This window comes from Mustela putorius, unplaced genomic scaffold (assembly GCF_011764305.1).
Source record: "Mustela putorius furo isolate JIRA1106 unplaced genomic scaffold, ASM1176430v1.1 tig00003972_pilon_pilon_pilon, whole genome shotgun sequence".
NCBI classification, from domain to species: Eukaryota; Metazoa; Chordata; class Mammalia; order Carnivora; family Mustelidae; genus Mustela; species Mustela putorius.
In genome coordinates, this window is record NW_025422115.1 from 22,587,908 (window position 1) to 22,730,180 (window position 142,273).

Below are 142,273 nucleotides of genomic sequence, written 5' to 3' on the forward strand. Positions count from 1 at the left end.
AGGTTCTGTTTGTGGGCTTTGTTTTTTAATTCAATTCTTTTCAAAAACAGATGAGCACACGTCTGCTTCAATCTAGTGTGCTAGGTTTTTTTCTTTTCGTGTAAACTTTGGTTTCTTTTGAGCTTTAGATATTAAAAAAAAAAAAAAAAAGACAAATGTATGAGATCAGTTGGAGGTTTGGGCAAATTGGTTTAATCCATTGCCGGGGGAATTGGGGAGGATGAGTCACAGTCCTCGGGTTGTCGGATTTTTACAAAGTAGCATATGGTTTCAGTGCCGGTGCAAAGCCTCTGGGTCCCTGCTCTCCCCGCCCCCGTTCACGCCCTCCCCCACTCTGCATGCACTCCCTGCGTCCTTGAAATGCAAAGTCCAGGACTGGCCCATTTGGGGCCACATCTCCGCAGGGCAGGGATCCTCCCTTTACCCATCTCAGTAGGAATGGCAGAGCCTCCGATTGCTTCCTAAAATGATCTCCACTCCTTAAAACATCAGTGAGTCCCCTGGCCTTAGGCTGACAAGCACAGTTCTTCCCAGGGCCCACAGGCCCTCCTCCGACCCCCTTTTCCCTCAGGTCTCCTAGACTTCCTTGGGCCCCTCCCGCTCCTGTGGTTCGCTGCCCCAGGGCTTTGCATCTGCAGCCCTGCCTCTTTGCCCGGTAATGCCTCCCTGTCAATCACATCTCCGCCCCACAGCGCATCCTCTGGGAGTCAACCCGCCCCTCCGCTGTGCGTCATCGGACGGTGGTGGGTTGACCTGTGCTTCTGTGATTATGCAATTAGAACCACTGGGCCAGAAGCGCCCTGATGGCTGAGGCCCTAATTTTGTTCACGACTGTATCGCCAGTGTTCTACCCAACGCTGAGCGCAGCGGGCGAGGACCTGAAGGCAGGCAGGCAAGAGGAAGGAAAAGGTGGGAGGGAAGACCCCCGATCTTTAAAAGTTTATTTTTTTAAACTTCAATATCCCAGTCATCATCTTCAAGTGGTACGTGAATATCAGCGCTCCCTGCCGGCCCCCTCCTCCTCTCCTGGGGGCTGAGGTGAGCACCACATTGGCGGGTTGGGGAGACACGTCCATTAAGCCACCTGCGATGGCGGTCCGCTACCAGCCAGCGCGTGGGAGGAGGAATGACTCAGTGCCTCCCCGGCATGAGTGACCAAATGGCCCACTCCAGCCTTCCCGAGGAGCCATCCGCCGCCCATAATGGAGAAATTATGTGAGGCATAATTTATAGTAAAAATCAAATGAACATTAATTCTGGTGAGTCACCCATGCAGAAAGGGCACCTGGTGGCTGTGGACGTGGGCTGTGGTTGAGCACAGCTAAATGTTTAATCAAAAAGAGAGGAGACCGCACTGCACACCGCGGTTTCTAAAGTTTGGGGTGGCAGGTGGGCGCTGCTGTCCGAGCCCTTCTGGGTGCCACAGCCCCACGCCCACTGCGTTTGGGACTCCCAAGTTTGGAAAGCAGGTGGCCGACAATCAGCTAAGCTTCCTTGTTTTATAAAAGGGGACTTCAAGACCAGGGGGAGATGCCAACTTATTGCACGTCCTGCCCCAAATGGCCCCTTCCCCCGCTGTGCCTGTTCTGTCTTCCGAGGCTTCCTCTGCATAGGCCTGGGGTGCCCGGCCTCCTGGGCTCCTGTCGCCAGCACTCCTCTCTTCTCCCTCTGCCGGCCTCCCCACAGCCCCATCAAGGAGCTCTCGTGTACTGAGGAGTGACTCCAACAGCCTCCCTGCCCCTACATCTCCAGGCTTTTCGAAGGAATTTTCCCAAATACAGACTGATTGCCCCCTGTCTGGAATCCTTCAGTGGCTCACCGCGGCCCTCTCAGTAAAATCCAAGCTCGGGGTGGAGGTTGAGGGAGTCTTGAGGGTCAAAGCCTTCCCATGCATTCCCCCCACCCCATCCTGGGCACACACTTCCCTGCTGCCTAGCTACCTTGCTACCTCCCTGTACATGCCACCTCCTCTAGGTGGCCCTCCCGGCTTCTCCTGGCCGAGCCCGTTACTCACGTGGTCACAGGCCCTATAAGGACAGGCCCATGTCCATCCTGTCCGGCTCTGTGTCCCTGGGCCCCCAAAACAAGGCCGGACATACAGCGTTAGTGTGCAGATATCTTCTCAGATTGTCCGCAGCGAGGGACGGGTAGCGGCTGGCCCCCAAGAATGGGTGATGGCAGTGGGGGCCCCTCTGCTTCCCCCTTCCCCGCCCTTTCCGACCTCTTCCCAGAAGAAAGCTGCCCCGCAGGAAACCCGAGTGGGGGGTGTCCCACCCCTGCCACTCTAGCCTCGGTCAGGTGGCAGACCCCCCAACCCCCAGCCCTGGCCTGGACTGCAGGCCTCACAGCCCATCGTGAAGGAATAGGCCACAGATGGCCCCATTCACAGGCAGGTGCCGACGCCCAGGACACGGGCACATTTTCTTTCTGAGAAGATGGCATCAGTCCCAGTTCACCTCAGATGACGAGAACATTCTGCCTTTTGAGAAAGTGAAGAATGTCCTCAGGGGGGTATGGAGAGATGCTTTTGGGCAAAGGGGGGCCTCCTCTGGCCCTCCTTCTGCCGGGAGCATATTCTGGGTTTTCTTCAACTTCTGCAAACTACCATTGGCAGCTGGGAAGGCCACGCCCCACAGGGACTCAGGGCCATGGGGACAGCGCCTGCCAGGCCCGAAGGGGTCACAGAGGCTCAGGAACTGGTGGTCCCAGCCAAGGAGGCCTGGGCCTTTTCCAAGAGGTCCTGGGTGCCCACAGAGGGATCACGAGCCCTTTCAGGGCCAGAAACCCTGGCCGCCCTCCTGTGCCCTACCTCAGACCCAGCACCACCCCTCGGACCTGCCCACTGGCGATGTGGCCCCAGCCTGAGCCCTACCACGCCACATACCCAGCCCAACTGCCTCCCTCCTGCCGGTCACCCCCACTTAAGGGACCATCCTCTCTTATCTTTTATCTGCTACTTGACATTGGCTGTGTACCTGCCGGGCACCAGCATCCCGGGACGTGGGGGGTGCCAGCGGGCAGAGTAGAGCAGACCCCCCACTGCGCAGCCTGCATTCGGGCAGAAGAGGAAGCCCATATGCGGGTTCACTATGCAATGCTGGGGGTCGCGGCCAGAAAACAGATCAGGATGGAGGGTGAGGGGGCAGCGGGAGCCCACATGGGTTGGGGGCAGGGGGCAGTCTCACTGGTCCTCGCTCTCTCTGTGGCACTGAGCGGCATCCAGGAAGGCCTGGTGCCTTGGTTTCTGGTCGTCATGACGCTGGGCCACACATGCCTAGATTTTAACTCAACTTTTTATTTTAAAATAGTTTTAGATTTACAGAAGAGTTACCAAGATAGTACAGTTTCTGTGTGCCCAGCACCCAGTTTCTGGTGTCGCGCCGCTGCAGTCATTCACCGCAGTGCTGGGCCCGGACCGGTGCGTTACCAGCGGAATGCCGTGCCGTGTGCTGCTCGGGTTATCACTGGTTTCACCAAGTGACTGTTTTCTGTTCCAGGATCTCAACCAGGACACATTACATGGAGTTGTCAGGTATCCTCTTGGCTGAGCGTCCCCGATTTCTCTTGTTTTTGATGACCTTGACCATTTTGAGGAGTGCTGGTAGGTCCTCGGTGGAAGTCCTCGATGTTTGGTTCCTTCTTGGATGAGGGTGAGGAGTTCAGGGTGGGGCTCACCCATGTGATGATGTTTGGTTCGTTCTTGGATCAGGGTGATACGCTCGGGGTGATGGGCTTGGGGTGGGGGCTCACCGACATGATGAAGGTCTCCTCATCACATCCTGTCTGGGTCTGGGCTCTCCGCGGACTGTCGCTGGCGATGGGAACCTTGGCCCCCCACTTGTGTGCAGCGTTCCCCTCTGCACAGGCTGCACACTGCGCTCTGGAAACAAGTCCCAGAGCGGTACCCAGACGGAAGGGCTGGGTAGTTACGGCCCCACTTCTTAAGCGGGTCTTAGACGAATTTGTGAGGAGTGAGTTGGACAGTCAGGGAGTCAGGCCAAGGTCCCTAACAAGGAAATACGGAGTCAGGACGGCTAAGATCAAGCAGCGCTGACGTCCTGTTCTGCAACTTGGACGGGACCGCACAGACATTCTGTTTTGCAGCCTTTACAGAAATGACTTCTGTAAAACGCCCTAAAGTAAGACAATGAACCACAAAAGCAGCCGTCAATATCACAGGCAAGGGGCAGTTAAGACCCAAGCCCATTGACGTCAGCAAAAAAGGAAAAAGACCATCAGCATGTAGACATGAACCTAATAGGTAGACAGATACGTGACCAGAGCCCCGTTCGGCACAACTGGGCACACCCTGACTGTTTAAGATAGTCCCGCAGAAAGGCTCGTAAAAACTCCTCAACTTAGAAACTCTGGGAACTGCCCACACCAGCGTCTTCCGTCTCCAGGAGCTTTACGCTCTCACTCCGTCAACTTTGCTCTGCTGCCCACCACCCTCCATCTGGTCTACCTCCGCATTCTTCGAACCCATGTGGCCAAGAATGGCAGGCACTAAGGGGACACAAAATCCTGTAACATGTTCTTTGGAATTCTCCATGCAAGACATCTGACGCTTGTACACATCTCTTCATTTGTTCAGTTACTTACGAAAGTGTAGACTTGGCGGTCAGAATCCAGTGCTAGCTTGTTAGTCAGACGGTTCCACTCTGGGTCCCCAGGAGCACTCTTGGGCGCACCTGTGCCGCCTGCCATGGCCCCCATTTAGGCTTTGGAGCTCTTCCTTACCTTCTGCCACAACGCCGTGCTCCTCGCTCCTCGCCTCGGCCTAGGAATAAGCTCTTTTCACAAGAAGCCTGGATGCTTCTGTTGGATAGCGGCTTCGGGGACCACAGTCTGAGGGTGGGGCATGCGTGCTGCTGCTGCGGTCACACTGGCTCCAAAGCCTCCCAGGGCCCCGCGTGGAGCTCAGAGATCTGTCTGTGCTCAGGTGCCCACGATGCACACTGACCTATAGCTCTTCCTGCCATGTCGATCAGCCTTCAGGCTAAACAGCCTCGATTACCGGGACCCATGCAAGGGCAGAGGCTCTCTTTACATCGCAGCTACCATGGGGCAGCAGGATCAAGTCCCAGTCAGGTAATGTGTGAAATCTTTTTGTCTTTCATTTCTTCTCATGAAGTCAAGGTAAAACCTGTGTAAGCTAATGTAGTCTTCCAGTGGCGCCTGGATTCCCCCGCAAAAGGATGCCAGGTAGTATCTGGAGACATCTTTGGTTGTTACCACAGGCAGAGGGTGGTTGCCGACCTCCAGGGGTAGAGGCCAGGGCACGCTGCCAGATACCCCACAGCACGCAGGACAGCAGTCCAGCCCCAAACAGCAGCAGTGCCGAAGGTGGAGAAGCCCAGGGCCCAGATCCAGGCGGGAAGGAGCCTGGGGGCCCCTGTTTAAATCTGAAGCCTGTCTTCTGGTTCCCCTCCACTCCTCCTCCTGCTCCGCCCAAGTGCGAGTGCAAGTGCGCAGAACCCAGCACTTTCTAACACGCTACCTTGCTCTCCCACTGGAGGAAACACCTCGTGGAAGGGATTCCTGCCCCTTTAGTGTGCCCATGGCTGAACGGGTGGTGAGGAGGAGGCCAGGGCAGGCAGAAGCCACAAGCAGGAAGGTTGGCCTTGGCCAGGATAGTCACGTTGTTTTCCTGAGACGGGGGAAAGGCTCCGGGAGAGAGCAGTGGGTGGCGGTTGGCATTACAACTGCCGGGGTGGGGCGCCCTCGGAAGCAGAGAGGGCTGGGGTGCCTGGCCACAGAACCGGACCAGGAGGCCCATTATCTCCCCCACCCCAGCCCCAACATGGTCTCCAAAGCCATGGACACGTGCTGTCGGCAGCCAATGCCCCGGTCTTCATTGGCCTCGTCTTACTCGCCAGGCCCTGTCCTGCCCGGTGCCCTGCCTGCAGGAGCCACCCAGGCCTGGCTGGCAGAACTAGGACGACCTGCCCAGCACAAAGCCACTGCAGACCTGGCACCTTCCCGGCAGAGCCGGGCACCAGAGGCCCCTCAGTCCCCCTCAGTCCCCCTCCCCCTGCATGTCAAGCCAGACCAGACCCTGCCGAGGTCCACAGATGAGCTCGGGGGGTGTCCTCAAGCCCAGAGAATTCCGCACCCCCTCTGCATGAGGCTGCTATGATGGGACGGGTTCAGCAGCTTCACAGGAGAATGTGTTTGGGAAACGCATTTCTCTGACAGGAAGGAGGAAGCTTCCGCTTTGCAGCTGCTCACGGTAGACTCGAGGCTGCCGCCCGTCGCCGGGCGGGCTGTGCATTGTCACGAGGCCGCTCCGCACCTGCGAGAGCCCCTCAGCTGCCTTTCTCATGTCCTAACTGTCCGAATCCTTCCGGATGGTCCGTCCATGCATCCATCCAGCCGGCAACTCTGCGCCCTCACTGCCTGCGCTGTGCTGAGTGTGTGAGAAGGGCAGGCCCTGCCCTCCGGGGTTCCGGCCGCAGGGGAAGCCAGGCGTCCCGGCCAGTCCGTTCCAGGAGATGGTGAGCGCCATGGAGGAGAAGCGCGACCTGTGATCAGAGCAGAGGGCTGGTGGCGGGGCTGGGGCGGAGGCCCAGACCAGACCACGCTTCCTGAGAAGCCCCGCGGGCAGCTACCGGGAGCTCAGGGGAAACAGAGCAGAGACGAGGGAGCCAGGGTCCCCGCTGGCCTCCAGGAGAGGGCGCAAGGCGAGCAGGGGGGCGCTGTGGAGAACCAACAAAAGGAAAGACATTTACCCTACTCAACTCATACATTTATTAGGTGCCGACTGCACACCATGGGAGAAGTCCAAGCTAGAGAACATTAATAACCCTCAGGGCAGCTCTGGCCCTTATCCCGTGAGCTCAGGGACTAGAAGGGGTGGCAGCCAACGTCCCCAGCACAGGGACAGAGATGATGAGGGCCGCAGTGAGAGTGAGGAAGAGCCCAAGGAGAGGGAGAGCAGGCCCGGGGGCAGGCCTTCAGGCAGTTCTGGGCCAAACAGCATCCGGGGCTCTTGGGGACAATGCAGGTGGGGAAGGCCAAGCTCAGGGGGCGGGTTGTGCACCAGGTAGTCCCTGGAGGCCTGGGGTTAGAAGAACAGTATGGTCAGTGGCCTCTGGCTACCACGTGGGGGGCTCGCCGGTGGAGTGGGGGTCTCCGCAGGGTAGCGGAGGACAAGGTCTTTCCCCTTGTCAGGTTCCTTGTGTCCCGCCTCCGACGGCACAGCCTGAGGGTGAAGCGCTCCCCAGAGCCCTTCAGGAAAGCCTCCACCCAACCCTCTGAATCAGGCACAACAGGATTGGGGGGGGCCCTCCGGAAGAGCCCTTCATCATCACCCCGACACCAGGCTGTGCCTCATGCAACCCCTCCCTGATTTCATAACGTGGCCCAGGGTCTCCTGTCACCCCTCCCAGCCTGGTCCCTCATGGTGACCTAGGGTGGCCCCTGATGGATGGAGATGTCACAGGACACCAAAGGCCCCCCGATGGACGGAGATGTCACAGGACACCAAAGGCCCCTCTTTGCACCCCCAGGGTCCACGCACATCTCCCGGGGCAGCCCGGGCAAACACGCATACAGAGACCTGCCTTCCGGCCCGCTCCCCTTCCCAGTTCAAAGGCTGTGCTGTCTCCTTTGAAGAAATGGCCTTTGAACATGGGTTCACCGGGGTCTTGGCGGCAGGCTCCGAGCACCACGGGCAAGAACTTCATCCCGGCTCCAGGCCAGCCTCACGCGCCGCCGGCCCCGGCAGTGCATCTTCCAATGGCTTCTCTCCGACGCCTCTGCCACTGCCTCGATTTGAGCGGCGGCCGCACGCCCAGGATGCCATTCCGGACAGGGCCCCAGGAGAGGAGTCTGTGACCCCCTGCCTGATCCGAAACCTGGCCTCATTCTGAACAAAAGCTGCATATTATAAAGGAGCCGTCCACTCACTGCTAAAAGAAGTCGGAGGCTGGTCCTTCGTGGTGGGGGAAGACCACCAGCCGCCCCGAGACCCCCGCCCACCCCCGGGGCCTCCTCCAGGGCCCACTGCCTCCGCGGCCGCACAGCTGGCTCTGGAGCTCCCAGCCCGACGGCACCGGCAGAGGAGCAGCGTCCACAGGAGCCTGGACGTTCTGCCTGGAACATTCGCCATGGCGTAGAGAAGAGAGAGAAAATGATGAAAGCAACCCGAGCCAGGGCCAGGCTCCAGCCTTCTCCTCGGGGTGCAGAAGGCAGCAGAGCCCACGGCCCGGTGCCCCAGCCGAGCAGGGAGTGGGGCGACAAAGACGGGCCATGTCCGCCGAGGTCACCACATTCCACATTTATTATGCAGCAGTACAAAGTGTTTGCTCGTGGATGTTCCGTTATTAATTCTCTGTAACGGCAGATGGTCTGGAGTTTCCCGCTTTCACCTGACGCGGCTTGGCGGGCCGCGGGCACAGTAAATCCTCACTGCAGGTGGCTTTGGGGGTGCGGCTGCCACCGTGAAGTAATCAAGCCGTTGGACAGAAGCCGGCTGAAGCCAGAGCAAGCTCTGCCGAGGTGTCTGTGGGGGCCGCCATGCTGGGCCTGGGCTCAGAGCTCAAAAGGACCACTCCCCACGGACATCTGCAAAGAGCGTGGCATCAAAGCCCTTTAAGAACAACGGGTTCTGGCAGAAGGTGAAGACCCGTCTCCTCCTCCTCAGACCTAGTTTCCGTGAATCCGTGTGTTTAGCAAACCTCCCCTCCAGGGAGCAAAGGGTAAAGTCCCACGGACAAGAGGCTGAAGCACGGAGAGTCAAATCAAGGAGGTGGCGTGAGCCCAGCTTGGCGGGGCCAGCGCTTCAAAGGGACACTGCCACTCGAGGTGCCCAGGACACCTGAGAGCAGACATGCCTGGACAGAAAGGAAGAGGAAAAGGGGAGGGTAGACGGGCACACACGGCAGACACCCGTGCGCACACGCCACAACCACCCAAGGTCACATGCGGTTGGCTCTGGCACTTGATCTCTTTCTCCCGACGGCCAGAACAGCCATCAAGTGCAACTAGTACTTATGGGCAACCTGTGGACTGTTGTCTGGTGTTGATTTCAGAGAGAAGGAGTGATGGTTTTGGAAATGTGGCCCCTTTTCTGATGAGAGAGAATGGGCTGTCAATGAAATCAGCCGGGAGTCACAATCGCCAAGGCCTTCTTGGATGATCTTGGACAGATGACCCGCCCACAGTTGACTCCAGAGCCTCGGGCAGAGCCCGCGGAGGCAAGGTCACAGAAACCTTCTCTGAAATCTTTCTGGTTGGCCAGAGGAAGGAGACAGAACTATGGCGGGCCTGCTGATCTTGCAGAGCAGAGGCAGAGGCTGGGGAACCCAAGAAGAGATGGGGCAGTTGAATTCCTGGCATCCTTGACCATTGAACGATTGCACCGAGGGAAACCCATCACCCTGCACCCAGCTGTCATTCTAGACAAGGAAACCCATGCAGGTGCCATCACTTACCCAAGACCACATGGCCAGGTCCAGAGCAGCTCCAAGAGGCGCCCCAGGCCACGGGGACCAGAGGAACTGGGGACCAGGGGACCCCACGGGCTCTCCTGAGGAAGGAGGCAGAGAGCACCGGCGACAGCGTTACTGCAGCTGCGCCATCTAGTGGTGAGGGACTGGGGCACTTTGTGCCTCGGTCCGAGCCCCCTGGAACACCGGTCACCCAAAGAGAGGCACAGGGCTCCAAGAGAACCTGGGGCTGTCCAGAAGACCTCTTTGTGGTGTACCCACAGTGAGCAGTGGCCACCCACACACCCCACCAGGTTGACTGTTTTCATCAGGGCCGTGAAGAGCGGCTTCAGGCACTGACCTCTCAAGGATCGCTGTCCTCACCTATCAGAAAGTTCAAAGGGGAAGACTCAGGACACCGCATCGATAAGTCCTACTGCTCCCTCCAGAAGTGCAGGTGTGAGGGAAGGCACTGCGGGGTGTCAGGGGTCTGCCCTCGGCCCGGCCATGCTTGGCTGGTCTTCCTAACAGTCACATCCCACCAAGGTCAGCTCTCCACGGCCACCCCATCCTGACGACATAACTCCTCCAGGCTGGAAGGAACAAGCTCTGACCACAGGCGAATGAACATTCCCGAAGTTCCAGAGACCCTCCTCTACACTGTCAAGAAAGAGGTCTCAGAGGGAAAGCATCCTTCCCGAAGACGGGAACACCTCAAGAAGCAGACCCGCTCAGTCCACGGGGCTCGCACCCATCAAATCAGGGTGACCTTTGACCTTTGGCACATCCAGAGGCAAGAGCATCTCACACATACTCATCATCACCACTAATGGGTCCCACCAGGCCTCCTCTGGACCCTTCCTCTCCCAGCCACTCCTCCTACCTCTGGCAATCCCCCTTCCTCATGGTAGCAGCGAGGGCACTAGGGGATGTGGGTTCAGACCATGGCTTAGACCCCTCAGGGATTCCATGGCCCGAGTCCAGCCCCGCGCCCCTCCCTCTCACTCCTGCAGCCAGGATGGCCTCCCTTTGTCCCTAGAGCCCATGGCCTGCTCTTCCCACGCCAGGCCCTCCCCCCAGCTTGCGACATGCCCACGCTCCTGACTCAGGCCAAGCATCACCTCAGGCTCCTCCCTCCCCAGAGCCTGGCCCACACCCCGATCTCTAAGCCGCATTCAAAGACAGCGGTTTGGAAGGCGGGCTCTGGAGTCCCAATCCTGACTCCACCACCGTCCCACCGTCCAGCTGCACGGCCTTGCACAGGTGATGCATCTCCAGGATCCAGACGCGCCCTGGCCTCCCCAAGACCCATACAGTTTCCCTGTAAAGTCGCTGTGAATATTAAATGAAAGAATGCATTTCCCTCATGCTTCGGATATGGGGGGCACCATGAGACATCCAATAAAGGAGCAAACCAACCAGGAGGAAGAGCTTCTCCAAGTTTCAGGCTGATCGTGTGTAAACAGCCAACCCTACCGAGTGTCTCTCCCACATTGGACACGGTTTTTCCAAGGAGGAGGGGTCTCCCAAGCCCTCACACAGGCGGCCCTGAGGGCCCAGCTGCGCCACTGGGGCCGTGGGTTCTCCCCAGGGGCCTGGACAAGCAAGGGGCTCTGCACAGCCACAGGCATCAATTCGAGGGGTGCCTGCCCCAGGCAAGGGCCCCAGGAGCCCCCTGAGCAGACCCTTCCAGCCCTCCTGCCTTCCTCCCCCAGGCTGAGAAGCCACCTCCAGGATCCAGACCCGCCCTGGCCTCCCCAAGCCCCATGCTGCGGCTCAGAGGCCCAGAGCAGTCTGGAGGTTGGCATCGCCACAGAAACTGCCCTAAAACCACACTGTACTTCTATTCAGGTTGCCGGAGGGCCACAGGGAGGGGAACGGGCAGCCAAGCGGCCCCCAGGGACCTGGCAAAGGCCCTCGCAAAAGCTCGTTGGCCCCGTCCTTCGTTCCCCGTTCCCAGGCCAGGCCACTCGGTGCTCTTCCATGAGCCCAGGTCTCCCAAGACCAATGTCACAGCAAAGTCAAGGAGGCCCCAGCCAGCAATTCGGTGGCTAATTCTGACAGCCCTCGCCCCTCCTGAGATAATAATAGGTCCACTTCACTGCACAGAGAGCAAGTGCAAATGCCTGCAGAGGCCAGGCCCTGCTCCGAGATGAGTGACGGGGCCAGATGGCGGCGGGTGCGGTGGCGGTCTGCAGCTCGCCGGCAGGGGGCAGCCCCCCCTCGGCGACGGCTGCCTGCGAACAGGGCCCGGGCAGCTAGAGGCTCCGGAGTGTGGGCCAGGAGAAGTCCACTCTCCAAAAGTTCTGGTAATATCTCCTAAAATCTCAACACTGGCAGCTATCATAACTTAGACTTAAAGAAGCGAATCTGTGCGGTTGAAACGCAACCTGTTTCTGGGTGGGGTCGCCCTGGAGGGCAGCCGCCAGCCCCACTGCATGATGGTGGCTTCCCCCAGACGGGTTTCTGCCGGCAAGAACAGCGGCCACCGTTTCGGGACTTGCTGCTCAGTGGCCGGTGCTGCTGGTCTCATTTAATCCTCCTGGACCCCAGGTCCCCTTCCTCGTAAGTCGGGAAACCAACTCGGCGGATAAATAAGTCGCCCCGAGGGTGTGGGGCAGACAGAGGGGTGCTGAGGTTGGCGCTCCACTCTGCTAGACGCCAAACCCGGGGACCTTAACCCAAAGGTTTATCCCGCGGCCTGTTCCCATGAGCAAGGGGGCTCAAGCCTGCCGGCCTCTCCGCTCTAGACTCGTCCATGGCGTTGCCCCGCGCTTCCATCGGCCCCGGCCCCCCCGCCGGCGCCCACCGCTTACTCGGATGACCCTCCCGCGACCTCTTCACTGAACTTCACGCGCTGGGCCTCTTTCCAGGCACTAATCCTCCCCAGCTCTCCTGACCATATCTAGCCATGGCAGTGCAGTGTCCTCCAAATCCCCCTGCCCCTCTATCCTGCTGCCAACTGAGCTTCCATTTGGCCTGTGACATTTAAAAATATCTGTCCAGCCTTGGCATATAGAACCCAATACCCCCAGCTGTTGAAATACCACTGCCTCATTCGGCCCGCACATGCTTCCAGTAAAAGCGTAAGTTGACCCAGAACACTGGGCCACCCGAACCCTCTATCCCAATCACGCCAATCTTAATTTGGCTCCTTCGTCAAGTGTGCCGTCTACTTGAGCCCATTCCTGCCCCTACAAGGAGAAGACAGGCACGGCCCTGGGGGGCTCTGAGCGGCAGAGCAGGGTGTGGGCCACCTGTGTGCCCGTGACGGGGAGCACATGCCTGGAGCGTGGTGTGATGTCCGCCACAGCTGTCCCTCCCTCTCCCTGTCTTCCGACCCCACTGGGCCCCACAACCCTGCTATTAATACAGCGCCAAGAGGCCCAGCAGCTGGCCACGGCAAAATCCTTCCCCACGGACAGTGACAACTGACCTCATGCTGATCTGGGCTCTGTACCCTCCAAATGTGCATTCTTCTAGAAGGAGCATAGCTGAAATCCGCCTGGCCGCTGAAAATGTCTCTACGTTGTTTTGGGAATGAGGAAAACCTCCCGCGATCCATCTGGCAGCTTTTAAGAAGGGACCCAGAAGATGGGCAGTGGCTTGGGGAGACTTCTAAGGCTCCCAGGGGTTAGGGACTACTCCCCCGGCGAGGGTGCCCCACACCTGCACGGTGACTAAGTGTCTCACGGGGACAAGGAGGGAAGGGCAGAGTCAGTTACCTGACTCGCTCTCCTTGTGGGGAAGAGGGTGACTTCAATGGACCCCCCCCAAAGACCCCAGAAAGAGCGGCTTAAAGTGGTATGATTTCTGGGACATACCTTTAAAAAAGACACCCAAAGAAGGAGCAAGCGCTAATGGGCTATATGGCTGTGTTGGGGCCCCAGGGTCTCATCTCCACCTCAGTGTGCCAGGAAACTTCCAGAACGACAAGTTTAAACTTACATATGTAAAAAAAGATCCAACAAAAATTCAACAAAATTGGAATTCAATATTCAAAATACTCATAATATACACGTGAAAAAAAAATCAACCAATTCCTAAGAACCTAGCATATGCTAGGAGCTCTTCTGGGCACTTCTCGATTTGTACAACAGACAGACAGGTGGGCATCTGGACAGCAACAGCCCAGCTTGGAAACCACTCCTTTGGCCACAGCACGACGGGTCCCTTCCCCAAACGCCCGATTTGTTTCAACTGTCCCACTCCACTGGCCCATGGAGACAGCCTCAACACATACTTTTTAAATTTAGTATTTAAAAATACACAACGAGCCAACCCAAATAAGACACAGACGGTCACTTCAAGTGCTAGAATGCCTTTCTCCCCTGCCCTCACCCACCTTCTCCGCCAGAGTAACAGAGTAACAAAACTCTAATTTATCAGGTGCTTTCTGTGAACATGTTCCTTCTATTCTGCATATATTGGCTTCGTTTTGTCGGCTTCTGACCTGTATGAGGAACATATCCTACCACACTTCTGAAGGTGTATTTTTAGGCACGGGCTCTTTTCTGGCATTTTCTGGCATCCGATCAAGAATCAAGCACATAATGGGAGAAAGACCCACCTCCCCCCACCCCAATCCCTAGAAAAAACCGGCAGGAGAAGAGAGTCCTCTGCTCACGGGGGAGTGGGCAGGCCACGCAAGATGTGCCAGCAGGAAGTAGAAGGTGGCCGAGCTCACGCTCCTGTTGTCTGGGACAGAGCTCTGCCGGGGGCCAAGGGCACGGGTTAAAGCCTCACCGATAAGCCTGTTTCTTGGCTGCGTCTGCAAACAAAAACATGTGAAGTGACGGCAAATGTCATAGTAAAGGCAGATCGAGACAACTACATCTGTCGATTTATTATTAGAAGGCAAATGTCATGGAAAGAAAATATCCCCCAAGTAATTTAGTCCTGTGCAAACTCACCAGGCTTCAGGTGGTTGGAACCAGAATCCTTCCCAGCACTCCTCAGCTACGAGTTGCCTCACTAGACCCCGGGTCAAAATCGAATGTGTCCCCCTTGATGGTAAGTTATCTGTTGGTTTGGGAGACGAGAATACACTACACAGCCCAGGAAGACCACCTGTCAGGACATCTTTTCTAGGGTCCAGATGAGTACTTTCCTAGGGGGGTGAACAGACATAGCCCCTCACGTCTGTTGGGGGGAGGACAGCGCTGCACCCAACCAAGATGGCACCCAAGGAGCCAAGGGCCAACACTGTCCATTTTAAGAGCTATGCATTTATTTTCTTGTGTATTTAAAAAATTCTTAGCCAGAGGCCAAGTAACAATAGTATAATCTTCTTTCAAACTAAATTCATTTACATAAATACAGCAAGTTGATTTAAAGAAAACCACTAAGTACCACCATAGTGTGGGAATATGGCAAAAATCATCTAGTTAGTACAGAAATAACTTAAGTTTGAGCAAAAATCTCAATTCTGCTGGAAAGGGTGCACTGGCCCCACAGCATGGTGTGCATGAGAAGGGGAGGAGCCCTGCATCCTCGCCACTGATGCTGAGGGAAGTCCCCAACAGCCGGTGGTCATGCACCTCAACTCTCTAGTCAGGAACCCCTAGGAAGGTCTCAGAGAAACTTGCTCTTCTCGTTCTCCCAAGTTTCCTCAGTTTCTTTTCTTCAAGCTTCCACAGTGGCTCCAGAAGCACAGGTGGGCACATCCCCCCTCTCAGCAGACAGCTCACCCAATTTAACCAGGGCTCCTAGGGGCGGACCCTTCTCTCTTCAGACAGAAGTCTATTCTAAAACTAGTCAGAGATGGGAAGCTGCTCTTTTAAAGATGCTAAAAATAACAGTAATGTTAATCATCTTATTTCACTAATTTTCTTTATAATTATTTCTATATTATTAGTAAGTTCATGTTACTATCAAGGAAGAGCTACGACACCCATACAACCCAGTCTGCCAGAAAGCCCTACTTTACCCCACCATCCCAGAAGCCCCTCCAGTTAACGCGGCCTTTCACACTCAAAACCATCCCAGCTGGGTGACAAATCATCCAGTGACCCTGGTTATACACCATGACTAACCCGTCCATGTCTGCAAGGAGTAGGGTGGGCAGGAGCGCCCGCAACACGGTCCCCAGTCTCACAGGCTAGAGAGCATTCTTCCGATTGTGGCCACTCCCAACTTAAAACGTCTAGATGGGGGATTAGGAGAGGGGGTCTAACGTGAGGGTTCGGAGGGATCAGAAGATCTGACCACTGCTCCGAGTTCTCCAGGAGGCATCAGCAAGAGCCGGTCGCCAATGCTGTGTCTCAAAAGGCTCAGTGCTCTTCATAAGAACTTGAAGAAATAGTGCAGAGCCCGTCCGTCTGCCTCTGGTCTAATTTCTCTTGGCGAGGCCTCCCCCCACCCCGCTTTGTGGCAAGTCTCAGAAATGTATTTCACTAAAGTTGAACGTTTCTTGCTGACTGGTCAGAGCCAAGGTCATGCCCCTCAGGGAAACAGCACTGGGGCCTGACTCCCAACTCGCAGGGGTCTGGACACACCACTGGTGCCCTGCACTCTTGGCCAGAGCAACCAGGCAGTGTGAGAAGGTGGGACACACATTGCCTGGGGGACAGACCGGTAGCCCTGTACTGAAGGGCAATTGAGTCAAAGCGCTGTGTCTCCCTGTGACCTCACTCAAGACTGACCCCAGACAAACCCTTGTAAATGCATACCAGACGTGTGCCAGGACAGGGGACCAAGCAGAAACAGCCAGAAGGTACATCGGTAGGGAAAAGACTACGGACAGTCTTCTGCTGGGGCCACAGATGATGGGGTGACAATTGAAAAGAACAAAGGAGATCTTAGGTGAACTAACACATAAGAGTCTCCAAGATAACGCTGCCAGGTAACAAGGTTGCAAAGTGACACAACACTACCGTGTTTAAAAAAAAAAAAAAAAAGATTTTTTGGGGGCCACATGCGTGGCTCTGTCGGTTAAACATCAGTCAGACCCTTGATCTCAGCTCAGGTCTTGATCTCAGGGCATGGATTCAAGCCCCGCGTTGAGCTCCACCCTGGACATGGAGCCCAGAAGGAAGGAAGGAAGGAAGGAGACGTTTTTCTATGAAAACGGGTCATTCTGTGCAAAGTTGGTAGCCCCAGACTTTGAGAGGTGGGCTATGGAGACTGTGGCTGTTGGAGGGCCATTAAAGCAGATTTTTTCTTTTTATTTTTTTTTACTGGCTTTTCATGTAGTGAATCCAATTCACGGATGCCACACATAATTAAACGCTGCATTTTTTTGTTTGTTTGTTTTTTAAGTAAAAGATCGAAGCCTCTGAGTCATCACAGGTTTCAGAGAGCAGGCATCTTAAACAAGGGGCTTGAGAAAATGGGTTTGCCTTTCTTCTACCTAATCTCCATGTCCTGGGGACCAGTTTTAAACAATAACCAGCACTTTGGGCCTTGGCTGGATTTTTGAATAACCGGTAGAAAAAGAGTGTCACCAGATGCTCTTAGCTTTAACCTTGCCCAGGTCCCTCCTGGCTGCCATGGGACCCTGCCAGGGCTGAGGGCATGGTATAGTTCTATATCCAGCTTCCAAACCACCTCCAGCCAGCTCTTGATTTGCTCCTTCTTTACTAAGGAGCCGGCAGAATGTCAGTTCTAAAGTGATGAACCTCCCCATCTTGGAGCCCCAGGCTCCTCCGCTGAACCCCGGAGCGGCGAGGACTCCTTCTCCAGTCCCCTCAGTCCACAACGACTTTGGCTGGAAACTCAGCTTGGGGGGCCTTTCCTGAAAAGCTGCCACCAGAACCCCTCCACTGGGCCACAGGTCCCCTCCCACCACCCTTCTGCCTTGTGGATTCCTTCTCACGGGTCACGCAAGGAGCGTCTAACTCAGCGAGTCAGCAACAGAAGTCACCCCCCTCCTCAACTTGGCAGAAGTCAAGGTCTGCCCGCCGCCCGTGTGCCCTCCCCACCCCCACCCCTTCTGCAGTTCAGTGAAAGCAAAGGACTTCCCTCCTCCACACGGCCCATTCCCCGAGTCCATGCTGCCACCAAGCCCCGCTCCTCGACAGCCCAGATGCCTCTCGAGGCCATTCTCACTGCCACCAGTCTCGTGTATTTCCAGAACTACCTGCCCGAGACCCAACTGCTCCCATCATCTCTGACTTCCCTTCAAATTCTACCCCCTTGCCCATGGCCAGAGGGATTTGTTCAACAGCTCGATGGTGGCACCTACCAGCCCCCAGGACCACGACTCCCCACTGTCCTGAGGGCGTTCAAGACACAAGGTTGCATTTTGTCCCCACAGAGGCCCTATAGAGCAGCCCTGGGTCAGCCCACTGACTGCTTTCACTCTGTACCCCAGACTCTGCTGACCATCTGCCAGTTCCACTAATGCATTCAGTCCCTTCCAGCAGAGGGCCCGCGGACACACTCTTCCTGCACTGGGAACTGCGCCACCCCCGCTGCCCGCCAAACGCCTATCCTTTAGTTCACAGCTCAAGTGTGCACATATCACTTTCCAAGGCAAGTATTCCCTGACATGCCTAAATCGAGGGCAGCTTCCTCTGCTGGATGCTCAGAAAAAAGGTTCTTTTCCAGTGCCCTTAGCTTGGATGGTAATGAGACTCTCCTTAATGTGATGACTCATTATTTCCAGAGCCCCCACAGAATGCACTGAGTGGAGAGACGGGGTCTGATCACCAACTCACTCACCAACATATTCCTGGTGCCTAGCACAGTGTGTGGCCCACAGCAGGAGCTCTGTGTACTTCTGTACATCAAACCATGGCTTCTAAGATCTTCATCAAGAAGCCACTAAGAGAGAACTGGCAATTTATATAGCCAAAACCCATCACCATCACTGCTGTCACCATTATCTCCACCTACATCATTACCATCATCACCACCATTACCACCGTCCTCACTATCACCACCACCACCACTGTAACCGCCACCACTGTCATCACTAACACATCACCAACAACATCATCACCAACATCATTAACACTACCATCATCACCACCATCACCACCACCGTCATCACTATCACTAGCACCATCACTGTCATCACTACCATCACCACCACCACCACCACCGTCAGCACCATCACCACCACCGTCATCACTATCACTACCACCACCACCATCATCAACACCATCACCACCACCACCACGGTCATCACCATCACCACCACCATCACCACCACCATCATCACCATCACCACCACCACCAACATCATCACCAACATCATCACCACCACCGTCATCACTACCATCACCACCACCATTGTCATCACCACCATCAGCACCACCGTCATCACCACCACCATCATCACAATCACCATCACTGACAGCTACCATCAGTCAAACTACCAGTTCAGAGTTTGCCTGTTCTAGATCCTTGCTAGGCACTTTCTATTTCTTACGTCATTTGATCTTTTCCATAACCCTGAAAGGCAGAGTTTTTTGGACCCTAGAAAGAACTTTTTTTTGCACTGGAGGAGACAGAAATCCAGACAGGTAACGCCACTGCAGCTATGAAACAGAGGGATGCAAGACGCACACCCAGGCCCGTCTGGTCCCAACTCGGGCTTCTCACCTCTCCCCCTTCTCAGGCTGACTATTGAGTCCGTCCCAAGAGACGCCATCTTGTTTCCCCTTACAAGCCACCTAAATACTGCCAGGGAGAGGACATTATGAGAAAATCCCTTTAAAAAGGAAACACAATGAGGATGCCTCCGTCCCATTCCCCTGTGTAGTAAAGGAGTTAAAGGCTCTTCTCTGCTGCGTGCTGCCAGAGAGCACGGCGAGGCATACGGGAGGGTAAAAAGACGAGAAGTGGAGAGAAGACATAAAACATCGGTCTAATGAACTGACACAGCTAACCGGAAGAACACAGAAGACTAAGCAGAACACTAAGGAATAAACCAAACTTCTTTTCAAATAAAGAGAGGCCCAGAATTACCCCATATCACAAACTGTACCACTCAAGAGGACGTGAGGTAGAAGTTCCTGATTTAGAGACTCCAGACAATGTCACACTTTCAAAAGAAGTGTGAGAAGCCAAGCTCGGGTTGCCAACTTGTTTTTCTTTTCTTCTTTTTTTTTAATAGAAGTAAAATCATTTTATTTTATTTTTTAAATTTTATTTATTTATTTGACACAGAAAGACAGCAAGAGAGGGAACACAAGCCAGGGGAGGGACAGAGGGAGAGGGAGAAGCAGGCTCCCCACTGAGCAGGGAGCCCAATATGGGCTTCGATCCCAGGACCCCGGGATCATGACCTGAGCTGAAAGCAGACACTTAACGACTGAGCCACCTAGGCGCCCCTAAAATCATTTTTTTTAATGGAATAAAAACAAAATTCTTATCTCTCTACAACCTTAAAACAAAAATCTCTACTTACTATCTGTTGTGATTCAGAAAGAGGTGCCGCTGACAGGCTAACAGGAGGGAAGTTTCTGTAGGTTCTGTGATCGGGAAGAGTCCCCGGGGCGCCCAGCTGGCTTGGTCGGTGGAGAGCGCAACTCTTAATCTCGGGGCTGTTAAGTTTGAGCCCCATGCTGGGAGTAGAGACCACTTAGAAATAAAGTCTTAAAAACAAAAAAGAATCATCCCTTTGTCCCTTCTCTGAATGACCTGAGCCCGGTGACAAGCCCACCACGTTGTCTTTAATTTTTCTCCATTCACCGTGCATTGGCATTTGGCGACAGCTGACTTAATTTGCCTCTCTCTCTTACGCAGGAATCCCTTCTACAAAATTCTCTGCAACCTTCACTGCTTAAGCAGCCTGCTGGTTGCCTCATAAACCAAGCAATTCTAGAAGTCGCAAACTATGAGAAAAATGCACAAAATCAATACCATTCCCATAAACACATAATAAACAGCCTGCAAATATAATGAAAAAAGAGAGCCCATTCACAATAGCAACAAAAGTAACAATACTTGGGAAACACATGATCTATTTTCACATTTCAAACTCTACATATGATATATAAGAATTATATAACGAAAACACAAATCCTTAATGGGAGAGATGGAAACTCAAGGAAATGAAGAGTGACATCATACTGGGGCTTAGGGCTAAACACAAGGAAGATGACAGTATTTCCCAACTTAATTTATAGATTGAATGCAATTCCAATCAAAGTATCACCAAGGTCATTACAGAACTTTATAAAAATGATTCTTAAATTCTATAGGAAAATAAATGGGCAAAACTATCAGAGGGTTCTAAGATAATATCCTGTAAGAAGGCATGTGCCCCAACAGATCTTAAAACACAGTATGAAACAGTGATCATAAAGGCTGTCAACTAATCACAGTAAAACACTAGAGAAAGATACTACAGTTTAACAAACGGAGCAGGAAAAAGTAGCTATCGGTAATTAAAAAAAAACACAAGCCACATTATCCCACAATAGTCTGGCTAGATGTTTTGCAAAACCCTCTTATCTCAAATGTGAAAAGGAAGTTTTAGGTTTGGCTAATTAAGCAAGGAAATTTCAGAGTGACAGAGACGAAGACTTCCAAGGGTCTACACGAAACCCCTCGTGCCTCCTCAGCATACTCCCACGGCCAGCTCCAGCCCACCACTTCCTTGCTGGGTGCTTATTGATCGGGTCCTCTCGCTCCTGGACTCTGAGCACGAGTGTGGGTGAGGGAGATATGGGAAATGGACGGGCAAGAATCTTCCATCTGGGCTCCCTAGCCAGGATCTTGTGCCCAGGGTCCCCCGGCAGGCCCCATGTGACCCTGGTTATCCACTGGTTGGCTTCCTAATGGCAAGGATTGTTCTAGTCTGTATTTGCCTCAAACCAAAACAGCCCTCTGTGCTTTGGAAAAATACGAGTCTTCTCTTGCTCCCTGAGTGAAGAGAGGGAAGTAATGGCTGTTTTGTGAGCATATTTCTAGACCAGCTAAGGGAAAAATCCACAATTTACAATGATGTTTAGCCAAAACAATGAGTGGAAGAGGGAAAAGCCACGGCCAGCCGACGACGAGTTTTCATTTCTGGAATTTCATCTCATCTCATTTCTGATTTTGTTCATTTCTGTTGTGCTACTCTCCTACTTTTATAAAGCACGCGCAGTTCATGTCCGTCCTTGAGCCCCGTTGGAATCTGGATGGTCCTGGCACAGAGACGACCCTGTCGACCCCCTGGCCCATGTCTCTAGATCCTTAGGCACAAGGAAGGAAGGAGGGAGGAGAAAAAGAGAGGCGAACCCAGAGCCGCCTCCACCAGAAACAGATGTGGTCAGTTGAATTGCAGCTCACGTACAGACCCATGTCACTGTCCCCCACATCCGACTGGTCAGCAGTGTCCTGCTGCCAAGGGAGCCACACACCCTCACACCTGTGCAGCATGGGATGCAGCTTCCCCAGACTGCCTTTTGGAAAAACAAAGCCCAGATCAAATAACAAATACCTAGAATCCTCTTTAACTCAAAGCAGTGCTACAGTGAATGAGGCTGATTCCCCGTTACCAGGACCGACTGATTACAGAGCCCAGAGCCATTTGCCTGAAGATAATTGCCCCAATTCCCCACTTCACTTTGCACATATAGAAACAGTCCCAATCTACCAGAGCCTCGGTGACTAGACATGTAAAATTGGTCTAATCATATTTTGAAGAGCTCGAGCTGAAAGGGTTTCTATGAGCGTGTGCCTGAACCATGACACTGCTAAGAGTTTCTCCCCTTTGGGCACGTGGCTCGCTCGCTCACTCCCCCCTCCAGATCTGCAGGGGTGAGTCAGATTCGCAGCAGACGGGAGAAAAACAACTCTGAGGCTCTCTGTCGGTGCTGGTAGCCAGCAGTAAGGGCGGGATGATGTGGAGAGCTGGAAAGTAGCTAAATCCCGGAGGGGAGTTTTCTGCGACAAGCAGCCCACCAGCTACAGGAGGAAGCTGGTGTGCATGGGGGTGGGGACATCGGACACTGGCATCACCTGGACTGTGGACACTCTGGGACGCCGCTGTCTCAGCTGGCCGTGGGAAAGAGCCAGGCATGCTGAAGCGTAAGCTGGGGGCAGGCAGATGGACAGAACCCAGTCCCGATTTCTACAGGATAAAGCCAAGCCCACGGCCAGAGTCCAGAGTGTAAAGCAGGGGCCACACGAAAGCCAACAGCTAGAGCCGAAGTGGAGAAAAGGCGGCACCGCGCCCGACAAGGGCCCCGGGTACCTAGGCTTAAACTCTGCCTAACTGAGGGGCTTCTAGACATTCCCTGTTGGCTGAGGAGCCCAGAGAGTGCCCCGTGGTAGAGGCGGGCAGGCAGGTGGAGAGGTAAGTGGCTGCTGATGGATGGGCCAACCCTGGGAAGGCACAAACCCCAGGGAGAGAAAGGCCATTCCTGAGAGGACAACTCCTAACAGCTCTGGACACGGGAAGCTGGTTCACTTCTGATCCTGTCTCTGCTTAAAAACCAAGGACACGAATAGAGCATTATAATCCCAGCGATGGCCTGGGCAGAATACAGCCGTGTCAAAAAGATTATTTCACCCCATCATTTGCCTTAGCTCTGGATGGCATTCCCCCCAAACCACAAAACCGGGAGCTTGGGGTTGTCACTACTGCCACTGGTCAGAGCCAACTGCTTTCAGTGCTGTCTGAGCAAAAGAGTGAAATAGCGCCCTGGAGAAATGAGCCACGTGCTTCCATACTGCGCCCAGACCTCCTGGGGGGTGCGGGCAATGCCAAATTCTCAGTGGGGGTGAGATTTTCTGGCTGATTGCCACAGTCAGGGGTGGAGAATACTTCAAACTCCCTGAATTCATTTCTACCCCAAAGAAAGTTTGAAAAGCTCTCCATCTTGAAAAAACAGTCCTTTCCAATAACTGTCCAAAAAATTACATTCAAGAATGATTATACCCATTCACCTGGCAGAGGAGAACCAATCTTTTATCTCGCCTCTCCCCTTGGAAACTCTGCTGGTGTCTGTGGGACCCATGACAACTGTTAAGCCTTTTGAGAACTCAGCATGATTCATCTCGGTCTCCCCCCCGAGCACCCAGCACAGGCCATGTACACGATGGGCTCACCCGAATAGATGAGATGGGAAGCAATCCTCTCCTGAACTTTTAAAAAGCAAGAAAATCTCAAAAGTTTGACCTGGGGAGCGGGGGGGGGGGCACCTTTTTCAAACCCAGCAGACGGGTTTCCCCTCTACTTGTGCGCAGTCACCCGCTGCCCTTGGCAGCTCCGGGGCCTCGCGCACGGCTTATCATTCGGCACTGCCGGCAGTCTGTATCATTCGGCACTGTTGGCAGTCTGCTTTTTCGAATCTGGGGGCCCCTTACTCTGACACACACGTTGGAGGGTGAGCTGTGGTACGTTCTCAGTGACTCAGTGACCACCCCGCAGCCCCCCAGGGTCCAGGACAGCGTCTCGCTCACAGAAAGTCACTCGACTCCCTATTGCCAAACAGCCAAGTTCATTCCTAATTTCTGGGAGGAGAGGCAGAGGACCAACAGAATGAACAGACAGATTTGATGATTTTCTTTGCTCCAACAAGAAAGCCGTGGAGGTGGGGCGCCTGGGCGGCTTCAGTGGGTTAAAGCCTCTGCCTTCGGCTCAGGTCATGATCCCAGGGTCCTGGGATCAAGCCCCGCATCGGGCTCTCTGCTCATCAGGGAGCCTGCTACCCATCCCCTCTCTCTCTGCCTGCCTCTCTGCCTACTTGTAATCTCTGTCAAATAAAATAAATAAAATCTTTAAAAAAAAAAAAAAAAGAAAAGAAAAGAAAAAGAAAAAGAAAGCCGTGGAGGAAAGCGCCTCGGAGCCTGATTAGGAAAGCCACGCACCCCAGCCCCGCCAGTTCCCTAGGCATACACCTGTTTGCTCATGTCCTGAAACTGCCACCCGAACATTCCTTCCTGTCACTGAGCCGCCTGTACTTTCAAATGCTTCTAAAATAGAAGCAGAGTCGGAAGGGCACGTCCATCAGTAGAGCCCCCAGCCCCTCTTCCAAGGTCTCCAAATGCCTCTCACGGCATCGGGATCCGAGTTGAAAAGAATTTTGGCGCGCATCGAGTTCCAGCTCTGCCCAGCTCATGAGTCCCACGGAAAACATCTCCAGTATGTGCTCATCTGTCCTTTGATTTAACACCGCTTCTGACAAAGAGCCAACTGCCTCCTGACAGCCATTCCATTTCAGAGCCCTAATTGCTAGAATGTTCTTCCTTGGGTTGAGCTGAAATTTGCCTGTTGTAACTACTACCCATAGGTTAGAATCTTGCCCTCTGGAGCCACGTAAAATACATCTCACTGCCTGTTCCACAGGACAATCCTTGAAGGGCCTGAAGACAAAATTCTCCACAATTCATCCCAATCAGAACCTTATTGTATGATGCTCTGATGAACGGGAACCGTCCAACAGGTTCTGGAGCCTCCCTCCGGCGGAGCCCGAAGGTGACATAAGACCACACTTTATTGACCGGCAGACAGACAGAGCCCCTTGTTCCTCTGCCGCTAACAACCTGAGGTCGTTCATCACCCGCTTGCTCCTTTTTGAAATTCACTCTGCAGCAAGCACTTTTTAAAGTCGTGCACGTAATGCATTTTAAACAGCATTTTCTGCACAGATCCATTTGCTCGACCTCGGCCCTAAGTGCGAGACAGAGCAGTATTTCAGCGTGGTCCTGCTGCTCCTCCCGGAGCCTGCGTGGAATGTGCACCAGAATGTATTTGTAACTATACAGGACTAGGGCTCTAAGATGCAGTGTTTTGTTAAACGTTCATTTGCTGATTAAAATGCATCTTGCAAAGAAAGTGCATTACTAATGCAGAATCTAGTCCAAAAATACATATTATGTAATGCACATTTGTTAATAATGCAGGCAATCTCAGTGTATCTATATTAGCGGATCAGCTCGGGGCTGCCATCTCCATTATAAGCATAAAGCACTCCTTTTGCAAAACCAAGCGCTTTCTTACGAACACTCAAGAATCATAATCCACTTCGGTGCTGAGAGCCGGTGTTCGTCTCCATCGAAAAGGCATTCACCAGCACCCACATAGTCCTGATTTTTTTTTCCCAGTGTGCCTTGAAAATCACCTGAACCACCGATGTCTTTATGTTCCACGCAGCGTTGGTGGGGCTGTGCTAATTGAAAGAAATAAAGCAGGGGGGTCGATGTGGGCAAAACCTTTAGAGATGTTCCTCCTGGATGGGGGCTGAGAGATAAGGATTTGAGATGCACAGCTGCAAACAGCCCGTTCAGTGTCCCATACTAATATCCCTGTGATGACTGGAAGCAGGCACTTGTGATATAGTAAAACCCTCTCAGTGTCTCTGCAACAAGTCGGGCAATACTAGAAAACAGACACTTGTCCTTTTATGGGGTTTGCCAAATCAATTCTACTTTATTAGACCCATCAGTATTTTAATACTGCAAAGGAACTCAAAGAACACAAGACAAAAGATGGACACAGCCCAGAAGCCAAGAACATTCAAGAACGTCCACAGCCAAGATGCAGAAACAAAAAAAAAACCCTCAACACGGCAAAGGCGGTTGCTAGAAGCTTGCTAAGGTCTACACTCGGGATGTGACCGCTATACGTGGGCACAGTGTTGAAGGCATGAGGACCAGCTCCACTATGCTGAGTGCAGCTGCAGGCACGTGACTCATTAGCCACCAAGAAGGGAGTACCAGGAGGGAAAGCCTGGTGGATGACCTCAAAAGGGAAAGTAGAATTATAAGAGATCATGCTTCTCCAATATTCCCCCATATTGACTCAAAGACCCAAACCAAAACCAAATACAAAAAAAAACCATGCATCCCAACTTTGTTGACACGTCCGAGGACTCTAGGAAGATGGTGTGGCTCTGAATCACACTACCCTTGAACTTGCCGCCGCTTTGACGAAAGAGGCACCCGGTACTTTAACCAGGAAGGCATCACGCACAACCAGAAACAGCAGTCTGGTTACAGATGGAACACAAGAGCTCCCCAAGGGGCACACTTTTCCGAGCAAAGATCACCCAGGGATCCCCCTTTAGGGGGACATGGAGTTCACTTGATTTTCCAGGGCTGAGAAAGAGATGTATGAATTTCCTCCAACCTTCTGGCCTCCAAGTCGAGGGGTGTCTAGCTACAACACCTAACTTCAATGCTCTGATTGACCCAATAGTTTTCTCATGGCGAATTCAAGGTGGATTAAATACTGGTGGGCAAGGGGGGATTCTGAGTGATTTAATGCTCTAATTAACAGCAGATTAGCCTTCAACAGGCTTTTCTTAATGTTGCGGGTAGTTGGTTTTTTTCCTTTTTAACTTTACCTTCAGCACCTGGAACAGAGCTTGGCACACGCTAGGCACTCAATAAACATCCCTTCAATGAATTAGCTTTGTTGAAAACCTATCCGTGTATGAAATGAAAGAGCTCCAAGGGGTACCCCGTAAGAACGCCTGGACAGCGAGCCGGCCTGCAGCGCCCCACAGAGGCAGAGAACCGGGCTGTACGCACTGAACATCCGCGCAGCAAAGACTCCCGTGAACCGGTGGTTCCAGCTAATCCGAGGCGTCTTTCCAGCACATGTCCTGGGCGCGAGTTTATGGCATGGCAGTGCACTGACGGGCTGTGGACTTGCAAAAACCATCACCCTGTGTGTGGGGATCCTCCTGGAAAAGACGCTTATTTGTCCATGAGGTAATTAGCCAATTGAGATGACGGAGCAGGGGGCTGGTAGAGGGGTACTTTTTGGAAACGCTCTAATTACAGTCACTATAACAGATCAGCCAAAGGTGGTTTCATGATTAATGAATGCCTGAGGTTACCATCCTCAAACTATTAAGCCCTTGGAAATCGCCCGGGGCTGATCACTAATACCCATGCACAGACCCCTCGTTTTGTTCTGCCGAGTATCTGCAATTTTGCGGTCTGGTTTTTAGCTGCATTTTACCAATTACCCAGGAGTTGGGGAGGGGTATGCACCCCATGGAGAACCATGCCCAGCTGCCCAAGTACCCTAACCTGTGGCTAGCTCGCTCACTTGTTTTGGTCCTTGGCACCCGCCAGACCCCCCGCTCCTCGCTTCGCCCAAATCCTTTCAAACAAGGTTCCCTCCTGCCACCTGCCGGCCCACTAGGGTCTGCGCCACGGGCTCGGCGCCACCGCGCAGCTCGCGGGGAGGCGCCCCCGCCTCCGTACTGCACATGCCCGGCAGAAGTCCGGGCGCGCAACTTTGCAGAACCTCTCCGCCGCGTCCTCCACCTCAGTCTCCTCTTTCCTCTCCCAGGCGAGAGGACCAGCGGAGGCACCTCTCCCGGGTCTTAGACTGCAGAGTCTGAGACTTAGAGAGAGGAGCCGAGGCGGAGGAAGACTTTTTCTCCTTTTTTCCCCTTCCCTTCTTCTTACTCGGACAGGCAAGCAGGGGCGCGGAGCTTTAGAAAGTTGAGTGGTCAGGCAGGTAGGTGCTTCCCCTTTTCCCCTCACACCGAGGTGGGGCTGGGACCTCCGGACCCAGCTTCTCACCTCGTGGGGTGCACCTTTTTCGGCTCTAGCAGCCAATGCGCATCGGAGCCGCTCTCTGCAGAGCCAGAGGGCGGGTGGTCTTCTCGGTGTGCGCCTAAGAGAATGGATCGTAGGTCCCGGGCTCAGCAGTGGCGCCGAGCTCGCCACAACTACAACGATCTGTGCCCACCCATCGGCCGCCGGGCAGCCACCGCGCTCCTCTGGCTCTCCTGCTCCATCGCGCTCCTCCGCGCCCTTGCCACCTCCAACGCCCGCGCCCAGCAGCGCGCGGCCGCCCAGCAGCGCCGGAGCTTCCTTAACGCCCACCACCGCTCCGCCGCCCAGGTATTCCCCGAGCCCCCCGAATCTGACCACGAGCACGAAGAGGGAGACCTCGAGCTGTCCCTCCCCGAGTGCCTAGAGTACGAGGAAGAGTTTGACTACGAATCTGAGACCGAGACCGAGACCGAGTCTGAAATCGAATCCGAGACCGACTTCGAGACCGAGCCTGAGACCGCCCCCGCCACTGAGCCCGAGACCGAGCCAGAAGACGAGCGCGGCCCCGTGGTGCCAAAGCACACCACCTTCGGCCAATCTCTCACCGAGCGTCTGAACGCTCTGAGATTGCGGAGCCCCGACGCCTCCCCGAGTCGCGCGCAGCCCAGCACTCAGGAGCCCCAGAACCCCAGACAGGGGGAGGAGCCCGAGCCCGAGCCCGAGGACAAGGATCCGAGGGACCCCGAAGAATCCGAGGAGCCAAAGGAGAAGCAGCAGCAGCGCCGCTGCAAGCCGAAGAAGCCCACCCGCCGCGACCCATCCCCGGAGTCCCCTTCCAAAAGGGGACCCATCCCCATCCGGCGTCACTAATGGAGGACGCCGTCCAGATTCTCCTTGTTTTCTTTGATTCAGGTTAGTTGCCCGCCGCCAAACCGGGGTCGGTGTGGGAGCCGCGGGAGGGAGGGAGGGAGGAGAAGGAAAGGCAGGTTAGGAGGAATGCGGGAGGCCAGTGGGCTCAGCTAGCCTGAGCGGGGAGGCTGGGGGCCAGGACGAGCCGGGGGAGGCTCCCCAGGCCGCTGGGAGGACGCCGGCAGCGCCCAGGTGGCCAAAGGCTTGTTGGACGGCGGGGCGCTCCGCGCGCCCCGCTGGAGACAGCCTGAGGTCTCCGCGCTGGTGTCCAGGACGCGCGACTGAACCCCCGGCGCGCCCCAGGTTTCGAGCTGCACACCCAAAGGCACGGGTAAGTCACTTGTTTTACATGCCTTTTTTCCTCTTAAACACTAGTCTCAAACCAGTTGGCCTTGGCGGGCGCCCGAAACGTAGTTCTTAAGTGCAAGCGCCAACTTTCACCGTGCGAGAGCGGCCGCGCTGTAGCGACACTGTTGCAATGTGCGAAAAGTAATCACACTGGGATTGGGCGAGAAGTCCGGAGACTGCCGGCTCCGGGAAAAGTCGCGCGCGGCGCTTTAAGGCGCTGGGAGCCCGGAGCCCAGGTCCTAACGCTGCCAATTTGGAGCCGTGGGACCTCGGCGCCAGGGCTCCCGCCCCTGTGCGCCAGTCCTGGCCGCCGCCACTCGCCTCCGGGCGCGCACGGGGCCAAGCACGCCGCAAAGAGCGTGCGCACCTGCCCGCGCGCTCCAGAGCCGACCTCTCCAGGCTGGCCGGCGGTTCCCCACGAGTTACGCGTACTTGGAGGGCTGGCAGAGAAGGTACGGGGTCATAGGGGGTACCCCTACAGGCTCCCAGAGTTGGTGGCACGAGCTTGGTCACGTCGGGGCATCGCTAAGGTTTTGGCGCAGTTGATCTGGCGACGGGGCTGGGTGCAGCTTGGCCGGAGAGGTCTGGGGCTGTCTGCGCAAGGCCCTGGGGATGGAAGAGTGGGGTTAAGAGGGCCGCAAGGCAGTGCCGAGCGGAAAGATAAAGCGACCCACGAAACGGGGCTGGAGAGAGGGTCGCGTCTCTCATCAGGATACTCTACACTGAGTCCCCACAGAGCGCGGCTCCGCCGAGCCGGGGAAAGGTGTCTGATTGGACTTGCGTCCTTGGGTCGGTCGAAAGGGGGCAGGGGCCGGAGGCTTGGGCAGCCTCGGGGAGGGGAGGCGGCGCACCCGCCATTTTCAGCTCGGGTGGAGCTAAGTTTGGAATCTGTAACCGGGAGGTGAAACCACCCTGTTGCCAGAGGACAAAAACGGCTGCAGTCCGGTAACGCATCCTCGGAGCATAAAGTGTGCCTTACTCGCCAACCCTGGAGAAAGACTGAGAAGTGAAATATATGTTACAAAACCTCATCCAATATGGAAACTGATTTGTTCTTGGTGCGCGCGCGTCTTGATTTGCGCCGGTTTGAGCTAGTCTGATGATCAGGAAGTTGGGGGCGGAAGGGGGGGGCAAAGCGTTCTGAGGCTTCAAATGAAAAGATCGGTCGGGTTTATAGACTCTTAAGAAAAAGGGAAGACAGAAAGAACACTGTCCATCGTCTTCCTTCCCTGTCTCTCCCCTACGAAGGGCGCCTCGGCACCCTGGAACACAGTTCTGCCGGCTGCGGCGCTGACTAATGACTGTTGGTCGGGTTTATGGTCTTAACTAGGAAGTGCTGGGAAGGCACTTGTGAGCAGGGGGCTTCCTTGGGCAGCGGGCAGGTGTCCGAAGGCTGGAGGCTGCCGAGGACCTGCAGAAGGGCCAGGCGTGCCCTGCCTTTGGCTTAATGTGGGAGATTGCCTAAGTGAGATGAGCTCCCCAAAGTTGCAATTTCTGCTCTATGTCAGCAGAGATGCTGTTCCTTTCTGTGGCATTAAGTGTTTTTCCTCTGGTAATGTCTTAGCAGCCCGAGTTCACCAAGTAAAATGTGTCTAGTGAGTGTGCAACAGAAGCCAGGGTTTGGGTTGGCTTGATTTGGTGTTGGGAGCCCTCTTCCCAGACTGGGTAGTCTGGGGACCCCCTTTTCCTGCAGAGCGAGGTTTTTCATTAGAGAAATTAGCATGTTGCTTTGTTGCAGGAAGAATAAATAAGTGTTTAAAGAAGTCCTCAGTGCCTAAGCACACACTTTTCAGGCCAGTCTTGGTCTGTTTTTAACCAGAAACCTGCATATTGGGAGGCTTGCTTTCTTAATTGTGAGCACTACACCCACCTCCTTACTGGAGAGGGGGTGGCCCCCATGTAGGAACAAACAAGTAGTTTGCCCTCTTTCAGACACACTCTTCGGTATAAACTGCCTTTGACTGTGAAAGTCTGTTGCCCACCCACACAGCCCCTCCCCCACTCGGCTCCCTCCCCACCTCCACCCCCCACAACCCCCCCCCCCCATTCCAGGGTGGAAAAGCCATTAGGGACTACAGAGAACTACTGAGGAATATGTGGAACTCCTAGGAGGCGCTCCGCACCCACCCGAGGAAGGGGTTTTGCTGTGGAGACACTTCAGACCCTCTTTCTACCTGAGACACTGGTGCTCCATGCCTCCCTCCAACCCCCACCCCAGGCATTTCTGGCAAATTCTGCTGAGCATTCCCAACTCCCTAGTCTCCAAACTGGCCCTTTGTTTCACCCTGCTAAATTGGGGTTAGCATTTGAATGGGATCACTTGCCCTTTCAATTTGGGTGGGGTGTGTCTGGTGAGGAAATTCGCCCTGAAAACTCAGACCTTCTAGTTGCCCCCAGAAGTGAATTACTAGCTGGTTGTGTATCTCACATGGACAGGGAGGAGGGAATAGCTCTGGTTAAAGGGGATGGTGCGCTCTGGCATTTAGGGTTTTCCTTTACTACATCAATCATTTACTTACTGGAAATGTGCTTTTTCTTGGACAAAGACCCTCTTGTAACTCAATTTTTTTGACTTGGAAAGTCATAGCAGTGTTCAGATAGTGTGTGCTGGCAAACAGCTGGCGTAGGTTTACTTCTGAAGTTGGGCAAACAAAACTTATGTTTATCAGAATTCAAGAACTGGGAATTTTACAGTTTGGAAGTGTTTTAAGAGGATGTTTCTTTAATGGGGGCTAGAGCCCCCCCCCCCCCCGCCGCCAGCACCCCCCAGAACTCCTCACAACCCTTTACTCTATTCGCCCTCACTTTTAGCAGCTGGGACCGAAGATCTCACGAGGAAGCTGAAAATTCAGTGTGGGTAAGAATGAGCTCTTTTCCTTTGTTTTAACTACCTGAGTGGATCTTACTTAATTTACCCATGTCATCGCTGCTCCTTACCCAGAAGGAGACTGTTGAGGGGAAACTGAGCAGAAACCGTGGTATTGGGGAAAGTATATATCTTAACAGAAAGGTGACCTATCACAGAAAAACAAATCACTAAAATCAAATTAAGTTTCCAGAGCTGAGTGACGTCATAGGGCAGCACAAGGCGGCCCTGCTCTTAGAAGCCTCCCAGCAAAGGGGATGAAATCCTCAAATTACATCTTGAATCCTCATGTTCCAGGATGAGGGATGGAATTCCTTGTCTGCACTGCAGGGCTTTTATGCTAACGGCCGTTTCCTAAATCGGGACACCCCAGGGATGGACCTAAGAATCTTCTAGGCCTAGTCCCACCCAGCGGCCTTGGGTCAGACCCAGCACCTCATTGCCTCCCTCGGTTTCTTCACGTGGAAAATGTAGTGTGTTCCTAGCGTCCCCTTCAGCTCCAAATGCACTGCAGGTTCATGGAAGCCCAGCGTTGCCCAATTTGACTCTATCCACGATTTTAACACTATTGGGGCCAAGAAATGTGCAAGACCGATCAAATAAAAAGCATCAGTTGTGAAGAAATCTGTTTTGTGTTGTTCTGATTCTGATTTTATCCAGTCTGTTTTTGAATGGGTGGCAAAAAAAAAAAAAAAAGTTTAAAAAGGCAAGTTAGAGAATCCAGAAGAACCCCAGTGTCTTGTTACTGGCCTGAGGGGAAAAAGGGGGGCCGTCCTTCAGAGCACATGTGCAGCGGTTGTCTTCTGTGTGCTGCTCTCCCTCACCTGCTCCCTGATCTTTGTGTGTGGAAACAAGCTTTTGCGAGTGGGAGTGGGCGGCCCACGGCCAGCCCCACACTGAGCACACGGCAGCCTGCTGATGCCAAGGCTCTGGGAGAGAGCAGCGGGCAGCAGCGCCGGCCAGCTGACCACGGGTGTTGGATACAGTCTTCGGTAGCACTTAGGAGTGTCCTGGTTAGGCCCAGCCCACAAACACGGCTCGGAGGCTGCAGCTAGTTGGGATAACCTGGTCTGCTCTGCCTTGGTGTTTGTTATTATCCTTTCCCCCTGGGAGCTTTTTCAGACTTTTTTTTCCCCTTAATTGCTCCTCTCCCATGCGATTTTAATGCCACAGTTAGAGAGATCTATTGGGTGTCTGTTTCTATATTGCAAGGCCTTCTAATAGCTAAGGTGTTTGGGGGTTTTTTGTTTGTTTTTTGCATTTCCCCCTAAACCAATCTTCCCTTGTTGCAAATGCCTGGGATAACAACACAATGTTTTTTTTTAAAAAAAAAAAAAAAGTCAAATTAATGATTTGACATCCCATTTTTGTTTTTTATTTTACTAATGTTTGGTTCCACTCCCCTTTTTTTCTCACACACCCCACTCCCCATCCCTGGCACTGATCCTGGGGCTGGTACCCAGCTAAGTCAGAGCAAGAGGAGCCAGAGGGAACAGCCTAGTGACTTAGTTCTCTCCAAGGCCAAGAGTCTGCAGTGCAGAGCCACTGTCACCTGTTGACAGGGCTCAGCCAGTCACGGCAGGACATCCAAGAGGAGCTGGCGCCACAGCACCCCTCCACCCCACCCCCACCCCCGTCAGCAAAGTCCCTGCTGCAAGGTAGAATTGGGGAGGCTGCCTGCCTGGCTTCGCCTGTGGACATGGCCTATTTTTATTCTATGAGCTTATTTTAGGATGAGCATGCTGCAAATTAACAGGGGCCGCAGCTATCAGAAACGCCGGGGTACCACTAAGCTGTGTGTACAGATGGAAAGGGGTGTCCATATGTGCAGGAAGGTTTGGGGCCGGGGATCACAGAACAACCTGGAAGACAATGACAAGAACACTAGGGAAGGAACAGAAGGTAAGATTTGGAGATAGGGAGTCACAGAGCCCATCCATAGGGGTAGGAAGAGTTGGAGGAAGAAGTAAGGAGAGACTTTACCGCTGTCTTCCAACAGTCTGGTGGCCGCGGAAGCAAGGTCAGGAAGAGCACTTCGAAGAGCCACACCTAGTGGTGGAGGACCCGCCCCCTCCCCTGGGACTGCACAGAGGCACGAGGAGGGTCACTTTCCCTCAGAGGGGCTCTACAGACCGGGCCAGAAATTTCAATTTTCTAGGTGCGGTGGGGTTTTTGTACTCATGCCTCAATTGTTTTGACCAAATGAAAAAGATTTAAAACCCAGGAAATCTTGTTTTTGAGTTCAAATGCTGAATCTTGGATTTTGGCTCAGGGAGAGGCCCCACGTCTCGAACTGGCTGAGGACTGACTGCCACCAGCTGAAGATGACCCGTTTCTCCTCCCCCCAGGCAAGAGTCAGTTCTGAGCACCCTGGCTTCCACTGCTATCTCCATTCCGATGGGCTCTGGGAAATGGAGGCCAGGCGCAAACAGGAAATACGCCATTCCCCTTACAGTCGAATCACGGGGCCTGGAATCCCCACCGTGGTTACTGACATTTTTTAGACAGAGCTTCCACTAAAGCCTAATTTACCTCAGGGTTTCCCTTGTGACCTCCCAGCCCCCACTTTTACCCCTCTCTTAGCCTCCCTGCCCGGGGCACTGTTCATCTCTTCTGGAAAGACCACTTCTCCCCTCCCCTCCCCTCTCTGCTGCATCATGGCCGAGCCCGGAGAAGGAGCCCAGTTCAGGTGCCTGCCAAGAACGTGTGGACCCGCCGTAGCAGCACGGGTGGTCCGAGGACAGTCGTGTGTCTGGCTGCAGCAGAGACGGGGAGCCCTTCCAAGTCGAGGGCTGCGGAGTTTAGCTCTTGAGCTGAACGAGGGGGTCTGAATTCCTGACAGGAGACCCTTGGCCCCTGCGGCTCCAGCTCAGGGCTTTTTAATCTGAGCCCATCGAGTATTCTCCTAAGTCTGGTTCCGACTGTCTTTAATATCAGCCCTGCACCTGCTCCTAACCTCCATTTGAGGCATTTTCTCTCGAGCTGGCATTTGTCGGAGCAGCCTGGTCACGCAGACCCTTCGGCAGACAGCAGGCTGCTGCTGCCTCCACCGGCCACGGCTGGCAGAGGAGATGCGGGGAGGGAAAGGATGGGCCCAGCAAGTCTTAATTGAACAGTAATTAACCGACCAGCTTCAAAGTCTTACGGCTACTCAGTCAGCACTCAGAAAGCATTTGTCACTGGGAGGCTGAGAAATGGAATAGGTGCCTCAATTCTCTTCCCCAGGTTTTCTCCTTTCTGCTTTTTTTTTTTTTCCCTCACCACCGGCGAAAAGATTCTCCTTTTCCTCACTGGAAAGAAAGCCACTGACAACAGGCACGGCGGTGGGCCTCAGAGACCACTCTTCTGCAAGCGCCACCCCACCCCCAGCCCCAAGCCGTAAGCTAGGAGGAAATCCCACCGCTGACAAAGGATCTTATTCTTAGTTTCTGCTCCTTTCCCTCTCGCACCTCCTTCCCTGTCTGCTCTGCTTTCCCTTTCACAGATACAGGGACGAACTCAGAAGGGAAGTTGACAGGCAGCTCCTCCAGCCCTGGATGTGCTTGTGCTTTTGGCAACGAGTCAGAATCCCCCAATATAAGCATCCGAACTACTAAGATAAGAATCCCCCGCGTGCCAGCGGGGAGGTGTCAACCAGAGCAGGAAGACTGAGTTTGGGAAGCCTAGGGCGCCACATGGGGTCACCCAGGAAGGGGACCAGGTCCTTGCAGATGCCAGCGGTGCTGCCCGGAGAGGCGACAGTGAAGGATGCGTTCTTCCCGCTGGGGGTTGCTCACTTGTCCGCCCATTACTCCATCTGAGGGGCCTGGGCCCTGTGGTGAACAGGCTGACTTGCCTCCGAAATGCAGTTTAACTGAAACGTGAGCGGTGTTTGCTGTTCCTTCCTTAATTCATCGAGTGTAGAAAATCTGTCTTTTTAAGTAGCTGAGGATACACCACTTCCCAGAACCCTTCCCCGGGATGTTGATAGCCAAGCCTTTCCTTCTCTGATGGATACACACTCGCTTACCGCATGCCCTGCGGGAACAGGGCCCAGACCCTGGCACACAGCTTCTGTCCTTCGCCCCAGCTCCCTGTTCTCTCAGGCACCAGGCCGAGCCTCTCTTGCCTTCCTCTTTGTGATCTGTGTGAACTCATTTACCAGCTTTGCTTCCTTGTTCCTGCTTATTCCTATCAGATAGTGACCTCTTTCCTTGAGTCAAGAAATCCATCCAGAACTAGCGGTCTGGACTCGGCTGCCCACCACCACGTGTTGCTCGCCAGCTCTATCCAGAGCAAGGCCACATTTCTGTCTTGAGCCAGAAGGCTCACCAGACAGCCCTACCAACCACAGTGGCCCCAGTCAGCCCACCCGTGGCCGCGGCCGTCCCCAGCGCTTACCGCACCAGGCTCCTCGGGTCCCTGGGGCTGGGCACATCAGCTGCCTCCCGTGTCAGCCAGTTCCTCAAACATCTGGCCTCACTTCTGAGGTGTCTCATCCCACTCTGTTCCGTGACGGTTTCAGCTTTGAACCCCTTCACATAAGTGATCTGGGGTTTTCAGACTCTGGTGGCCAATCCCTACAGAAAAAGAAAAAAAAAATCAGAACAGATAAAAATGGAGAACACTGGAGTTAAACTGTGGGCTTTTCTTCTTCCCAGTCTTCATTTACCTTTAAATTAAGGTAATTCCTACTCAGGTCTAAGGGTCCTTTCTCAGCCAACAGCAGTGGTTTCATCCGGGGGCGATTTTGCCCCCCAGAGGACATTTGGCAGAGTCTACATTTTCGGTTGCTACAACTAAGGGGCTGCTACTGGCATCTAGTGGGTAGAGGCCAGGGATGCTGCTAACGCCCTATGGTGCCCCGGACAATCCACAGCAGAGAGTCAGCGGGCCCTGATGTGAACAGTGCAGAGGCTAAGAAGCCATAATCTCCATTGGGTGCTCTGAGCGTCTCTGATTCTCCCCTCCCGCATACCCCCACCAGTCCCTTCTGAACCCACTGTCCGGAGACATCTTTCCTTTTCCTCTCCGGCGCTCCAAGTGTTCAAGATTCTATCACCAAACATATTCTTCCCCTCGAGGGGGGTCTCTGATCAGTCATTTCATACCCTAGAAGGACGGCTGCCTCTTTGAACTTAGGTCTTTACCTTCCTTCGGAACTTCAGACTTTGGCTTCTCCACCTTCTGTGCTAGAAAAGGGCCCTTTGGGATCCCTCTGGAGTCCCTTCCTTCAGCCTTCTTGCTGCCTTAGAGGTCATGACCAGCCACAGCTTCCGGTATTCTCTCCATCGGGACCATCCCCCCACATGGCCTCCATCTTTTACTAAAACCAGGCTCAGACCCTACTTGCAGGACCAAAACCATTCAACATCTGCTCTATTTCCTACCCAAACAACCTCAAAAGTGCTTGCCCTTTAGTTTCCAGCTACCCCCGAGAGGTCCTACCCCAGTCTGTACCACTTTCACTCTCCCTGCCCCTCTGAGACTCCACATGGTGTCCCTTGCTCCCCCCTACGGGGTCTTGTTCAGGGTAGGCTCACATCGCCCATTCCTCCCATCCCCCTCCCCCCCACTGGTAGGCAGGCCCCTCTGAAACGCCATTGTCCCCATCAAGACTCGCAGGGGCCCCCAGCCCCTGGAGAGGTCTTTGCTTTCCTTTTTATGACCCTCATCCTCGAGGCTGGAGGCCTGGTGTCTGCTCAGCCTTCATCCCCTCAGTAGTTGTGCTCTCCAGGCAAAGGATCGAGATACCCAAGAGTGTTGAACAAAGGGGTCCCACAGGCCCATGAGGATGTCAGAAAAAGAGGCCGTGCACCCATTCCTGGATCGACAGTGCTTGGGGACAGAGTCCAAGCGGAGGGGAGAAACCGTCCTTCTGGGGCTCCAGACCCCAAGGTCTACTGACCTTCTAGCTCAGCAGGGCGCAGCATCCCTGGGGCCTCGACTCCTCAGCCGTCTGGGACTGCTCCTCTGCATCGGGGCAGCGAGCCCTGTCTCTCCTCGGGGCCTGGCTCTCTACCGCCAGGCCTCAGACATTTTCTTCCTCCTCGCCTGTCCTCTGCGGCGGTCCCCTCGGTCGGGTGGGTTTGCCCACCGCCCCCAGCGATACCTAAGGTTGGCCCCTGGCAGCCCCCGACCTTCCCTTCCAGCCTTGGTGACATGTGGCTTCAGGAAGAGTGACCCCACGGCGCCAGGCAGCCTCGTGGCTTCCCAGGCCTGGCCGCCATACGCCGGCCCACCGGCCGCTTCCAACCACCCCAGGAGCACAACCTCTTAGGGCGTTCCAACGCGGCGCCCCCTGTTGGACCTCCCATTCATATCCGGTTTCCGGTCCGAAGCCCCCTGCTCATTCGCCAGGCAACCTTGATTGGCGTGACCCCAGCCCAATGGCTGACCCAGCGCTGGGGTCGGAGGGGAGTGGGTTGACGGTCGCGACCCAGTTGGCCCATTCAGTGGATGCTTAAAGGGTTGGGCCGTCACGTGTGGGCACAGTTGGACAAAGTTTGAGCCAAAGTTCAGTGGTGGCATTTCCAAGGGTGTAGACCCCTACACCTGACATGATACGCCTTTGGGGGGTCCCACGCGTTGCCCAGAGTCCGACTTTGTCAGCTCTCCTCTGCAGCAAGGCCACATGGATGGTGGATGCGGGGCCAGGATGCGCCGTGGCTGTGGTCCCGTCGTTCTAAGAGGGAAGCGTTCGACCTAACGAGATTGAGCGGTGCGTCGTTCGCCCGCCTGCGGCTCGCAGACACAGCGATCCAAGCGGCGCTCCCGCTCCCGCTCCCCGCAGCCCACCCCTCCTAACACTCATCGTGCCCTCTCTCTCGCCCGCGCGCCAAGCGACCACCTGGCTCATGCCCGGATGCCTTGCACCTAAAGGTGGCTTGCAGGTCCGCGTCGCCCGCTGGCGAGACAGACCTCATGGCCACGTCCCGGGTCGTACGTGACCCGCAAGCAGCAATTTTTTTTTTTCCCCCCGCGGCTCAAATCCCTCCGCAGACTCCAGACTCCAGACCCCAGACCCAGAGCGGTGCGCGTGCACGCACCCAGCCCACCCGGGCGGTGCGGGTATTTTCCCCAGCCGGTTCTAAGCCCCCACGAGCTTCGGCGACAGGAGCGCAGCCAGGCGACCGCGGGACTTGTGGCCGGGCTCAGTGCCGCCTCTGAGGGAGTTAGCAGTGGAAAAGTGAAGCCGCTGCTCTGGGATACCCACAGCGAGAGGAGAGGGGCTGGGAGGGGGCTGCTGAGGGGCTGGAGAGGACCTGGAGCGGCTGACCGACCCCCGGCAGCCGGCACCAGAGGCGGATAAGCGGCACATTTTAGCGGCTGCCGCCGGCGCGGCACGGTGTCTGTCTTTGGGTTCAGCGCGCACAGGGTTGTCCAGTCTTTCGAGACCGCGCCAAGCCGACCATAAATCCCAACTGAAATCCCCTTAGCCCGTCCCCAGAACAGTAAGACCCCCGGAACTCTGAGGCCTGCGCTGGACGGGGTCTCCGTGTGTGCCCCCCCCCAACCCGCGTTCAATGCCGCGGTAACTACACTTAGAGGGTCTCCATGGAACGTGCCGAAGACCCTCTTAATTCCCCTGCATCATTATCCACATAAAGGGTGGCAACCCTTGCCTGCGCCACCCTAGGCTACGGCGAGGACCCCCGGAGTGTGGTGGGGATGGGGAACTCTGAAGTGCTTTACTGGAGCCGGTCTCCGCGAGCCGGCAAACAAAAGCTGCAGAAACGGCGGAAAGTACCTCAAGGCATTTTAAAAACAAATTATGTGCGCACACGCGGCAGCCCCTCGCCCCTCGCCTCCTGTCTGCTCCGCCGGTGGGCTCACGACCACCTGTCGCATCCCCGCGCGCACCCGTGCCCCCTTCCCACGCGCCCGAACCCTTGCACTCCGGACTTGGAGCTTAAGGTGGGAGGCTGCCCGGGTCCGGGGGCCGCGGCTCAGGGGTATCCTGGGGTGATGAAACCCTCCTGCAGTTCCCCCCCCCCCCGAGGAGAGTCATTTGGGTCCAGGAGGGAGGGTTTCAGCTCCTGCGCTCAAGCTGCCCGGGGCCCACGTCTTGCGTCACGTGTCCCGCAACGCAGGAGAGCTCTCTCTCTCTGGCCAGGGGATAATAAGAGAGGAGAAAGACTCCAAATCAGTCAGGGAGAGGAGTGGAAGGAGCCCAAACATCCCTGCGAGGCCTGCGCTCATCAGCCCCCTTACCCAAAGTCCGGGGCTACCGGCGCCAGGATCCGGCTCCCGGAGCCGCCTGGGCACCGGGGCCGGCGTCCTCTGGCGGCAGACAGCGAGCACTACCAGCGATTTTCGGACCGAATCGGCACGCTCCTCAGATCCAAGCAGGCGGGGCTGGCCTGGAGCAGAGAGCAAGAGGAGGGGACAAGGGCAGGCCAAAGGGGGGGCCAGGGGGCAGCCTGAGGGGATAAAACGTGGCCAGGAAGGAGCCAAGACTCCACCAGCAACAATAGAGTTGCTTCCGCCACCGTCTTGGGTTTGAGGCCCTGAACCCCCTGACCTCGAGAGGGTTGGAAAGTGAGGTTGGAGAACTTTCTAGCTAGTACTTTGAATTTTTTGGAAATTTTTTTCTTCACCCTAGTTCGGTTGGGTGCTCCGTCTTACGGGGCCCCAAGTTTATTTTAAGAGTCCGCCACCGTGTTATGGGCGTGCGCAACTGCCTCGACGGCAATAATATGTCAGGACAACGCGATATCCCCCTTGAACTCGGGGAACAGCCCGAGCAACCATCTTTGGAGGCCCCAGGGGCAGCTGCCCCCAGTCCTGGGCCTGGCGCAGCCGAAGAGATGGAGACCGAATCGCCTCACAGCGAGCCCGTCCCCATCGAGATTGAAGGCGAGGCCTGTGGACCCCCAGAGGTCTCCAGGCCCAACTTCCAGAACGTGGGAGAGGCCATCGAAGAAGCAGGAGCCCATGGAGGCTACAGCCCACCTCCTGAGGAAGCCATGCCCTTCGAGGTCGAGCAGCCCTGCTCAGGAGGCTTCTGGCCTACCCCGGAGCAGCCTGGAGACACCGCTGGGGCCCGTTCAGGCCTGGAGGTCTTTGGCCCAGCGCTCAAGGAGCCCGGAGCCTTCGGTGATGCCAGACCAGGCCTGGGAGGCTACAGCCCTCCACCCGAGGAAGCCATGCCCTTTGAGTTTGAGCAGCCTGCCCAGGGAGGTGGCAGCCAGCCTCTCCTGCAGGTCTCAGACCTCGCTCCAGGAGGCCCAGGTGCGGGGGTCTTTAGCACGCCTCCCCAGGAGCCCCAAGCTCTCAGACCTGCAAACGCAGGCTTTGGAGGAGACCGCAGCCCTCCCCCTGAGGAGGCTATGCCATTTGAGTTTGATGGAGCAGCCTTTGGGGACGACAGCCCACCCCCTGGGCTCCCCCGAGCTATCCCACAAATCGACGGCGTTGGCGGCGGCGGCGGCGGCAGCGGCGGCAGCGGCGGCCAGTCCGCGGCAGCCGCGGTCTCGAGTGCGGTCCTCCTCGCTCCCGCCGCGAACGAGCCCCCCCTCTGGGTCCCAGCCGCCATCGGCAGCCCATCCCGAGAGGCTGTCAGATCTCCTCCACACTTCGCGGGCGACAGCCCCCCGATGGAGATCTCCGGACCCCCGCTCGAGATTGGTAGCGCCCCCGTTGGGGTCGACGACGCTCCCGTCAACATGGACAGCCCCCCAATCGCGCTTGACGGCCCGCCCATCGAGGTCTCCCGAGCCCCAGTTAAGAGAGAGCGAGCAGAGGGAGAGAGACCCCCAGTTGAGGGAGAAGCAGCCGAGATGGAAGGAGGCTCAGCCGCAGCTGCTGCGGAAGAAGGAAAAGTCCCCTCTCCGGGGGACGGAGCCCCGGACGCCGGGGCCAAGCCTGCTGCTCCAGCCGCCGGGGCAGCCGCGGCTGCCCCTGACACTCCAGCCGCCGGGGCAGCCGCTCCTGCCGCCCCTGACGCTCCCGCCGCCGGGGCAGCCCCAGCCGCCCCTGACGCTCCCGCCGCCGGGGCAGCCCCAGCCGCCCCTGACGCTCCCGCCGCCGGGGCAGCCCCAGCCGCCCCTGACGCTCCAGCCGCTCCAGCCGCTCCAGCCGCTCCAGCCGCCCCAGCCGCCCCAGCCGCTCCAGCCGCCGGGGCAGCTGCTCCTGCCGCCCGGGCAGCCCCTGCCGCCCCTGCGTCTGGAGCCCGACCCAAGCTGCGCTTCCTTAGACCCCCCAGCCCCGAGATCCAGGCTGCCGATCCGCCTACTCCGCAGCCTACTCGCGCATTTGCCTGGCGGGGCAGGTCTGGCCGCAGCCGCGACGACGACGAGGGGTCGGTCAGCAGCGACGACCACAGCAGCGATGAGTCCGACGATGGGACCTCCGGATGCCGCCGCTGGCTGCAGCCCCGGCGAAATCGCCGCCGCCGAAAGCCCCGGCGCAACTTGCTCCGCAACTTCCTCATGCAGGCCTTCGGGGGCTGCTTCGGCCGAGCTGAGAGCCCCCAGCCTAAAGCCTCGCACAGCCCCAAGGTCAAGAAGATTCCTCTGGCGGAGAAGCGCAGACAGATGCGCAAGGAAGCCCTGGAGAAGCGCGCCCAGAAGCGCGCAGAGAAGAAACGCAGCAAGCTCATCGACAAACAACTCCAGGAGGAAAAGATGGGGTACATGTGTACGCACCGCCTGCTGCTTCTAGGTAATGCGGCGGACTCTGCCCGCGGGGAGCAGGGCCGCCGGGGGACCCCGGGAGGGGGTGGCAGGGCTGCCCGGTGGAGCTCAGGGCCTGGCGGCGGGAGGAGGGGGTCCAGGCCGAGGCGGGAAGAGACTGCTAGAAAGTTCCAGTGAGGGGCCCTAACTTTGCCCTGGGAGCGGGAGGGGGCCTCGGTTGGGCTTGGGTGGTCGAAGTATGTGCCCTCCAGGGAGAAAAGTGGTGCCGAGCAACACTGAGGGTCGTTTCCGGCTGGACAAGCCAGCGTCAGCGACCGTAAGATGCCCCCAGTCCTGGGGTGGGGGCCGGCAAGAAAGAAGGGGGCTTCAGGTGAGCCAGGAACTGCCGGGGAGGGGCCCCGGGGTTCCCCAGGCTAGGCCGGTTGGGGCCGTGGTGGGCTGGGGTCGTTGGGGAAGGTGCGCCCCCGCCTCGCCTGGCACTGCTGCTTGGACTCAGACAGCTTGTCGTTGGTGTGTGTTGGTGTCCATATTGTGTCCGCCTGTGCATGATATGCTCAAGTGTCCCCCAATTCGCATCCCTGGCACCCCCAGATTACCCGCCGACTGTGTACTCGTACTGGGGAACGGGCTGTCTTGTGTTTTGCGCCATGGCGCGGGCAAAAACTTTCCGTGTTTTGCACACTCTGGTGGTACCTGTGCGCGGGCGCTCTGCAGCGGGCAGCGCGAAAAATGCGGAGGAGAAGGTGGTGGGACGTCTCGGGGAGTGTGTTGGGCTGCTGGCGCGGGGGAGAGGGGGCCGCCTCTCGCTGGCCTCCATAACCTTTTTTCTGTATGTCTTTCTCTCTTTTTTCCCTTTGCGCTAAGCGTTTCCTCACTTCTCATTCGTTCGCCAAACCCTCCCGCCTTTACGGTTGAAAAACCAGACACTCAGGTATCTGGGGCGTCGGGGCTACACACATGCGTTCAGTATTCTGCACACACTCAGCTCACCTGGTGGGGGGATGGTGGGAGGAGGGGGGAAAAAAACCCTCTGAATCTGCTACGGGCAGGTCTGGATCCAAACCTACACGGGGCTGGTTCCAAGAGGGTGGGCGTGGCTGTGTTTAAAAAAATATGAAATAATTTTTTTACTAGGGAAGAGCCCGAGGTAAGCCAATCATTTCCTCTTTTACAAAGAGTACAGTAGGAGGGGCTTGGTTTAAAAAGACTGTTATGCGTTGGGAGTGGAATGCTGTCTTGTCTTCGAAATGCAATTAAAATAAAAAAATTTTTAAAAATGTTTCCAGTGTATTTTAAGTATATGGACGAAATGTGGTAAAACTGTTGACCATGACTTGTGAAACATGTCAATGTTTGCATGTGAATCTTTTCAAGCAGCTTTAGCTGGGGCAGAGAGGATCAAAGGTAAGATCCTCTTCAAATGGACTTGGGATACCAAGAAATTAAAATGGTCTTGTGTTCATAACCACCGCTGGTACGTTTGGCGGCCCTCCACCTTCCCTCCTTCTGTCTTCATCTTTCCAACCTTTAGGTGTCCTCTGGCCCCTCTAGGACTCTCTCCCCCCACCCACCCAGCCCCTCCTCCTCTCCATCTCCCTGCCTCTCTGGCCCTTCCCACTCCCCCCACTGCTCCTCCTCCAGCCTGGCCTTGGCTCCCATCTGAGGCTTTGGCTCCTTGTGCCACAGTCCATCAAAGCAGCAATTAACAAGAGTCTAAATGTGTGGCTTGAATGAAAATTTCAAAAGTGAACCTCCACAATCTTAATTTCTTTATTTTACTCTCTAAAACCTTTCAGGGGATTTAAAGATCACAATTTCTAAAGCTGGGCTACATTTTTTCGCTAAATATTTTATAATGTGTGATGCTTTTTAGTAATGACATTATGGACAATAACCTTTGGCTTCTGTGACATGTGTGTCTTTCACAAATCAGTTTAAAACATGGCGCTCGTTTTAGTGACACCCACCCGGGGAAATAATGACGTCATCGTTTTCCTAATCACGTATAGAAGGGAAGCAGTTTTAAATTTGGGATGTCCCAACCCTACTATAGCCAGAGCCTTAGATGACAATGCACTGTTTTCCTGCAGGGAACTGCTTTTGCCATAACAGTCCCATTTCAATATTCTGAGCTTAGTTCTAGAATGCTGACCTCTGATGGGGAAGGGACACAAATACAGATAGGAATACAGACAGGTGACAGTGTCCACTCGCCCCCTAGTTGGCAGTGTCCCTTACTTGCTGGAGTCTCTGTTGTCTCATTTGGGACATGAGGCTTTCCCAGCAGATCTCCACTAGTCTTCTTTGCCGTGTCTCGAGTCCTCTATTCTGGGGAGTGGGTGGTTTTGGAAAGCACCGTCCACTTAAATCAGGACTGGGGACTTAAACCACAGATTATGCCCACCCTACAACAAACTGTCAGTCCATGACTGGGGCCAAGCCTTGAGAATATTAGAAGTTTACCTTGCTCACCCTTGTTTTGTATACAGAGTGCAAAATTAACCTCAATAAAAGGAAATTTGCTGGGGTCATCCTGCAGTTGCCCTGATTCTGCTCTCAGGGAGTCTCAGGGAGTCTCTGGTCAAGAAGACCAAAACCCAGGCATCTGAGACACGAGCCTGAGTTAGGACAGCCAGCATTACCTGCTGCCGTAATGCGGTTTGGGAAAACGGTTCATTTCCAACCAGCCTTCATTTGGCAAAGTGACAAGGAAGGTAGCGGTCTGAGCTACTGATGGGGAGGGGGGAGAAGAAGAATGAGGACTTACAGTTAGGACAAGACCTCTAGCCAACAGTCCGGTTCTGACACAAAACAAGACATCCATATATTTCTACCACTGAAAATGCAGGTCAAATGAACATCCTTTCATATGGTCACCAATTTGTGACATGCATGCTCATCTGTTGCTTTACAGCTGTGTGTGTGTGTGCTGTTTCCATTTTATTGCCCAGTTTAACCACATTATAGGGAAATTTTTTTTTAAGGAGATAGATAGGTAATCAATAACATGACTAAAATTCTAGAAATTGTAAGAGATGAAGCCTTTTTCTTATTTGACTGTTCAAGAATAGACTGTTTCCATGTTTTTGGAAACCCAATTTGGGTATGATTCTCCCCCCCCCTTTTTTTTTTAAGACTTGTGGGGGCAGGCAGATTGGAATTTTTTAGTATCTGCTACATTTTATTAAAACTGTGCAGGCAAATGCTATAGATAATAATGGCCAGCTTGCCATGATACTTTATTTATACAGTGAATTGCAATTAATTGTATGATAATTTATTTATGCCACCAGGTACAATAGTGATGCATTGCATTCCATCATGCAGAAGAGGCGCTTTTTTTTTTTTCCTAATTCTTCTTTAGTACAGCAATTGTTTCCATATTCAGAATGCCTCCACTGAGCTTTGTGGTGCAGTGGGAAAGGCATAGCTTATCAGGCCACCAAATCTTTAGAATTAAGAGAGACTTTTATGATTTTTCCCTCTCTGTTCCCCCAGTAGTATTTTATGCCTCTTGAAGGCCGAAATTCTTCCCTGCCTTTTAAAATCCAATTTCCCATAGATTTCTCTCTCAAAAAAAAAATGTTTTCTATACAAGTAGGTTCATTTTTATAATTTTCCCACATTATGTCTATCATGGGAAATTGGTATTAGGCAAAGAAGAGTGGGGTCCCTGGGCTTTTTGCTCCCCCCCTCCTGACTTGAAAGGGATGGCCTCACTGCCTTCAGGTATAGTAACCAGTAATAGTAATGATCACGCATAATGATACCACATTCTTATTGTAGTTTTAAAAGCCTTTCATCTAAGTCACATTTGTCCTTTGGAACAGCCTTGGGCAATAAAAATGTGGTAGAACCCCATGTCATAGGCAAATAAACCGAGAGATGAGATTAGATGTCAGGGACTTTTGCTCAAAGACTTCGAGGTAAGTGAAGGAATCAAAAGTTTCTAACTCAGATAAGACCGTGCTTAACAAAAAATGTGGCAATGAGCCACAAAGCATTATTTAAGTGTAACGCATGATGGTGAGTGTGCTGCGTGCTCTTCAAATCCCTTGTCAAGTGACAGGCGTCTCGCCGTCTTCTGCTTTCTGAAGGACAGCCAGACCCAGCCGATCTGCGGTTAGAAATGTCCATTGAGCATACCTAACGCGTGAGCCCCCCGTTTCTGACATAACCTGTCATGGCTAGGGGGGTATTTGGTTTCCACATTTGCTTGAACTCATCTGCCAACGCTGTAGTCTTAGTTTGTTTATTGGGTTTTGTTCTTTTTCAACTGCAGGTTTCCTTTAGGGAACCTCTGTGGTTTTCTTCAGTGGGGTCTAAACCTTTCCTTACTCAGTGTTCCACTAAAATAATAATAATAATAATAATAGTAATTGACAATAATACTAAAAAGTGGGCTTCAGTGCCTGGCTCCCTATACTTGCAGTGTTAGAGGAGGAGACGGCTTAAAATCCCGGCCTGGATCTAGTAACCCTATTAAAATCACTCTTGTTTTGATATTCTTCATAATGATTTTTTTTTTTAAAGTATTCCTTACTTTTTGTTGGGGCTTAATTCCTCCTTAGCTTAGCAAGAGTTAGCGCATAGTCTTAGAAATCACCTTTGATTTTATGCAGGAACGTTGGTATTAAGCAAAAAAAAAAAAAAAAAAAAAAGTATATTTTTAAAGAGAAGGTAGTCTGATTGTCTAGATTTGAAATTCCTCATGCTGTCACGCCTCTGCTATTTTCCAGAGTCAGTTTTCCCACCAAATAGAACTCACTGTCACCCCTAGCAAAACTGTGGCACCCCAATGCTTCTACATAAAGTAACATTCAGAAGACACAGAAATAGCCTTTCATTCAGTAGCATTAAAATTGGTTTCCACACTTCTTGATTTCTTGAGCTGGTGGCAAAGGGGTTCTTTCCAAACCTCCATCTTGTGCCTCCTGGGGTTCCTAGTGGAATGTGAAATTAACAAGCCGCTTGTCCATTTCAGAATCAAATTTCTCAGGAAGATTCACAATTTTCAACATAGGAAGGGCTGGGCCAATAGACAGGACAGGGTTGCCGCCCTCCCCCAGGTGAAACCCTCAAGCATTAGTCAGTCTAATAATTAGCCCTCTCCAGCCCTGGTGTCCCCCAACAACAAGGACTCTGAGACTATGCCTCTGCTGACATCCTCCTTGAATTAGACTGGAAAGGGGTTTTATCGCCTCAGGTTCCTGTCCTGGCCTGTGGTCACCCTGGGCGTGAGGCCTTGACCTCTTCAGGGAGGGTGGGGAATCAGCCAGTTGCTGTCTGTCTTGGAGAGTCCTGCTGGAGGATCAGCAAATCCTCAGCAGCCTTTCTAAAAGTGAAAGGGACAGGTGGGAGGCTCCAGATAAAAACTACCATAGGGCCAGGCCAGGAGGCCTCTGAATGAGGGCGAGGAGGGGCATTTCCAGAAGAATCAGAGAAAGAGACTGCGTTTTTCCACAATTCTCTAAAAAGAGGGCCAGAAGTGAAGTTACCCTCTAGAAATCCTCAACCCTGTATCTGGCACAGGCCCGTGTCCAGAATATGGTTACCATTGTTTCTAGAAACTCTCTTAGACTTTTGTCTCCGTGCTCCAAGTAAGAATGTGGGGTTTGTGTTTCTTTGTTTTCTGTATTCCCCATGAGACTGTTAACTTGTAAATTCTCAAAGTACTAGGCACCCGTTCTTTCTCTACGTTTCAGAGTACACTCTTCGTACATACTATATAGATAAGGGTCGGCTCTAACAGGAGACAGAGGACACCGTGCCAAATTTATGTTTGTGCGAAGCCCCTCTCAGGGGAGTGACGTGGCCAAGAGAAGATGAGGAGAGAGACCTTGTTTTTACTTGTCCTAGAAAAGTTCCCCATCCCTCTTTCCTACCCCCACCCCCTCTACCTCCTTCTCTTTTTATTATTTATATCATCCTCCAATCTGTAAACCAACTCTGTACCGTGGTTGAACCCAGGGACCTGAGCGCAAATTGTTCTATGTTTACTATACATGCAAAAAGAAAAAAAAAAAGTTGTTTTTAGTTTCCCTTCCCAACAGCCAGACGGTGAAGCAGTCCAGCCAGTGGGAACTGAAGATGAGCCCTCCAAGAATGAGGTAAGAACAACAAGAAAAAGCAATGTTTGATGTTTAATGATTGTTGATCCTCTCATGGTCAGTTGGGTCTCGGACAGGCAGTGAGCACACGGTGCCCCCTTTCCACGTTAGAATTACCAGAGCCAGTTGTGGCCGGGGCAGGAACTGGGGGCTGGACCACGGGAGGAACGTGAGGGAACGGATCTGTGACAGAGTCACTAAAACGAAGGGCATGTGCTTCTGTTGTACTCACTTAGAGGGAAAACCCCAAGTTGAACTACAGGGTAATTTGTTAAACCTCAGGAGACTTTGGGAGCCTTAGACTTGTGGAGCTCTGCCCACATGCTAACTTGAACATTAGATCTTACTAAATGCTTCTTAATGATTCAGTTTGGGGTGAGGAGAGAGGTGTATAAATTGTTACCTGATCCCAGACTTATGAGTCAGCGTTTCCGACATTGTCACACACATTTGGTGTGTGGGACAGAGTAAGTACCTTAAACTGCCTTTAATGAGCTGATAATGGGAAGAAAGATCTCGTGTACCCACTTCCAAAGGAGCGCTGTGATCCGTCCCCGCTAGACAGCAGCGGCCTCTCCCAGGGAGGCCAGGGGCGCCTAGAGGCACTTGACTGACACAGCTCTCGCCTCTCCCAGTCAACAGACTCTGTCACCTCCCTCCTCGTTCCTAATTATTAAATAGAACAGTTTTTCCTTTCGTCAGACCAATGACTAGTGTGCAGATGACTATGAGGGGATTTTTTTTTTTTTTTAAACAGGGAACCTGCGTTCAGGTAAGTTTGTAGGATTTTTGGAAAGAAGGTCTAACGCTCATCCTGGTTAATGCCCCAAACTGAAGTCAGGTGGCAATGCTAGAGTCCGGGCCGAGAAGGCCTGTTTCTGCAGAATGGGTCCAATTGAAAGTGACAGAGAGTTGATGGTGTCACTTGGGAAGAGTCTGGGCACTTAATTCCCTGGGACCACGTGAGCACATCCCCTTCAGTCTTCTCGTCTGTGGTAATTCCTTAGTGTCCAAAGGACTTAAGCAAACGCCTGTGAGGTCCTTGTTTATAAAAAGTGAAACCTCATTTGTTATCAGTCCCTTGAGTTTTTCTGGCCTTCTTGGGCTTCTCACATCGTGGAAAGTGGCCATCTTAATTCCTGACAGCTTCTGACTCTGTGGGTCCAGTAGGCCTACAAGATGTGTAAGGAACACAGTGAGAACATCAAATCTGTCATTCTGAGGCCCTCCCCCCCATGGTTCCCCACAAGTGTGGATTTGAGGGTGACTGACTGTAGTGGGGCCCAGAGATGGTGAAGGTAAGTTGTTACTTCAGGTCGGCCACTAGATGGTGAGACAGTGTAAGGCAGAAAAAAGGTGTCGGATCTGGGATTAAATCAGAGGGGAAGGGCCCAGGGAGCAGGGGTGGGGAGGGTCCTGCTCCACTTCCACCCCCACGCCAGGACAGAGCCCACAGTCTATAGGCCCTGAAGCTTTAGTCAGACCCGGCCTCTTTTTTTTTTTTTTAAGTGGTGACATCTCCCTGTTGGCTAGGTGGTGGGATTATAGGGGGCCATATCTAACACAAGGGTACTCCATAATAGGTCTACTGATACTTTGTCATATGGGCTCTAAAGGATGTCTAGCAGCATCGCTGACCTCTGCCTACTGGATGCCCATCTCTTTCTCCTCCAACTCCCTCTCTCTCTCTCCCCATCTCTGTCCCTCCAACTCCCTCTCTCTCTCTCCCCATCTCTGTCCCTCCAACTCTCTCTCTCTCTCTCTCACACACACACGCACACGCACGCACCACCACCACCACTAGGTACCTACACAGTGTAACAATCAGAACTGTGTCCCCTGGGGGACAGCATCATCCCTGTTGATGACATACTGCCCTAACACATCAATATCAAATTCTGGGAAAGGTAGAGATCACACATGTCGTAACTCGAGCCCCTTAAAAAGAAAAAAGATACCTTCAGAGAGAAGGTTCCTGACTCCAGTTACTAAGGACCAGTCAGAAATGTTTGCCACTGTGGTGGTGACCCTGCATTCTTGGGTAGAAGTAATTTTTGAAAAATTGTGGAAAAGAAGGTGACCCAGATGACCCTAAATAGAATAGAAAAGGGACTTATCCCAAGGAAGTAAGTAATGAATTGGTCTCAGACTCTGATTAACGAAGTCAGTCTCATAGCTAATCAATGGGCCAAGATAAATCAAGGCTTAAATAGATTTTAACCCTTACATGATCGTCTCTGCCACTTAGAGGTTCTTTTAGGAGCCTTTGTAGCAGGCTGCGGATTCTCCCTCTGTCTGGTGTGTACTAAATTAAGTCATTCTGCTGTGGAGAGAAGGATGCCAGGCTAATCGGGGCTAGGACTCAGGTGGCTGTAAATACAGCTGCACTGGGATGGCTGGGCCCCACTTTGCACATATCCCACAAAACAGTAATGGAGCCTTTAATTGGTAGTGTCTGCGCACACACAAGGATGTAGGCTCTTAGCGGGGTCACCTGAGTCCCAGGGCCACAGGGGCCAACCCAACTGCATGCAAGTGACCCGTAACCTTTAGCAACTGATATTTCAAGGCAGGAAGTGACCTTGTGGGCTGGTGGGCGCCCATGGAAGGAATGCCTCTCAATGACTACCTGAGAAAGGTAAAATAAGATCTTTGGGAAATAAAACATAGTTGTGCCAGTAGAAATCATGATCCAAGGACATTCCCCAATCAAGAGTCTTGTACTTGGTCTTGGGTAAGATTGTCAACGCCCCCTCCTCCATCCTAGGGCAGAGTCTGTAACCAGCATCTCTTGTAATAATCATAACAAGACTAAATCATGATTTCATTTTTAAACCGTGGCCTGACCCGCCCCCCCAGCCCTTACACCTAAACAGCCTCTCCCCCAGTTAATCGTTATAGAAGACGTTATTGCTTCTTTATTTTATTTTAAGCCCAACATATTTATATTTTCGTCCCTATCTGGTCTTCTGCTAGAGCTGTTAGATCTTATACATTCTCCGTATAAGACACATAAGTGAAGTTTTTTTTTTTTTTCTTAAAGCGTTTGGAATTTGTGATCTTTAAGTTAGTCACAATATCGAGAAGGAAAAAAAAATTAAGAGAATAAACTAGTTTCCACCCGCAGCCATCTATATGAATTTAAACACTTTTGCTTTTGCTATTAGGATTACTTTAGGGTGAGGGGTAGAAAGTGATTACTAGTTCAATAAAGTGCACATCGGATATGTAAATTTTTAAAAAATACTATTTTTTAATCTGTTTCGAATTTAGCTGAGGGCAGTGCCCCTAACTAACACATCGTTACTGCGGAATCCTCGAAATTACCCAAGGCATGTTTTTTGAATGTTGATTTTGACATTTTGCCTAAGACCAAGTACAACATCCTTCCAAGGAAATACTTAGAAGACTCCATACAGAACCCAAAAACAGATGCCAGACATGAGGGGGAAAATTTTTTAAAGTTTGGTTGCCAGAAAACTAATAGCTGTTTATAATTAAACATTTGCTTGTGCTTTCATTTCTTCCTTCTTGCTGCTAAAAAGGAAGCATATTAGATCATTTTGTTTCACAAATGGCCAGGGCTGGTTTTAAGATGGACACTTGAAGGAAGGTTCCCCTTTCCAAGTGGGAATCTTTGGAAATTTTCCTGATGGGATCCAGTCATTCTGGAGCACTCTTAGGAAATCGTTCCTAGTGGGGTGGTTTGGCATGGAACGCGCTAATGGTGATGATTCCTTGCTGTCTTCCCACATTGCCCTGATGGGGGAGAGAGTCTGATATGATGGGGGAGGGGTGGGCAGAGGGTCCCCAACTTTCCTGGGGGTTCCTAGGACAGTGGAAAGACAGCACTGGTTTAGGGGTTAGTGGGAGATTCTCATTCCTGGAACATTTGTGGTTTCTAGGGCTCTATTCAAGGATCCCATGAATTTGCCAAGTAATATCCAGAAAAGGCCAAAGTTTGATTCTTAAAAGTGTTGACAAGCCTTCATTTTGTGATGATTCTGCAGGAGTAGTCCTGGGGTCCCGCCATGGTCAAGGGAGAGACTTAAATTTGTTGGGTGGTTCAAGAGAAAGCCCCGCGGTATCTCTTTGTCCAACCTGATGTATGAAGAGGTAATGAATGACCCCAGATGGCAGGGTGGGGCAGGGCTTGAGAAAAGGATTCTGGGTAGAGCGCATCAAAACCCTGGTAGATGTCTTAGCCTGAGACTGAAGTTGACAGGTGACAGGAGAACTCACTTTTATTTTTCTTTCTGACCCTAAAACCATGATTCCCCTGAGGTGAGAGTGGGGGTTTGACTTCAGATGTGAAGGCAGGCTCCAAACTGGGAGTTGAACTTTCATGCTGCAGGAAGACCATCGGGGCTTTCCTGTCCCCGCAGAGGTCCGCACAGCTCAGAAGTGGGGGCAGAAATCAGCCTCCTAGGGAATTTTTATTCCCTTCTGGCTTTCCTTTCCTTTCCCCTCAATTTTGAGATTTTTTTTAAACAATTATATTCTTATTTTAGGGGGACTTTGGCTCAGGAGATAGCTTGTTTTTAAGGAAAGAGGTGGGATTCCCCAACTGTTTGGGGCTGGGAAATGAAGAGTGAAATAAAGCAAGACTGCTCCAGGCTGGCTGGCAGATGGCGCTCGGCTCTTACTGTTGGGAGCCTGCCTCTGCGAAACTCCCTGGCTGCGCCCGAGGCGCCACTGGGCATCCCCCTCCCCTAATCCCCTTTCTCCGGGACACAGGCTCCACCCCCAAGGCCTCCGGGGTAGTTTTAAAGATTTTCAGTTGAACAGTTGGTTTCTGGGGACAAATCCTGTCACTTTTAACTAGTGGCTCTGAAGACCTGAGCCAGGGCAGAAAAACACTATCACAGTGACCTCCAAATTCCTAACCCAGGTACGCGCCATGGTTCTGGGAACCATCTCTGGGACCTTGGACCAATGTCCTGGGTCCCAGTTTCCCTCATCTGAAAAATGAGAGGGATGTCCTCCTCATTTTAAAACTTTAGTTCTCAAAGTTCGGTTAGCACAGGTACGCTGCCCCCCCCCCACCCCCACAAGCAACCTTTAAGGGGTCCTTTTCAAAATGGCGGACTGTAGAGGAAATTTTAGATCTATTTGTTGTCCTTGGGTAAATAATAATTTTTGAATACCCACTTCTGGGAAATGCTTGCAAGAAGGAAAGGTGAGTGGTGCATTTTTCCCACCCCAGTCAAGGGCTAGAAAAGAGGTTCACAAGTGGGCAGAGGTCCCTTTTCTACCAGGGAAACCCAAGGAGCCTTCCTGGAGGAGTTAGCATTTGAGACAATATGGGAAGATACAAGGAGATGAGGGAGTAGAATTTGGGATGGAAGCTCAATGCTTTCTTAGGAGAGAAGGTGCTAGCTGAGGATGAATTCCTATGGTTTTGCCTTGGTTTGGTTTTGTTTTGTTTTTTTTCCCCTACTTACAAGGGCATCCTTGGGTTTGTCAGGGTCTCTGAGATTTCAGGGCTAACTTGAGTTTTTTCCCCTTTCCACCCTTCTCTACTCCTCAGTGCCACAAACCCACAATGCACTGAAGACACTCTTGCTGATGAAGAAAGAGGCTTCTGTGCCTGTGGGTGGGACACCACCCCCCTGCCCCTGCCACCTTTCCCCTCAGGATGTGGGGCAGGCCACCTCTGCCTTCTTTAGGCCAAGTTTCTGTGGAGGGGAAGCTAGTGCTGACAATGTCATGCCCCTTGGTTCTAAAAAGAATAGGCACCCTCTGGCCATTCTTTCCACCCCCTCATAAGTCTTGAGGTCATCCATCTGTGAGCTTCTCATGGGAGGCCCTACTGATCCCTACAATGGGAATTCATTCCTTTCCAGCAGAACTTATCTTCCACACACCATTCCTAGATATGGTCTCCTCTTTTATAGTTGAAGAGTCCAAAGAAATGAATAAAATGTGTTAGTTTCAGGCAAAAGCTTCCCCCACCCTGCTATTAAAATTCTTTTAAGTTAGCAAAGTTTATTCCGACATTCCTGTCTTAAGCCCGTAATCTTCTGGGGCTTCTTGAAAGCTTTTCTTGCTCTTTTTTTCTCCCCACACCTCCCAACTTCCAGCCCTGAACCGTGGCCAAGGCACGTGACCATGGCAGCCCCTGGGGTGTTACTCAGGATTTTGGGGGGGTACTGGGGAACAGGACAGGTGGGCTGCCCCTGTTCAGAACACCTTTTTGGGACCCGTAGAGCTCCTCTCCCACCAGAGGTCAGCAGAGAACTCAAAATGGCTTTACCCGCTCGCAGGAAGTGGGATCACTTAGAATTCTCTAGATGGAATGTGGAAGTGCAAACGGAAAAAAACCCCACCTTTCAGGGATATCTTGGGTTGGGGTCTCATTTTGTCCTGGTTCCCTAGGAGGGTTCGTTCTGACACCATTCCTGCCATTCTGTGCATTAAGGGCCCGGGGGCCTTCTGTCTTTTCATTTGATGGGTTTCTTTGCCTGTGTCCCCAGCCCCCCAACACATACACGTACACCGACACCCCTTTTCCTGACAGGGGACCTCGGACCCTCCCACATGTGACCAAACTCCGCACTCAGGTTGCCCACAGGACTGGGAATCTGAGCCCCATACTTTCCCTTTTCTTCCAGAAGGTTGTTAAAATGACTTTATGGTATGACAGGAAGTCCCCCTACCCCACCCTTATCCTGCCCTGATTTTACATCTCCTTATCTCCTGCTCTTCGGCCAGATGTATGGATGTTTCTAAAGAGGGAATGAACCCCAGCATACAAACTACTCTGTGCTTGTCCCCCACCCCCCAACACACACACGCACGCGCACACGCACACTTCCTTAGAGGTTTTCCCACATCCTCCATCGTGCCTTCCACGTCTGCTTGCTCTGTCCTCCCACTGGGGTAGGAAAAGGGGAAAAGGAATCTGAATCCCGTTCCTTTGTTTTTACTCTGAGCTTTTAAAACGCCCGAGTGCTTGAGAACGACCCCCCCCCCACCCCAAAGTTAAAACCAACTCCCCTTAGCCAGGTCTTTATTGTTGAAAGAGAGACAGAAGGAAAGAAGGCGCAGAAAGCAGTGAAGACGTAAAGACCAAGTGAAAGTCTTAAAAAGAGAAAGAAAAGGCACTTTGGGTAAATTTAACTCTAAGACAGAGTGCCTGCCCTGTGGGAACTTCCAGTCGGCAAGGGAGGAGGAGGGAGGATCGGGTTGCAAGTCAAGGCAGTGGCCACAGGCCCTTGGAGGGCTGCCAGGCTCCGGGGAGCTTCCAGCACAGCTGAGGGCTGGGAGGGGGAGGTATCGTCCTCCACCCGAAGTCGGTGCCAGGAGCCCACTGAGTAGGGCAGGGCCTGGGAACCTGGGAGCGCATGCCAGAGAGCGAGCCCGAGTTCTGACCACTGCCTTCTCTCGCCCACAGTGGGCCCTTTATGCCGCCCCACATTATTCTCCCGGTCCTGCAGTGATTGTTCGATTTCTGGACTCTTTTGAAATCAGTCATTAAGCCCCTTCTAGCACAGCCCGATTTCCCAAGCCGGTTTCCTATGCCTTGCCCCACTCAGTGGGGGCAGTTTTGCTTTAAGAAATCTGGCACACAGTGGATCTTTTCATCCTTCAAAAAAATCCAGTCTTCGTGAGTTCTTTGATTCGATAATTACTCAAAGCAAAACAAAGGCAATCCTAAAGTTAAAAGCAAACACCCTGTACATTACGTATACATCTCAGATGTTGAGGAAACCCTTAGAAGTTTACAGGTTGGTGTCCTCGAGAATTTGGCTCCGGCCAGACCCAATATAGGCATTGTTTTCTTTTTTGTTCTTCCTTCCTCCCTTCCTTCCTTTCTTCTGCCCCCACCACCCCCCTTTTGGAAAAACAAGTTTTATTCTCCTGGGTATGTTCATTAGAGAGGGGAGACATTCTATTCAGCGAGGAAGAATGGGGGGAGGAAGAAGGGGGAGCGGGCTTCTGCGGGAGGAGACACAAGATTGATGACTTTGTGCTGGCGGGTGGAGAGCCGACCATCACACCCAGATGAAAATCTCTCAGGCTCCAACGAGGAACAACACAGCAGAGCAGACCTTCAGCTTCCTGGAGTTAGTGGGGAAAATATTTCGTCAGCTGCCTCTCTGTCCTGAGCTTTTATTCATTAACCCAGTGAAAAGGAGAAAAAAAAAAATCAAAGTCTTGTCCTAATTTGTTGTGGTGAGACCCCGGTTCTCCCAAATTTTTGCCCTTGTTGGTTTGTTTGTTGAAAAAAGCACAGCCCACAGAGTCAGAAGGGGGTTTGCTGGGTTCGGCGCACTTCAGTTTGCTCTCAAGGCTTAGCTTCTCTCCATGAGGAAAAGTCCTCACTCTTCCCAAGTGCCAAGAGTTAGAAATGTGTTACTAATTGATTTGACCTAAATTTGTATTGCTCCGAGACTTAGCAAATGGTCAGTTAGGGGCCGGAGGTGGGGGGCGGGCAACAGTGGCTGTCCCCCTGGCCAAGAGAAGAGACTCACCACAGCTATGTTTATAAAATGGGCCTTCTATGACATTAAGGAATTCTTGAGGGGGACAGGGTGTTGTGGTTGTTCTTCAGAGAAAGGGAAAGGTAGCTGGGAAGTGTTTAATGGGAATTTAGCATAAAATGACACGCCTGGCAGAGGAAAATCACGGTTCCAAATGAAAACAGTTGTCACAAATTAATTTTTCAAATTCTTGACTATTGGCAGATCTGAGGTTTACCTCATATGCAGAGTTATGCCCAACTTGGCAAAGAGCATGGAATATGGCCTGGTTCTTGGTACATATGTACCCATTTTCCCTCACTGATAAGTTTTTTCCTAATTGGGGTGTTAAGTTGAATGTCCAAATAGCTTTGTTTCCTTTTTTGCCTTTTTAGTAGCATCTCTTAGCTTGCGGTAGCCGTCAGTGTGTCTGCCAAGCCTCTCAGAAGGATGAAATCCTTGCCGGGTCGGTGAGTCTGCCTTCACTTGGCCTTTTTCATTCATTTATTCATTCATTGACGTGTTCACTGTCCACGTATCGAGTGCCTAATATGTGCCCTTCCCCATGGGGAAGACAAAGGTATAAGACTGGCGGCTTCCTTTGATGGTCTTACGATCAGAACGAACCCAGGAAGTCTCTGCTGAGGAATGAAATAGGGCAGAGAGAACAGTTCAGAGCAGATGGAAAGGCGGTCAAAAAAACGGACTTCAGAAACCTTTCGACACTTCTCCAAGCTGGTGGGGCAAGCCAAATCAGGGCTTCCGTGAAATCATTGCACCCTAATCGTTAAGTCACAGAGAACCCGCCAGAACGACCTGGGTCAGAGCAAACAATGGCATGTCCATGTTGGACAGGTACAACCACGTGGATTTCCATGTCAGTCTGAGGCCGCAACTTTGTCAGTGGGCCGGGATGGAGCCCCGTTGCAGTGGGGTGACAAGGCTTCCTCTCTGGGACTCCAAGAGCCCTTTCTCCTGTGGTGTAACCCAGGGGCCTGCAGAGGCCTGGCCAGGGCTGGTGTAAACAACTGGTCTGTCTGGAGCCAGGTGGTGCTGCCGGGGATCTAGGACTCAGAACACTGTCAGGGGATGGGCTTAAATTCTTCCACCCAATCTTAGAATCTTTTGTGGAATTCCTGTTCTGAGGGTGGGATGGGGAAGTGCTCGTAGTTTGCTCCCAGAGGTCCTGATGGAGGCAGAGTGCTTTTATCTTAGCTTCTAGGCTGTCCTTTATTTTAGCTGCAGGTCTCCATCTTAGTTTCAAGCCTCCATCTTACCTCCTGAGCTGCCCTCCATCTTAGCTGCATCCTCCATCTTAGGCCCTGAGCTGCCCTCCATCTTAGCTCTAGACCTCCATCTTGGGCCCTGAGCTGCCCTCCATCTTAGCTACATCCTCCATCTTAGGCCCTGAGCTGCCCTCCATCTTAGCTCTAGACCTCCATTTTGGGCCCTGAGCTGCCCTCCATCTTAGCTCTAGACCTCCATTTTGGGCCCTGAGCTGCCCTCCATCTTAGCTCTAGACCTCCATTTTGGGCCCTGAGCTGCCCTCCATCTTAGCTGCAGCCTCCATCTTAGGCCCTGAGCTGCAGCCTCCATCTTAGCCCCTGAGCTCGGGCCTCTTTTCCCTGTTCTCTGATGCAGATAGATTCTGTATGCAAGTAGTACAGTTAGTTCCCAGTCACTGTAGAAAGAAAACACACCTCAAATTCCAGAACTAATTTCCTGCTTTCCCTTAACAAATGCTTTCATCTGTGCGTTACTCTTGGAAGAGCATCTTACCTGTAGGCCTCCTGTAATGCTCAGCACCTACCTGATCTTTTTATAAAAACACAGTTTTTTCATGTGTGTCTACAGATAGAGATTCTTTGCTTTTAGCTATAAGACCAGGGACACGCTTTTGCGTGGAGGACTGAACGGCAGCAACTCGAGATGACAGGGACTGGTCTTTGTTCCAGGAGTAAAGTTCAGATTCACAGAGTTGAGTTTCGGCCCCCGCTGTTTGTAACATTGGACGCTTTGCACCCGAGAGGCAGCCGGAGCCATCAGTGTGACTGAAAATCCGTTGCAGGACTCGAGCCGAAGCTTGCTTGCCCGCTCAGAAAAATCAGTCGCCCAGGTTACTTTGAAAGCATCCCTTGTGACAAGTCGCCAGCTCTGTAAATGTAGGAGTTCACGGGCTGTCGCTTTCCTGCGCTGGCCTGCTGTTGCCCTGTCCAGCCCACCACCTTACCAGGGCACGAGTCAAGTGTGGTCCACCCCCAGAGAAATGATGGGCAGAGATGAAGGCATGAAGGCTACGAGAAGTCAGTGAGCAGGTGCTCCCCCAGCTGGGACTCGAGCCCTGGCTTCAGAGTCCCCTTGAAAGAGATCTGAAACTGGGGTTCCTGTGTTTCGTGTGCTGGGCCCTCTGAGATGAGCCTCCGGCTTATTTGAGAAGCGGAGACTTGACCTCGGGCCCCCTTACCTCCCCGCAGGTGGCTGTGTTCGGGTTCAGTTAATCCCATTAGCTGGCGAAGGCTTACAGGGCTGCCCTTAAGGGAAATTTGCATTTTAATAAAGAGCTCAGGAGGCCGGTGGAAAACAAAAAGGCGGGGAGTCACATTTTTAACGGTCGGAATTCTAACTGGAGGCCTAGGGAAAGGATAGGGGAGGGGGCAACTGGGCAGAGGACTCCCCTCCCCACCCCCTGTCCCAGGCCCCCCCCCATTCTCCCCGCCCCACACCCCCCCTCCAGTGCAGCGAATTCATGGAATCGGCTTTTTTTCCTTGTGACCCTGCAGGACTTGGGGTCCCTCCCTCCCCTCCCCCAGTTCTCCAGGTGCTATCAGGGTGCCTTCCCGGCTTCCGCTTGGCAGTGGGGGGTCGTGGGTGGGCATCTGAGTGGCCAAGTCAGGTCCAGATTGAAGCCTTCAGGTGCCTGACTCATTCCGGCTCGGGTCGATAATAACAAGCCCCATGTTTTCCTCCAGCGTCCTCAGTGATGACACACACAACAGTCAGGAAATGACGGGCTCGAGTGCTATATCGTTGCTTTGCTTTTTTTAAAAAAGAAAAAAAAGCCATGTCGGGGGCGGTGGGGGGGGAGGAGGGAGGAGGTGGGAGGCCAGGCCGGCGAATAACCCGGCGGCCGAGCAGTCTTGCTGCCCGGATGTTACATAAACAGCCCCCAACTGCCCTGCGTCGCAGCCCCGGGAGGACCGGGTGCTTAGTGACACTCAGTGGATTTCACACCTTCGCTTCCAGGTACTTAGAGCTGCATTAACAGCTAATGATTCAATTGAGGGAGGCCTGGATTGCCATTTTGACTCGCTCGGTATTAGCATACCCTCCCAGAAACCCGCAAGCCTGCCAATTAAGCTCCCCAGTGTAACTCAGAAGGGGCCTTTCCAAGATGTGTGATCTTTAGGAAAAGGAAATTAAGCTAATTTTGAAAGCTCCTGACATACGAGTTTCCTTGGAACGCACGCAGTGGAAGGCTAGGATGAATATTATGATTCCTCACATGATGCGTATTTGAACATATGTCAGAGATTCCTGCGGCAGAGCTCGGTGCTGCTCAGGGCGGTGGGCTCCCTCTTTCTTCTTTTTGCTTTCCTTCCCGGTTTTTCCCTCTTTTCTGCCCTTTGTTTTCTTCAAACGTTGACGCGCGCCCCGCCGGCAAGGCTCTTTGCAGAAAGTTCTGCGGTGGCCAAGGGGATTGCGGTGATGTTTGCACAAAACAAGAGGCGACGCCATGGCCAGGACAGGAGCCTGAAACGCTGCAGTGTCCCTGATGGTGGGGGGGGGGGGTGTCCCCCAGTGGCTCAGCCATGCTCGGCAGGGGGACAGGAGGGCATTTTATTATGCGTGTAAGTGCGAGCTTTATTTCAAACACAAACACGCAGGCCGCTGCTGGTATTACATACACAGTCACGCTCGCCCTGGGAGCGTGAACGGCATTCGGATTTTATCTTCCTGGTTCCAGAACCTATTGACTTCCTCCCAACGGCTTCCTCCTGCCCCTCTGCTAAGTCCATGGGGAGCATCAGCCTCCCCATGCGGCTGAATTGTGCACCCTGACAATGACTGGTAATTAGGGGCCGTGTGTGGAGCCGAGCCCGGAGGTGGCTGTCGCCACCAGTCCTGCCCGTGGACACGGCTTCGCCCGCACCTTGCCGCAGAGAGAGGCCGCTGGAAACATTGATTTCCGCACCCACCCCCTGCCCCCAACCCTCTCAAGGTTAGGATTCTGCTTAGAACTCTCTGCTTCCAGCTAAAATTTCCATCCCCAAAGGGCCTGATTTCAGGCAGAGAAAGGACCACTTTAGCAAATGAGAGAAGAGGAACGAGAGGGTCATTTCAACTGCAGCAAAAATCAGCCATGCCATTTTCCCTGACAGCACTTTAATTATGATGAAAGAACAAGATGTTTTTTGGTTTTTACAGAGGAGGCTTGTGGCGGGGGAAGGGAAGGGACCTCTGGAGGAGGCGCGAGCTGCAGCGCGCCCGTCACCAGGGTGATGGATACTCGGGGAGGGGGAGCAAGGCCCCCCGGCCCAGCCGCCCCGCCCCACGGCAGCCCGGGGTCCCGGCCCCAGCTCCGTCTGGCGTGCCTCACTGTTAGTCGCCAGGGGTGCGGTGTGACTCGGAAGGGCCCACAGGACAGAAGTCAGCAAGCTGCTGGGTGTCGGCCTCTCCCTTCCCTGGTGTGGGGGTGAGCGGGGACTTTAACCCCGAGGAGGAGGCCAGCCTGCGTTCTGCTCCACCGGCTTTGAAAGCGGCGGCGGGGTTTCGAGTGATCACACAGCCCGTTGTTGAAAATTATGTTTTTTTCCTTAAACTCAGGTGCCTGAGCCAGATGGACGTCCAGGGGCCTCGGAGCTGCAGGGAGAGCAGGGCACGGAGGTTCTGATGGGCAGAGGCCATGTTTTAGAAGAGGAAGAAGGTTAGAGAGGCAGATGTTGGTAGACCTCATTCAGCTAGGGCAAGCATCAGGGAAAAGCATCCCCTTGTCCCCCTGCAACCCTCCCGGGCTTGTCTGCGGTCGGTCACTGCCCTGACCTTAGGCATCGGGCCCCCGGGGAGCCTGGGGGGGGTGTTTGTACCACCCCTGACGGGGGCCTGGGACCCCCGTCTGGCAGCATTTAGAGAGAAATGTAGAAGTGGCTACTAGACTCTCTCCCAGCTGAAGAGAGCCTAGCTGCCGTGAATGGGAACGTAAGCCGGAGAGGGCAGGAAGCGTCCAGGTTAGCTTGGGGTCCGCAGTGATGCAGGGAGCCGAGGGGGAGACCCCAGACCTGGGAGGGGGCGTGATTCGCTACTCCCTTTCACCTCCCTGCTCTGTTTTAGGGCTCTTTCATGCCATGCAACGTACAGTGCCGGCTGTTTCCAAAGCCTCCAGCACGGAATTACACAGAGCAGGAGACATGATTTGAACCTGCTCATCTCGGCTGCTTTTGTGTAACTGAATTACACAATGTCTCTGTTAAAAGTGATGTCGCCGCCGCTGCCGAGCGCCCCGCGGCCTTGAATTAAACACCGATGGGCATTATTTCCCTCCAAGGAAGCACTCTGTGGCAACTTCCCCCGAACAATTTGCGATTTTTCTGGGGCTCCTTCTTCCCCTCACTAAATTGGCATGCTGCTGGAGACACTTCTAATTTTTGATTATTAACGGGCAGCGGCTAATGAAACAGCGGGGACTTAGGGCTTTGTGGTAGATGAATTATGGACATTTACGACTAAAACCACTTTATTTCTCGCACTTAACAAGGGGATTAACAAGCAAAATGCCACATCTGTAGAATCCTGGGGGGGGGGGCGCTGCGGTTCGGGCTGCAGGCTGGGCTGAGATGCCTCGTTCCCCGGTTCCCCAGAACCGCTGCAGTCTCCCCGTCTGAGCCAAGCCGAGATGCAGATTCTTGCTCTAACCAGATACACGGCAGTTCTGCGTGCTGCAGAGGTGGGAGCTCCATGATCCTGCGGAGTTCAGTGAATCGGTTGAGGGGGAAACATTAGGAAAATAGGCTTAAGCCCCTTCCCCTCCCTTTCCACTTGGAAAATAATATTAGGAGCCGGCAGTTCGTCTGCAGGGAGAAACATGGGAAGGCAACATCCCGACTGACAACTCTCAGGGTACTTGAGTATTTTATTTTATAGTGATTTTATAGTTCGGAGGAACAAAAAATCCAGACAAATAAGATACAGAAGCTGGCAGAGTGTGTGTGGGGGGGTGCGGTCAGGGCTCGACCACCTTAGGAGATGGTGCCTTTCTGATGCCAGAATAAGGACCGAATAAGGACTGCATCCCCTTTTTGAAAGAAAAAGGCACTTCGGAGAAGGGAAAATACCCCGTTCTTTGAGAAACACAGTGAGGCGATCGGGTACTGCCAGGCAGCGGTGGTCACAATCCTGTTGGAGAATTGGTCTCATTTTTCATGTCAGAATTAATATTGGTTAAGATTAGATGGCTTCTTAATTTAGACCATTTACATTTTATACAGTGCTAAAAAGGAGGGCTCAGGCCAGTCTGGGGCAGCAGCATCGCCAAATAAATAGGAACAATACAACCTTTGAAAATATCCATTCTTTCTGCCATGGCTTTGTTCTGGCAAATTTTGAGTCATTTAACACCATCTGAAAACTCAGATTTTCATTGCTAGAAAAACGTAATGCTTTCCGCTCTTCCTCTTGCTTCTCGTTGCCCACAAATTTCCTGTTCTGGTGACCTTCTTGACTTGAGTTTTTTGTCTCCTTCCCACCGAAGCCTCCCATCAGTTTGGTCCAAAATGTAATCGTGAAAAAGCATTTGGTTGTTTTGTCTACAGAGAGAGAGAGTTTGCCCGAATATTTCAGAAGAACAGCTCATCCAGCCACCTACCCTGACATCACCCCAACACAGACCCAAAGCCGTAGATAAACGTATTTTTTGGAACCAGAGGGAACAGACCTAGGAGCCGGGCTGTGCTCTGAGGAATGGGGAAGGGAGGGCAATGAACAAGACGCTGGAGTCTCTTGCTTTCTCTGCAGTGGCCACCAGAAGTCTGCAGAGGGATGGTGCGGATGAAGTAGCAAGCGGGTCCCTACAGGCAGGCGCAGGGAGGCAGAACGGTGCCAAGAGACATCTTTACGGCTTGGCTCTCTTGGCAACATCATCAGCAGGGTCAAGATTCATCTGGTGCCTGAAGCCAACTTCGAATTTAGAGGCAGCCAAAGCCACCGGCCCTTGTTCTGTCTTAGGTTACAACCAGCTCAGACCCATCAGTAAAAACTAGGGAAGAAAAATTGTAGCTTTTACAGAAAAAGAAAAAATATCCATGATTCAGGTTCTCAGAAAAAGCTGATTAACCCCCACCACGACCACCTTTTATCTCAGAGTCACCAAAACTAGAACTAGATCATCAGTCTTTCTCTCTCTCTCTTTTTTTTTCTTTCCTATGTGGATAGCCAATATCGACTCTCCGGGCTACATTTCTCCTGCTGTTTCCATGCGGTCAGCAGCCAGGCAGGTGGAAGAGGAAGGGGGTGAGGAAAGGAAGCAAGAGAAAGGTCCGGGCTCCCTTGGCACCCCTCCCTCCTGCCCTCCAGTCTTGTGCATTTCATGTCTATTTGCAAACAGCTCAGCCCAAAGCACAGCGTGGATATTACCCCCAGATGCTGTCTCTGACCCGTCTTACTTTTCCTCCGGGGCGCAGGCAGGGCAGAGCCTAGATGTGCTCAGACCTCCGAAACCGCCCAGCCTTGATCCTTTATTTTTATGTTACAGTTACGGAACCTGGGAAATGTGTTTTCAGCGATTTACCCCATACCAAGAATTTCAGGAGAGGAAGGTCAAGAAGTGATGACTTAGATTTTATTAGCAGCTCCATTAGGCAGACCTCGGAATTCTAATAATGGGTCTTTGCCAGACAAATCAATGTCACGTTCCTAAAAGGAAGAGAGTGACAGCTGAGTGATTTCACAGAATTACCAGGTATCGGGAGGAAGGTTAAGCAAGGGTTCCATTACGATAAATTAGAGTGATTTTTTTCATTTGTTTCCCTGGGGTCTGCGTGCCGCGAGGAGCTTTTTAAAAAAATTTTCATTTGCAAGACGTGCTGGTTTGCTTTGCACGTTGTAGAAAGGACGTGTATATTTTTCTCCCCAAATCTCCTGCCTTCGGCGTCCATTTTAGAAACTAGCTGTTCGTTGCAAAAGTCCTTCCTTCTGTTCCAGTGCTGTCTTCCTCCACCTTTTTCCAGAATTCCCCTCTCTGCCCTCCGTAACCTCAGTAGATCTAGCAGATACATAGCTACGCCAGGTTGGGAAAACACATTTGTTTAACACGTTTAAGAATGTGCAAGGAAAATGAAATATCAAGGTATTTTATATTGAAGATTGAAGCGTTAAGTGTCCTTGGGGATAACGCTAGTTAGTCAACAGTTCTTCTTCTTCTTTTTTTTTTTTTTCACATTTTGCATCCAGCCAACTCGTAGCAGCTCATTGAGATGATATATTTCCAGTACTTACTGACTTAATTAAAAGAAAGCCATCTAAGAAACTCACTTTTTTTAAAGGCTGAGTGTGATTTTTAATTACCCTGCTCTGGGGCGCCCCCCTGAGGCCTGAGTTGATAACAACATGGTAGGAATTTGGGGTCAGTTAGGTTTTCCTAGACTTGGGGATGCTTCTAATGGTGGAAGTAAGTAACTTGTAGATCTGGTGTCTTTGGGTCCCAACTAAGTTTTTGTATCCACTTCCTTTGCAAGTTCTTTCATAGTTGTGCTTTGGAAGCAGCTCTAGGGATCCAATTATTAAAGAAATCCTGGAACTCCGAAGGCTGAGATTATCTTTTAAGAATAAAAGGCAAAAAATGTTTCTAACACAGCTTTAAATTGGTCGACACCTTCAGCTGTCATCTTAGTGAGAAGCACTTACTGGAACTTTCTGGAACCAGTCTCCAGAGTGGGGGATGTGGCAGCCTCTGGAGCTGGCCCTCCATCCCTCAGCTGGCTGCCATTCTTGCCGGAAGATAGGGACCCAGGGCCTTGCAGTCAGTGGGACCGACCAAGGGACGCCTTGTGTAGGATCCGTCTTGGCTTGACAAGACACAGGCTAGCCTTCTTCCTTCTCTCTGTAGACCAGGACACCCCGTGGGCATCATCCAGTTTCCCAGGCCAGACGGACATTTCAGAGCTGCCCTCTTCCCAGCCTGTTGACATCGCCCCCAGAACTCCCAAGGATTGGTCTTGGCTTCTCACTTGACTTCTTACACTGATTCCAAGTTCCCACGAAAATCAGCTGCCTTCATGGGTCACTGCTGATTTCTCACCCCAGAGAGGACCAAGGGACCCAGTGAAGCCATTGCCTCATGACGCCCACCCCGAAGGTCTTCGTGTCTTATATATGTGAAGGGCTGGTCTTCTAGAGATCTTCCATCTTGGTGTTAGGTCACTGCAACCCTGGGATAAAAACAGCTATAATTAGTATGTTACAGATTAGACTGCCTTTCTAGCTTTGTGCCACTTCCTCTAATAATACCAATTTTGGTGACACATTTCCTAGAATCCTGGGCTCGCTTCAATTGCTAAAATCCTCCAAGAGGCGATTATAGGACAGACCTGTTTGCTTTAAAACCTGGAAGGGTTTGGTCCCGATCCGTTGTCTCTGCTCCCACCTTTGTCTTTCCCCCACCTTCCGGGGTCTGTCTGGATTTTCTCCTTTTATGTTCAGGGAGCAATGCCTCCATTCTCCCCTGAGTCTGCCGTTTTGTTGACAGCCGAGCACACATGGTCTTCTGTGCCTGTGGCAAAACATGCTTTGCTTTCCTGGCCCATTCCAGAGTCCCCACCCCTTAATTGGGCGGGGGGTAAGGGGGAGCAGAATTTGAGTGGGGCATCACAACTTCAGCCAAGCTGGGCATACATCTAGTCCACCTGTCACTCGAGCCGGTGTCCAAAATTCAGCCCTACGGGTCACAGCTGTGGTATTATTTCAGCATGAGCAATTCGGTATTTAATGTTCCTTAGAAAAATAAATCATTCCAAGCTGCTACCGTTCACCTATTAACCCTTAGAGGATTTCGGAGAAGGAGGGGTGGTACTATCCATAGTTTGTTTGTCTGGCTTGCAGGAGTAGCTCATCCTTCCCGGGGCTGTTTCTCCCGGAGCTGGCTTCTCCCATCGTGGAGGGCAGCCACAGCCTTCTCCGGGCGGGGGAGAAGTTGGGCTTGCATTTCATGTGTGTCTTTACCTACATAGTACAGGTACTGCTTTCTGCCTGACTGCGGCTTTGGTTTCTGCCCTGTCCCCTTGGTCACTACATTAGCCTACTGTGGCCAGCGAGTCGTGATTTACGTGATTTACAAATAAGCGCTGGGATGGGGTTGGTGGGGGGGGGAGGGGGGAGGGGGCGGGGGGGCGGGGGGAGCTCATCATTAATCAGATCTTCTCATTGTATGTAAGGGGCCCCCAAAAGCAACATACATTTTTAATTTGTCCTCTCAGTCACTGGGCCTTTCTGTCACCTAGGTCTTCATAAATGAATTGGCCATCTACAATTAAGCCACGTAGTGCAGATGGTTTGAAAGCTGAGTTGTCTGCCTTCTGAAAGAAACTGGCTCTATTTAGGCTTTAAGGCAACCCTGCTTTGTGTTCTTTGTAAAGTCAGCGACATTCTTTCCATTTTTTCAGTGTAATTAACACAAAAGGAGCGGTAATCTGAGAAGGTAGTAGAGACTAAGGCAACTGAGAGGCAGGAATGTTCAAGAAAGGGGCAGAGGCAGCTTTCCCAGTCCTGGGCAGCGTGCAGAGACCCCGAGACGCGGCTGTGGCTACGGCTGAGGTCTGGAGCTCATGGAAACATCTCCTTTTCATCTGATCCCCAGACTGGTGGCAAAATGCTTGATGCTTGGGCTGGATGATTTTCTCCTCCTAACTTCTAGAGGTCTGCAAAGACCTCAGGAAGAAGCCACAGCACCAGTGGGGTTCTGCTGCTGTCGAGTGGGATTCCTGACAGGCTGGCCAGGGTCGTGCCCGCTGCTGATCCTGCCAGCTGAGGGCAGGGGAGTGGGGGGAGTGCAGCCTTAGGGCTCCCAGGAAACCCTGAATTTCATCAAATGGTGGCTGAATGGAGCTTTTAGGGCAGGGGGACAGGACAACCAGGAGAGCTCAGGCTTCTGTGGAACCTCAGTGGAAAGCAGGAGGCTGCCTTCCCCATCTGGGGGCCACGCTCTTTGTGCCTCCAATGGTTTGTTCCCCCTGAAAACAAAGACCCAGGGAAATAGGTAGAGCCCCACTGTAATTCCACATTTTTCTATTTCAGTCTAAACGTGTGTGGGCAAACACAAAAAGATGAAAAGGTAGATCCATGTCTAGATGAAGTAGGCTTGTGACTAGTTATGTCACATGCATTGCTTCCCTCAGGGTTTGCCAACAGCAGATAGAAATGGGACTAGGGAGGGGGCTCCGGCCAGGAAGGCAGAGGACACCCCTGCCTGGCCGGAATCTGGGGGATGGGAGACGGGCTAGTAACTAACTGAAAGGCTATTTGAAAATGATCACCCACATTGAGTTAGTGGGTCAATAAAGTAAAACCCAGGACGTAAAACTCGTATCTAGAAGCTGTTGCATGTGTATATGTGTGTACACACAGCAACATTTAGTGAAAGGGAATTTATTGCCTGATTGATCCAGAGTGTTTAACTCTCTAAACTCTTAATTATAGGGGGCTGAATTTGAAGAATTGAATGCAACAGGGGAAAAAAACTAAAATCTTTCAAATCAGAGCAATTAAAGGGCCGCTTTAATCTGAGGAGGTCTTACTAGAACTTCAGCATTCTATTGATTGCGCCAACTTGGGTTTTGTTTTTTTCCCCTGTTGTTACTCTTTTAGTAAGATGTTGGATCAAAATGTCATTTAAATAAGGCACCCTGTAAATGAAAATAGAAGTTAGCTGGCCTTCCCTCCACCAGCCCCCATCCTGGATGAGTTTCCGTCCTCAAGGCCAACTTAAAAGTTCTAAACAAGAGGTTTTGCTATTACCTTAGCCCTCATGAAACATTTTTCCCACAAAAGGAGTTAAAAATATTTTACGTTAATGAGAGTTAATCTTCCTGCTTTAGGACCGTGACAGTTGTATAGCTTTTTTTCCTTCAAACCCAGTTATGATCTCCAGTAAGTGGATCCATGGATCTATGATGTCATTGTGCCCCTAATCCAAAGTGTTTGTCCGTCGAGAGTCTCAAGTCAAGGCTAACATGTGTATCGTATTGTTTAGGTTTAAGTTTTAAAAGGAACGGAGTCAAGCACATAGTCTCTTTTTGATTATTTCCCCCTTTTAAGGTAGATGGTGGCTTTGTTAAAAGTCTACTCCTACCCACTCTGGGGCTCTTGGGGTTGTGGTAAGGAAGGAAAGACACGCAGGGCCCTGGAACCCGGGCATCCACAGACACCAGAAAGTTTCCCTCATACGTGGTGCCCACTCATCAGATTCAAGAAAGATCAGTAAAGGGGCACCAAGTCCTGGTTGCCTCACATTGTGCACCCTTGGTTCAAGTGGCCGCGCGAATGGGCCCTCACAGCACTGGCCCGAGAAATTGGGTCCAAACACATGGGCCAGGGTGCTCCTACATTCCATTTGGATCAGCTGTGCTTTGAATTTGAAACAAATTGTTTTGAAATTAGTTGATGGCAATTAAATAGGGAAATTTCATACGGCATGTAGTTAATTCTTTGACTTCAGATCTGAAATGAAGGTTTCCTAACTTGAACATTGTGTTTAGTGTAGAATGTAAGTTTAGAAGTACTTTGTGATTGAAGTTACTAACTAGGGAATAGGACAAAAAAAAAAATATATATATATATATATATATTTATGTATTATGTATATATATATATATATATATTTATGTATTATGTATGTATGTCCCAGGTAATCACTATATTAGATTTTAAGAACTTTATGGTCCTAAGTAATAGGATCTCTTTACCAGGGATGTACTAGGTGTTAATTCTTGGTCTCATAGTCTATATAGCATGGGTTTCAGGTCACGTTCATTTGCAACAATTTTGGTCATTCTACTTAAAGTGCAGAATGTGCTTTGAAAACACCATGGAAGCACTAAATACTGTTAAAATCTTATAGCTGGGGTTTCTGTTTCAGTGGAAACCTATTTATTGTTTCCTAGGCTATTAAAATATTATTATATTTTCTCTGGGCTCTTTCCATGACCCCAGCATATGAAAGACCAGGAAGAACACCCTTGTCCAAAACCTGAATTACATCATTAAGTGTAACAATATTTTCAAGATTCCAAGCTGTAGCGAGTCTGTTGCTTCTGAAAGCAGACAAGGCCTTCTTACTCAGACACATCCATCCACAAATATGAAGCTTACAAGACCACACAATTCAAACCCGGACATGTGGACTCATTGTCGTAAAATGTCGTGTTGGAAAGAACTGTTGCGAGTCCCTCTGGGCAGTGTGTGTGACACCATCTGTTTTTAACCAAGTTGTATCATTAGGGGACCTAGTGTTTTAGGTTAAGGGTGTGTTATCCCAGCTTGCTGGCTTTGGCAGGAAGCAGGTCACCTGAGCCAGGGACCTGTGCCCTCCCTAGACATTTTTATCCAGGACATTCTGGCCCTCTGCCCCCTTCTGGAGCCTGAAGTTTCCACGACTTACATCTCTCCCTGAGCCAAACGAGAGGCCCCTTCCATTAGAAAACTCTAGTTGAACTGTTCCAAGAATTATGCTAATGGATTTCTGTACTTGCAGAGCGAAAGCCAGGTACTTAAAACGGCAGCGATCTATTAGAATAAATTACTGATTCATAATGAAAAGGTCACGCATGGTGGCCTCCAAATGTGAAAGCCTTTTTTAAAAATTAAAACTTTTAAGGCCTGGGCAGGTCAAATGCTAGACCGAAAACTCTAGACAGTGTCGGCTCACCACACCAATTAAGTAAAATCTCGTCTTTCAGTTTGTGTCGGGTGAAAACAGAAAGCCCAACAGACCACAAACGAGCTTGTGTTCCAGAGTGCTTGGTGTCATCTGCTTACCCTTAAACCCTTGGTTCCACCTGCTGTCACCTGTTTACAAAGTAAATGCTGTATTTGTCCCTCAGTGGTCATCACGACATATAGGTGAAAGCCATACAGAGACAAGTGAAATCCTCTGGAGGATGGCCTGCGAGGTTAGAAGCTGGAACAACTCAAGTCTGACCTTGCTCAATACATTTCCGGGACAATAGTCCCGATTGTGCCTTGCCTGGAATATGTGTCTCTGTGACATGGGACAACTTCGCCCCTTTCAAAGTTCAGGTGTGATGTTTATCCAAAGGGGGGAGGGGATGGTAACCCACCTCAAGGATTTCCAAATAAGGAGAGGGGACATTATATCCACTGTAGTAATGTGTAGCTACTGACAGAAGTATCAAGGTTGTACTGGTTACTATTTACTTTGTTCCTCTTAAATACAGTGTGTTGGTGTTTTGCCACATTAGAAGCAGGAAGGAAGATGCTTTTGAACAAATGGAGCTTAACAGAAATTTCTGGCCTGTTCCCCCTCCTTATAAGTCTTCGCCAATTTTTGAAAACGACTATCAATGAATCAGATTCAACCGAGAAGTTTTTATTTAATATAGGAAGATAGAAAACTGGGGCCTTGTCTTCAACGAGTTTCTAATCTAGTTGGTGAGCGATTGTGAGTCATGATCTGTGCAAAGAGCGGTCCACAGAACCCTTGCTCCGAGGGCCACGCTGCCGAGGTGGCTTACGGGTCGGGCCCCCTTTGGGTCAGGGAGCTCACTATTTTTATCCGCTCTGGGTTAGGTAAAAAGTGTCAACCTAGAACAGTAGTTCTTTAGAGCTCTTTTCAAAGGAAGGTGTATTTTTGTGTGGAAGAGAGGCCAGAATCCGAAGTATGATAAAGGCCTGGCTAGGTTTGCGCAGGGACAGGCACTGGAGAAAGTCGGAGGCCCTCAGCGACCAGAAGCTGCAGGTTGTGGCGGTCTGGCCTCTGCGGCTTCTGCTTCCTGTTCTTAATTCCCAGTGTTCTTTCGTGACTTTGAATTGCCCTCTGTTGTCTTTTAGATCCATTAAAAAAGAGGCCTTGTAGAACAGGGTTAGAGGTGTACTTGATGGGGCCAAGAAAAATAGTATGTGACATCTCCATCTTTCTTACTTTTGGGAAAGGGGATGCCGGCTGTTCTGTTGAATGGTTACCAGTGTCTGTTTTCAAAGAAAACCCAGAACTGTATGCGAGTTTGCTCGAGGCCTCTGGAAGTATCCGTGGCCTCATACCCCCAGGTGGGACAGGTGTGTTTCTATTTCCAAGCAGGCTTCCTTCCTCTCTCTATCCCGAGGCGTTGGAAGTGTGAGGGACTGTGGAGGAGTCAGATGAGGTCAAAGGTGGCAAAGACCTCACGACCACTTTGACCACCAGGGTTCACCCATCAAAGGCAGTCGCCAGGTCTTGGCCTGATCACCTGGGCTACGGCTGGGACTCACCAGGGCACAGGTGGGCCGCAGGGACCACGTGTATTGAATGAATGAATGAATGAACTACACGCAGGCAGAAACCCGGGTGGCACACGGGACCCCTCTGGGGTCCCAGAAAAGTGAGCCGCCTCGGAGTTTGAGAAGTTGGGCATCACCGCCCTCCGCCCAGTGCCCTCTTCCACGTCCTAGTGTGGGGACCCTTCAGAGTTTGGTTTTGTTTTTCAACAACTCTCGGACAAACGCATGTTCAATAAACGACTTTTCCGTCTGTTCCAGAGGCTTCCGCGGTGCCCAGGCCGGGCCACGGAGAACCAGGACAGCCCGGCAGGCCCCCTCTCCCGCCTGGGAAGACGCGGCGGGCACCGAGTCCACAGCCTGGGCCGCCGGCGCCGGGCCCTCGCGTCGCCCGCTCGCTGCTCCTCGCGGCCGCTGCGGGCTGTGCGCTCGCGTCGCGCCTCTCGCCGCAAGCTCCGAACCCCGTGGCAGGCGTCGCGACTCATCTGTCTTGCCGACACCTACCTCCGCGGGCACGCGCCGCCGGGGAAGGGGGGGGTGGGCGGCGGGCCCCGCGTGCGCTGCCCGGGAACCTGGAGGTAAGGAGGCGCGGCGGGGGTGAAAGCGCCGCCGTCGCACACTTTGCACGCCGCCCAGGGCTACACCACTCACCGAAAATTGGGAGGCAGGTCTGGGAGGCGGGGTCCGGCGCCCACCGCCTTGGGCGGCCCCGCGCCCCTCGCCACCGCGCCCCCGGCGCCCCCTACCCACTCCCGCGCCCCCCGCACCTTGGCCCGCACCCCCTGCGTGCGCGGCGGCCCGTTTGGGCGCGTCCCCGGCGGGCCGATTTTTCGGCTTCCCCTTCGGTTTATAGGGGCCGCCGCTGTGGGTCCGTCCTCTGAAGAGGCTGGGGCGTCATCGGGCTGCTTAGGAGCGCCGTCTTCGGCGGGGACACTCAGTTGCGTCGGCACCGCGGAGCGGGCTGCGTCAGGTGGCTGGCCCGGCGCGGCGCTCGCTGGCTCGCTGGCTCTCCGGCTCGGGGCTGCGGCGCCGGCGGGAGCGAACCCCTGTCCCGGCGCGGGGCGGCGGCGGCGGCGGCGGCGGCGGCGGCGGCGGGCAGCCGGCAGGCAGGCAGGCACTGCCTTGCGTGTGAGTGCACCTCACTCACATGTAAGTCCGGGTGCACCGTGGCCTCCCGCGGAAGTGCGAGTCGCCCGGCGCGGGCAAGAGCCACCGGGGCCGGGACAGGGCAGGGGCGCCCCGGCGCTGCCGCCCTGCCCCGTGCCTCCCGGGCACCCCCCAATTCTCTCTTTTCTCTTTTCTCCTCTCCATTGGCGTGCCCAAGAGCCAAACCGAGGAGCGCCTGAGGGTAACAGCAAACTCGTGCCATCGCGCCTCTGCACTTTTCTTTTTTGAGTTGTTTGACATTTCTCGGTGCTTTTTGGTTTCTCGCTGTTGTTGGGTGCTTTTTGGTTTGTTCTCACCCCTTTTTTCGTTTGCTCATCCTTTATTGGCGCTAACTCTTAGGCAGCCAGCCCAGCAGCCCTTAACCCGGGCAGCCGCGCTCCGCGGCCCCGGGGCAGCGCGGCGGGGATCGCAGCCGACTCCCCCCGACACGGGGCGCACGGGGTCCGGCCAGGCCGAGGCCGGGGGCAAGCAGGGCGCCCGGGCCAGGCGAGAGCCGGGCACCCCGAAGTGGCCGAGCCACCATGCTGAAGATGGCCATGAAGATCAAAGCCCGAGCGGCGGAGAGCGAGAAGAAGACGGCGGCGGCTGCGGCCGAGGTGGCTGCCGAAGCTGCGGCGGCGGCTGCAGCGCTGGCCGAGCCGAGAGAGCCGCTCGCGCCGCGGAAGAGCGGGGACGCCGAGAAGACCCCGAAGACGGCGCGGGAAGCGCCCCCCGAGAAGTTCCTGACCGAAAAGGAGCGGCGGAAGATGGAGAAGAAGCTGCTGGAGCAGAGAAGAAAAGAAGAGAAGAAGAAGGAGAAGGAGCGGAAGAAGTTGGAGAAGATGCAGAAGAAGAAGAAGAAGGCGCCCGAAGCCCGGGAGGAGGCCCGAGGCCCGGAGGCCGCCGCCGCTGCCGCCGCCGCCGACGACGACGAGGGCGCCGCGGAGGGCGCCGGCGGGGGCGGCGAGGGCGCCGGCGGCGGGGGCACGAGTAGGGCTTGGGCCGCGTGGGACACGGACTCGGGCGACGAGGACGACGCCTACTACACGGCGCCGCGCGTGGGGGGCGTCGTGTGGCGGCCCGGGCCGCTGAAGGCTGGCGCGCTGAGCGCCCACCTGCCGCTCGTGGTCTTCCTGGTCTTCTCGGTGCGCAGCCCCTCGTGGGTGCTCAACTTCCTGCTGCAGAAGCGCACGGAGCAGGGCCGCGGCTGCGGCTTCGTGTTCGGGGCGACCTGCTGCTTCCGAGTGTTCCTGGGCTGCGCCTTCTTCTCCTACTTGGGCGGCCGTGCCAAGCGCAGGGGCCGCGGGCGCTCCGGGGGCAGCGGTGCCTTCGGCTCGGGCCATGGCGCCCGGCGCCGGGGGCGCGACGAGCGGCTCATCTAGTCCGCCCCCTGCCCCCCGCCCCCCGCCACCGCCACCACCACCAGACACCACCATCGCTGTGTAGTGTGGATTTTTATTAAGTATTTGTGTGTGTGTTTGGACACATTTTCCTTTTCGGTTGCTCTGTCCTTTGGTTCGTGCTCGCCTCGCTTTTTCCACACTCTCCCTGCTCTCTGGCTCTCTCTGTGTCTCTCTCTCTTCTTTTCGAAAATTTTCCGAAGTCCGGGCTCGGGCTCGCGCTCCCTCCCCTTCCGCCCACCCCGGCCCCTCGGCGGCGCCCGCGGGAGGGGAGGGGGGGGCGCTCGGCCTCGGGGGCCGCAGGGCTACGCGGCCCGGGGGGTGGAGCGTTGGCGTCGTGCGAGGGGTCGTCACTGGCTCGGGGCCGCCCCCTCTCCCCCCGCGGCCGGGCCCGAGTGGGGCCCGAGTCAGGGGGGCGAGGGGGCGGCTCCCCGTCCCGTCCTGTCCCGGGCCGGGCGCGGGCGGAGGGACCCCCCCCCTACCTTCCCGGGCACCCGGGAGGGGGGCGCCTCCCTCCGCCAGCTCCCGCCCTCCCCGCCGCCGCGGCCGCTGCCGCGGCTGCTCCTCATCCCTCCTCCTCCTCCTCCTCCTCCTCCTTCCACCCCCCCTCGCCGCCGCCGCCTCCTCCTCCTCCCCCCGCCTCCCCCCGCCCGCTGCAAAGCTTTGGGTCGGGGCGGCGGCGGGCCCGGGCCGAGGCAATAAGAGCGGCGGCGGCGGCAGCGGCGGCAGCAGCTCCCGCAGCTCCTGCTCTGGTCCGCCTCGGCCCGGCGGCGGCCATCAGCCCCCTCGGCCTCGGCTCGAGGGGCGGGGAGCTCCGCGCTCCCCTCGGTCCGACCGCCAACCTCCCTTCCCCGCGCGCCCCGCGGCCCGCAGTCCGCCCCGCGCGCTCCTCCCCGAGGAGCCGAGCCCGCGCCCGGCCCGCCCGCCCGGCGCTGTCCCGGCCCTCCCGGCCCGCGTGAGGCCGCCCGCGCCCGGCCCCGCCGCCGCCGCCGCAGCCCGGCCGCGCCCCGCGCCCCGCCGCCGCCGCCATGGGCTGCCTCGGAAACAGTAAGACCGAGGACCAGCGCAACGAGGAGAAGGCGCAGCGCGAGGCCAACAAAAAGATCGAGAAGCAGCTGCAGAAGGACAAGCAGGTCTACCGGGCCACGCACCGCCTGCTGCTGCTGGGTAAGGGCGGGGCGGGGGGCGCCGGCCCCGGCCCGGCTCGGGGGCCCCTCCGGGCGCCCCGCAGGCCGCGCGCGCCGAGCCCGCCCCCCGCCCCGGGCGCGCGCTCCCGAGCCCGCCGCCCGCTCGCGGGCTCTGTCTCTGGGGGGCGAGGCCGGAAGGGGGACCCCGGGGCGCAGATTCGGCCGGGCGGGGGCTCAAAATGGGGCGGGGGGCCGCGGCGGCGCGGGCGCGGGGCCCCCTCCCCTGGTCCGCCCGTTCTCTGTCTCTCTCTGTCTCTTTCGCCCTCCCCTTCGCTCTTTTTTTCCTCTCTCTGTTTTCCGCGAGGCCTACACGACGCCAGGGGTTTGGGTGCTTGTTGGGGAGGGGGGGGAGGGGGAGCCCCACAGGGCTCGGGAGACTGCGACAAAAAGAGGGTTTCGGGGACAGGAAATGGGGTGGCGGGCAGAGGGAGGGGGACCCGCCTCCGTGGGGTGTGTGATTTGTTGGGAGAGGGAGAAGAAAGAGGGGCCAGAGAAGAGGGGGTGACGCGCGGGGGGGGGCGCCGCTGTGGCCAAGGGGACCTCGCCAAGGGGAGGCTTTGGCGGGGGAAGTGGCCGAGGAGAGTGGAGGGGGGGGGCGGGTGACATCAGCCCCTCGGAAGGGATCGGAGTGGTAAAGGTGGTGCAGTGAGGGGGAGGGGGCGCGGGCGAGTCGTGGCGCCGGAGTGGGGGGGGGGGGCAGCGCGGCCGCCGCTGGGCGCGACTCGGTGCGTTTCGGGCAGGACACACTGTGTGCGCGGAGCAGACGTGTCCCGGGCCGGGTCGGGCCGTGGAAGGAAGACAAGGAGAATCAAATAAAATAAGACACCCCCCCCCACCAAAAAAAATGGAGTTAGTACGCTAAGTGCCCAGTGAAGCCAAATGACACGTCATTTTTACAGTATGACCTTTTTATCCCCTTCCAGACATGCAGGCTTTTTGAAAAGCAGAATTAATTGTAGCCCCCCCCACACCCCACCACCAAACCATTAACACACACACACACACACACACACACGCACATACACATTTTCCTGTTAGTCGGCCACATTGAGACTGCTTTGTGAAAGAAAAAAAAAAGACATTCACAAATCAGAACTGGAAAATGACATTTGTCTGTAAATGGCTTCTTGGTCTGGAAATGGCGTGATTTTTTTTTTTTGTTTTGTGTTTTGTTTTATGTCCTTTTCAAGGTGGGGGGGGCATTGAGAGTGCTTTAAGGAGACGACTTTTTTCCAGGTGGAAGGAGATGAAAAGACGTTAATTAGTTGTTTGTCAAGTGACATTTGGTTGTTTGGTTTTGGGTTTTCTCTTGATTGCGGTTTTTCCTCTTTGGCCAAAAAATTTAAAAAAGGCGGGGTGGGGGGGGTTGTTAACTATAAGGAGATGGCCTTTCCTCCTTTTTTCTTAAGGGGGGGTGGAGGGACAAAATAAAACATAAGCATAAAAGAAATTGTTGAAATGACCAGAAGAATTACACAAGCATTAATTAGTGTGGAAGTTTTCCACTTCCTCAGTAATTTGGCTGAGTTAATTTGTGAATTTGCTAGGTTAAAACCTAGTTCATGGTCACATTTCAACAAAACAGCTTCATTATAAAGAATAAAAATGTAAAAGGCTGAATTTCCTTTGTGGTGGTGTTTGGTTTGCTTTTCTTTGGATGGGTCACCTCTTTGTTCTCCTGGGTCCAGATTTATGTAAAGCAGAAAATTATTAATTAAGTGGAAGTAAGTCTGGTGTTTATGCATTTGCAATTTCAGTAATTAAATGATACGTTGAAGTCTTGCCTAAAACTTGTAAAGGTGGAATTATGCTATGTGAATTATTAATATGCATATAACTTGATTTCAAAGTATAAGCCTGGAAAAGTCTAGAATCTTTCCTAGGAATGCCATCTTGCTACCTGAATACTAATTTGAAGCAAATGTGATACTAAGGGTGCCTTAAATTTCTAACACCTTTGCTCAGTAATCACAAAGTCTCTAGTTAATTGAGACTGTTACTCTGAACACACCTTGCATCCCTGTGGGCTCATTTTCCCCAGGTGTCCTCCTTTATATGGCCACATTTTATCATGATTTATTGATCGCCTCTGGCATGAGGGTCTGAAGCCCCACTCTGTGCCACAGACTGCATTTTTAAATGGTGGTTCTCACCAAATAATGTCCCCCCCAAAGAGGAAACCTAATGATACCCCAAATCCTCTTTTTAACTGCATCTGAATTTAATGACAAAAAATTGAGTAAATTACAGCGCCACAAAAGATCTTGCAGTAGTTTTTCAGTCCAGTTCTCTAATTTCATAAATGTGGAAACTGAGGCACAGATCTGTTTGTGTCTGTTAGAGAGAAGTGTTAAACATCTTAACACTTCTGTAACACTTCTGAGGAAAGAATTTGGAGATTCTGATTAATGTCATGTATTCTCTGTGTGCAGTCTCTGAAAAGTGCCTTTAATATTTTAACTTATTAGAGTTGGGCTCATTAAGATACAGTGTTTGCTTTGAAATCAATGTTTCTGTGGAAACTAATTTTAACTTTTACAGATATTGATTACAGCCTTGTGAAAAGGCAAGAGAAGGAGGAATGCTTTGCTCTCTGGGCAGTAAAAACAAAAGCAATTTAATAAAATTAAAAGTGGTGGGGGGGCGGAGAAAAATGGTTAAAAAAAAAAACAAACAGGTTTGTGTGGGAGGAGGGCAAAAAATTTTTCACTCAAAGAGTTATTTGTTGAAGTGAGTGTACATTTACAAAAAAGAAAATGAAAAAATAGCAGTCCTCCTTCTAGCTGGTTGGAAATGTGCTTTTTCCATAAAATATATGTTTACAAATGAAAGGTGATTTAAAATGGAGGCGTGTGTTCCTTCTTACTTTGAGAAGGGCTTAAAGAATCTGAAAATTCAGTAGCTCCCAGGAATATCTTCCCTCCTGATTAAAGTCGTGTCCTTTTAATACTTTTTACAGTTGTTGCTACATGTGATTATGATTGTTCTCAAGCATTATATTTGATATTAAAATGTGTTTTTCGAGAAGATGACATACAGTTGATGGGCTCCCACTCCCCCCCACTGTCTCCCCCCGCCACCCCCCGCAACATGGTGGTTGTATCCAGAGAGAATTTACCTTTAGGAAAATACCCTTTGCGGGAAAAGAGGACACATGTAACCTTGTGGGTCAGGGTTGATGTTTGAGTAGCCCAAGGGGAGAGAAGGCTACCCGGAAAGAAGCTGCATTGTGAGAATTTGCGGGAGGGAAATGCTGCGTCAGTCCGTGAGCTGAAGGAGACTGCGGTGTCTGGGCATTGTTTGTGAATCCTGGGTATTTTAACCATGAAACCTCCGACGAACAGTGAATTCTGTGGCTGCCTCCGTTGATTTGGTTTCACCCGCCAGTGCTCTATTCCGAGGATTCAGTTTCAGTTTTAACTTCGATTTTCTCCCCCCTCAAATGACAAAATTGCGACCTTCCTTCTCTTTGCCCCTTGGCTTCCCCACCCCACAGATTCTAACACAACCCAGAGGTGGGGGGGGGGGACCCTGAAAACATGAAACCCTTTAATTCTCGCGACTGTGGCGGTGAATGCTGCAGGTAGACCGAGTTGGACATGTGTTTTGTTTTCTCTGCGTCGAAATGTCAAGGAAAATTGCAAATGTGTTCTTGCGTGTGTTTTCTGCGAGCTGCTTCGGTGGCAAAGACAGCGGTCCTCTTCCCTGCCCAGAGTGTGTCAAATACCTCCTTCATAACCTCAGACTTACTTTCATTTTCTAGGTGCCGGAGAATCTGGTAAAAGCACCATTGTGAAGCAAATGAGGATCCTGCATGTTAATGGGTTTAATGGAGAGTAAGTGTCAACTCTGTGCACGGCACAGGAAAAGTAACACGTTGTATACTAATCTTTAGGAAGTTTAGGTAGATTTTGGGGGCTGGGCAGCTGATTTCCACTTAATTTTTTCAGCCTGCATAATAGAAAATCCAGGGAAGAAGAGCTCTTTGAGAATCCCCCCCCCCTTTTAATCTTTGGTGCAGCAATAAATAAGAATAGTAATAATAAAGCACCGGAATTATAAAAATACACCCCCCCCCCGCCATTCCCCCCTATACACACCAGGAAAATAGCACCTGGTTGGCCCCGTGGCACGTCTGCCGCAGACCTGCCCGCAGATTTTGGTGCAGTGGGTCTCGAACATGGCCGACACCTGCCGTGGCCACCACTTTGCAGGCAACCTGACCGCTGCAGAAAAGCCCCCCCGCCCCACCCCGCAGATGTCAGCGCAATGCACCAATGCATGGTGTTTGAAACTGTTAGGGGGAAAAACACTGTTTTAGTAATGTTCTCACGGAAAACAAAGTTGGAAAGAGGCAGCAGCCCCTGTTAATAATTCCTCATGCCCTCCACCACCACCACCCTCTTTGGAATTAATATTATGGGCAAATCACGGTTTCCCTTTCTAAAAATCAATAGTCTTGCCTAAAGAAAAAGGAGGCATTTAAGTGATGGAGACTGGGAGTTAGGTACTTCCGGCCGGGTCAAGGGGCATTTTTGCCTTTGAAAAGTCCTTGCAGGCATCTTGTTTTAGGACAAGGGGACGATACCGCATTGAGAATAAAGATTAAAAGAGAGTGTGCGTGTACTAGGGATGGAAGAGAAATGTGGGTTCTGTACGCCATGAAGAATGCAAATAGAGGGGAGCGTTGAAGATAATCAGGGCATTTGTTTTTCTCGCCAGACCCCAAATGCCACCCCCCCACACCCACTTGTGAAACAGAAAACTGCTAAATCTACCAGCCTCGGCTTTCTCTGGGGTGATGGCCGTTGGCCACACTGGATTGTAAACACCTGAAGGCACTAGTTAACAGTTACTAGCTGGTTAGCAATCCCATTCCCTTCCCTAAACCTGGATTCAGCTGAAAACTTGCTTCTCCCGTTGCATCACCTTCCCTTTCCAAGGGGTGCATTGAGTCAAGGCCGCATGGCCTCAGGCACCAGAACCCCACAAAACAAGCCAGTAAAGAGCCATTTCCAGATGCCTACTATGCACCAAGCACTGGGGACACAAAGATGAATTTTCTCACCTTTCAGAGGTAACAGGACTGCACTTGAAGGCAGCTCTTCATGGAACATTCTAGAATTTCTTTGGTCAGATAATCAGGGCTGAGGATGATGTCATGCGTACAAATAAATGGGTGTTTTAGTTTAGGATGCTTTCTTTAAGCACAAATTCATGTGCTCATAAATAGCCCATCCTAAAGAAGGATGGGCTATTTTACCAATTTTATGAGTGGCTCAGTGAGTTATCAATACACGCACATACGTGTGGCTAATTAACTACTCACTTTCACTTGTCACAAAGCAATTCTGAAATTCTTAATTCCTGACACACCCTTCAATAAAACTGTATTCCCAGAGATTGCCAGCAGTTGATAAACAAAAAGCCAGAAATCGACTTTGAGCTATGTGAATTTGTAATTTGTAATTTAAAGACAAATCTTGCATAATTACTCCCCCCATAACTTGCTGGGTGGGGCGTGCTTCTTCATGATGTAGTTAAGCAAAAATAATTTGACCATGTACCCTCTAGATAAATATTTTGATTAAAACTGGACATGGCGAGCATTTTTAAAAGGATGCGGCCGCCGCTGTTTACCTTAGCTCGAGTCTAGCAGAAGGTAGGACAGCCTTGGAGCAGTTGACTTAAGGTTTTATCACTCTCCAGACGGCCCTACAATTTTTTAACTTTTAGAGAAAGGATTCTCCTCCCTTGGCGAGCCAGTCTGTAATGCACATGAGGCATTTAAACCAGAACTTCTCTTTTCTATTTTCTTTTTAAAAAGAGGAAGCGACATTCCCAGTTCGCCTGCCTCGTAGAGGAAGCCATAGGTAATCTCTCAGGGTGTTAAATTTAGCCTGTGGAAGTGACATACAGGGGAATTCGTGTGAGTCTAGAAACCTTATTTTTGTCTCCTTCAAGTGAGCCTCCTTTTTTCTTTTTCCTCAGTGCGGTATTGCAACAAAAGTGGTCACCGTCTTCACTAGGGATTCCCTGTGAAGGCACGGTGACTTCCGTCCACTAAAGGGTGTCTGCGTGGTGCAGGGCCTTTCCTCCTCGCTCCTGTAAATGTGCGCTTTGTCAGGGCTGGGCTGAGCTATTAAATTTGCCTTAACTATCCGCAGACTGCCGTGCCGATTACATTTGTAGAGTGAGGTGTAATATTAATCTGACCTTGAGAAATCCAGAGGTCAAGTGCCGATTTTCCTAACTCAAAGCTAACTTCTTACCTTTAGTATCAGCAGAAAAAAGTGCCATTAATATTGGTTGAGCTAATAAGCTAATCAATTACAAAACCACGTAGAACGCTTAGCCGTCCTGCCCTTCCCACTTCCAAGGAGGAATTCCTATTATTTAGGAAAAGTGGGGTTTAAGTGGGGTTTTTTCCCTTTTTTTTTTCTCCCCCACCCCCCACGCTGCCTCACGGTGCACACAGTTTTAATGGATGACAGTTTATTGGGAACAGTTACATACAAAGAAAACACACGTCCTACGTCGTTTCCCTGACCGCAAGCAGGGAGGACATTAGTCCCGCACCAGGAAATCACGGGCAAAAATCAGCCGTGTCTGGGCCCTTGTGTGTTCAGATACAACAACATGGTAAAGACGGAGCTCTGGGAGAACCCGGGAGCCTTAACGCGCTGCTATATTCTCCAAAGAATTGTGAGATAAATCACGGCTTTATCTCCCTGATGCATGTACATTTAGTGAAAGCACAAGAAAATAATTATCCGTCCCTTCTGTATACCCGACGGGAGAGTCTCCAGAGGGCTCGGCTAATTCAGTGGCGGAGTGTGGCGCTCCCTCCACGGCCTGCCGTCTCCGGAGACCTTCCAGCTTAGCCAGAAAGGCGACCAGGACGGAACGGGAGGATGGCGGCCGTGTGCTGAGGAATGTAGAGAGGCTTGTGGGGTTTTTGGGAAATTGCGGTGCCTTGCAGATTAGGTGAGCTTTCAATCTCTCTTTAAAAGGGGCGGCGAAGAGGATCCGCAGGCTGCCAGGAGCAACAGCGATGGGTAGGCACATTCGAAAACAGAAAAACTTTTTAACAAACAGACATGAAGATCATACTGGGAAACTGAGGGCCGAGCCCCCGGGGAGGAAGCAAAACTCATTTCAGGGCCATCAGCCATCTCGCTATCTGTTCGCACGGGACCCCTCCGCAGTCTCTCAACATTTTCGAGCACGTGTAGTGCAAAACATAATTTTTGGGAGCCATCCTTTACATGTTAACTAAATCCAGCTGGGGAAAAGTTAACAGACGTCAACTTTAGACGATCAGTTGAGGATTTCAAGTATTGACCCCCCCCCCCCCCAATATGGTTTCTGGTTTCCCCAGCCCCTACCCCTACCCCAGCTGTCCATTCGAATTGGCAACTTGTTTTCCAAACTATCTGCTATATTCCCCTCCACCCAGTGCTTGGTCTGATTTTAAAATTTCAGACTTTGGTGGGGGGGGGGTAGAGAAAATCTTTTCCCCTTATCAAAATACATGGTGCTGCACTGTCTGTAACTTGGAGAAGGAGGGGGGAAAAAAAAGTGCCTCAGCACCTTGCGGGAGGTCATCGTTAAGAATGATCTCCCAGCCTCTGATCTTTTTAAAATTTTCGAGTGTATTTTTAATTGGATGCATATTGTATTAGCTAGTGGATAGGAAGTTCACGATGGCATCCGCTTTTTTCCCTGCGTTCATTATCAATTTTGTTCTCCTGCACTTCCTACATCCCGCTCCCCATTACACGCTGACACGCACCCGCATGCCAGGTAGCCGCCGGAGGCCCGCTTGCACATTGAGCATGCAGCGCCGACGCCGCTGTTCCCACGAGAACACGCAGAGCCCACTGACCTAGCCTAGGGCACCTCAAAGAAGGAGCTTCGGTGGCGGGGTGGGGTGGGGTGGGGCAAAGGGCCCGGGGGTCGGGGGACAAAGTAACTTACACATGTTTGTTCATCTGTTTCTTTTAGAATCTATTATCCCTAGATGATGGCTACAGTTTCTCCTCTTCCTGGCTATGTCCTATCACACTTTGCATGCTGGAATTGCCTGGTCTTAGGAACTTCTAATAAGAATACTATTCTGTTGTGGGGGGGAGGGGGAGGGGGCCCCACCACCTAACCTCAAAAGATAAAACAAAAAATACAAAAAAAAATACAAAAAATTACAAAAAAAACACGCAAAAAAAAAATGTGGAATGAAATCCTTAATTGGCAAAAATGTAGTTTACTAGTAGTCCCAAAAAAGGCATCTCCATAGAAGTGACTGACAGTTTACTGTACCAAAAGTTGGCATTTGAGGACTATGACAAGCCCTTACCGAACCACCTCCTGTGTACTAGAAGCTGTGCTAGACCCTTGAACCCTACTAATACCTTGCCTGCACTTCTCTCTGTGACTCTGTTCTGCAAGTAAATAGAAGAATTAACATATGTGATAAATAAAAATTCTCTGCATGTCTCAGCAATCCCGGTATCTTGCGTCTGTCTTCTGTCTTCCTTCTTTTGTCTGTCCTTTCCCATAAAAGCACAAAGATAAGGTATAGGACCGAAAAAGACCCTTGGTACAATGCAGCACCCCCCACCCCACCCCAACCACCACGTAGGCAGCTGATTGGGGGGGAGGGGAGGGGCTCTTAAAATTCAGACCCAGACCATAGGCTTTATTTACATGGGGGAGAGGGGGAAGGGGGCAGTGTGCTTAAAAGCACTTCTAGCCCCCAGCCCCGATATTTTAGTCAGCCCAGATTGTAGTAGTTGGTACATAATTTGGCTTTGTTAAGTAGTTGAGAGACATCCGAGGGATTTTCTTTGAATTTCACAATCAATGTTAAATTCATTAAGCGATAGTAAAAATGATGATAAACTTGCCAGCCCCAGTATAATATCTCCATCTACATAGTAATTGCTTCAATGGAAGAATTTTATGTTTTAGTATTACACACCCGAATTAGATTTTAGATTTCTATTTTAGCTGTTTTATACTTGATATACTCCCACACCTATTCACATACGTAGATGAATACTGAACACGTTCTCAAAATATCCGTATTTAAGACTGGAAGTTTTCCAATTATCATACTACTACTTAGACCAAAATATCAAACTGAATGAAAGAACCTAGTTTCTGGAAGTTCTTTCCTCTTGGTGTACATACATTTGGGTATTTAATACCCCAACATCTCTAATTTTAACTACTGTAGGACCTTGAAACTGAAGGTTAATGGCTCTCATTACCATGGAAATGGAGCCTGTTTTTAATGAATGGAAATAGATTTGTCCTGTGGGGTTTTAGGTAGATTTGAGTGAGGGAACGTTAGGGGCAAACACGCCCTTTACTAAGTTGCTCCTGTCTGAGAAACTGAGTGGGACTCCAGCCCTGTCTCTGGACATGGTTTCTAATTTCAGAAAGGAGTCTCAGTGGTGCACGTACAATGTAGAAAAGTCCCACAGAAGGGTCAGGACTCTCTTGGTCCCTTTTCATTGTAGGGGGGCTGCACAAAGAGTTGGCGGGGGGGGGGCACTGAGCCAGGACTTCCCATCAGGGTGCAGATACCACCCATGGTTTGCAGGACACCTCTTGCCATCAGGTCTGTTCAAGCTCTCCTGACTTCTAGCACTTTGAAGTGGCCCTGAGGGGGTTCCTGGTGCCACAAACTACCCCCCTGCTCCCCCCCACCACATACCCCCAAACCTACCGCCCCTCCCCCGCTGAGAATATTTCTGAACTAGCTTCTTAACTCTGGTAGGAAAAGCAGTCTCGTTTCTTCGAGGCTGGTTCCCCAGAAAGAGGGCCACTGCTGGGTTAGGGACGCAGTGAAGTCGGTGTCAGGGGCATTCCTTCCTCACGTCAGCGTGCAGATCTTTTGATAAGACTGAACCAGGCAGGAAGCATTAGCTGCCACAATTCTGGGGAAAACTCAGGCCCGGGATCTGGCCGGGGGGCCGGGCTTCTGACAGGCGAGCACCTGACCCCTGCACCCCGCGCTCTCCCTTCCTCTAACCTTTCTGCTGGCCTGCGCCAGCCACTAACACCCCCCTTCTCTGTGTTTCCCCCACTCCTGAGGGGTCCCCAGCTTGATCACTACCTCCCTCCGTTCCAGGACTCTTGGTCAATCAACCAAGTGGAAGCTGCAAAAATTAGGAATCCTGAGATTGCCTTTAAAAATCCTACATAGCAAGAAAAAGATGGGCTCTGTCCCTCCTGCGTCCGTGACTCACTTTTCCTCTGAGCCTTAAGTTTCCTCTATGAGGGGGCGGCACCCTCTTTCCACGTGACGCTGCCGTCCTGTCCCGGGGCCTAAAGCACAGTAGGTGTGTCCTGCACACGGGCTCCACTCCCCCCACCCAAAACCACAAGGTTGAGGCAATAGGTGTGATAAGATTTACCCCAAGCAAGAGGTCTTTTTCATCCCCTGAAGAGACAAACTCTAGAATCTTCTTTGGTCGTGTCTCTAATGAACGACAGCTGCTGAAAAACACCTGATCGGTACCCATTATCCGGTACCCATTATCCATGGGATCGGAGCAAGTATTCCATCCGCGCCCCCTGCCCCACCCCAACCAGAGGGCGTGGGCATTACCTGTGGCCCCAGTGACTCTGAATAAAGATCTTCCATGACTTGGGTTCGAGTCATAATTAAAAGGCAGCTAAACTTCTGACTTCTACCTAACTGGTGCCCCCCTCCCAGCCCCCAGCACACAAGTCCCAGCTCATAAAGACTCCCGGGGGCATAATCTTATTTCATCCCTATTCACATGGAGGGATCACTGTATAGTGACATCACCTAGAAACGTCATTGCTGCTAGCTGAGTGGCTGACACTGTGACTTAATAAAAATGGCCTCAAAGCCTTAAAATGTGTCCTAACACCACTGCATTCACTGGTCCTCTGTATACCAACCCAGTAAGCCCCAAGTGGAACCATGGAATTTTTTTCTCTTCCCCAATATGATTGACCTAATACCCCCCACACCCTCCCAATACACACACACACACACACACACACACACACACGGGTATTGATAAGGGCCAGTAGAAACCTTTTAGGAAGCGTTGACATGCAGTGGGACCTTCATGAAATGGAACAGCTCGTGAACTAGGTCCGACTTCTGGTACAGTAGACGTGGTCCTTGATGCCAATTCACTGATCGGCCCCAATCGGGCGTGTCCTGAGAGACGTCTGGGAGGTCATCATTTGAAACCGCCCTCATTCAGGAGCCTCCAATCCGCAGGGATTCGAACCCACCGCTCTTGCAATAACAGAATACTATGCTTTTAGTTGGACTGTCTTGACTAAAGAGACCCTGTCAGTCAGTATGATGCCATATGATCTCTCTCTTTTCAATCCCACTGTAGTGAGAAGGCGACCAAAGTGCAGGACATCAAAAACAACCTGAAGGAGGCGATCGAAGTACGTTGTTTGGGTCGTTTCTCTTCTCTTAGCCCCCACCTCAGGCAATGCTGTCCCCCTGACTGCTTTGCTAACTCCTTTTCAGACCATCGTGGCCGCCATGAGCAACCTCGTGCCCCCTGTGGAGCTGGCCAACCCTGAGAACCAGTTCAGAGTGGACTATATTCTGAGCGTGATGAACGTGCCTGACTTCGATTTCCCTCCTGTAAGCTAAGCTCTTGGGTTGTCCTTACCCCCAACCCGGGCTCCTAGATGCGTTCTGGCCACTGGTCACCTGTGTCAGCCACACTTTGAGAATAGATGAATTCCACTAGGGTCCTTAATGTGCCAAACCCAAACCTTAATAATCAGTAGGGGTTTTGCTCAAGATGGGTGAGCAAACTTGGATCACCCCCTGTCCATCTTGGCTCACCCATCCCCCCAAGTGAACACCCCACTTTAATCCTTGCCTTAGTAGATTGTAAATCTTCGTGAGGGAGATCGGCACAAGTTGTGTCGCAGCCTTAATTATTCCCTCGTCCCCGTCTTTGGCCGACCCAAGTTAAAAGAAAGGACTTGAACCTAAATTATAACTTGGAGATTTTCTCCTGGGCGTCCTCCTTGGCGTGCGGGACCCTGTTTACAAAGATTCTTTGTCCCATAAACAACTATTTTTAGGTGACATAAAACTGCCCGTTTCCAAATGTATACATTTTGACCCCGTAGTAGGGGAAGAGTGATTTCTGAGAGAGGAACGGGAAACAAGGTGGAAAGATGCACAAGTTTATAAGGCCCAGAAGGAAAAGACTTGTCTACAGTTAGAACAATGAGTTATTGTGGTCTTTTGTCAGGCTTTCCTGGGAATTTGTGTTTGTATTTTAAGTGGGCTTGGCTGCAAACTTCTACTAGCAGGGAAGCAGTATTAATAAGTAGGGCTAGGTGAATTTTTTTTTTTTAAAGCATTTGTTTGAAAACAAAATTCAAGCCATCAGCATGCTATACATAATGTATATTTCTGATAAAAGAGAAAATGGTAGCGGGTTGAAAATGCACCAAACAGGAACCTTCTATTAGTGGAGCTGATAGCTGAGCCTTGTGTCCCTACCTGCCTGTAATCCTTCTCTTGCTGAATTCACATCTGAAGAAAAACTTTGTCTTCCCTCGGAAGGGGAGGTTGCTCCCATGTAATTAAAAATGTTTGTATATTCAGATGAGATGTGACTTATAACCTCCTGCAATTTAGGACAACAGAGGGTCTCTGCTCCTTTGTTTCTCCCTACTGTGACCCTTCCCAAGGGACAGGCACTGACAAGGTCCGATTCGCCAGCAATTCCTAACCATCATATTTTTTGGGAAAAATTCAAATTTTCCTGGAAGGGAAATTTCATCCCAGCACATCTTACAAACGAAATACTGTGTTTTCACAACACTGAATCATTCCTTGGCGTATTCTAATGCAGATTAATGTATATCTTTCCTGGAAAAGTAATTGTGTGGAGAAACCAAATGATTCAGTAGTTCACTCTGTCCTGGCCCTCCAGTACCGCCCCCCACCGCCCCCCACCACCAAAAAAAAACCCCCAAAACAAAACACATAGGAGGAACACGACCCAAGACCCGTTAATTCACCATAAGAGAACAGCAGGAATTAATTACTTTGGCTTTTAATTACGTTTCACCAATTGGATGAAAGTTCTTTTGAGCACAAAGTCGTTAATGTGGCTCACAAGTGGGAATGCCACTTGCGCTGGTCACAGCGAACTGTGGCGTCCGGGTTGTAGGGACAGCGTGGCTGCCTGGGCTCCAGCTCATGTGTGTCCTCTCCCGTGGTCCCTTGCAGGAGTTCTACGAGCACGCCAAGGCTCTGTGGGAGGATGAAGGAGTGCGCGCCTGCTACGAGCGCTCCAACGAGTACCAGCTCATCGACTGTGCCCAGTAGTGAGTAACCGCCCCGCACACAGCACAGGCACAAACGTAGAAGACACTAGAAATCTCCATCGAGCTTGAGGGCTTCCGCTCATAGACCCATCTGCACTTAGAAAGTTCTGGTCTGATTCATTTGTTTCAGAAAACCCTTAATTGCACTTTTTTAGTGCAGTGACATTATTTTATATAAACAATTAATGCCTGTTAGAGCAAAATGATAATTACTTGCAGTAAAGTGATGTGCATAATTAATTAGCTTGAGGGAAATTAATTGGATTGACCTGAAAGCTTTTAGGAAGATGGGGCAGCTCTCAAGCTTTGAATAATGTTAAAAATATTTTATTTTATTGCTGTCATGTAAAAACCTAACCAAAATGGCCAGCACAAAACCATACCCCACCCTCTCCTTGGTAGCTGAGAATTGCCTTGGCATCTCTGCCATCAGGTAGGTGACGACACTAGGTGCCAGGGCCCAAGGTTACTGGATGCTCTTCCTCTCTAGTTAGGTTTTGTTGAGTTCCATGTCCTGCCTTTATTCACCGGGCTGTAAGTCAAGGATGCTTCCCCTCGTGGGGAGCCGACAGCATACTACAAGCTCCGTCCCACTGCACCTGCTGGAGTCAAAGATAGGCTGATCAGAGCCCTAGAGAAATTGTTTCTGAAGGCAGCCTTGGTTTACCTGCTAAGTGGTCTCAGTGAAAACTTGGGATGTCTTGTGACTTGGTGGTGGTGGTTTGGGGGGGGTGATGGGTGTTTGCGACACTGCAGCTTTCCTTCTGGAGGTCGCTGAAACTCAGAAGCGACTTTGCTATAGAAAATATCAAGTCCTCACGGCCAGGGTTCCTGGCTGGCTAAAAAGCTACTGTTGAGTGGCTCAGGAGCCCCAAACTGGTGGGATTTATTGTGAATACTGTGGAATAAATGGGGGGGGGGTAACTGCAAACAAACAGCAAGTTCCCTCCACTCCTGTTCTCTGAGGATGGCGGGTCCGGGCACCTGCCCTTACCCCGTCGGGGTAGGAAGTCTGCAGGACAGCACCTCCCGCAGCCGGCCGGGCTGTGTCCTCGGGCACCGCACACCCCCCGGGCCTGCATTTTCCCAAGGAGCAGAAAAACAGGCCCCCCCCCCCCCGCCAGTCCCGGGGACCCCAACCCCCTACCACTTCTGCAGCAAAGTCCCTGATTTTCTCCAAAGTCTGAACGAAAAGCTGGAAGTGCTAATTATAGTAACTCAAAACAAATGGAAATCCTGCAATTGTTTGCGTTTTGTATCTTGGACCCAAGTCAGAAGTACAGGTACGGAGTAGGAGGGGCGGGTGTGACAATGTCAGGAACCGTCATTTAGCAGCTTTTTGGGGTTGGGTCTGGTTTTTTTTTTTTTTTTTTTTTTTTTTAAATTTCACACCATTTATCAGTTGCTCCTGCAACTTTGTCTGCAAATGGCAGCCTTTGCCCAGTTCATGGAAAGTTTTAAGGAAACTTGCTGGGGGGCGGGGGGGGGGCCAGAACACCGTTTACAACTTTTAAAATGGCCTCTGCGGGCGGTCGGAGCGCGGCCGCCCCGCCCCGCGCACCCCCCAGCGCGCTTCCAGCCGCCGGCCTTGACGGTGAAGTTGCCATACTGGTGTCTTGCCCATTTCTTACGCTGCCTATTTTTATTTGTGGAGCCGGGCTTGGCTGGCCCGGCTCCAGATGTCTCTCTCACAAGATTTGGTGCGGCTGGTCTATTTATAGCCCTGTGGTTCTGTTGCCATGGCAACGCGCTGGCGGCCAGGGCGGTTGGGGAGCTATTTCTGGCCCGGTGCTGTAATGTGGGACTGATTGGGCAAGTTAGTGTATCCTCTAAGCCAGACTAACTCTCCAAACTGGTCAAGAGGAAGGTTGGGGGGGGGGGGACAACTTCAGAATTTCTTCAAACTAGACTCTTCTGCCTTTGTGATTTTTCTTTTTCAGTTTTGAAATCCTTCCAAACTCCCTGCCCCAGGAAAAACTCCCCCCACCCCAGTTTTAATAGTCACTTTCCATATTAATTAAATGACCCCAGTCTTTCCAAAGTTCTTTTTCCTAATGGTGCGTCCTGCCCAGCACCCCCGGGGAGGGCCTCCTTGCTTTGGGAAGGTCATGGCCAGCTCTGGAGGGAACCTTCCTCACGGTGCAGGATGGTGTCTCAGGCCCCGGGCCCCTCTCTTGTGCAGGATCCCAGCCATAAGAGGATCCTTAACCTGCCTGGCTGGGGGATTTTAAAAAAAAAAAAAGCTCAGAGCCTCCTATCTGGAGGGTTCTATTTCATGGACCAAACAGAACGGAAGGGAACTTTGTGTTGGTTTCCTGCTCGGTGTGGTTAGGCCAGAAAGGGCCCCTTCGTGACAACCTCTTTTGTTCTCTTTTAATAAGTGAGATTCTTAAAAAGTAGGAGGAAGGGTTACCCATTCTGAGTAATTCAAACAATCTCATTTTCACCAGTCCCTTGAGGGGAAAATCCTTGCTGCTTTTAAGTGTATCCTTTTACTTTAAAAAAAAAAAAAGAAAGAAAAAGGAATGGGGTGGAAATACACAGTTTTTAAATCACTTGCCGTTTTAGTCAAAGGCACACAACTTTAAAATGTTAAATTTTTAATAGTCACTTTCAGATGACACCAGATCAGGTAGGCTTGGTTGGGGGGGGGGCTCCCCCACCCCCTGAGACCTGCGCTGTACCTGTATGCCCGGGGCCTCGAGAGCCCATGCCTGCTTCCTGGTTCCGGATCTCCTTGTCCGCCAAACACGCTTACCTGAAGTGCTGCTCCCACTGACCTTTCTAAAGCTTAGGCTCTGAGTCCTAAATGTAACCAACACAGGCAAAACTCCTGCTGACTAATCGCCATATAACTTTGACACTGTCATTTCCATCGAGCTCAGCTTTATAGGGAGACAGGAATCAGGGGCAAATTGGCATGAGCTCTTTGAACACCTGTGCGTGTGTTTCGTTCCTCCCAGCTTCCTGGACAAGATTGATGTCATCAAGCAGGCTGACTATGTGCCCAGCGATCAGGTACGCAAACGTTCTCACAGTCAGGGACTCGCAGCCCCCTTTCCAAGCCACTCAAGACTTTTGCCTCCAGTGGCTTTGGGTGAGAGCCATTGACTGAGCTCTTGTTTTAGGATCTGCTTCGCTGCCGCGTCCTGACTTCTGGAATCTTCGAGACCAAGTTCCAGGTGGACAAAGTCAACTTCCAGTAAGTGAACGGTTCCCTTCTTAAGATAGAGACTGGTTTCCTTCAGTTCCCACCGGCAGAGTGCTGGAAGGGGTTAGCCGCTGGGAGTGACCCGTGTCCTCTGTCTCCTGCAGCATGTTTGACGTGGGCGGCCAGCGCGACGAGCGCCGCAAGTGGATCCAGTGCTTCAATGGTACGGAGCCGCAGCCTTCTCTTCTCTGTAAGCACGTTTTGCTCTGATTCGGTGAGGGCCTTGGTCACCTCTGACATGCATTGCTTTTGCTTCCTTGTGCCGCAGATGTGACTGCCATTATCTTCGTGGTGGCCAGCAGCAGCTACAACATGGTCATTCGGGAGGACAACCAGACCAACCGCCTGCAGGAGGCCCTGAACCTCTTCAAAAGCATCTGGAACAACAGGTCGGTGGGGCATCCCCCTGGCTTCCTGCCAGTACCCCCCCAACCCCCCACCCCTCCCCGCAACACACACACAGGGGTCCTGGGACTGACCCGAGGCCCTGTACTTGCGCTCTTCTTGAAAAGAGCCTTTGCAAGCACATGAGACCCCTTGCAGAAAGAATGTCTTCTCTTCCTGGACACTCACCTCACCTTCCTCCCTGTTAGATGGCTGCGCACCATCTCTGTGATTCTGTTCCTCAACAAGCAAGACCTGCTCGCGGAGAAAGTCCTTGCTGGAAAATCGAAGATTGAGGACTACTTTCCAGAATTTGCTCGCTACACTACTCCTGAGGACGGTACGTGGGGGCTTCTGCCGTTGCACCGGCCCGTTTCCGTTCTTCGCTCCCTGGGCCTGGATATCCACGACTGCGCCACAGGCTTCCGTTCCGGGAGGTTCTTCGTGTGGGGGAGTTGCACAGCCTCTAAATGAACAGCCTCTCAGAATGAAATCGCCCTGCCGCGTCTAAGTGAGGGGGCCCAGCCAACTCCCTGGCTCTGCTCTTACCTTTTAATGACCTCACCAAAATATTTCTGTTCCTTGTAGCTACTCCCGAGCCCGGAGAGGACCCACGCGTGACCCGGGCCAAGTACTTCATCCGTGACGAATTTCTGGTGAGTAGAGACTATCTTCCATCCTCTCTTGGCTGGTTCTTTTTCTCTTAAACATTTGGGGATTCAGCTCTTCGCTGCCTCCATGCTACTGCACTGGGAGCCAGTGAGAATTTTAGCTTTGATGTAACCTCAGGAGCTGGTGGACTCGTCCTCGGCGGCTTTCCCACCGAGGATGCTGGAGAGGCGGCGCTGACTCTGTTTCCTTGTGTCTGTCCCACAGAGAATCAGCACTGCTAGTGGAGATGGGCGCCACTACTGCTACCCCCACTTCACTTGCGCCGTGGACACCGAGAACATCCGCCGTGTGTTCAATGACTGCCGTGACATCATTCAGCGCATGCACCTCCGTCAGTATGAGCTGCTCTAAGAAGGGAACACCCAAATTTAATTAAAGCCTTAAGCACAATTAATTAAGAGTGAAACGTAATTGTACACGCAGTTGATCACCCACCATAGGGCATGATTAACAACGCAACCTTTCCTTTTCCCCCCAAGTGATTTTGCGAAACCCTCTTTTCCCTTCCGCTTGCTTAAATATTCCAAATTTAGAAAGCTTAAGGCGGCCTACAGAGAAAAAGAAAAAGATAAAAAGGCCACAAAAGTTCCCTCTCTCTTTCAGTAAAAAAAATAACAGCAGCAAACAGAAATAATGAAATAAAAGAAATAAATGAAATAAAAGAAATAAATGAAATAAATATTGTCTTGTGCAGCATTAAAAAAATCAAAATAAAAATTAAATGTGAGCAAAGGACGTGAGTCCTGTGAATTACTTGCGGCTTCGAGCACACACACGTTGTTCATGGTTTGGAATGCTGCAGAAGTTGGGAAGCCCCATGTTGAAGTGACAGGTCCCTGGAAACAATTTGCAGATAATTCAAAAGTCTACCCCTGTCCTTTGCCTAAGCCCACGCCCCATAGGAAAGCATTAACTCACATAAAGACTTCTGAATTTGTTGTTGGCACCCTATCCATTCTACCAACTTACCTTATATAGGTCATCACAGTGTGCCTGTTTTAACCTAGAATCTCCCCCCAAAATAGGTGCTAGGTTTGGGGCTCTCTTCTTGCTTTAGGATATGGGGGGGTTGGATTTCAGGAATGCAGTGTTTCAAAAGTGGGGAAGTGGAGTTACTCAACAAATGGTGTATAATGTAGACCTTTATCAAATCATCACATTGTATAATAAGTACCTCAGAATTTTGTCTGTTACCCTCAGAGCTGGGGGTGGGGGGTGTCAAAACAGAACAAGAGCTATCAAATAGTTTTGAAACAGATGGCTAAACCTCTGGGGATAAACTTAAACTGGATCCCTACCTCACTCCATACACAAAGGAATTTCATGTGGATCGATCACTTGTTTAAATACAAAAAAGTACTTGAAAATGGCTATTTTAACAATTAAAATATTGATTTACACAAGGCCTCTTCTATATGATCTAACCTGCACAAGCCATGGGGTTGGGGTGGCCTATAGAAAGTTAAAAGATTACATGAAACAAAATATGAATGGGGTGGAGATGGGGTAAAAATCTATAACAAAGGGTTGATTTCCCTAATAAAGTGCTCATAAAAAAATCATAAAAATGGAAAATTCATGAAGACACCATTCACTTGAAAAAAAAATACAAATAACCGGGGGGAAATGGGGAGTCTCCTAATGAAATGCACTATAAACTCATGGGGGGGTTGGGGGTGTGGTCAGCATTGTAGGCCCCACATGAAACTCCTCTAAAAGCTGTAGTGAACTATAGCTTGGGTTTGAGGTCCAATTGGACTCCCTGATCTTCATCCTCAGGGTCGTACCTTAAGCTTGTGGTCACCCCTGAGTTGGCTTCCCATAGATGGGGGAGAAAGAGACCAGCTTGTCTTCAGCATCAACCACTGCAGCCTCTGAAAGTGGCTGAATGAAACATTAGGTGGATTCTGTAATTCAGCCCCCAAATCCACTTATGGGTCTAGTTTCCAGATAAAATTAATCCCAGCCAAATTAATCCTCTAGTATAGCTCCCCAGAGGTGAGCAAAATAAGCCCCAATGAGGGCAGAAAAAGTAGCAAATACCCTTCTCCATCAATACTCAGTCCACATAAAAATGGAGGGCGTGCTCTGTAGGTTTTGTTGCAAAACAACCCTCCAAAGCACCCCCCAATTAACATCAATCTACATAAGTGCTTATTATGCAAATATAGCCAAAAGACCAGCCCACCAGTCCCCATAATCCTCCAAAGTACTCCAAATAAACAGCTAATTAAAACCTGGGAACCAGCTATCAAGACCAGCCCACCCAAATGACCAGCTCTTCCAAGATGGCTGCCTGTATACACCCCCCCCCCCCACATAGAAATTCTAGAACCTTCTCTGAAGAATCCACAGGTGATTACCACAGCACTAGCTACATCTCCACCACAATTAGGGAACAAATTCTCAGGCCCTAGAGAAGTTACACCAAGAAAATGATATCCCAGAACACCCCCACCCAGAACACCCCCACCCCTGCCCCTTGCCAGTCAAAACTGGCAGACTTCACAGTAACCTCCAGAAGGAGGGTCACAGTTACCCAGCAGCTATTATGTGCCTACCACTACCCAGTGAGACCACTCGGCCATCAACACCATTTTACCAATGAGTCAACCCAGGCCTAGAGAGGGGTAAGAGACAAGGCTGGTAAAGGGGAAAACGGGCTTCAAAGTCAGGTAGCCAAAGACCACTACCTGACCACCACACCATATTGTCCTTCTGGAAGACTCAGAACAAACAGGGAAAGGTCTCCTGTTGTTCTTCCCAGGATGCCAGTTGTCAGGATTCCACGACCTCTGACCCCGAAGGGAAATCCTGCAGGGTTCTGGAATTGGGAGCCAGTTGTGGTGGAGTGGGTGGGGTGGCTGGGGTCGTGGTGGAACAGGGAGGGTCATTGAACATACTCCTGCCCCCCCACCAGTTCAGAGGGTTGCTTGGGCCCACCTCCAGGCACTCAAATGTGTTTGAGGGTTCCTTCTGTTCCTTAGGACTTATCCCTTCTATTGTAAACATTCCCATTTCTATTTTCCCTCTGGCCTGGTCCCAAACATAACTTGTATAGGGCTACTTTAAAATCTAAATTCTGGGATCTTCAGAAAGCCAAAAAACTATGAGGAATTTCATCTAAATCTTGGATTACCAGTAGCCATTAGTTTTTAAAATTTCAGCTGAATTTTACCTCTCTGTTTGAAGGCAAAACATTTTTCTAAAGGTAACAACTTACGCCACACTTTCTAAAGGTGTATAGACCATATATTACTATGTGTTGACCTTTTAGAGAATAAATAAAAATAATAATAATAAACCACTAAGCTCCCCCAATAAAGTCTAGTAGGAGAAGGGTCTAGAATTGAGCAGAATCTTTATCTACTTTCATTTTTATTTAAAGATGGGCAAAATTGTACCCCCCAAAATGGCCACCTCTGCAAAACCCGTGGGTGTCAAGTGGCATTCTATTTTAATGGCCTTGGACACGACTGGCCATCTTTGCATGCAACGAATGTAGAGTGTGCAGGACTCAGCCAGCTACTGAAAGTTTTGCTCTCATGGGGCTTATATTCTATCACGGGAGACATACACTTACCAAATAAATAATCAAAAGAATTGCAGATGGCGACAAGGTCTCCAAGCAAAAAAAAAAAAAAAAATGGGGCAATGGGGGAATGGGAGGTATTTGGGGAGGGACTCTAGGGAGGGACTCCAGGGAGGGCCTCCCAGGGGAGGTGACTTTTCTTAAGGGAAAGCAAAAGATGAGAAGGAGATGTGAGCGGCTAACATCAATATTTTTTTATTGATTATTAAAACATTATACTTAATATTTATGGACTACTTTAACATGTGATAGGGGCTGTCCTAGGCCCTTTTGTGGAATTATCTCATTTAATCCCTTTGAAACCCTTTGAGGATGAAGCCTATTGACGTACCCAAGTGGCGCCCCATGATCCAGAATTTTTAAAAAGTGATATCTGAAACATGGTGAATAATTTATGCCCATTATGCTTGTAAACAATGGCTACACTAAAAAGGCCACTGCGGTAAGCACTTAATTTGATAATTGCTGCCCAGGTTCCTAGAAATAGAGTTAGGGATTTGGTGTCTCTGTGATAATTTTCCTGTGTTTAAACGCACATATACTGTGAACAGCTGAAGTTTTCTGGTTTTGTCTAAGGTGTTCTATCAGTTAGGAATGTGCTCAGCTGCACGGGACAGAGCCTTGACTTGGCGTGACACAGACAGAGGCTCGTAACTCACTTCACCGGAATCCTGAGGAATTCTCCAAGTGGCTCCTAGGGTTTCTTAAGCAGTTCATCAATAGCTGGGCTCCAACAAGTCTCTTGGCTTCATTCTCTTCGTTGTGAGATGGTATCACATCTTAGCCCAAGGCAGAGAGGAGAGGGCAAGGCAGCCCAGCGACTGTCTCTTTGATCAGGAATGCAAACGCTCTGCAGCCACCCTTCCATCTCTCAACCACGTGAAAGACACAGATACCTAGATAGCAAGATAAATACTTCGATGCCTAGATAACTAGCTGGACAGACAGAAAAATGTAGGTTTAATAACACTATCACACACACAAACATGCACACACTCACACACACACACAGAAGGATTTATAATTTTCTGTTGCACAGACCTTGAAGGAACATCTAGGAAGATCTATCCAGTGCTGACCCTGTGGAGACAAAAAAAAAAAAAAAATCGAAGCACATCAGTTACCATGGGTCGGGGTGGGGGAACCCTCACATCACCATAGTGACCACCACGACAAGACGAATCCGGACTCTTGTTGGAGTGGGAAGCTAGGAAATGGGAGGATATGAGGGAGGCTTATGGAGTCTGTTTCTTGACCTAAATGCTGATTAAACAGATTCATTTTAGAAAATTCATTGGGTTATAAATCCATAATTCATTCAGATTTCAGTCTGTATACTATACTTCAAAAAAAGTTTTTTTAAATGAGAGAAAGGAAGACGGCACTAGACACAGTACTTTTACAGAAAATTCTACTAAACCTTTAAAGATCAAATAATTCCAATACTACTTAAAATTATTCCAGAGTATAACCAAAGGAAAATTTCAAATTTGTTTTTGTAAAGCAGGTATAATGTAACATTGATTTTAAAATGTGCCAAAGAGGGTAGAGTGAAAAAAAATAAAAATAAAATAAAATAAAATGTGCCAAAGAGGGTAGAGTGAAAAAAATAAAATAAAATAAAATAAAATGTGCCAAAGATTAGGGTGCCTGGGTGGCTCAGTGGGTTAAAGCGTCTGCCTTTGGCTCAGGTCATGATCTCAGGGTCCTGGGATCAAGCCCTGCATCGGGCTCAGCAGGGAGCCTACTTCCTCCTCTCTCTCTGCCTGCCTCTCTGCCTACTCTCTCTCTGTCAAATAAATAAAATCTTAAAAAAAAAAATGTGCCAAAGATTGCATCCAAGAATAAAATTATGGGCCAATCTCGCTTATAATATCAAGGTGAAAATTCTAAAATACAAGCAAACACAGTTCAATATTACATTTAAAAAATACTACAACATGCCTAGATGAGATTTATTCCATGAATTCAAGGTTGGTTCAATACCAGCACAATAGTAATATTTGCAAAATTTAATGTCCATTTGTATTTTGGAAATCCAATAAGACAGTAATTAATGGGTGCTTTCCTAATGACTGTATGTATACTATATATAATATATAAAGTACACTGTCTATATACGCATTTATATCTAAAATGTACTTTCCTATATGTTTTATATGTAAATTTTATATATATATTAATTACAACTATATTATATATATTAATTATAAGTATATTATAAGTATATTAAATATACTTAACTATAAATGTATTTAAATTTTAGTTATAGTAATAACTCATAACTTAATTATAGATTAGTTATACTAATAACTGATGATAAAGTAATCAATTAATATAGATATGTTAAATAGGTATACAAATTTTTTCTCCCCAAACCAACATTTTTCCTAATGAGAAACCTCTAAAAGTTTCCCATTAATGTCAGGATCAAGAAACAGAAAGGACAAGGATGTCATATCAACACACTGTTTATTATTGTATTGGAAATATACACCAATTCAATTAGACAAAAGAAAGCAATTAGAGGCCTGAGAATTTGAAAGGAAAAAGTAAAACTTTTATCTTGCACTGAAAATGATATACCTATCATGATTTCCCCCACTAAATCCACAGAAAAATAATTACTAAAAATAAGAATTTAGTCAAGAACAAGTTTATGAGATCAAAATGAAAAATCAATAGCCTTTCAATAATGGATAGAACATCTGGCCATCTGAAAAATCAATAAACAGCTGAGTTGAACAGTACTATAAACCAAGTGGACCTAACAGATAGATACAGAACTTTCTTCTCAACAGAAATAGGATACATTAATGTTAAGTCATAAAGCAAGTTTTAACAAATTTAAGAAGATCAAAATTATTCCAAGTGTCTTTGCCATCCAAAATAAAATAGAACTAGAAATCAATAACAGTAAGAAATGAAAAAATTCAAATATGTGGAAACTAAACAATACATTCTTAAATGACTATTGGGTCAAAGAGAAAATTAAAAGAAATTTTTAAAGTATCTTGAGACAAACAAAAATGAAAATACAACTTACCAAAACCTAAAGGATGCAGCAAAAGCAGTACTGAGAGGGAATAAACACCTACAACAAAAAAAGAGGAAAGATCTCAAATAAACAACCTGACTTTGTATCTCAAAGCACTAGAAAAGAACAAACTAAGCATAAAGCTAGTAAAAGAGAGGAAATAATAAAGATTCAGGCAGACATATATGAAATAGAAAAACAATAGGGAAAAAAAAAAACCTACAAGTTGGTTTTTTGAGAAGATAAACAAAATCAAGAAACCCTTAGCTAGCCTAAGTAAAAAAGAGAGCAGACTCAGGGTGCCTGCCTGGCTCAGTTGGTGGAGCTTGCGACTCTTGATCTTGGGGTCATGGACTCGAGTCCCACACTGGGTGTAGAGATTGCTTAAAAATAAAATCTTTTTTAAAAAAGAGAGCAAAGTCTCAAATTTTTAAAATCAGAGGTGAAAGAGGAGACATTACAACAGATGCTTCAGAAATAAAAAGGATAAAGGAATATTATGAACAATTAAATGCCAACAAATTGGATAACCTAGAAGAAGTAGATAAAGTCTTAGAAACATACAATCTAGCAACACTGAACAAAAGGAGATTATATTTGTAATCAAAACCCTGCCAACAAAGAAAAGCCCATGACCAGATGGCTTCATAAGTGAATTCTGTCAAACATTCAAAGAAGAATTAATACCAATTCTTCTTAAACTCTTCCAAAATAATAGAAAAAGAGGGAACACTTCCAAACTCATATTATGAGGCCAGTACCAACCTGACACCAAAGCCAAATAAAGGGACCACAAGAAAAGAAAACCATAGGCCAACATCCTTGATAAACACAGATGCAAAAATCCTTGATAAAATACTAACAAAATTTAATAGCACATTAAAGATCATACACCATGACCCAGAGGGATTTAACCCTAAGATGCCAAGATGGCTCAACATTGGAAAATCAATCAATATGGTAAAACACATTAACAAAACAAAGGATAGAACGTACATGATCATCTCAGTTGATGCAGAAAAACATTTGACAAAGCTCAATATCCATTCATGATAAAAACTCTCAACAAAATAGGTATAGAAGGAACTTTCATCAACTAATAAAGGCCAGTGGGGAAAAAAATCCACAGCTAATACCAAAATCGATGGGGAAAACCTGAAAGCTTTTCCTCTAAATCCAGTACAAGGCAAGGATGCTAACTCTTCCACTTCTGTTCAACGTAGTACTGGAATTTGTAGCCAGAACAATTAGACAAGAAAAAGAAATAGAAGTCAACTAAATTGGAGAGGAAGAAGTAAAATTATCTCTGTTTGCAGATGACCATGATCATACATCCAGGACACTCTGAAGGCTCACCAACAGCTCTTAGAACTAATACATGAATTCAGTCAAGTTGCAAAATTAAAAAACCAACGTATAAAAATAAGCCACAACAACAAACGATCCAAACGGGAGGTTAAGAAAACAACCCAGGCCATGGGAAGATGGCGCAGGAGGCTGGTGACATGGAGGACAGGAGCTTTCCAACTTGGATTCTGACATGACAGTGGCCTCCACTGATAGGCCGCTGCAGGGACCGAAAACACTAGGTGGGGACAGCACGGAGGCCCTTCCAGGGTACAGCAACGCTGGCATCACATTATCGAACTGTTAAAAGTGTGGATTCGAGGGAAGAGAGTTTTTCGGATACTGATGATAATAGCTCTCTTTGGAATTGCAAGCAACAGAAAAGTTTTAACTCTCCTTCCAAACCAGAGTAGCAAGAAACCACCTGTTCCTGGAGAAGGTTAACAACATATGGGGTGCTGAGCTACAAGAATAGAATCAAGGTGCAGTGGCCACTGAACTTGGTATTCTGGGAATGGAGGGCGCTATTGACAGAAGCAGACAATGGGAGACCAACTGTCATTTGCTTGCTAGAGGAAATCTCAAGAACATACAATGGCATTAGACAAAGCCCTAGACGAATATAGGCATGGTGGCAAAAGAGTGGGATCAAAGGAAGAGGAAAGTGGGTGAGGTCGTCGCATCCAGCACTGACCTGTTAGAGACAGGCCGAGGACAGAATAGAAATGAACCCTAAAGGCTGGTAGCAGATCTCAGAGGACGATTCCCAGCAGGAACTGGCTCATGAAATTTCTTTCAGGTTGTAGGAAGTTTCTTTCAGGATGCAGATCTTTTTAGAGGAAGATCTGATAGCACAAGTGGTAAGGATAATTGGGAACAAAAAGGCAACTGAACTTCTGATGGGAACTGCCGAAGTTGAGGAAAATGCTTGTCTTTCCATAATGAATGCTAGTCGGAGAGAGACATCAGGTGGGATTTTCCTGGATCCCCTGAAAAACACTCTTAGTGTCAGCAAGGAACAAATGAAGGACATTTTCTACACTGCAAATCAAAACAAGTGCGCATAGAGAAAGGCTGCTAGGAAGAGAACATGGGTGTTGGGGAACAAACAGGAAAGAAGCTATTAAAAATCTAAATGTTCAGGATGACAATGCATCACGAGAAACTTTTGCAAGTGACATGAACGAGGCACTGGCCTCTCTTGACGCTCCCTTGGAAAGCCATGCAGAGGCTGAGTTGGACACAGAGGCCGCTGAGGTTGATCGTTCTCACAATCTGGACTTCTTTTAGTCCATTTTGAGGAATAAACCTTTCTAAAATAACATTGTAATAAACTGTTTCTACTGAGATTGCTTTGTTTTACTTTGCACGGATAAACATAAAAATCTGGAGAGAAAGAATTGTTTTCTTGTTTAAAATAAAATTGAATTTGTGGGGAGATGTATGCTATTTCTTTTTAAAGATTTTATTTATTTATTTGAGATAGAGAAAGTGAGCAAGAGCTGGGGGTGGCAGGGGGTGAAGTAAGGCAGAGAGTGGGAGAAGCAGGCTCCCCGTGAGCAGGAACCCCCGAGGGGCTGGATCCCGACCCCTGGCATCCCGACCTGAGCTGAAGGCAGATGCTCAACCGACTGAGCCACCCAGGAGCCACGGGAGAGGAACATCATTGATAGAAACATTCTTCATGTCTGACAAAATACTTAAAGGTGCCAACCAGAGGATTTAATTTCTCAGTCTGTTGCATTTGGTAATTATGACTAGTCGATAATTCCTTTTGTCTAGGATATTGTAATATACTATTCAAAAATATGTTTTCTTTTTCTGACTTATCTGATTTATCCTTGCAGCAAATTATGATTGGTTTCAAAACATTCCATTAGAAGATCCTAATAAGGCACATAAATTGTTAAGCTATTACAAATGCATTAAAATTTAGTTTTTCTATGTTCTAAGAACTTTTAGGCCATTTTAAAGATAGAGACTAAAATTAAAATAGGTTTACACTGACGGCTCTTCCCACTTATTTTTCCAGAAAGAAATGAACATCAGAAGCTTTTCAAAGATATATTGGTTCTTACCTTTAACTTTGTTTTTGACTTTTTAAAAAATTAACTCATTCATAAACTAAATACTGAATATGATCCATGCCCGTGTAATCGCCATGAAAATTTAAAAAATTCCCGGGTCGGGAGCACCTGGGTGGCTCAGTGGGTTAAAGCCTCTGCCTTTAGCTCAGGTCATGATCTCAGGGTCCTGGGATCAAGCCCAGCATCGGGCTCTCTGCTCAGCAGGGAGCCTGCTTCCTCTTCTCTCCCTCACTGCCTGCCTCTCTGCCTACTTGTGATCTCTGTCTGTCAAATAAATAAATAAGATCTGTAAAAAAAAAATTTCCACGGGTTGCCTGTATAAGATCGTTTTACCTTATGTTTAAAAAGTTAGGTATTAAAAATGTTACCTTGTGGAAAAAAGAAAAGGAAAGAAAAGAAGATAAAAGAAAAGAAAGAAAAGGAAAACCAATCCCATTCACAACAGCAACAAAAAGAATAAAATACTTATGTATAAACTTAACCAAAGAGGTAAAAGACTGACAGGCTGAAATTATAAAATGGAGGAAATTAAAGAAGACTTGGATAATGGAAAGATATCCCATGTTCATGGATTGGAAAAATTAATATTGATAAAATGTCCATAATACCCAAAATTATCTATAAATTCAATGTAATCTCTATCAAAATCCCCAAGGTATTTTTTACAGAAATAGAAAAAGATTTTAACATTATTATGAAACAAAAGACCCCAAATGATCAAAGCCATCTTGAATAAGAGGAACAAAGCTAGAGGCATCACACTGAAATGTAATTCAAAATATATTGCAAAGCTATAGTAATCAAAGCAGTATGGTACTAGCCTAAGAATGGAGATATAGATCAATGGAATGGAATAGAGAGCCCCCCCCAAAATCCACACATCTATAGTCAATTGATTTTTGACAAAAATACTAATGAGGGAAAAGATATAGGGAACATTGGATATCTACAACAGAAGGATGAAACTGGACCCTTACCTCACACCATACACACAAATCAAGTCAAAATGGACTGAAGATGTAAATGTAAGACCCAAAACCATAACACTAATAGAAGATAACATAGGAGAGAGGTACATCAGTGGTTCAGTCAGTTGAGTATCCGACTCTTGATTTTACCTCAGGTTTTGATCTCAGAGTTGTGAGTTCAAGTTCTGCTTTGGGTTCTGTTCTGGGTGTGAAGACTACTGAAAGAAAGAAAGAAAGAAAGAAAGAAAGAAAGAAGAAAAAAAGAAGGAAGGAAGGAAGAAAAGAAAACATAAGGAAAAGCTTCTTCATTGGTTTGGACAATGATTTTTTAGATGTCACCAAAAGCACATGCAACAACAGCAAAACATAGACAAGGGATTACCAAAATCAAACCAGAAGCTTTCTGCATGGTAACAGGAACAATGAACAGAGTGAAAAGGCAATCTGTGGAATGGAAGAATATATGCATAATAAGCCATATATCTGAGAAGGGGTTAATACCCAAAATATACATCCAAAAGAAACCAATAACTCAATTATAACATGGACAAAGGGCCTGAATAGGTATTTCTCAAAAGAAGACCTACAGATGACCAGCAGGTACGTAAAAGGTGCTCAACATCACTCATCACCAGGGACATGCAAACCCAAACTACCATGAGGTATCACCTTGCACCTACTAGAATGGCCACCGGCATAAAGGCAAGAGACAAGTATTGGAGAGGATGTGATTAACAGAAAACTTGCACACTGCTGATAGGAATGTACATTGGTTCTGCTGCTATGGAAAACAAAGGTTTTCCATAGGTTCCTCAAAAATGAAAACAAAACAAACTTACGATCCCGTGAACCCACTTCTGGGTATAGAGCCAAGAGAAACACAGTCAATACCTTGAAGAGATATTTGCTCTCCTGTGTTCAGTGCAGCATTATTCGCAACAGCTAAGCTAAGGGAACAACCTGTCTATAGTTGAATGGACAAACAAAATGCTGCAGACACACACACACACACACACACACACACTGGAATATTATTCAGTCTTAAAAAAGAAGGAAATCCTGCCACTTAGGATAATACAGATGAATCTGGATGACATTATGCCAAGTGAAATAAGCTTGAAACAGAAGGAAAAACATTGCATGACCGACCTCCTATGTGGAATCTAAAATAGGCTCATAGAGGCAGGAGAACGGTGGTTACCAGGTGCCGGGAGCAAGGGGGGGGGAGGGGAAATGTAGGTCAGAGGTAAAGCTCCAGTTATACGAACACGTTCTGCAGATCTAAAGCACAGCCACGTGACCGCGGTTAACAGCGCGTTGCATACTTGAAATTTGCTGAGAGAGCAGGTGGTGAATGTTCTGGCCACGAAGGGGAGAGTGGTTCCGAGTGAGGTGACGGATGTGATTAATAGAAAACTCTTGCACAGTGCTGATAGGAATGTACATTGTACATCCAGCTATGATGACTGTTTCACAAGCAGACATGTATCCAAACACCAAGCTATACGATCAAATATATATTCTTCTGCTTTTGTGTTTGTTTTCAATATATACTCTTAAATGGTCAATTATACCTCAATAAAGATAGGGAGGGGGATCGATAACGTGTGGCAAGTAAAACAATAAAGCTTTTAGAAGAAGATGCAGGAGACCACTTGCTGGAGAGGGTACCGCGCTGTATCCTGCTTACATGACTCGTTTAATTTGTCAAGTGTAAGCCCCCCTTACGATTTCCCTGTTGAAGGAACCAGGTTCTTTGTCCCACAGAGTTTTCCACATTTTAGATTTTTCTGATGGCATCCCCATAGTACGGACCCATTTGGAATTCTGGTTTGAACAAACCAACTATTTTTTTTTTTAAGGTTTTATTTATTTGAGAGAGAGAGAGCAGGGGCAGGGGGCAGGGAGAGGGAAAAGCAGACTCCCCACAGAAGGCAAACCCTTCACCAGGAGCCTCCCAGCTACCCTCAAACCAACTATTTTTTTTAAAAAATCATAAAATTATCAGGGAAACTGAAGCAGTAAGTGGTATTCAACAATATTTTAAAAAGTTGTGTGAACTTTTTTCTGTCTGACAGGGAATTATGTTTTTTAAGGAATTCTCATGTTTTAGGTGTACCCACTGAAACATAACGGGACGTTCCCAAGGAGGGACACGTGGCAGTCCCAGCAAGGCTGTGCTCTTAATGGCCCAAGAGCAGGCTCTCTAGCTCAGAGGTGGGGGGAGGGGAGCCCTGGTTTGCTTTATTTGCCCGTTTCCAGGACGTGAATGTGCGCATCCCAGTTCAGTTCAACTCCCAGCGGGACGTCACTGCGCAGGGAGTGGGGAGGAAAGGAGTACGGGCAGCCCTGGGCAGCCCTGGAGACCCAGCATCAACATCGCCACGGAGCAGAGACAGGACCCCGGTGTGAGTTGGTCTTTGCTGAAACGGAGTGATGTGTCCAAGGGGGTTCATCCTGCTGCGCTAATGTTTTCATTGAGGTGTAATCGACATAACATCTTATTAGTCTCAGGTGCACAATGGAATGATCTGATGCACGTATGTATTCCCAGATGGTCAGCACCATCAGTTTAGTTAGAAAAAAGAAACCTTTTTTCTTTCTTGAAGTGACCACTTTGGAGAGCTACTCTCTTCGTAACTTTCAGACATCCAATGGAGCCCTGGTAACTACCCTCACCGGGCTGTGCATTTTAGCCCCGTCTCATTCTGTATATGTTTGACTTTTTAACTAAAAATTTAAAAAGAAGAACCCTGAATTGCAAGATTAAAATATTTAGACCTTTTTATGTTACGGCTGATCAGGGCAGATAATTACAAACAGACATCGCATGACCCCGTCCATGGGGTGTGACACAGAGCGTCACCAAGCGCTCCTACCCGCTCGACTCTGGTATAACGAGGTGCTTTGCCAAAGATAATGCAAGGGGCTCTGTCATCGTCCTCGCCTCACAGATGAAGACATCGAGGAGAAAGCCATGCAATTTCCTTGGTTTACACTCACACAGCCAAAAGTGGCTGAGTCGGGATTCAAATCCAGGTCGTCAGGCCCCAGAGTCTATGATTTTAAACTCTGGCCCAAGACACTTAATTTTACTTTATTTTGTTTTTTATTTATAATTTTGTTCTTTCCTTGAGTCATCTCTACGAGCATCACGGGAGTCTCACTCATGTACCCGAGGCCAAGAGTCACACGCTCCAAGAACAGAGCTAGCCAGGCGCCCCACTGAATTTTTTTAAAAACACCCCAAATGGCTCGATTGGAGATAAACCCGGCGATGCAGTGCACTGGCAGCTCTTTAGGAGAACCGTCTTCTCATCACCGATCTGGTGAGTGCCTCCGTCACACGAGAGCTAACCTGCGTGGTGGTCACCAAGGCGGATGTGGCCCCTGTCTTTGGGTACCATGTCCCCGCTGGGAGGCAAGCACATTTATTTCCAAAACATGATTTCATTGCCATGAGGCCAAGTGAAGCGGGATGGAGAGGACTGTTGATGTATACAGTTTGGGGTTAGTCTTTTATCAACATGGTGTTCTGGTAGTTTCTCTGCATTCATCTGTTAAGAGTGATTTTTTCTCTATTTTACAAACACGAGAAACAAGTGTTGACAAGGATGCAGAGAAAAGGGAACTCGTGTGCACTGTTGGTGGGAATATAAGCTGGTGCAGCCACTGTGGAAAACAGCGTGGAGGTTCCTCAAAAAGTTAAAAATAGAGCTACCTTATGACCCAGCAATCGCACTACTGGGTATTCACTCAAAGATACAAAAACAGGAATGCATGAGACCGAGCCCTGCACTGGGCTCTGTGCTCAGCACGGAGTCTGCTTGAGATTCTCCCTCTGTCCCTCCCCACCCTGCTTGCCTGCTCTCTCTCTCTCTCAAATAAATAAATAAACCTTTAAAAACACACACTTATTCAAAGGGATACATGCGCCCCTATGTTTATTGCAGCATTATTTGTAACAGCCAAAGTATGGAAGCAGCCCGTGTCCAGTGATAGATGGACATAGAGATGGAGATATATATTGTATATAATGTTATGCTATATTATATTATATTATATTATATTATATTATATTATATAACATTATATATTGGACACAGAGGTGGTGATATATATTATAGTATATTATATTATATTACATTATATAGATCAATCACATAAACAAGATGGGAGATATATATATATATGTATATATGGGAACACTACTTGGACATAAAAAAGAATGAAATCTCACCACTTACAATGACGTGGATGGAGCTAGAGAGTATTATGCTAAGTGAGACAAGTCAGAGCAAGACAGATACCATGTGATCTCATTCACATATGGAACTTAGGAAAGAAAACAAATAAGCAAAGGGGAAGAAAAGAAAGAGAAGCAAACCAAAAAACAGACTCTTCACCGTAGAGAACTCGCTGCTGGTCCCCAGAGGGGCGGGCAGGGGGTGGTGGCGACGGGAGGGGCATGGGATGAAGGTGGTCCTTGTCGCGATGAGCACCGGGTGACGGATGGAAGCGCTGCATGTCTGTGTTGTGCACGCGTAGGTTAGCTAACTGGAGTTTAAATGAAAACTTAAAAAAATGAAATCTGAATGTTTTCACTTTTTTGTCATCGCAAAGACTAGTCTACCCACTCAGTAACTAGTCACTGGGGCACTCACTACGCCATAAGCGCTGTGCTGGGCACCAAAGGGACAGCTACGAAGAACGCAGGAGAGCCCTCGTGTTCTAGAGGGAGACTAAGACAGTGAAGTTTTAACCTAAGAAATCATCAAAGTAGGGGCGCCTGGGTGGCTCAGTGGGTTAAAGCCTCTGCCTTCAGCTCGGGTCATGTTCCTAGGGTCTTGGGATGGAGCCCCGCATCGGGCTCGCTGCTCAGCGGAGAGGCTGCTTCCTCCTCTCTCTGCCTGACTTTCTGCCTACTCTCTCTCTGTCAAATAAATAAAATCTTAAAAAAAAAAAAAAAGAAGAAGAAGAAGAGAAGAAATTACCAAAGTAACTCAGAGCATTACAAGGTCCATCTAAAACAATGGGATGTGGTGCCAGTGGCATCGCTGCAGAAGTTGTGATCAAGGAAGGTCTATCTCAGGAGGTGACATTGGCCTGAGACTGGAAATGTGAGAAGAGGCAGGAGCTGAGGCATGGGGCACAGCCCTGAGGAAGGACCCCGGTGCAGTCCACACCACCAAAGCACACATTCTGAGACACGAACGAGTGCTTATAATTCAGGACTTCCACGACGCTCCCTGGGGATTTCTGGCCCTGCCTGCCAGGTCTTTCCTTTCCAAAGCAAGGTTCTACGGAAACACCAACCAAAAGTGAAGAGTTCGGCCTGGCCAGGTGGACCTGAGGGTGGGGACAGGAAGAGGGCGAATGACGGGAAGACTCCGCTACCAGAAGCAGAGTAGTAGAACGAACCCCCTGGAGCATCAGGAGGCCATTTCCATCGACTTCCCTGTGCGTTGAGTGAGCTCATCAAGAGGCTCTCTTGAAACTGCAGAGGTGAGCATAGGACCTCCCTGACCCCCGCCTGCCTAGACTGTTCTACACACTTGTTGCTGCTTCAGGGATGAAATCCAAGTCTGAAAAAACCGAAATCTGCTGCTGGAAAAGAGGATCCACGAGCTGGAGACGAGAATCGTTTCTTCACTTTTTTTCCAAAAGGAAAGGAACAGTCAAGGAAAAAAAATACTGTGACCCTGTTCCCCGAGGTAGGGGAACCTCAGAGGAAAGAGGGAATCTCCATTAAATTGGGTTTCAGTGAAAAAGGACTTCAAGCAACGGATAATTGTACATGGGGTTGAGATTACCAAACAGCCCCTCAGACAAAGGCTAAGAATGTTTTTGTGTTTTCTCATCATTCACTCCCTGATTGCCTGGTCCTTGCTTTAGAATTTTATAGATCACCAGCAAACTGGGGATCCCTGGACATTGTAATAACTGGCCAGCTCGGGCATTCTAAACTATGTTATTAGGGTTTTATAATTTAATAGTGCTTAGCAAACATCTGAAGACCCATCAAAAAAAGAAGTCACACTGCAAAAAAAAAAAAAAAATTAAAAATCACAGTGTATTTGGTAAATCCGCAATTATCCAATATTTCTCTCTCTGTTTTGTCTTTCCCAATTATGAAGTAGCCTTTGTTGGTAGTGTCCACAATGAAAACATTTTTCCGATGCCTTTCAAGTGTGAAATGTCTTGGGCTCCTAGGGTTTGAGGAACGCTTCGATGTAGTTCCATTTGGGTAATTTGGTGTTACAATTTCTTTCCTAGTTTCGAACTGAAAACTTTTTAAGTACCACATCTCAAACACATTGGCCATAAAAAGATGTAGATTGAAGAAGAAGAATCCCTAAAGAAAAATGGTGCCAGATAAGGAAGAAACCAGACTGCTCGAACACCAAGGTTTTTGTTTTGTTTTTCTTTGTGTGTTTTTTTTAAGATTTTATGTATTTATTTGACAGAGATCACAAGTAGGCAGAGAGGCAGGCAGAGAGAGAGGGGGCAGCAGGCTCCCTGCTGAGCAGAGAGCCCGATGCGGGGCTCGATCCCAGGACCCGAAGGCAGAGGCTTAACCCACTGAGCCACCCAGGCGCCCCTTGAACACCAAGTTTTAAGGAAAAATTCAGGTTTTCTTGCCTTCACACAGAGGGGGCTCATCGCCACTGGAATAGCTGGAATGATTCTTCTGTGTCTCCGGGAGCAAGAATCCAACATAGAGATGAATACATTTCACAAAATCAGCAGGTCCTACAGGTTAAATTCAAAATGACAGTGTATGATAACAAAGCATTAAACCTTTACCCATAAAATTATAGCTTCTGGTGCGAGCCAACTGAAAAATTACCCCATGTAGAATCCTAAAATTGCTTCCATCCACGACTATAAACATTTCCATTATCTTCATATAGAGTTCAAATATTCTTGTAATAGTTTTAGCAATAAATTGAATTTGTAATAGTAGCTTATCCCTTGCCTTAAGGCTCTTACTTTTATTAAGTAGTAACACTAGTACAGAAACCATCGGAGTCCCCCGGGTGTGCCTGTGACAGTAGGAGTTCCCTCGATCAAGGTTCAGCCCTCAGTGAAACGCGCTGATGTGTTGAAAGTAAACGCTCAGAGTCTTGTCCTTCTTTGTGTGTGGAAGGAAGAACGAAAGGATGAAAGAAGCAGAGGAAGGAGGGAGAAAAAACCAATAAAACAAAACCCCAGGTTTTCTGTTTCTTGCTTTACACCCACCTGCCTTATAAGAAAATTCAACTTATACATCACCTACTTCTTCTTCAATTGGGGATTTTATTTATTTATTTATTTATTTTATTTATTTATTTGACAGAGAGAGAGATCACAAGTAGATGGAGAGGCAGGCAAAGCGAGAGAGAGAGGGAAGCAGGCTCCCTGCTGAGCAGAGAGCCCGATGCGGGGCTCGATCCCAGGACCCTGAGATCATGACCTGAGCCGAAGGCAGCGGCCTAACCCACTGAGCCACTCAGGCGCCCTCAATCGGGGATTTTAAATTTGGACACAGAACTACATCATTGACACATCCGACCAAGGCAAGAGCTTTTTCAGATACAATTCAGTGTGTTTTCTGAACCCCAAACCCTCAGCAGAAGTGTTTAAACTCAGATGAGTTCTGACACCCGGCTTCAGGCCCTGCTCCCAGAACAAGCCCTTCTGACCCTTTCTGACCCCTTGTCTTTCCACGGCCACCGTGGTTTTGTCAAAGCTGGCTCGCAGCGGGGCGACATTCGGAAGAAGGTTGTCCTGTTAGGACTGCTTCTTGTTCATTTGGTTCTTCCTGAAACGATACTGATGCTTTGTTTTCTGACCCTGGTGCTTGACACACTTCACAGAGGGAGAGAAGAACCCCGTCCCAGCAAACAGCATCCAGACGGCAGCCGGAGGGGGACCGCAGGAAGGCAGGGCACGAGCCCCGCAAAATCGGCCAACGTGATTCTCCACGTTACCGGGTCCAAGGAGAAGGCACATGGCACTGCTCCATAAGGGTTCAAAGGGGACTTGAAACCTCTGGGTCCCTTCCTGGTGGTTTTCTAAGCCCGGGGCAGAACAGTAATAAAAGGACACTTCCTGACATCACATGTGTGTCTGCCAAGCGGACATGGGACCAACGGTCCGCGATATTCTCAACGTCCTTGAAGTCAGGAACAAGGAAAACAGTGCCTGTGCCCATCGCTACTACTAAATTTCACTCTGGAAGTTCTGGTCACACTTCCAGCACAACGAGACAAAAAAAAACAAAACAAAAAAGAACCAATCATTACTCCTGGAATCAAAAACTTGCGAAAGTAGAATGTAAACTTTGTCATTACCTGTGGATGATACGATCGGCTGGCTTTGGAAAACCCCAGAGAAGAGCCTCTGTGTGCGTTGTACCTGAACTTAACCCTTTCTGAGTGCCAGCCCCGTCCCCACTGTGCCACTCACGCACGTGTACCCGCGAGGATAAAAGCCAGCACTGACGGGGTACGTACCGCACGCGGGTACCGTTTCATACGTCGGTTCTCACACACATGCCATGGTTAACAGGAAGTCTTCACACCTGATGGGTGCTGGTGACGGGCCAGGATCTGTCAGATAGTTTTTAATACTCTTACCAATTGTAAGAGACTTTGGATACTATTCGTGCCATACTGCGGGATAGAGTGAATTCTTCATAACATATGTATGTTACTCCGTATCTATTTCTTATACATACATGGGAAATATATATTAAATTATATATAATTGCTATGCCATAGATTATAAATTTCATTGTAGATTAATAGTGAGTTATATGCGTATTTTATGGCATATATTTGTATATTTCATGTAATTATACAGGAAAAAGGTGATATATTACATATTCAATTATAGAGAACTTATACTACACCAGATTATATATTATGATGTAAATAGAAACTCCCTAGCAGGATAATAGTCAACCAGTATGATTAGATGCCCCAGGGAGGGGATCCTGGCAGGGGGGAGCTTTTTCCTTTTACTGGACCTCAGGAAAAGAGTTCATGGTCATCCCCAGACCTCTGGCCTGGCCATGGGAAACCGTCACAAGTTTCATTGATTTATTTATCCCCTTGAGCTGCATTTCCTTTCCCACCATCAATGGCAATTCTAGTAGGTTTGAGGTATCCTTTTGTGTGTATGCGTTCTTGGAAAGAATGCAGGAGTTTTTTGAGGCACCTTATATTTAATTGACGTAAGAGGTATCATGATGTAGGTCTCGTTCAGTTTTCCCCCACCCAGACGCTCTGTGTCTGCGCGCTCCGTATGTGCCTCTGTCGCCACTTCCGATGTCCACATGTGGCCACTGCAGCAGTCAGTGTGCGCACCACAGACTGCCCCACACTGAAATGGCTTAAAGTCACGAAGGCTTCTTTCTCACTCATGCTCCCTGTCCGCTAGAGTTTGGCAAGAGGGCCTTGCTCACTGTAACCACCCAGGCATCCGTGCCCCATCTCGATGGCTGCCGGTGCCATGCCAGAGAAAAAAGGATGTGGCAGAGCACGCCCTGACTTGATCGTCATCTGGCAGTGAGACCCCTACCTTCTGCCCATATCTGATGGCCAGAGCGTGTCACGTGCTTCTGGCTAACCGTCCACGGCAGGGAAGTCCAGTCCTACCACACGACGATAGGAGGAGTCGGAATAGGACCGTCGCAGTGAGGATCAAACACCCTCACGTTGCCTTCATCTCCTTGCCCCCCAGACGATGGGATGATGAACAATCCTGTGTATGTCCCCCGCGGGCCGCTGGACCATTGCTTTGAACATCACCCAGGAGTGGGATTTCTGGACAGGTGGGTGTGTATTCAATTTCACTAAGAGCACCAGATCGTTCTCCAGAGTGGCTGCTCTGGTGTACGCTCCAAGCCGGCATGAAAGGGCATTTATTCATCCATCTTGCCAACGTTTGACAATAACGAATTTTTAAAATTTTGCCAAATAGGTGTAAAATGATAGCAATTATTACTCTAAATTGTAGTTCTCTGATCTCTAATGAGTTTAAGTATTTCTTCGTATGTGTAGATTTCTTCTTCTGTAAGTTGCTTGTTCATTTTTTTTCTATTAGGGTGTCTATATTTTCCTATTGATTTTCAACAGTTGCTTGTAGAGATTTCTGCTTTATGTCCTTTAGTGTCTTTTAGATGTAGACTAATATGAATATGGATATATTCTTGTTCCCCTAGAAGGTTATCTATTTTAATGGATTGTATCTCATCTCCCAACTCTTTGGAGGAGGGAAATTTCAAGAAAGAAAGATCAGCCAAGCTTAAATCAGGAGATATTCCTGGGCCAATCAAAGGTGACTGGGATGGAGGTTCCTCAAAAAGTTAAAAATAGAGTTACCCTATGACCCAGAATTTTCACTACTTGGTATTTATCCTAAGAATACAAACATAGTGATTCATAGGGGATCCTGCACCCCAATGTTTATAGCAGCAATATCCACAATAGCCAAACTATGGAAAGAGCCCAGATGTCCATTGGTAGATGAATGAATAAAAAAGATGCAGTGTAGGGCGCCTGGGTAGCTTGGTTGGTTAAGCATCTGCCTTTGGCTCAAGTGGTGATCCTGGAGTCCTGGGATCAAGCCCCACGTCAGCCTCCCTCCTCACCAGGGAACCTGCTTCTCTCTCTCCCTCTGACACTCTCCCTGCTTGTGCTCTCCTGCTCTCTCTCTGTATCAAATAAATAAAATCTTTTTAAAAAATTAAGAATATGTGGTGTGTGTGTGTGTGTGAATGACTATGATGGAATACTATGCAGCCATCAAAAAGAATGAAATCTTACCATTTGCAATGATGTGGATGGAACTAGAGGGTATTATGCTGAGCAAAATAAGTCAGTCAGAGAAAGATAAATATCATAAGGAAAAAGAAGATGAGAACTGAGAGGGAGGCATAAGAGACTCTCAAGTATAGGAAACAAACTGAGGGTTGCTGGAGGGAAGAGGGTGGGGGGCGGATAACTGGAAGAATGGGCATGAGGGGAAACATGATGGCATGAGCACTGGGTGTTGCATGCAAGTGATAAAACTAAACTTTACTCTGAAACTAATAATGTACTATATGTTAATTAAATTGAATTTAAATAAAAAGTGGCTGGGAAGGTGGGTCTGTAAAATGACAGCTTCTATTTAAATCACAAAGCAGGAACAGATGAAGAAACTTTCCTAGAACACGTGGGAGGGGGCGGGGTGGGGGGGTGGAGAGGGAGGGACGGATGCTCTTTTGGGCAAAGCAACAGATGATCCCTAGATTCGTGTTGATGTAAAAAGTAAGGTCAGACATCCAGGATGCTTTTTTTTTCTTTTTTTTTTTTTAAAGATTTTATTTATTTATTTGACAGACAGAGATCACAAGGAGGCAGAGAGGCAGGCAGAGAGAGAGGAAGGGAAGCAGGCTCCCTGCTGAGCAGAGAGCCTGACATGGGACTCGATCCCAGGCCCCTGAGATCATGACCTGAGCCGAAGGCAGAGGCTTAACACACTGAGCCACCCAGGCGCCCTCCAGGATGCTTTTGATTGCAAGTAACAGAAACTCAGTGGAGGCTTTTTTGCTTTATTGGGGGGCGGGGGGTAACATATTGGCTCCAGTAACTCAAGAGTCCTGTGGGAAGCGGGCCAGGTGGATCTAGGTGCTCAGATAACGTCATCGGATCTCCGTCCTTCCTTCCGTCTCTCCCAGCAGCTCTCCCCAGCGTGCACAGGGCAGCCTCCAATAACCAAACACGCATCGTACCTTAACAGCAGCTTAAGGAAAGTGGTTCTTTCCTCCATCCTTAGGGTAGAAAAAAGATGTAGGGAAAAATTCTGATTGGCTCGACCTATATCACGTGCCTTTCCCTGGACCAATCGCTGTGGCCAGAGAGACCGAGTCGTCTGACTGCTCGGACCTGGCTCAAGCAGGGGTAGGGGATGGGCTCAGCCCACCTCCAGGCACGGTGAGAAGTTGCTCCACTGGGGTGAGAGAGAGAAAATACAACGACAGGCAGAACCCAGAAATGCCAGATTTCTACCTCGTTCCTGATGTCAAGATGTATTCTGTAGGGACTAGCACTTAAAGGGGGAAAAAGGAGACCATTCAAGAGATGGCAAAAAGTACTGGTGACTGAAAGCACCGGAGCCTTGGCAAATGCGTTTCCAACCGTGACACTAAAATTAAATGTCATAAATAAAAACACCGAAGTATACTGAGCTTCCACAGCACGAAAACAAAACAAACCAACCAGAATCTCTACAAGCAAGATCAGAGGACTAATGACACATGACGGGGGGCACTTTGTAACCTGTACGTCAGACCAAGCATTTGGTACCTCTTTATGCCAAAGAGCTCTTAGAGTTTAACACAGGATGGCCACCTCGATGGAAGTCTGAGAAAAAAAAAAAAATGACACGAGCAATTCTGAGAAAGTAGGACAATGGACGTGCACCCCCCCCCAATGAAAAACGCGACTAATAAACATTTTAAAAGACTGTGAATTCCCAGTAGAGAAATCAGCATGGTCAGAGGTCATGGTCGTTTGGAGTGTCAGTTGGTCTGACCTTTTGAGAAGAAAGTTTGGTTCAACGTATCAGAGAGAGAGAGTTATTGGTTCATTCAGCAAATATTGCCGGAGGGCTCAGTGCACGCTAGACATTACTCCCAGCGATGGAGTAAACGTGTGAACGAGCAGACACAGTCCCCACTTGGGGTCTACATCCTATGGGGAAAGGTGAACGTTAAAATCCAGTGGACAAGAGGGGCACCTGGGTGGCTCAGTGGGTTAAGCCTCTGCCTTTGGCTCAGGTCACGATCCCTGGGTCCTGGGATAGAGCCCTGCATCAGGATCTCGCTCACTGGGGAGCCCGCTTCCCCCTCTCTCTCTACCTGCCTCTCTGCCTGCTTGTGATCTGTCAAATAAATAAAATCTTTAAAAAAAACCCCACAAACCTAACACTAAATTAAAACAATAAAAACAAAAACCCAAAAAACAAACAAAGTTGCATCTGAGAATCGATGAAACAGGATAGTTAGGATGTAAGTCTGGCTTCTTGCGGCAGGCTGGAGGGACAGAAGCCCAGCAGGGTAGAGCTTCGTCTCTGCCCCATGCAGGAGCCAGAGCAGGTGTCCCAGAGCCCAGGCTGCTTCCAGGCGGGTGGCTCTCATCCACAGGGGCCCCCAAGGCCCATCACCATGGCAGCCTCCAAGCATGGGGGCGGGGCAGAGAGAAAGGAGCAGCTGCGCTCCCTCTGTGCAGACACCACCCTGAGTTCCCACAGGTCCTTTCCCCTCGCCTCCCAGTGGCTGCCACTTTGTCGAACAGTGCTCCTCGCTGAGAGAGAGAGAGAGACTGGGGACAGTGGCCTTTGCCTGGGCAGCCTGATGGCCAGCTAGAAGCCGGGGCTCCGGAGAAGAACGAATAGATGGATGCTGGCATGGAGGGGCTGGCCTCTGACCCAGGAGTCACATGCACGTGGGTGGTAACGGACACCGAGGGCATGGCAGGGACAGGGGACCGAGAAGAAGGCCCAGGCCGTGCACGGAGGTCCTTCCCCATGGGGCACTTTCAGAGAGACGACGATACAGAAAGGCACTGACACAGAAAGGCTGCCAGGACAGGGGAACCGAGGCTATCTGTGCCCGGGAAGCCACGGGAAGCCAACGTTTCAGGCAGAGGGAGAGGCTACTCCGTCCAGTGCTGCTGGGGGGGTCAAGAGAGATGAGCTTTTCAACAGAATCACTGGGAGGAGCGTGGTGGAAAGCAAGGAGACCCGCTTTGCCAAGCTCGGTACTCACTGAAGTTGGGTGATGCCGGGCGGCTCTTTATGCTACGCTACTTTTAAAGATGGTTGAACGTTTCCATACATCACAATAAACAATCTAGTTGATTTATCAACGTGGAAATCACGTTGCCATGGCGTTCCCATGAGCAGCTGCACAGCTGAAGCCAGCCAGGAGGGAAAAGAGATTCGTGGGGGCCGAGGGCATGGAGCGTGTGGCGGCCTGTGTTTCCACAAACGCCACAGCAACACCTTCCATTCCACATGCTCTTCCAGAACCTTCTTTTCCTCCTCAGGAGGGGGAGCCCATCCCCAAGCCCCTGAACTTGGGTGCGCCTGTGACTTCTCTGATCAACGGAGAACAGAGGCTGTGGTGCTGTGGGGTGGGGGAGTCTAGGCTGTGAAAGGTCACAGTTTCTCTCTCTCTCTCTCTCGAGTTATGGTCAAATACACGTAACATGAAACTTGTCGTTTTGACCACTTTCCACGGTGCCTTTCGGTAGTATTAAGTACATTCACACTCATGCAACCCATCTCCAGAGCTCTCGTCAACCCGCGAAACCGAAGCTGTGACCCCAGGAAACACGGACTCCCCTTTCCGCCCTCTCTCTCCAGCCCTGGGCACCCCCGTCTTTCTGACTTCAGGACTTGGACTCTGGTTCTTTTCAGGAGTACTTGCATCTTTGGACTCCAGAAGCCCAAAGTGGTCCATGAAGAGACCATGTGGAGAGGCCTCCAAGGTCCCAGGCAGAAGCCAACTGTCCGCCGCCGTGTGAGTCAACAAGGCTTTGAGGAACACCAGCCCGGGGGACGACCCGCGGGAACTCAGAGGCTACAGAGCAGAAATAAGTCATCCCCACTGTGCTCTGTCTGAATTTCTGAATTCCTGAGCCAAAGAAACCACTAGAATAGTAAATGTCACTCGGGCTGGGGGAGTCATTCGTGTGCAGTCATAGTAACTGGGACAGGTGGTCTGTCCAGCAGAGGAGAAAACTGGGGTAGTGACCAAAGGAGGTGAGGTCAAGGGAAGATGGTTTCTGTTTCACTGGGTTAATGCTTAAGCTGCAGCTGAGTATGTTTCCGTGATGAAGGGGGAAATATTACTTAGAGAAGGAGACACTGAATCTGCTGCTGAAGGAGGGTGGGTCCTTCACGTGAAGCTCCCGAGAGGCATAGTGGAGAGGGCCGCGGGCGCCAGTGGGACGCTAGCCCTGTGCGCAGAGCGGGGAAGCTGGGGCAGAGGGGCCCCAGGCCGCCACGTGAGGGTCTCTCTGCAGTGGAAGGTGACTGGTTGGAGTGTGGGGAAGTCAGAGATTTGGTGAGAGAAATAGAAAGTCCGAAACATCTTTGCAGAGAGAGGGAGAATGCGTTGACCGGAAGGAAGAAGCAGGATATAAGGACGAACCAATTGGCTGATGTTGGTGATGAGGGATTTCTAGGAAACAGGTTAACCTGTTGGGTGCTTTTTTTCTCTCTGCAAGCCCTAGGCACACAGATGTAGGCACACAGGAACGGACACCCAGGGTTAGGACCGTATGCATTGAAAGGAGGACGGGGCAATGGAATTGGAGCGCCAGCAAGGGAATGCTTCATGATGGACCTCGAAGGCAAAGGAGAAGGAGGGAAATCATCATGGGTTGCACAATCAGCGCATCCACTTCTAGGAATTTATCTGAGAGAGAGCGTCGTGTGGGCTAGTTTCCTGGTCCACCATATCCAAGGAGCTCGGAAATCGCCGTCGCATCCTAACACCCAGGAGAAAGTTGAGCAGACTGACAACTCAAGAACTCTTCTTGGGTCTCGAAGAGGCAGGACATGGGGCCAAGTGCTGCCCTCAGGCTGGAGAGACGGGCAAGCAAATGCAGGGGCCACGGGAGAACCACCACAGGGGGAACCGGCTAGGGGAGGAAATTCTGACCTGAGCCTGACAACGCCCCCCCAGGTAAAAACCCAGTTCTGGAGAGGTCCCCCCAGTATGGTGAGATTTAACGGCAGGAGCTTAGCCAGTTTCCCATGATAAATATCTGAGTAAAATCTCATTTCTAAACACCCCAGGTCAACCTGTTCTGGACAAGGCCTGCCCTAGAGAAAAGTAGATCCCCAGAGTCAACCGACCTGGGGAAGGCAAATACCCCAAGGTAGCCCATTACAGCCATTCTGTCCCCCGCCACTGGAGAAACAACCAGAAGGTCCCAGTCCAGAGATGTAAGCTCACTGAAAGACCAAAGGCAATGATGGGCCGCAGCACGTTCCCCCACCAACTCTAACCCTCACCACCATATTACCAAAGGCTGATTTACAGCACTCTCTGCACCCAGGACATCATGTGTGGCTCTTGAGAGAAAAAAGAACCAAACCTACCACACCATTGGAAGAGACAGAGCATCAGAATCTGACACAGCAGGGATGTAGCAACTATCAGACTGGAAATTTATAATCGAAAATTTTATGAAAATATGCAGGTATACCTGGTTTTCTTACACTTTTCAGATACTGCGGTTTTTTTCGTTTCCCCATGCATTGAAATTTTACGGCCATCCTTCATTGAGCAAGCACCATTGTCAGCACCATTTTTCCAACAACATTTGCTCTCTTTAGGTCTCCGTGTTCCTTGTTGGTAACTCTTGCAATATTCTGAGCTTTTTCATTATTATTATATTTGCTAGGATTATCTATGATCGCAACTTGCTGAAAGATCATAGTATGGTCAGCATTTTTAGTATGAAGTAGTTAAATTAAGGTCCATGAATTGCTTTTTTCTTAGACATAATGCTAGTGCACACTGAATAGAATACAATGTAGTATAAATATCTTTTATATGTGCTGGGAAGTCAAAGAATTCATTTCACTTGTGTTATTGCAATATTTGCTTTATTGTGGGGGTCTGGACCCTGACCCATGATGCCTCCGACTCACGTCCATGCTATGGGCACTAACAGATCAAGAACAGGTGCACAGTGTGACAGAGAGATGGAAATCCTAAGGAAGAGCCAAAAGAAATGCTAGGGCTCAAGCAACAAAGAATGACTTTGATGGGCTTCCTAACTGACTGGGCCTGACTGAGGACAGAGGCTTTGTGCTTGAGGACATCTCAACAGAATCCTCAAAAGTGGAAGACCAAAGAGAACTAAAAGTGTGACCTGTGTGTGATGGGAATTCCAGACGGAGAAGAGGGGAAGAATCAGAAAAAACACTTGAAGCAATAGTGACTGAGAAGTCTGCCAGATTAATGTCAGACGGAAAACCACACATTCGGGAAGCGTTGAGAACATGGAGAAGGATAAACACTAAGCAAACAAAACTACACTTAGACATTTCATTTCAAACTACAGAAAATCAAAGATGAAGAGAAAAATTGCCTTAAAGGAGCTAGAGGTGGGGAAAACCCACCTCACCTATAGAGGATAAAGATGAGAATTATATTTGACTTCTCCTCAGAAACCACGCAAGCAAGAAGACACTAAAATGAAAATTTACAAATTGTTGAGAGGAAAAAGCCCCTGCCAATCTACAATTTTCTACCTTGTGAAGGAGAAATAAAGATCTTCTCAGGCAAATATTGAGGGAATTCGTTGCTCGTAGATCTGCCTTGAAGAAATGTTAGAAGTTCTTTAGGGAGAGGAAATATAATGTAGTCAAAAACCAGATCGACTCGAGGGAAAGTAAAGCATCAGAGTAGGAGTAGTGAAGATGAAATAAAAATTTTTATTTTTTTAAACTTTATATTCTTTTTTGAAAAAAGATTTTATTTATTTATTTGACAGAGAGAAAAATAGAGAGAGAGGGAACACAAGCAGGGGAGTGGGAGAGGGAGAAGCAGGCTTCTCACTGAGCAGAGAGCCCGATGTGGGGCTCCATCCCAGGACCCCGGGATCATGACTCGAGTCGAAGGCAGATGTTTAACAACTGAGCCACTCGGGCGCCCCATTAACTTTATACTTTTTTTTTTTTTTTTTTTTTAGATTTTATTTATTTGACAGACAGAGATCACAAGTAGGCAGAGGTAGGCAGAGAGAGAGAGGAGGAAGCAGGCTCCCTGCTGAGCAGAGAGCCCGATGCAGGGCTCGATCCCAGGACCCTGGGATCATGATCTGAGCCGAAGGCAGAGGCTTTAACCCACTGAGCCACCCAGGCGCCCCTAACTTTATACTTTTAATAGATCTCACCAGTAAGACTTTGTTCAAAATAGTAACAGCAACAATGTATTCAATTCTGTATGCTAATGTACACACACGTACTTATGCAGGGTTATGTATGAGTGAGATGAATGGCATCAGAAATACGAGAATGGGAGGAAAGAATAAGGAATTTTTTCCTATTAGATACGGTATAATAGCATAGCGTTATTTGAAAGTAGATTTGGATTAGTTGTAATTGCCCGGTGCAAACTCTAGGTCAAATATTAAAAATAGCATAGGAATCCAATGATGGATAAAAAGAATTAGACACAATGACCCCAGGGGATTTATCCCAGGAGTGCAAGAGAGGTTGGCTCATCATTTGAAAATCAATTACTGTGTTGCATCACATCAATAGGCTAAAAAAGAAAAACCACATGATTATATTAACAGATGCAGAAGAGGCATTTGTCAAAATCCAATACCTATTCATGATAAACACTCTTAGTAAGAATTTCCTCAACTCTATAAAGAATATCAGCAGCACTCCCCTCCCACAGCTGACCTTATACTGAACGGCAAGAAACTCAAAGCTTTTCCAGTAAGATTGAGTCCAAGGGAGGGATGGCCCCTCTCACCACTGCTTTTTTCAACACTGTACTGGAATTTCCAGTTAATGCAGTAAGATGAGAAAAGGAAATAAAATGTATATAGATTGGGAAGGAAGACATAAAATTGTCTTTGTTTGCAGATGATATGATCATGCCTGTAGGAAATCCAAAAGAATGGGCGGGTGGGGGGACCTCTGAGACCTAATAAGTAATCATAGCAAGTTTGTAACATACAATTCTTATTTTATTTAAAGATTTTATTTATTTGACAAAGGGGGAGAGAATGAGCACAAGCAGGGGGAGCAGAAGGCAGAGGGAGAGGGAGAAGTAGATTCCCTTGCTCAGCAGGGAGCCTGGTGTGGGGCTGGATCCCAGGACCCAGGGATCATGACCTGAGCTGAAGGCAGATGTTTGATCAGCTGAGCCACCCAGGTGCCCCTGCAGGATACAATTTTAAAATACAAAAGTAAATTGCTTTTCCTGTATACCAGCAATGAATAAGTGGAACATCACACACACACATGCACGCACGCACGCACGCGCGCACGCAATACCATTTACATTAGTACTCCACAATAAAATACTTAGGTATAAATTTAACAAAATATGTCCAAGGTCTGTATGAGGAGAACTACAGAAACTTGACGGTCAGAATCAAAGAACGACATAAATGGAGAGATCTCCATGTTCATGTACAGAAAGACTCCGTATTGTCAGATGGCCCGTTGCTCCCCACTTGGTCTCCATTCGTTGCGGTCTGAATCAGAACCTCAGCAATTATTTCACGGGTATCAACAAATGAATCCCGAAATGTATGTGGAGGGGTGAAAGACCCAGAAGAGCCAAGCCTGTATTAAAGGTGAAGACCAAAGTTGGAGGGCTGGCGTTGCATGACCTTGAGACTTGCTATGAAGCTACAGTAACCAAGACGGGGGAGTAGTGGCAAACACAGAGACAAAGAGAAAGCTGAGAAGTAGACCCACATCAATATAGTAAAAAAAAATCTTTGCCAGAAGAGCAAAGGCAAGACGAAGGAGTAAAGACAGTTTATTCAACCAATGATGCTAGAACGACTGGACATCCACATGTAGAAAAAAATGAATCTAGACACAGACATTATACCTCCACAAACACGGACTCAAAATGGATCACAGATCTTAACGTAAAACAAGAAACTGTGAAACTGTAAAATGCGGATGCAGTTTTAGGTAAAAGACCAAAGACATGATCCATGAAAGAAAGAACTGATAAGCTGCACTTGACTAAAATTAAAAGTGGCATTAGAATGAGAAGACAAGACAGGACAGGAGAAAATGTCTTCAAAAGACACATCTGAGGCGCCTGAGTGGCTCAGTGGGTTAAAGCCTCCGCTTTCGGTTCAGATCGTGATCCCAGGGTCCTGGGATCGAGCCCCACATCATGCTCTCTGCTCAGTGGGGAGGCAACTTCTCCCCCCCAACCTGCCCGCCTGCCTCTCTGTCTACTTGTGAGCTCTGTCTAATAAATAAATAAAATCTTAAAAAAAAAAAAAAAGACATCTGGGGGCACGTGGGTGGCTCTGTCGGTTACACGTCTGCCTTTGGGTCATGATCTTGGGGTCCTGGGATTGAGTCCCTCATTGGGCTCCCAGCTCTGTGGGGAGCCTGCTTCTCCCTCTGCCCCCCTCTCTCTGTCTCTCATGAATAAATAAGTAAAATCCTTTAAAAACACATCAAAACACCAAAAGAACACATCTGATAATGGGCTGTTATCCAGAATATACCAAGAACCCTTAAAACTCAACAATAAGAAAAAATAAAAATAAAAATTGGGCTTAAGACCTGAACGAACACCTCAGTAGAGATGTGCAGACGGCAGATGAGCACACGGAGAGATGCTCCGTGTCCTCCGTGGTCAGGCAAACGCACACCGGAAGGCAAGGCCCTGCAGTCCACAGCCAAACGGGAAAGCAAAATGGTGCAGCTTTCTGCAGCACGGTTGGCCTGTTTCCTCCAAAATGAAACCTACTCTTACTATACCGATCCCCCATCACACACCTTGGTATTTAACAAAGGAGGTGAAAACTTCTGTCCACCCCAAAATCCGTACACAAATCTTCATAGCAACTTTACACATAGTGGACAAGTGCTGGAAGCAACCGAGACGTTCTTCACCGGGTGAATATGTAAATAAACTGTGGTCCACCCAGACAATGAAATATTATTCGGTTCTAAAAAGAAATAAGCTATCAAGCTATAAAAAGACAAGGGAAACAGAAATGCTTATAACTAAGCCAAAAGGCTACATATTGTGTGACTCCAACTATATGGCATTCTGGACAAGGCAAAACTATGGAGACAGTTAAAAAAAAAAAAAATCAGTGGTTGCCAGGCATCGCTGGGGGAGCGACCAGTAAGTGGAACGCAGGGGATCCTGAGGGCAGAGAAACTACTCTGATACCATAATTATGGATACACACCATTATACATTGTCCAATTCCTAGTCATCAGCAGCTGTGATATGGTCAAAAACTAATAATAACATTCCTTTCCCATGTATAGCTGGAATGTTTCTTTGAAAAGAAACTTCCAGGCACCTGGGTGGCTCAGTTGGCTCAGTTCATGATCCCGGGGTTCTGGGACAGAGGCTCACACTGGGCCCCCCGCTCTGCAGGAAGCCTGCTTCTCCCTCTGCCCCTCACCCTGCTTGTGCTCACTTTCTCTCTCTCTTGCTCCTTCTCTCTCTCTCTCTCATTATCTTATATATATGTCATATATATAATATATATTATACACAATATATTGTATATATTATTATATATATGAATTATATATTATATTATATATTATAAATAAATAAATTTTTTAAAAAAGAAATCTTCTCTCATCTACTATTTGGTTACCCAAATATACAGTGTGCATAGGACAGGCAGGTAAATAGAGACTAGTAAGTGTCTTGATTTCGTAGTGTTCAGAATAACTTGTTCATCCTCCAACATCTTCCATCTGTGGCCAATTATGTTTCTGTTTCTATTCTTATTATCAACATTAATTCTAATCTATTTAGTATCATATTAACATCTTTTTCAAAGGAATTAAAGACCTTATTCTGAAAGAGGACTCAGGGTGATTACTGTTGACTCTCAAACAACACAGTCAAAAATCTGCCTATTTAATGTAAAAAAAAATATATATATGCCTCTAACTTTTGACTCCCTGCAAAGCTTAACTACAGAGAGCCTGTTGCCTGGGAGCCTTACAAAGAACAGAGTCCACACGTATTCTGTATGATACGTATCATATAATAGCCTCACAAGAAAGTCAGGTTGAGAAAAGAAAATGTTATTAAGAAAATCATAACAACAGGAAAAGACATTTATTGCATTTACTGAAAAAAAAAAAAAAAAAAAAAACCAACCCACGGATAAGGTGACCTGCACGGTGCAAAGCCTTGCTGTTCTAGGGTTGACCGGATTTCCAAATGTCAGACGGACAAGCCCAGGGAAAGGAGAGCAGAGGCCGCGCGCGCGCGTAGGAGGCACAGCAAGTAGCTCTCAGGCTCACCAAGCAAATCCTGCTCCCCCTCCCCTCCTCTTCTACTGTCTCGGCTAGTTTTTTTGTTTTTTTTAAAGATTTTATTTATTTGACAGACAGAGATCACAAGTAGACGGAGAGGCAGGCAGAGAGAGAGAGAGAGGAGGAAGCAGGCTCCCTGCTGAGCAGAGAGGCCGATGCGGGACTCGATCCCAGGACCCTGAGATCATGACCTGAGCCGAAGGCAGCGGCTTAACCCACGGAGCCACCCAGGCGCCCCTGTCTCGGCTAGTTTTAAGCATGCTGTTTGGGGGTATTAAATACTCCCAAATGCGGTACAACCCTCACGGCCATCTGTCCCCGTAATTCTTATCTTTGGAAACTGAAGCTCTAAGGGCGCCTGGGGGGTTCCATCAATTAAACAACTGACTCTTGATCTCAGCTCAGGTCCTGATCTCAGGGTCTTGATCTCAGGGTCATGATGAGTTCAAGCCCCATGTTGGGCTCCACATGGGCATGGAGCTTACGTAAGAAACAAAACAAGGGACTCCTGGGTGGCTCAGCCAGTTAGGCATCTGCCTTCCGCTCAGACTCCTGGGATGGAACCTTGGGGTGGTCCTTGGGGTCCTGGGATGGAACCTCATGTCAAGGTCCCTGTTTAGAAGGGAGTCTCCATGACCCTCTGCCTCTCCCCTCTGCTCATGCTCTCTTCTCTCTCAAATAAACTCTTTTTAAAAAACTCTATGCTCTTTAAACCATAACTCTCCATTTACCTTTCTCCCTAACCCCAGGCACCCACCTTTCTACTGTCCAACTCTGACTTTTGTCTACACTGACTCATACAGTATTTGTCTTTTTGCAACTAGCTTAGTTCACTTAGCATAATACCCTTCAGGCTTATCCATGCTGTAGCCTGTGTCAGAATTTCCTTTTTCATGCTAATATTCTGTTGTACATATATATCATTCCCATTGAGGGACTCTTGGGTTGCCTCCAGGTTTTAGCTGCTATGAATACTTTAGGTACAACTGGGGTGTAGAAATATACACCCCAGGATCCTGCTTTCAATTCTATGGACATGTATCCAGAAACAGAATTATAGATCATTTGGTAGTTTTATTTTTAATTGTTTGAGGAACCGCCATCCTGTTTTCCTCGGTGGCTGGAGCAGTGTGCCTTCCCACCAATCGTGCATGAGGGTTCCAAGTTCTCCACACCTTTGCCAACACTAGTTCTTATTCTTTCTTTTCATAGTTGCCATCCTGATGGGCATAAGGTGCTATCTCATGGCAGCTTTAATTTGCTTTTCCTAGTGATGAGTGACGCAGCACACCCTTCATAGGCATATTGGCCATTTGTATATCGTGTTTGGAGAAATGTCTAATAAGGTCTTTTATCCATTTTTAAAAAGAGGTTGTTTGATTTGTCATCTTCAGGAGCTCTCCAAATGTTCTAGATACTCATCCCTTACTGATATTCAGATATTTTCTCCCATCCTGGAGGTTACCTTTTTACTCCGCTGATATTGTCTTGATGAACAAAATCATTAAATTTTCAGGGAATCTAATTTTTCCGTGTTTTTTTTCTTTTGTTGCCTGTTGTTTGGGGTTATATCCCCAAAAATCACTGCCAGATTTAATGTTGTGAAGTTCTTGCCCTGTTTTCTTCTAAGGTTTTTATAGTTTTAAGTGTCATAGGTAGATCTTTCATCCACCTGGGGTAAATTTTTGTAGATAGTGTTTGGTAAGGATCTAACTTCATTCTTTTGCATGTGGCTACATAGTTTTCCTAGCATCATTTATTGAAAAGACTATACTTTCCCAACCAAATGGCCTTAGCCCCTCTTGTCAAGCATCACTGGACCACACATGCAAGGGTTTATTCCATGCCTCTTTATTCTGTTCCACTGCTCTGTCTGTCTGTCCTTACATTGGTACGACAATATTTTGACTACTGGAGCTTTGGAGTGTGGCTTGAAATCAAGACATTTAAGTCCTTCAGCTGTTCTTTGGTTCTTTTTCAGAATTGTTTTGGTTATTCAGGGTTTTTGGGATCCCATATGAATCTTAGGATGGGGCTTTCCTATTCTGTAAAACACAGGATTTTAAAATGTGATTTTGGTAGGGATTACACTGAACCTGTCAATGGCTTTGGGCAGTGTGGACATCTTAGCAATATTAAGTCTTCTGTGACAGTGGGATTTGTTCCCGCACACGGGTGTCTCCTTTAATTCCTTTTCAGCAATATTCTGTAATTTTCACTATGCATCTCTCACCTTCTTGATTACATTCTAAGTTTTTTTTTAAATTATTTTTATGCCATCATAAATGAAATTGCTTTTGTAGTTTCCTTTGCAGTTGCCCATTGTTTTTGGATATAAATGTAGTTCACTTTCATATGTTGACTTTGTGTCCTGCTACTTTGCTGAGATTAATCAATAGTTCTAACATTCTAATAGTGTGTGTGTGTGTGTGTGTGTGTGTGTGAGAGAGAGAGAGAGAGAGAGAGATCTTTGGGGTTTTCTATCTAGGAGATCACATCATCTGGCAACAGAGACAATTATACTTTTTCCTTTCCAATTTGGATGCCTTTTCTTTTTCTTGCCTAATTACTCTGGCTAGAATTTACCGTACAATGTTGAACAGAAGTGGGGAGCGTGGCATCCACCCTTCCCTTCTTCCTGATCTTAGAGGAAATTTTATTTCTTACTTTTTAAAGATTTTATTTATTTATTTGTCCGAAAGAGGAAGCTCAAGCAGGGGGAGCAGCAGGGGGAGGGAAAAGCAGACTCCCCGCTGAGCGGGAGCCCGATGAAGGACTCGATCCCAGGACCCTGGGATCATGACCTGAGCCAAAGGCAGACACTTAACCAACTGCATCCCCCAGGCCTATTTAAGAGGAAATTTTCCAGTTTTTCATCATTGACTATGATGTTCCCTGAGGTCTTCACAGATGGCTTTTAGGGGAGGTAGTTTCCTTCCTAGTGTGTTGAGTGTTTTTGTCATGGAAAGGTATTGAATTTTCCAATGCTTTTTCTGCATCAGCTGCAATAATCATGTGGGGTTTCCCTCCCTTCGTTCTGTTGCTGTGGTGTGTTACATCGGTGTGTAGCTTCATTTGACTGTAGCATCTTTACCGGGCTTTGGTATCAGAGTCATGGTAGACTCAGAAAAACCAATCGCTCCTCACAGTCCCAGGGCAGCTCTTTCTGCCCACAGGTCCTGTCCCTGTGCTTTAATAAAAAACAACTTTTGGGGGCTCCTAGACGTCTCCATCGGTTGAAAGTCCAACTCTTGATTTTGGCTCAGGTCATGATTTCAGGGTCACGGTTTCAGGCCCCCCGTCCTGCTCTGTACTCAGCGGGGAGTCTGCTTCTCTGCCTCTTGCCCTGCTTGCACTCTGTCTCTCCCTCACTCTAAAATAAACCTTCTAAAAAAATAAAAGATAAAAAACACTGTCAGGTGTGGAAGAAACGAGTTAGGAAGTGTTTTCTCCGCTTCACTCCTCTGGAAACACCTTAAAGGACTGGTATTGGTTCTCCGTTTAGCATCTGGTAGAATCCAGCGATGAAGCAGCTGGGTCCAGGCCTTTTCTTTCTGGGGAGATTAGTGATTCCTGACTTGGTCTCTTTACTGGTGGTGTCTATCCAGATCTTCTACTCCATGATTCCGTCTCGTTAGGTTTGACCTTTCTGGGAATGTGTCCACTTCATCTGGCTGATCCAACTCGTCGGCGTCCGGTTTTTCACCGTCATCTCTTATACTCCGTCTATACCTGTAGAATCGGTAGAAACGGCCCCACTTTCATTTCCAATTTTAGTAATTTGAGTCTTCTCTCTTCTTAGTTCACATGGCTCCACGTTTGCCAGTTTGGGGGATTTTTCAAAGGATCAACTTCTGGTTTCGTTCGTTTTCTCTCCTGTTTTCCTCTTCTCTATTTTATCTCTGCCCTAAGCTTTTAATTTTTGTTTTTTAAAAAGACCTTATTCGGGGGCGCCTGGGTGGCTCAGTGGGTTAAAGCCTCTGCCTTCGACTCGGGTCATGGTCCCGGGGTCCTGGGATCGAGCCCCGCGTCGGGCTCTCTGCTTAGCAGGGAGCCTGCTTCTTCCTCTCTCTCTCTGCCTCCCTCTCTGCCTGCTTGTGATCTCTGTCTCTGTCAAATAGGTAAACAAATTAAAAAAAAAAAAAAAAGACCTTATTCATCGACGTTAGAGAGAGCACAAGCGGGGAGGAGAGGCAGAGGGAGAGGGAGAAGCAGATTCCCCACTGAGCAGGGAGCCTCACTCAGGGCTTGATCCCAGACATGAGCTACCCAGGCCCGCGCGCCGGCTCTCAAGTTTATTTCCTTTCTGCCAAGCCTTGCGTCTGGTGTTCTCTCCTTTTTCGTTCCTCAAGTTGTAAATTTAGGTTGCTGATTTGAGATCTTTCTTGTTTTTTACTGTGTTTGTAGCTATAAATTTCCTCATTAGCACTGCTTTCAACTGCAACCCCATACACTTGGGTCTGTTGTGTTTCTGTTTTCACTAATCTCTAAATATTTTAATTTCCTATAGGATTTCTTCTTTCAGCCACTCGTGAAGAGTGTTGTTTAATTTGCACAAATCTGTGCATTTTCCAGTTTTCCTTCCGTTACTGACTTCGAACTTCATCCCATTGTGGTTGGAGAAGGTATTTTGTATGATATCTATCTTTTTAAATCTTTTGAGGCTTTATTTGTGGCTTAATATATGGTCTATCATGGAAAATGTCCCACATACCTCTTAAGTTCATCAGTCTAACTTGCAAGCTTTTTTTGGTGAGGGGGAGGGGTAAAGGGAGAGAGAGGGAGAGACTCCCAGGTAGACCCCACATCCAGAGCAGAGTCAACACTGGGCTCGATCTCATGACTCTGAGATCACAACCTGAGCCAAAATCAAGAGTCGGACGCTTAACAGACTGAGCCACCTAGATGCCCCCAACAGGGAAGCTTTGAAGAAAACACCGGATAGTAAATATTGCCGACTCTGCAAAAGAACGGGGAAACTCAGTAATGTAGGCATTTTGATAGCAAGAGAGGAAATAAACTTTGCAGATGTTTAATCAAGGAAGTTAAAAATATAATAATATAAATTTTTTGTTATATAGGTCTACTCAGGAGAAGAACAGAATACCCTTCAGTAACCCTGGTGAGCCCAACACTTGGACTCGCATTCGTTGAACGGGTGGTCAAAGTGAGTGTCCGCTCGAATCAAAGCCGATCACAGAAGCTCTTGTCTCTTACTGCAATGAGATTTTGTGTGCTTCACCTTTGAAAATGCCTCTCTGCACAGACAGGCGCTGCCAAGACTGGCATCAGTCCATAAGCCTGTGATCTTAATTGAGCAAATTCATCACGTATGAGGTGATTACAAAATTCTACCAGGTTCTTCTCTTGGTATTTGTCTTTTAGCATGTCATTCCATAACAGATTAATCACTTCCAGTTGGCAACTGTGTGGAAACTTCTCTGTTGCACAGTTAAGTGGATTTTGAAATATTAGATTTCCTCTGAGCTCGCATCAAGTTCTAAGAAACGCTGCTTGAAATGTAGTGCGAGCTCAAAGCATTAAGGCACCGCAGGTCTGTACGTGAATGGGCTCTTCCTTCTTATTTCAACTTTTGACAGCATGGGAAGCACCCAGAGCTGCTTGACATTCCCTGAGACTCCTACAGTATAAGCCAAGTGGAAAAGACTTTCCCACAATAGAAGTTTTGCATAGAAGCACCGTATTGCCTGCTAACGTTAGTCTGAACTCATTAAATAACATTTTCAAGTCCACAGCAAAATGCAATTTCCAAAGTCACTCAACGTATCATAGTAGAAGCTGAAGGAGGTTCTTTCAGCTCGGGAAAACTTCAGTCCTGGCTCTAAGCTCAAAACATCTCGAGAACATGTCCCCAGAGATGGGCCTTCAAGTTTCTGTGTGAGGCCAAGTCAGACTCTTCCTCCTGTATTTCTGACAGAACATCATTGGTCTACATTTGCTCCCTACAAGACCAAATGAAGTTCACCATTGACGCTACGGGTTCAATAAAACAGGACAGATTCCAAGATTTTCTTCCAAGTACCTGCAAACAAATACACCTGTACCTGACCACAGGTCTCGACACCTTCCAGGTCCACAAGCCTCGCGCATATGTTCGGCTCAGCCAATTGCTACTCCACGCATGCCGTAACCCAACCCGTAACCCGCCACCCGTAACCCAACTTCATAGCACTGAATTGTGTTTTTGCAAGTTTTTATCATTCCCCCCCCCCCCACCAACTTCATGCTGGGTGTGGAGCCCAGTGTGGGGCTTGAACTCACAACCTTGTGGTCAAGACTTAAGCTGAGATCAAGAGCCGGATGCTTAACCGACCGAGCTATCCAGGTGCCCTCTCTTGAACATCCTTAAAGGTATTCTCACCGACTATTCATAGACGCTCATTCTTTGGTCACTTTCTAACTTTGCATCGACTCCTCGATTCAACAACGACCCGGTGGGAACCTCTACCTTGTTTCGAAGCCGCCGTCGCTCCCCGTGTCCTGATTCTCCCAGCAACTATTCTCCATGCAGGGCTCATTTTCTTAAACAAGCTTGTTTGTTCTTTTTCCCCCGGCCGCACTTTTCAGCTGTTGCAATCAAACACCATTTAATGAAGCCATCAGTGATAAGCAGCTCTGTTGCTCGGCTAACAAAGGAGACGCTTTATAATTTATTTTGGTAGCAGATCCTTTTATTTTTTATGTGCGGGAGGAAATTCTGCCATGACAAGACAAGGTTTTACATTTTTCCGGTTTTCCTGCCTATCTCTTTCCCGGGCATTGGGAAGACTTTGAGGAACGCTTGGCCAGGCGATACATGTCGGACCCCGTGACGCAGCTGCGGGCCATCCCGCCACCCCCCCCCACCAAGGTCTTGGTCTGTAACTGGAGAGCAACACAGTCCACACTCCGTGACGCCTTACCAGCATGACATTTGCGGTTCACCTTTGTCCCCTTGTCCTCTTGTCCTTCTTGTTTTAACACCAAAGATATGCATTGGTAATTTGGGGGGGTAGATGTCAGTAGGGGTGCGTGTGGCCGGCGCCACCAGTGGAGCGTGCACTCTTGATCTTGGGGTTGTGAGTTTGAGCCCCAGGTTGTGCAGAGGGCTTACTGACAAAAATAAAGCAAGAAAACCTAAGGAATTCACAGGATGCAGACTCAGAGAGCCGCTGGGTTATGGCTGTGTCACTGCACCGTGAATGTTCTGGGGGGCGCGGGGTGGTGACAGCACCGCACAGGGTCCCCACCCCCCAGGGAAGCAGGAAAACACCCACAGGAACTATGTACACAAACGAGCAGAGCACGGCTGTGTTCCCATAAGATCTTATTTGGGGACACTGACATTTGAATTTCAAATAATTTTCATGTGCTACAAAAGAGGCTCCTTTCATTGTTTTCAACCATTTTCAAAATGTAAAAACAAATGAGCTCACACGGGCACATGAAAACAGGGGGCCGGTCATATTCCGTCCACAGGTCAGAGCTGTCAAGCCCTGCTCTAAGTCAAGAAATGTTTTAATACCTTTAAAGTTCAAATTAGGGACACCGGGGCGGCTTAGATAGTTAAGCATCTGCCTTTGGCTCAGGTCATGACCTCGGGGTCCCAGGATCAAGCCCCATGTCGCTCCCTCTTTTTCCCTCTCCCTCTGCCCCTCCCCCTGCTTGTTCTTTCTCTCAAATAAGTAAATAAAATATTTAATAAAATAATTTTTAAAAAGAAAGTTGAAATGAATGTAGTTAGTTGTCTCAGTAACACGTCCACATGTCTGAAACGGAAGGACTCAGAGAAGGGAGCAGAGAAGGACATCTCCTTCCCATCCAGCCCCCGCCCCTGATGCCCCCAACGCCCTGGAGCCCCTCCCCCCCCAATACCGCTAGTTTTGCATATAATGTCTCAGAGCTATTCTGTAAAAATAATAAGCAATCACATGAAGTTAGACTCTTCTTTCCTCTTCATGATTACATAACATACCCCACATCATACCCACTAATGAGACTATAATAAAAAATGGGCAAGGAAACGGAGGACCCAGCACCGGCTCACATCGCTCACGGGAAAGTAAATGGGGCGGCCACTTAAGAAACAGTCTGGCAGGGCGCCTGGGTGGCTCAGTGGGTTGAGCCGCTGCCTTCGGCTCAGGTCATGATCTCAGGGTCCTGGGATCGAGTCCCACATCGGGCTCTCTGCTCAGCAGGGAGCCTGCTTCCTCCTCTCTCTCTCTGCCTGCCTCTCTGCCTACTTGTGATCTCTCTCTGTCAAATAAATAAATAAAATCTTGGAAAAAAAAAAAAAAAGAAAGAAACAGTCTGGCAGTTCCTCGAAAAATTAAACATAGAGTTACTACATGACCCAGCAATTCTACCCCTAGCACATACCCGAGAGAAATGAAAGCGTGTTCATACAAAGGTCTGTACACAACTGTTCACAGCCGCACTACTCCTCATAGACAAACAGCGGAAACCAAGCCAACGTTCATCCACAAATATGTTCCATCCACATAACGGAATAGTACTTAGCCAGCAAAAGGAACGCAGGACCGATCTGGGCCACAACAAGACTGAATCTTGAACACATTTTCACAGTGAAGGTGAAGTGAAAAAAAAAAAAATCAGTCACATAAGGCAACACATTGTGTGACGGCATTTAGATGAAGGGCCCAGAACAGGTAAATCCACAGGGACAGAAAGTAAATTAGTGGTTGTCGGGGGCCGGTGGAAGGGAATGGGGAGTGACTGCTAAAGGGAACACGGCTGCTTTTGGACATGATGAAAATGCTCCGAAACTAAGTTGTGGCGGTGATGGTTCAATCTTGTGAGTAAACGAAAACCCGCAGAATTGTATGCTTTAAAAGGGTAAATTATAGGGTGTGAGAACCAGGTCTCCAAAAGAAAAGGTACCAGACTGTACATACACCTCACCTTGCCCCCTTAACTTTATCCGGGAGCCTATTTAAGGGAGAGGAAGAAGCGCAGAAACACGGAAATCAAGGCGTTGCTTTTGCCTGTGCGGCTCACTGAGAACCAACCTTCCAGCTGGTTAAATCCCAAAGCTCTTTCCTCCAGGAAGGGCATAAAACCGGAGAGCCTTTCTACAGCTGTGTTCAAAGACTCCAGAATAGGCTATCAGGAGGCCCAAACCCCTAAAACCCAAGCCCATCCGAGACCGCTCCTTCCACTGCTGACTCTTCGTACTCTTGCCTGGAAGTTGCAGGAACGGGGGAAAGAGAAGAGCGGACGGGCTGGAAACGGGATAGAGAGACCCAGACACAGCCCGAGACTCCCCAGCCCTGCGGGGCCTCCGCTCCCTAAGGGAAGACCCTGCCCCTCCTGGGAAAGAGCATCCTTTCTCTCCCGCCCTCCTCCCTCCCAGGCGGGCTGGGCTGGGAACCAGAATCCAGACTCCACGAGCTCCGCGAGTGAAGGGCAGAAGCAGGGCGGGAACAGAAGGCCGGCTTCCAAGGACGGCCGGAAGGAGCCAACACCGATGGGCACACACTCGGTGCGTTTGGGGGCACGGACCGCCGGCAACGTGGGCAGGGACGAGCCGGCGGGTCACGCTCCCATGGGCATGAGGTCATGGATTCAAGGGCATCTTCCAGGAGGCGCACGCGGCTGCTGGAGCCGTCTGCTGTTTTGACCAACGTTCTGAACGCTGCTCTGTGCAAAATGAAATGGAGAGGCCAGAAACACTTTGGCAAAAGATCGAGGAAAGAATTCAGAGACTTCTGGAGACAGGAATGCCGAATTGGAACCAGCCAAGGCTTCCCACTCACCAGGACCCCTCCCCCACCCCACCCGGCCGTCTTGTCTCCCACCAGGCCCAGAAGGACTACATTTACCTCTGCCTTGAGGAGTGGGCTTGTAAGCTGGACTCTAGGGACCTGGTCTGCCAGCCCGGAAGCTCGGGCAGTGAGGGCTGTAGTGGGATCTGATCAGCTGCTGCGGTGATGGGGAGAGCCAGAGGCAGCTTGGTCCCAAGGTGACCGCAGTTAACCGGCCAGAAGCAGGTTCTACTTACGGGTTCCAGTTACCCTAACAAGCAACGAGGCAGGCGTTATGCAATTCTACAAAACCCTGCGAAGCCCGGAGATCTTTCGTGGTGGTTAATCAACTATAAGGGTCTCAGGCACTGAAGTGACAGAAGAGCCTTTTTTCTTCTTCATAAATTAAAATAGACCCAGGTCTGAGGACAACAGGCCTCGCTTTGGGACATCAACACAATCAAGACACGAGAAAGTCAAGGCCTTAAACCTATTCTGAACACCAAGTCTCTCCATCGACTCTGAGTCTCTGGACCAGAATAAAGTAGACGCCAGGGAGCCGTGAGATCTCGGTAAGCACCAAGGCCAACGTAGGGTCCTCCTCACAGGCCCCAAGGGGAAATGTGCCCTAGGAGAACGGACACACCCAAATTTCTGGCCTCCGGGTGTTTATTCTAAGTCAGTGCTCACTACTGGGATCCTAAGAACCTTGAGCATTACCAGTACCTGCCGTTCACAGTGAAGGTCATGTGCTCCAGGTATCAGTGGGCTTGTGATCAGGCCCATGCTAAGGCTCTTTTCTGTTCCTGTGTAAGCAGCAGGCAGGGGTCTCCTCAGCATCAGAACCCTCTCGCTGGCTTACTAAGACAGGTGTGAACTAAGTCGCATCATGGTTGACAGGCCAAGAGAGAAAGGATGAAACTTCCCCTTGCCTCCAAAAATCACAATCAAAAGCAGTGCTGTCTCTCTGAGGAAAACGCAGATCATCCTTATCACTGGGCACTTGGGAGGGGTGTGCCTGGTGACTCCTAGGACATCCCCACGGGGCGCACAGTGCAGCCACTGCACAAAATGTCAATGAGTGAGCACGGGGTTCATGGGGTGGTTTCTCGGACAGCACAGAAACCCCCCTTTCTCCTTACTGGAGAAACCCCGCACGGTGCCTGGTGAGCACCTCTGACCCGGCACGTCCACCAGATGTCCTCTTTTATCCCTTTCCGGTCCTTCCGCAAAGTCGTCTCACTTAAATGGGTCCCCTCGGACACCTCACACACCAGCTCGCAGAAAGCATCCTATTGGCAGACCGCGAAGACAAGCAGTAACGGCTGCGCTGCGGGCTCCTTTTCTATGGCTTTTCTGCACCAACAGCTCCTTGGAGGGCTGGAAGTGTGTTCGTTCCTCATCTAGCACATGGTTCCTGAAGCAGGAGTGATATTCAGACATTTCCAAATGCATATGGAGCTCACCAGAGACCCGGGCTGGGAGCTGCGTTTTCACTGGACGCGACCTCGCATTCTCTCATTCGGGAAAACCAAGGAAATGTTTGAGTCACGCAGGAGATATAACATCGTCCACATGGGCACTTTGAGCTTGTGTCTGTGCATGCACCCACAAAAGCCATGGGGAGGGGGACAGCAGTAATATTTACTGTTTTTGCCAGGTTGGCACCCCCAGTGCCTTTGGGGAACAAGGACCCCTGCCTCCGATCGTATGGTACCGAGGGGGTGCCGAACAGGAAAGCTTGCTCCTGTGGTCACATGACTGGGCAATCAATTCCTTACTGGTGGGAACATTTCAAGTGGCAAGACGCAGAAAACTCAATTAAAACGTCTCTTGAATGAAGGACACCCAAGTGCATGGATCCAACACTACACAGAGGAATGCGCTTTTTTTTTTTTTTTTTTAAAGAACACATGGGATATTGACCAAGCTAGACTGTATTCTGGGAAATAAAGCAAGCCTCACCAAATTGAAAAGAATTAGATCATACAAAGTATATTTTCTGACCACAAAACAATTAAACGAAAAAACCAAGAACAAAAGACATCTGAAATATTCTCAACTATTTGGAAATTAACACACTTCTAAATAACCCACGGGTCAAGGAAAAGTCACAAGGGCAATTAAAACTATTTTGAAGTAAATGAAATGAACGCAAAATCTGTAGGATGAAGCTAAAGCAGTACTTAGAGAAAAAAAATATAGCATTAAATACTTATACTAGGAACAAAAAGTTATCAGGGGTGCCTGGGTGGCTCAGTGACTTAAGTGTCTGCCTTCACCTCAGATCGTGGTCCCGGGATCGAGCCCCACGTTGGGCTCACTGCTCAGCGGGGAGTCTGCTTCTCCTTCTCCCCCTCCCTCCTGTTTGTGCTCTTTCTCTCCCTCTCTTCCTCTCTTTCCAATAAATAAATAAAATCTAAAAACAAAACAAGAAACCCCAGAAGGTATCAACTCAATGATCTGAGCTACTACCTTAAAAAATTGGGGTCTCCTGTGTGGCTCAGTCAGTTAAACATCTGCCTTTGGCTCAGGTCATGATCCCGGGGTCCTGGGATCGAGCCCGGGCTTTGTGGGTGGAGGGGATGTCTCTGCTCAGCGAGGAGTCTGCTTCTCCCTCTCCCTCTGCCACTCCCCCTGCCTGTGCTCTCCCTCCGTCAAATAAATAAAATATTAAAAAAAAAAGTTGGAAGATTAGCTTAAGCTCAAAGCAGAAAGAAGCAAGTAATAAAGATAAAAGCAGAGCGGTGCCTGGGTGGCTCAGTCAGTCGAGCATCTGCCTTCAGCTCAGGTCATGATCGCAAGGTTCTGGGATCAAGTCCCCCATTGGGCTCCTTGCTCAGCAGGGAGTCTGCATCTCCCTCTTCCTGCCGCTCCCCTGCTTGTGCTCTCTGTCTCTGACAAATACATAAATAAATAAAAACTTCAAAAAATAAAGATAAAAGCAGAAATTAGTGAATGAAAACAGAAAAATTATAGAGAAAGAAACTGATTCCTCAGAAAGATCAATAAAATTTATAAACCTCCCCCTTCATGAAGCCCTTCTGTCCCCACATCCCTGCAAGACACCTACTCAAAACCGATTAAGGGGGAAAAGAGAGAGAGAATCCATAGACCACCAATATCAAGAAAGAATGGAAGACTTACTCTTCTAGATCTTAGACATTAAAAGCATCAGGTAATATTACAGCATACTTATAAATTTGACAAATTTGATGAAATGGAAAAATCCTCCGAAAGACAAACTTCCTGAGTTCACCAAAGAGAAACTAGATGATCCTGATATTCCTGGAGATAATAGGAAATTGATTTTGTAGTTTGAAATCTTAAAAACAAAACTCCAGACCTGGATGGCTTCAGAGATGGATTCCAACAAACATTTAGGAAGAATACAAATTCTCACAAAATTTTCCAGAAAATTGAAGCAAAGAAATTAGTTCCTAACTCATTTTTTAGGCCATTATCCAATATCCATATTTGAAGTAAATATTACAAGAAAAAATAACCTTCAGGTCATTATCTCTCATGAGCATAGACACAAAAATGGTCAACAAAATATTAGAAAGGTGAATCCAGCAATACATAAAAGGAAAAATCTATCATGACAAAGTAGGTAATCCTGCAAATGCAAAATTGTTTCAATATTCAAAAACCAATTAATGGAATCAGTAGACCAAAGGAGAAAAGCCACACGAATATCTCAATACAAGAAAGAAAGAGAGAGAGAGGAAAAAAAAAAAACTAAAAAAGCATTTGACAAACTTCAACAATTCATGATAAAAACTTTCCACAAACAGGAATAGAAGGAACGTCCTCACCCTGATAAAGTTTAATTACAAAAGAACCTTCAGCTAACATCGTACTGAACTGTGAAAAACTGAAGGCTTTCTCCTAACAGCAGGAACAATGCAAGACTGTCTGCTCGCATCACTTCTATGCAACATCATACCCGAGGCCCTAGCCAGTGGGATAAGGGAATAAGAAACAAAAGTCACATCGATTGATAATCAAGAATAGAACAATTCAAGGGTGACATGATTATCTATGTAGAATATACAAGAGCCTATTTTTAAAAAGCTTTTAGAACTAGGGGTCCCCTGGGTGGCTCAGTCTGTTAAGGGTGGGACACTTGATCTCAGCTGCAGGTTTGGTCTCAGGGTGGGGAGCTCAGTCCTGGCCCTGGGCTCCACACTGAGCCTCCAGCCTACTTAAAAATTAAAAAACAGGGGTGCCTGGGTGGCTCAGTGGGTTAAGCCTCTGCCTTCAGCTCAGGTCATGATCTCAGGGTCCTGGGATCCAGCCCCGCATCGGGCTCTCTGCTTGGCAGGGAGCCTGCTTCCCCTACCGCCCCTCTCTGCCGGTCTCTGCCAACTTGCAACCTCTGTCAAATAAATAAATAAAATCTTCTTTTAAAAAATGTAAAAAGCTTCTAGAACTAATAAGCGCTTTCAGCAAGGTCACAGTATGCAATGTCAATTCAATCGATTACATTTCTATACACTAGCAATGAACTATTAGAAAATGAAAGATTCTGAAATGCCATTTACAAGGGCACTAAAAAATAATGAAATGTGTAGGCTAAAATCTAACAAAATATGTGCAAAACCTGCATGCTGAAAAAGATGAAAAACCGATGAAAGAAATCAAATAAGGCCTAGGTAAATGCCGAAATACTTTGTATTCATGGTTCGGAAGACTCCATATTGTTAAGATGTAAATTACACCAAAAATCGATCTAGAAGTGCAGTATGATTCCAATCAAAAATCCTAGAAAGATTTCTGTAGAAATAGACAAGCTGACTGTAAAATGTACAGATAAAGGCAAAGGAAGCGAGGGGGCAAAATAGTTTTTAAAAGAAGAAAATGGGACTCTTGCTCTGTGGCCTGCTTTGCAGGGACGTTAGAGGTCACCACTCCATCCTCACAAGTAAGCACAGCAGAAGACGGCACAGAAAGCCGAACACACTGAGAAATCCACGCGTCGTCTCCGATCCGGCGGAGAAGGGAGATGGAGACAGAGCAGGGCTGCGCTCTGGCACTGGACATCCCATGTCCTTGAGTAGGTGTCTTGGAGGGACGCGGGGACAGAAGGGCTTCGTGAAGGGGGACCAGGAAGACTGGCAGGACCAGGCCTAGCCAGTGCGCACCAAGGCGGACCTTGCCCGGACGATCTCTCCTCACAACACCAGATCCCGCGCCGCGGGTGGAGACGCAGCACGCCGGGGAGCCCATGGTGCAGGCGGAGGCTCGGTGTGTCCCCTGCACCTGCGCGCCCCCCTTGCAGGGTCCCTCCTGGCTCAGCTGGGCTCCTGTCCCGCCACACCCTCTGGGGAAGCGTCCCTGGCCTTTGTCCCCGAGCCAGCCTGAAGGGCCCTTCCTTTGGTGCTGTCTCCCTCATCGCTCTCCACTGCTCGGAGCGCCCCA

General features: G+C 49.6%; 2 protein-coding genes, 2 long non-coding RNA genes and 1 pseudogene across 12 annotated transcripts; 3 read left to right on the forward strand and 2 right to left on the reverse strand.

The window, feature by feature from the left end:
• Positions 1-3,275: 3,275 nt before the first annotated feature.
• On the reverse strand, positions 3,276-18,330 carry LOC123389309. Its single transcript, XR_006603902.1, has 2 exons — positions 4,741-18,330; positions 3,276-4,134 (listed from the first exon to the last, which is right to left on the reverse strand). It is a non-coding gene; the product is annotated as an uncharacterized LOC123389309 (long non-coding RNA).
• Positions 18,331-27,536: 9,206 nt separating this feature from the next.
• On the forward strand, positions 27,537-87,774 carry LOC106003427 (neuroendocrine secretory protein 55). Of its 2 annotated transcripts, none has more exons than XM_013060157.2 (3): positions 27,537-28,745; positions 80,118-80,190; positions 87,745-87,774. In XM_013060157.2, the coding sequence occupies exon 1, from the start codon at positions 27,960-27,962 to the stop codon at positions 28,701-28,703; it is 744 nt and encodes a 247-aa protein (XP_012915611.1). In that variant the 5' UTR covers positions 27,537-27,959; the 3' UTR covers positions 28,704-28,745; positions 80,118-80,190; positions 87,745-87,774. The 2 variants fall into 2 exon arrangements, with proteins under 2 accessions (XP_012915611.1, XP_044926707.1); XM_045070772.1 differs by having other exon boundaries at positions 87,748-87,774.
• On the reverse strand, positions 28,657-38,249 carry LOC106006587. The gene is made up of 3 exons (XR_001180730.2): positions 37,844-38,249; positions 36,337-36,515; positions 28,657-29,696 (listed from the first exon to the last, which is right to left on the reverse strand). It is a non-coding gene; the product is annotated as an uncharacterized LOC106006587 (long non-coding RNA).
• GNAS (GNAS complex locus) lies at positions 40,587-94,561 on the forward strand. 8 transcript variants are annotated; one of them, XM_045070763.1, is made up of 13 exons: positions 40,587-42,600; positions 80,118-80,190; positions 83,368-83,412; positions 87,745-87,802; positions 87,888-88,007; positions 89,622-89,719; positions 92,683-92,737; positions 92,848-92,921; positions 93,035-93,093; positions 93,199-93,319; positions 93,524-93,654; positions 93,903-93,970; positions 94,191-94,561. In XM_045070763.1, the coding sequence occupies exons 1-13, from the start codon at positions 40,602-40,604 to the stop codon at positions 94,335-94,337; spliced, it is 3,048 nt and encodes a 1,015-aa protein (XP_044926698.1). In that variant the 5' UTR covers positions 40,587-40,601; the 3' UTR covers positions 94,338-94,561. The 8 variants fall into 8 exon arrangements, with proteins under 8 accessions (XP_044926698.1, XP_044926699.1, XP_044926700.1 ...); XM_045070764.1 differs by having other exon boundaries at positions 87,748-87,802; XM_045070768.1 differs by lacking the exon at positions 40,587-42,600 and adding an exon at positions 76,172-76,334.
• Positions 94,562-102,099: 7,538 nt separating this feature from the next.
• On the forward strand, positions 102,100-103,252 carry LOC101685121 (annotated as a pseudogene).
• The last annotated feature ends 39,021 nt before the right edge of the window (positions 103,253-142,273 follow it).

Bases quoted from the DNA above. Each gene is read 5' to 3' on its own strand.
- LOC106003427 (XM_013060157.2), top strand. From the start codon at position 27,960: ATGGATCGTAGGTCCCGGGCTCAGCAGTGGCGCCGAGCTCGCCACAAC.
- GNAS (XM_045070763.1), top strand. From the start codon at position 40,602: ATGGGCGTGCGCAACTGCCTCGACGGCAATAATATGTCAGGACAACGC. The intron at 92,922-93,034 runs GTAAGTGAACGG...TGTCTCCTGCAG, and splicing joins GTGGACAAAGTCAACTTCCA to CATGTTTGACGTGGGCGGCC. The intron at 93,094-93,198 runs GTACGGAGCCGC...CTTGTGCCGCAG, and splicing joins GTGGATCCAGTGCTTCAATG to ATGTGACTGCCATTATCTTC.